Here is a 123549-nt window from a genome sequence, read left to right as displayed (position 1 = left end):
CACACACAGAGAGAGAGCGCCACACACACAGAGAGAGAGCGCCACACACACAGAGAGAGAGCGCCACACACACAGAGAGAGAGAGCGCCACACACACAGAGAGAGAGAGCGCCACACACACAGAGAGAGAGAGCGCCACACACACAGAGAGAGAGAGCGCCACACACACAGAGAGAGAGAGCGCCACACACACAGAGAGAGAGAGCGCCACACACACAGAGAGAGAGAGCGCCACACACACACAGAGAGAGAGCGCCACACACACACAGAGAGAGAGCGCCACACACACAGAGAGAGAGCGCCACACACACAGAGAGAGAGCGCCACACACACAGAGAGAGAGCGCCACACACACAGAGAGAGAGCGCCACACACACACAGAGAGAGAGCGCCACACACACAGAGAGAGAGCGCCACACACACAGAGAGAGAGCGCCACACACACAGAGAGAGAGCGCCACACACACAGAGAGAGAGCGCCACACACACAGAGAGAGAGCGCCACACACACAGAGAGAGAGCGCCACACACACAGAGAGAGAGCGCCACACACACAGAGAGAGAGCGCCACACACAGAGAGAGAGAGCGCCACACACACAGAGAGAGAGCGCCACACACACAGAGAGAGAGCGCCACACACACAGAGAGAGAGCGCCACACACACAGAGAGAGAGCGCCACACACAGAGAGAGAGAGCGCCACACACAGAGAGAGAGAGCGCCACACACACACACACACGCAGAGAGAGCGCCACCCGCGCGCAGCGCGCGACACAGAGAGGGAGGGCGCGACACAGAGAGGGAGGGCGCGACACAGAGAGGGAGGGCGCGACACAGAGAGGGAGGGCGCGACACAGAGAGGGAGGGCGCGACACAGAGAGGGAGGGCGCGACACAGAGAGGGAGGGCGCGACACAGAGAGGGAGAGCGCGACACAGAGAGGGAGAGCGCGACACAGAGAGGGAGAGCGCGACACAGAGAGGGAGAGCGCGACACAGAGAGGGAGAGCGCGACACAGAGAGGGAGAGCGCGACACAGAGAGGGAGAGCGCGACACAGAGAGGGAGAGCGCGACACAGAGAGGGAGAGCGCGACACAGAGAGGGAGAGCGCGACACAGAGAGGGAGAGCGCGACACAGAGAGGGAGAGCGCGACACAGAGAGGGAGAGCGCGACACAGAGAGGGAGAGCGCGACACAGAGAGGGAGAGCGCGACACAGAGAGGGAGAGCGCGACACAGAGAGGGAGAGCGCGACACAGAGAGGGAGAGCGCGACACAGAGAGGGAGAGCGCGACACAGAGAGGGAGAGCGCGACACAGAGAGGGAGAGCGCGACACAGAGAGGGAGAGCGCGACACAGAGAGGGAGAGCGCGACACAGAGAGGGAGAGCGCGACACAGAGAGGGAGAGCGCGACACACAGAGAGAGAGAGACAGAGACAGAGAGAGAGACAGAAAGAGACAGAGACACAGAGAGAGGGAGGGGCTTCCTTGTTTCAGCCTCAGTTGCACACAGCCTTCTGGATTCAAACTGTTTTGTGGCTAGTTCAAAAAACCTGGACCAGCCAGTTAGTCATGAGACCAGCTGGTCTGCCCAGTCCTGGCTTTGTGGATTGTACCATCTTAGCAGGCCCTGGAAATGTTTTCTTACCGATTCAATGTCTGGTGATCAAAATCCATTTGGGTTAATTGGAGCAGGGAATAGTCCTGTATCTCCACAAGTAGCATCTCTTAGTATCAAATGTCCTTCCAAACCAATGTCTGGTGATCTTCAAACAAGTCATTTCTTCACTCCAGCAACAGTTTAAAATCAATGTTCATATGACAAAATTATTATGCCTCATCCTTGGCAGATGGGGGTCTGCATAACACTATCAAAAAAGACTAAACATTTGAAGCTACAATAACTTAAAAAGTGCACAAGGAACTTAAAGAATAATCTGCAAAACTGCAGTTAATAGCGCTTAAAACACTGGCATGCTGAATCTATCACCTCTGGCCTCGGGAGCCAAAGTTAACCACGGCAAGAGCGAGGCCATGTTTTTCGGGAACTGGGCTGACCGGTCCTTTGTCCCTTTCACCGTCAGGTCAGATTACCTGAAGGTGTTGGGGATATGGTTCGGAGGGTCTGGGGCGTGCACTAAAACATGAAAGGAGCGAGTAGCCAGGATACACCATAAGCTGAGCATGTGGGAGCAGCGATCTCTTTCCATTGTGGTTAAGAACCTCATCATCAGGTGCGAGGCGCTCATGTTGTTGCTGTACATGGCGCAGGTCTGGCCCATACCCCACTCCTGCGCCGTTGCGGTCACCCGAGCCATTTTCCGCTTCATATAGGGATCCAAAATGGACAGGGTCCAGAGGGACACTTTGTTCAAACCCCTTGATAAGGGAGGGAAAAATGTACCCAACGCGCCCTCATCCTGATGACCACCTTCGTGTGCGGCTGCATCAAGCTGTGTGTAGACCTCCAGTACGCAAACTCCAAGTGTCACTACATGCTGAGGTTCTATCTGTCCCCAGTGTTGCGAAGGATGGGTCTGGTCACATTGCCACGGAACGTTCCATCCAGTTGGTCCGTGCCATACCACCTATCCTTCGTGGAAAAGTTTCTGCAGAAAAACACCTTTGACCACCAATCCATCAGGCAGTGGTCTACACGGAATATCCTCAAGGCCCTACGGGAAAAGGAGATGGTGGATCCGGTCAGATGGTTCCCTGAGCAGACTGCCAAAGTCATTTGGCGGAATGCCTCATCACCAGAACTTTCAAACAAGCACCAAGATCTAGCTTGGCTGGTGGTGAGAACAGTCCTCCCCGTCAGATCCTTCCTGCACGCCCGGAGTCTCACACCCTCTGCACAATGCCCTCGAGGTGGCTGTGGTGGGGAAGAGACTGTTGCCCACCTCCTTCTGGAATGTGTCTTTGCAAAGCAAGTGTGGAAAGAGATGCAGTGGTTTTGGTCAAGGTTCATCCCAAGCAGCTCTGTAACACAGGAGTCTGTGCTCTACGGGCTGTTCCCAGGGACGCACACCGAGACAAACATCAATTGCTGCTGCAGGACTATCAACTCGGTGAAAGACGCCCTTTGGTCTGCCTGAAACTTGCTGGTCTTCCAGCGCAAAGAGTTGTCCACGACCGAAGGTTGCGGACTGGCACATTCCAAGGTCCAGGACTACGTGCTGAGGGACGCACTAAAGCTTGGGGCAGCCGCAGCAAAGGCTCAATGGGGAAAGACCACTGTGTAAGGTACCCCCACCAAGGTGAACTGAGGGGCTGGATCCATGGGAAACCCCTCAACTGTATCCAGAAAATATTTGTTTTGCTGTAAAATGTACATAGCGTGTAAAATGAAATGGAAGGGTTGTGAGGCAACTCACTCCTGTATTGAAGGAAACTGATCTCTTTTGCACTCTTGGTATTATTTGACTGTGCTTTTTGGAACGGTTTTGTAATGTATTTTTTTTTTTACAGTTTTTTTATTAATAAAGTATATTTTGGCAATAAAAAAAATGTGCAGTATTTTGCTTCTGTATAAGATATTTCTGTGAATGCTTGCTAATTTAGAAGCAATCAACTGACGACTCAGTGACAACTTTGTATTGTACTCCTGCCAGATTTTCACCGGCCCTTCCACATTTACACTTTCTGACCCCAAATAACGTGTCCTCAAAAAATCATTACCTTAACCTTTCTCTTCCTTCACCCTCATTTCAATGAATTTAAAGTTCAACACGTTATTGAATACATTTCCTGCTGCCTTCATCTTTACGCTTTCTCCTTTGCCAGAGGCATTCATGACTCCAACCATTTTTCCTAGCTCCAACCTTCTAGCTCCTCTTGGACCCTCCCTCTGAACTCTTGGCAACTTTTCCTCTTAAAGCAGTTCTGATGAAGGGTCAGCCCAAATTGCTAATTATTTTTCACAAGATGGCCAATACATGTGTATTGTAGTTTTCCAGCATGAGAGTTTACTTTTTATTAACTGAACAACTGTTGTATGGCCTTTTAGGTTTTACTGTCCACTATTACACCAACTATAATTATTTATGTGCAAAACCATGATCCAAGCCTGAAATATCCTCTGACTTGGTATTTAATTTAGTAATTTCAAAAAAAATTATAGTTAATCATGAAACAACAGAAAATCTTAACAAGAACAGTTCTCTATTGTTTAAATTGGATGGAGATTAACTGGGTGCTTATTCATAATTTGATAGTCACAGAAATCCTAATCCATGAATAATATTTCTTAGCTAATTAGTTCTTTGGATTCATCCATTTACCTGCTGTTGTCCAGTATCCAAGCCCAATGCTTTTACAAAACCAGAAGGATCAATATATCGTCTATTGCTACTTTGCAGCAAAGCAAACAAGTACTGAAGGTGCTCACAGATGGACTGCGGTTCAAACTCTGAGGAAGAAAACATAATATTAGTAACCGATTATTTGAAGTAAATCTTGTTTTGCTCTAGAATGCCTTATCTTCATGTTATATACCCTATAGGAAGTACATAAAACACAATCCACTTTGTGATTTTTTTTATTATAACGTGGATGTAAGTAATTAAACCTTGCTTGTTAAAATATATTTGTATTGAATTGGATCCTTTTCCAATGATTGTACTGCCTCTACATTCCACATGTACTGAACAACCAATAAAGAACACTTTACTCTTGTCTCAATTCTATAATATACAGCAGGTATACTGAAATACTGAAAGCTAAGCAATGCACGGTGCCTTTATAGTTTATCAATCAGCTGTGTAAACTGCTACTCAGCCTTTTAGCAAAGCTGCCTACTGCCCACTTTAAAGCTCTCAGTCTTACTGGTTTTGCAATCACCATTGTCTGATTTCATGATTTTTCAGGCTCCTTTCCAAATCTGTCACTATAACTGAATTGCGCTGTATTTAAGTTTACTTCTTCTACAAAGCAAAAGTCCACACTGAAGAGAGGCATCACCTCCACACACAAAACTACCTTCATCTTTTAAATTTGATGAATAAATGACACTAGTTTTTATTTAATAAAGAGAAACTCTCTGCTATTGAGGACATCACACGAACAGCAAAATTGCTGCTTCACCCACTGTGCAAGCCAAAAATGTTGCCATGCATCAGTGCAGTTTTGATCTCTATAGCATGATGACCATTGGGGTGGTGGATGTTCAGGGCATATTTTCATTTTTTAAATGTGCATTTATTTGTATTTACCAGGATGTCAAGCATTAGGTGTTCAGGATGTACAATATTATCCTCAAGCAAACAGGCAAGGTGAACTAACATTCATTTTAAACAGTAGTCCTCAAAAGATTTTTTTTTAAATAAAAGGAACGACAAACAATCTACTAATTTGTTATCCATTGAAGAGTGACCCACTTTAGGATGACTGCAACCAGAAGGTTGTCATACTGTGATGTGACAGGTATCTCTTGTACTATTAAATTTACTAAATGCTTCAAAGCTATGTCTCCACTAGATAATTATGAGTAAATTCAAAAGGAATTTGGACCAACCAACTGGACGGGTCTTAATGTCAATTGGTGGAGATGATGTCTTTATGGGGAAGCTAGCTAAGTACATGAAGAAGAAAGGAATGGAATGATTTGCAGATAGGGTGAGATAAAGTAGGGCGTGAGGAGGTTCTTGTGGAGCATAAACACCGGAATAGGCAAATTTGGGTGAATGGCCCATTTCTATGCTGCAAATTCTAACTATAAATAAAAGACTGGAAATGAAAAAATCCTCATTTGCAAAGGTAGAAAACAAACAAGTTTGAAGATCATTACTGAGCATTCAATGAAAGCATCCGGTCAATGAGAATTTATTAACAAAGAGTATTCACTTACACAGGTTTATCTAAAGGGATCTGACTAAAAAGCTATCCCAATTTAGTAAAGATCATAAGTTTGGTCACATCTGAAATAACTCATGCATTCTTGGGAAGCCTACTTTCTAAAAGAGAACTCCCATTTGAAAAGAATTCAAAGAAGTGTGAGAGTCCTGTCTTTTTGTATACTGCCCCTTCCTTGCACCTTACGTCTAATTTTTACAGAAGTTAAACCATGGCTTTTGAAGTTAACAGGTATTGAGCTTTTGCACTGAATGTCTGATGCAATGACCGAAAGGAAACTAGGGAAGAAAATTAGAGATTTATGTCCTGACCTCAAAATACATTCTCAAAACTGACCCTCACTGTGACAGTTTCCACCTTCATAATGCAGAGAGGGAATGCACCATTCCCTAACCAAGAGAGTGAAAAAGGAACTTCAAACAAGGACTGCCAATCCTGCTCTTGCAATTGCTATAATTCAATAAAGGCTTTCTCACTCACTTTCACTCATTCCCTTTCCACACAACTTGGGCTGAGATCAAGAACTCAATATACAGAATCCATGTTCCTTGACAAAGCACATTAGCACATCTATGTGCAGCAACATTTTCCACGCCAGCTTATTTTTACACCATCTAATGTGAACTGCCAAAGTGGATCCATTCATATGAAATTCCGGGCACGTTTGTGTTGAGCTGAATTAACAATTATGCTTGTGGTCATCTGGGCCATGCTCACACATCTAATAATAAAAAGGAAATATCAAACTACTACACAATAGTTTGGTTGAAGCATGATCTGGTTTTCTCAATTTCCTCAAACCTATCCCACTGCCAATACGCACCTGCATCTTCCTCAATCCCTTCTCCAGTCCCTGTATCCTTTCGAGGACCATGGCAGAGATACAGTGCTTGTCGCAACTCAAGGTTATGGAACCAAACCTGAAGCAAGGTGTTTACGTAACAAGTAGCGCCAAGATTAGTCAGTCCTACAAAGGTATTCTTAGGAAAAAGAAAAAATAGTTTGAATTATGAGAAAGAATTCTTTCATAAGCAAGGCGAGGATTCAGGGTTTCTAAAATTGCTAAACTTTAGAGCTGATAGAAGATAAAGGTAATTTTCTATAGATAATAGCCTAACTGACCCAGACAGGGTAGAAGAAAATTAAGGACCCAGCTCACAGGATGCACCTTATATACAGGGAGTTGGAATGTCGTACTGAAAAACACATTTAACACTTAATTCACAAAGTTATTCACAACATATATGGGTAACTGCATTTGATTAATAAATAAAAATGACCGTAGTTGGGCACATGATTTCAAAACACATCTTCTCACAGCATCTACATTTGTACTTTAATCTTTTTGTGTATTTGTTTGCAGTGTTTGCAAGTGTTTGTTATCATGGTGTGCTTAACTTCCTTGATTAGTGAATGGTGATAAGTGTTTGAAATAAAATATACACATGAAATATACACATGAAATATATTTATCTGTATTGTGTATGTAACGTTTTTCTTAAACTAAAATAAGTGCATGTAGCTAAAATGTCACCGTAGCCATGAGTAGCTAGTCAGCAATTTCTACTGAACATTGCTTTATTGATAAAGCACTCCCTGTACAGCAGAAAAGGCTAAACATTATCTAGCAACATTTTACTCTTGTATTATGCAACACAAAATTGCAAAACTAAAAAAGCAGCATCTCCTGGACAGTCTATAATCTCTTGCATGTGTTCCATTAAACATCTGCGTCTCCAAAAGCTTTTGGATTTTTCACCGATTAAACCCCTATTGCTTATCTATGTAGCATTATCACAGATGATCAAAAATATTCACATCTTCAGGCATAGTTTTTGCTATGTTGCGCGGTGCAATTTGCCCAAAATCGGCCAAACCAGCAGCAATGACAAAGGAATTTCAAGTGCAAGCTACATCCACCAGAAAACAGAGTTTCGATTCACTAGAAGCTGGCCTCACGCAGAAAACGGGCCATGCCCCCAGATCGAATTAAAATCACCATGGCGAGTTTCTTCTAACTGTGCCATCGTGCCTGCTGACAGTCCTTTGAGGAGGCTTTTAAAATTAAGCTTTTAATGGTGCAAGGACAATAGACATCTTTAAGAAATTTTAAAATATTTAATATATTAAGGAACTGACGACTGTACATCAATGGGACTAGTAAATGGTTCAATGTAGGTCTTTTTTCAGTGATTTTCTTAGCTAAAATTGGGTTACTCACAGGTACTGGACTAGACACTCAGATTAAAAATGTTGATTTTTTTTTGTGATAAAACCATTTGCAGCTGTATTAATAAAACTGCACTAGGTTACCACTCAAATATATCAAGGAGTTTTTTTAAATGCCAGAGAAATAATTACATTATAAAATGCTGCCCGGTTGCACTGGTTCATGGAAGATTCTACGTCTGTAATTATGCAAATGAGTTTGGGCAGAAGCTTGAACCAATTGGTATTAATTCAGAAAACCAGCACAATTCATGCCCAGATTGCACATTGCAACCAAAGCGGAAACACTGCCCCTTTACATTTTGTACTACACCATCTCAAAACGCACTGCATTCACTCACCTTGCATCTCCTTTCAGAGTTTGGATCATCAATGTTGTGGAAGCTATTTTCATCAATTTCACCCAGCCACACGTGTTCACCAAGACCCACTAAGCAGTTTGGGTTTCCTCTGCAGTTGCGTCTACATTGGAGGGGAAAGCAAAACTTAATAATGACACCTCGAGTGAATCTTGCCAACAATTACTATAACACTGTTGCTAACAAGAAACTGTTGTAATATATGGTGACCCAATTACCTAATCTTACCATTTTAGCTTATGATTTTTGTTAGTACTAACTCGCTAAAAGCCTTCAATCATGCACACTATTGGCTCAAAACAGTATTGAGCAAAAGAGACCAGGATGGTCTTTATTTGATTGCAATCTCTACTGGGATAACAAATGCTGCTAAAGCGGTAGTGAAGCACCATTGGCCATGCATATCAGAGCCAGGTTGCAAGCAGGGAAGGAAGGAAAGAGGATGGAGAAGCAGCCAGAGTTTCCACTCCTGATCTCTATCCAGTGACTCATGCTGCAAAATGTACATTTGAAAATACAAGACAAGGACAGGATCAGGCTCCCATCACGCTGTGTTGTGAGCCTACTGGTTCTCACTAATGACGCTCACACAAAGAATGGCTGTTGGGTAGAGTAGCAGAGAGCTCCTGATGTTTGCAGAACCAAAGGCAGACATAAGTTACTGCTTTCCACAAAAGAGGAAATCCAATTCTTATAGGCTAACTTAATGACCAGCAAATTAAATCACTTATTCTATAACTTTCAAGTATTATTTACATCGAATTTTACAGCACAGAATTAGACCACGGTTCAAAAGGTTAACACGCTGGCATTCCTGCTTCACGTGAGCCTCCTGCCACCTTACTTGGCTTCATCCCATCAAAATAGCCTTCTATTCCTTTTTCCTTCACATACTTATCTGGCTCCCATTGAATAAATTTATGCTATTCAACTTAACCACACCACGAGGCAGCAAGTTCCATTCTCACTACTCCATTCTGTGTGAAGAAATTTCTCCTAAATCCCTTAATGTATTTCTTCATGACTATCTTATATCTACTGACCCTTAGTTTTTAGACTCCCCCACAATGGAAACATTTCTATGTCCACCCTATCGAGCACTATCATAATTTTAAAGAGCTCTCCTCAGGCTTGTTTCTTTGTTTAGAAAAAGAGAAAAAAGCTCTAGCCTGTTCAGTTTTTCCTGCTGTTTGTATCCTCTCAGTTCTGGTATCATCTTTGTAAATCTGTTTTGCATTTTCTTCAGTGCTTCTATAACCCTTATATAAACAAGAGTGCACAGTACTCCAAGTGTGGTCTAACCAAGGTTCTATACAAGCTGAACATAACTTCTCTGCTTTTGAATTCTACTCCACTAGAAATGAACCCGGTGCTGTTTGCATTATCACTGTTTCATTAACCTGCGTTGCTATTTATAATGATTTGTGATGCTGGTTCTGCAAGTTTGTTACTGTTTTTGTGTATCTGGCATGGTGAAACCAGTCTCAATCATTGTGTTAATTTACATGAAAGTTAAACCTGTGTTAGACCACAAATCCAGTTTTAAAAGATCACAATTACACACAGATCTCAGTCGATAAGAACTGCTTTTGAAAACCTTGATAAAAATGCAGTTATATTCTTAACTCAAAATTCCATGACATGCTATGAATTTTTAAATTGAAAATTTAAAGTGAATTAAAAAAGGAGAAAATGAAGTAAATCACTAAATAATGCCAACTCTAAATTGCTGAGCATCTATACAGCATAACGTTAATGGTGCCCATCATTAAGTATGATCGCATGGCATCCAGAGAAGGACAGAGGTCCAGAAAGGAACACAGGAGACAGTGGAAGGACAAACCTGACTTCGAGTCTACAAAGTGGCTTTGGTGCTTTGCTGGGCATGCAGGAGGAAGAAGAGAACAGGAGTAAATCAGGAGCTGCAAGATCAGGCACATGTCTACTTTGGCTGCAGTCACGCAACATACCTGCAGTAAATAAGGATATACCATCACAATGCAAACTTGGTTCCAATTGGATGGGCCAAGATTAAAAACTATTCTTCTATGGGGCCTTACTTTTAAAAATAAGCATATGGTGAAGAAACATCAGCAGCAGTTCCCTTTCCTGATCCAACAAGGTCTACAGCAACATGCAAAAGCAAAATACTACGGGTGCTGGAAATCTGAAATAAAAACAGATAATGCCGGAAATACTCAGCAAGCCAAGCAACATCCGCAGAGAGAGAAACAGTTAACATTTCAGGTCTGTGACCTTTCATCAGAACTATTCTGTTTTTATTACTGCAGTGACATGTATCTGCATTAGACATTGACCCAACCCATCTCTGGCAAGGCTGATAATCAGTTTGTCAGTGGATTCGAATGTTGTCCATTAGTACAGAACGATTTCAAACAGGGTCAGATTACCAGTTAAAATATATTACAAAAGTGTTTTCTTACTGATTGAGACACCAAACTAACTCACTAGACATGGGACAATGGAGATTTCCTATTTTTTTTTTATTCGTTCATAGGATGTGGTTAGGCCAGCATTTATTGCCCAGCCCTAAGTGCCCTTGAGAAGGTGGTGGTGAGCTGCCTACTTGAGCTGCTCCAGTTCTTGGGTATAGGTACAAAAACAGTGCTGTTAGAAAGGGAGTTCCAGGACTTTGACCCAGCGACAGCGAAGGAACGATGATATAGTTCCAAGTCAGGATGGCGTGCGGCTTGGAGGAGAACTTGCAGGTGGTGGTGTTCCCGTGTATCTGCTGCCCTTGTCCTTCTAGGTGGTAGAAGTCGCAGGTTTGGAAGGTGCTGTCGAAGGAGCCTTGGTGAATTGCTGCAGTGTATCTTGAAGATGGTACACACTGCTGTCACTGCGCATTGGTGGTTTAGGAACTGAATGTTGAAGGTGGTAGGTGGTGTGCCAATCAAGTAGGCTGCTTTATCCTGGATGGTGTCGAGCTTCTTGAGTGTTGTTGAAGCTGCACCCACACAGGCAAGTGGAGACTATTCCATCATACTCGCCACAGAATTCCCAGTCTCTCACCTGCTCTTGTAGCCACGGTATTTATGTGGCTGGTACAGTTCAGTTTCTGATCAATGGTAACTCCCAGGATTTTGATAGTGGGAGATTCAGCAATAGTAATGCCACTGAATGGCAAGGGGAGATGGTCACATTCTCTCTTGTTTGATGGCCATTGCCTGGCACTTAAATGGCAAGTAACATTTGCCGTACACATCAGCACAAGAGTGATCTTGCTGCATCTGGACGCGGGCTGCTTCTGTACCTGAGGAGTTGCGAATGATGAACATTGTGCAATCAGCAGCTCACATCCCCACTTCTGACCTTATAATTGAAGGAAGGTCATTGATGAAGCAGCTGAAGATGGTTGGGCCTAGGACACTACCCTGAGGAATTCCTGCAGTGATGTCCTGGAGCTGAGACCTCCAACAACCACTACCTTTGTGCTAGGTATGACTTCCCCCAACCAGCAGAGAGTTTTCCCCGAAATCCCATTGACCCCTGTTTTGCTAGGGCTTCTTGATGCCATACTCTGTCAAATGATGTCTTGATGTCAAGGGCAGTCACTCTCACCTCACCTCTAGAGTTCAGCTCTTTTGTCCATGTTTGGACCAAGGCTATAATGAGGTCAGGAGTGGCCCTGGCAGAACCCTCAGTGAGCAGGTTATTGCTGAGCAAGTGTCGCTTGATAGCACTTTCGACAACCCCTCCATCACTTTGCTGATTATCGAGAGTAGACTGCAAGCGCAATAATTGGCCGGGTTGGATTTGTCCTGCTTTTTGTGGATAGGACAATTTTCCACATTGCTGGGTAGATGCCAGTGTTGTAGCTGTACTGGAAGAGCTTGGCTAGGGGCACAGCTAGTTCTGGAGCACAAGTCTGAAGTATTATTGCCAGAATGTTGTCAGGGCCCATAGCCTTTGCAGTGTGCAGTGCCTTTAGCCATTTCTTGAAATCACATGAAGTGATTGGCTGCAGACTGACACCTTTGATATTGGGGACCTCAGGAGGAGGCCGAGATGGATCATCCACTCAGCACTTCTGGCTGAAGATGGATGCAAATGGTTCAGCCTTGTCTTTTGCACTGATGTGCTGGGCTCCCCCATCGTTGAAGATGGGGATCTTTGTGGAGCCACCTCCTCCAGTTAAATGTTTAATTGTCCACCACCATTCATGACTGGATGTGGCAGGACTGCAGAGCTTAGATCTGATCTGTTGGTTGTGGGATCGCTTAGCTCTGTCTATCGCATGCTGCTTCTGCTGTTGGCATGCAAGTAGTCCTGTGTTGTAGCTTCACCAGGCTGACAACTCATTTTTAGGTATGCCTGGTGCTGCTCCTGGCATAGCCTCCTGCACTCTTCATTGAACCAGGGTTGGTCCCCCGGCTTGATGGTAATGGTAGAGTGGGGGATATGCTGGGCCATGAGCTTACAGATTGTGGTTGAATACAATTCTGCTGCTGATGATCCACAGCGCTTCATGGATGCCCAGTTTTGAGTTGCTAAATCTGTTCAAAAGCCATCCCATTTAGCATGGTGATAGTGCCTCACAACACGATGGAGGGTATCCTCAATGTGAAAATGGGTCTCCACAAGCTGGTCACTCCTACCAATACTGTCATGGACAGATGCATCTGCGACAGGCGGACTAGTGAGAACGAGGCCAAGTAGGTTTCTCCCTCTGTTGGTTCCCTCACCACCTGCCGCAGACCCAGTCAAGCAGCTATGCCCTTTAAGACTCGATCAGTTCAGTCAGTAGAGGTTCTACCGAGCCTCTCTTGGTGATGCACACTGAAGTCCCCCACCCAGAGAACATTCTGTGCTACCCTCAGTGCTTCTTCCAAGTGGTGCTCAACATGGAGAAGCACTGATGCATCAGCGAGGAGCAGCAGTAGGTGGTAATGAGCAGGAAGCTTCCTTGCTCATGTTTGACCTGATGCCATGAAAATTCATGGGGTCCAGAGTCAATGTTAAAGGACTCCCAGAGCAACTCCCTCCTGACTGTATACACTGTGCTGCCACCTCTGGTGGGTCTGTCCTGCTGGTGGGAGTAGACTTACCCAGGGACGGTGATGGTGGTGTCTGGGACATAGTCAAACTCACAGAATCATACCTGACAGACAATGTCAGGCTGTTGCTTGACTAGCCTGTAGGACAGCTCTCCCACCATGTTAGTAAGGAGAACTTTGCAGGGCCGACAGGGCTGGATTTGCCATTGTCGTTTCCAGTTGATGCCGGATAGTCCATCCAGTTTCATTCCTTTTCTTAGACTTCGTAGCGGTATGATACGACTAAGTGGCTTGCTAAGCCATTTCAGACAGCATTTAAGAGTCAACCACATTGCTGTGAGTCTGGAGTCACATAGGCCAGGTAAGGATGGTAGATTTCCTTCCCTAAAGGACATTAGTGAACCAGATGGGTTTTTTTACAATAATTTCATGGTCACCGTTAGACTAGCTTTTAGTTCCAGATTTTATTAATTGAATTCAAAGTTCACCATCTGCCATGGTGGGATTCGAACCCATGTCCCCAATGCATTAGCCTAGGCCTCTAATGGCTAGTGACACTACCACTACGCCATTGCCTCCCCCGATGTATAAAGTTTGATATTGCAAAAAGTACTATGGTACTAGGGTTTGCAATCCACATGACTCTTGCAATCCCAGGATTTTGCATACCCGTGGGGTCAGGATCAGTATTTTCTTTCACCCGACAAGGAACTCTGCCTGGAACCAACTAAAATTAGGGGTGTTAGGGGTGGGCGATAAATACGTTTTTAAGAGCCATCAAAATGTGGTTAACATTCTCAGTTTTTAAAAAAAATCTGAACATACCTATTTATTAAAATTAGCAAACCTCCCATGATACCAGTCACAGTATGTTACAGGATACACCATTTAACATATCATGTAAAGTAGAATGTAGTTGTGACCTCCAGAACGCAGATGTGGGCTCCCTGAAAGCTAGATGGTGTAATTGCTCTGAATGAATGGTGTGTTCCTTTGCAGGTTAAGTTAAACAAGGACCCTCGGTTTCTTTGACAGGTCAGTTAACAAGCTGATGCACTGTCGGACTGGTACATTCTCAGAGGGAGCTGAAACGAAGCATTTTAAGATTATTTTGCATCTGGTACGACAGAGAGCTGAGTGCAGGAAATGAAAAGTGTACATTATCTAAACTTTGAAAACATTTAAAAAGTTTAAACACTCTTATTTTTACATCTAGTTTGGGTTGAATTGTTTCGTTCATTTTAGTTTTAGTGGTCTCCTGAAAAATTAGAAGTTGGAGATGGGAGCAATGTTTCCTCTAAGCTGCACAGCAACTCCAAAGTCCCAGCGTGGGCTGCGCCTCTTTTAATTATCACGCACGTGTGGCCGTGCAAAAAATTTAAAGGAGCCGTGTACTTAAACAAATCACCCATGCACTCCAAAAAATAAAAGGTACTTATTTTTTCACTGAGATTGAGACCATCTGATCAGCTGCCTCTGTTGTGTCCCTCCCTTCCACTAGCCCACCTGGTCAAACTTCCTAAACGCCCTAAACTTGCATCTTTTTCTAATTTCTCTAACTCCCCTCATGCCCTCTCTGAGATCTTCCTATCCATGAGTCCCACCTGATGTCCATGAGTCCCACCTCCTGTTCCCTCGATCCTATTCCCACTAAACTGATCACCCAACTTACTCTCCTGGTCTCCATGGTAGCCAACATTGTAAACAGTTCTCTATCTTCAAGTCTTGTCCCCCTCTCCTTTAAATCTGCTATTATCCCTCTCTTCAAAAGAAACTACTGACCCCACTGCCCTTGCAAACTACCGACCCATCTCCAAGCTCCCTTTCCTCTCAAGTCCTTGAACCTGTTGTCGCCTTTCAAATCCATTCCTATCTTTCCTGGAACTCCATGTGTGAATTCCTCCAATCAGATTTCCGCCCCTGCCACTGTACCGCAACAGCTCTTATCAAAGTCGCAAATCTCATCCGAGAGAACTGTGACAGAGGTAAAGTTTTCCTCCTCGTCCTTCTAGACCTGCCTGCAGCCTTTGACACTGTTGGGCACACCATCCTCCTGAACACCTCTCCACTGTCATCCAACTGGTTAGGATTGCTCTCACCTGGTTCCATTCTTACCTTTCAAATCGTGGCCAGAGAAACACTTGCAATGGCTTCTCTTCCTGCTCCCGCAGCATTACCTCCAGTGCCCCAAAGGATCTATCCTTGGCCCCCTCCTGTTTCTCATCTATATACTGTCCCTTGGCAATATCATGGGAAAGCACAGCGTTAGTTTTCACATGCATGCTGATGGCACTAAGCTCCACATGATCATCACTTCTCTCAATTCTTCCACTGTTGCTAAATTATCTGACTGCTTATCGAACATCCAGTACTGGCTGAGCAGAAATTTCCTCCAATTAAATATTATTTTTGGTTCCCACTCCAAACTCCGTTCCCCAGCTACTGACTCTACCCTCTCCCTGACAACAGGGTGTCATATTTGACCCAGAGATGAGCTTCCAACCTCACATGCGTGCCATAATTAACACTCCCCATTTCCACCTCCGTAACATCTCCTGACTTCACCCGTCTCAGCTCATCTGCTGCTGAAACCCTCATTCATACCTTTGTTACTTCTAGAGTTGACTGTTCCAATGCAGCAGAGCTGCAGGGATACTGGGAGTGGGACTGACTGCATGGACTTGATGGGCCAAATGGCCTCCTTCTGTGCCATAAATGACTGACTCCTGGCTGGTCTCCCACATTCTACTCTCCGTAAACTTGCCATCCAAAACTCTGGTGCCCGTTTCTTAACTCGCACTAAGTCTCGTTCACCTATCACCCCTGTGCTCGCTGACTTACATTGGCTCCCAATCAAGTAACATCTTGACTTTAAAATTTTCTTTGTTGAAATCTCTTTATGGTCTCATCCCTCCCCATCTTTAAGCTGCATACACTGCGACACATCAGGGAGGGGGAAAGTTATCTGAACATTTTGTACCAGGAGGTGGCCACACCCCTTAGGATAGGGTCTTCTGATCTGCTCAGTGGTCAGGGACAGGAGAGTGTGGCCCAGAGGGCAGGAGTGCAGGAGCCTCAGCCTTTGCAATTGTCCAACAGGTTTGAGATTCTTTCAGCTTGTTTGGATGAGAGTGGAGGGTGCAGGGATGGATGAGCAACCGCACCATGGTACAGGAAGCCATTCAAGTGGAGGGAGAAAAAAGTAATGTAGTGGTAGTTAAGAACGTATAGTTAGAGGAATTGACACTGTTCTCTGCAGGAAAGAGCGAGAACCCAGATGGCTGTGTTGCCTGCCCGGTGCCAGGGTTCAGGACATTTGCTCAGGGCCAGGGAGGAACTTGAAAGGGGAGGATCCTGTTGTCGTGGCCCATGTAGGTACTAACGACATAGGCAGGACAAGGAAAGAGGTTCTGCATAGTCAGTATGAGGAACTACCTCAAAGGTAATAATATCTGGATTATTACCTGAGCCACGTGTAAATTAGCACAGGGCAAATAAGATTTGAGAAATTAATACGTGGCTCAAAGACTGGTGTGGTAAAAGTGGGTTCCGGTTCATGGGGCACTGGCACCAGTACTGGGGAAAGTGGTGGCCCTTGGGACGGTCTATACCTGAACCGTGCTGGGGCTGGTGTTCCAGTGAGCCGCATAAACTAGAGAAGTAGAGAGGGTTTTAAACTGAATACTGGGGGCAAGGGATCAAATTTGGGAAGATATGATAAATCAAGGAGTAGAGACAATGCAAGAGAGAAAGGTATTAATATGGGAAATGATAAACAGACTGTGACAGGAAGGGACAGAGCGTACAAATTTAAGAATAAATCAACAGATAAGGCTAGAGGTTACAAAAATAATAAAAGGACAAAACTAAACGCTCTGTATCTGAATACACGTAGTATTCGAAACAAACAGATGAACTGAGAGCGCAAATAGAAATAAATATGATCTGAAAGCCATTACAGAGAAATGACTGAAGGACAACATAGATTGGAACCTGAATATTGAAGGGTACATGGCATTTAGGAAGGACAGGAAGCTAGAAAAAGGTGGAGGGGTAGCTCTGTTAATTAATGATGGTATTAGTGCAATAGAGAGGGATGACCTAAGTTCAGGAGACCAGGATGTAGAAGCAGTTTGTGTAGAGATGAGAAATCATAAAGGCAAGACGTCACTTGTGGGAGTGGCATACAGGCCATCTAACATTAACCACACTGTAGGACGGGGTATGAAGCAAGAAATAATGGCAGCTTATCAGAAAGGTACAGCGATAATTATGGGGGATTTTAACCTACATATAGACTGGAAAAACCAGATGGGCAGAGGTAGCCTAGATGAGGAGTACATAGAATGTTTTCGGAATAATTTCTTGGAACAGTACATTCAGGAGCAAACCAGAGAGCAGGCTATACTCGACCTGGTATTGTGCAACGAGATAGGATTAATTAATGACCTTGTAGTTAAAGTGCCCCTAGGTAGCAGCGATCATAATTTGATTGAATTTTACATTCAGTTTGAGGGAGAGAAGAGTGAGTCCAAGACTAGTATTTTAAACTTAAGTAAGTGCAATTATGAGGACATGAATACAGAGCTAGCTAAAGTAAACTGGCAAATCAGGTTAAGGGATAGGTTAATAGAGATGCAGTGGAACACTTAAGGGGGTATTTCAGAATACACAGAATAGATACATTTCAACGAGAAAGAAAAATTCCAAGGGTGGGACCCGCTATCCGTGGTTAACAAACAGTTAAAGATAGTATAAAATTTAAAGAAAAAGTCTATAATTGCGTAAAGATGGGAAATTGGTCAGAAAATCAGGCAGAATATAAAAAACAGCAAAGAACAGCTAAAAGTTTGATAAGGAAGGTAAAATTAGAGTACGAGAGAAAGCTAGCTAGAAATATAAAGACAGATAGTAAGAGTTTCTATAGATATTTAAAAAAGAAAAGAGTTCACAAAGTGAGCATTGGTCCTATAGAAAGTGAGTCTGGGGAATTAATAATGGATAATAAGGAGATGGTAGATGAACTGAACAGATATTTTGCATCGGTCTTCTATTGAGGATACAAGTATCAGCTTTAGCTCAGTTGGAAGCACTATCGTCTCTGAATCATGAGATTGTGGGTTCAAGCCCCACTCAAGACTAGAGCACAAAAATCTAGGCTGACACTTCCAGTGTAGCACTTCCTCAGTGCTGCACTGCAGGACATATCTTGTGGGCGGCACAGTGGCTAGCACCGCAGCCTCACAGCTCCAGGGACCTGGGTTCAATTCTGGGTACTGCCTGTGCGGAGTTTGCAAGTTCTCCCTGTGATCGCGTGGGTTTTTGCCGGGTGCTCTGGTTTCCTCCCACCGCCAAAGACTTACAGGTGGTAGGTAAATTGGCCATTGTAAATTGCCCCTAGTGTAGGTAGGTGGTAGGGAATATGGGATTACTGTAGGGTTAGTATAAATGGGTGGTTCTTGGTCGGCACAGACTTGGTGGGCCGAACGGCCTGTTTCAGTGCTGTATCTCTAAATAAATAAAACATCCCAGTATTAGCTGTAAGTCAGGAAATGGAAGGGAGGGAGGAACTCAAGAAAGTTACAATCACCAGGGATTGGTACTGAACAAATTGTTGGAGCTGCAGGCTAACAAGTCCCCGGGTCCTGATGGACATCATCCTATTGTGTTAAAAGAAGTGGCTAGTGAGATAGTCGATGCGTTAGTTTTAATTTTCCAAAATTCCCTAGATTCTGGAAAGGTCCCATCAGATTGGAAAATAGCGAATGTAACTCCTTTATTCAAAAAGGGAAGGAGAGAGAAAGCAGGAAACTACAAGCCAGTTAGCTTAACATCTGTCTTAGGGAAAATGTTGGAAGCTATTATTAAAGACATTATAGCAGAGCATTTAGAAAAATTCAAGCTAATCAGGCAGAGTTAACATGGTTTTGTGAAAGGGAAATCATGTTTAACCAATTTATTGGAGTTCTTTCATGGAGTTACATGTGCTGTGGATAAAGGGGAACTGGCGGATGTATTGTACTTAGATTTCCAGAAGGCATTTGATACGGTGCTATATCAAAGGTTATTGTGGAAAATAAAAGCTCATGGTGTAGGGGGTAACATATTGGTATGGATAGAAGATTAGCTAGCTAACAGGAGACAGTAAGCATAAATGGGTCATTTGCTGGTTGGCAAGATGTAACGAGTGGTGTGCCACAGGGATCTGTGCTGGGGCCTCAACTTTTTACAATTTATATAAATGACTTGGATGAAGGGAACGAAGGTATGTTTGCTAAATTTGCTGATGACACAAAGATAGGCAGGAAAGTAACTTGTGAAGAGGACATAAGGGGGCTACAAAGGGATATAGATAGGTTAAGTGAGTGGGCAAAGACCTGGCAAATGGAGCATAACGTGGGAAAGTGGGAAATTGTCCACTTTGGCAGAAAGAATAAAAAAGTATATTATCTCAGTGGTGAGAGATTGCAGAGCTCTGAGATGCAGAGGGATTCTGGGTGTCCTACTGCATGAATCACAAAAAGTTAGTATGCAGGTACAGCACTTAATTAGGAAAGCTAATAGAATGTTATCGTTTATCATGAGGGGAATTGAATACAAAAGTAGGGAGATTATGTTTCAGCTATACAGGGCATTGGTGAGACCACATCTGGGGTACTGTGTACAGTACTGGTCTCCTTATTTCAGGAAGGATGTAAATGCGTTGGAGGCAGTACAGAGAAGGTTTACTAGACTAATACCTGGAATGGGCGGGCTGTCTTACAAGGAAAGATTGGATAGGCGAGGCTTGTATCCGCCGGAATTTAGAAGAGTAAGAGGTGACTTGATTGAAACATATAAGATCCTGAGGGGTCTTGAAAGGGTGGATGTGGAAAGGATGTTTCCCCTTGTGGGAGAATCTGGAACTCAGGGTCACTGTTTAAAAATAAGGGGTCGCCCATTTAAGACAGAGATGAGGAGAAATTTTTTCTTTCAGAGGGTCGTGAGTCTTTGGAATTCTCTTCCTCAAAAGGCTGTGGAAGCAGAGTCTTGGAATATTTTTAAGGCAGAGGTGGATAGATTCTTGATAAGCAAGCAGGTGGAAGGTTATTCGGGTAGGTGGAAAGGTGGAGTAATCAGTTCAGTCATGAACTTATTGAATGGCGGAGCAGGCTCGAAGGGGCGAGTGGCCAACACCTGCTCCTAATTCGTATGTTCGTATCTCCTCCAGCCCCACAACCCTCCAAGATATCTGCACTCCTCTAATTCTGGCCTCTTGTGCATCCTTGATTTTAATCGCTGCACCACTGGTGGCCGTGCCTTCAATTCCCTAGGTCCCCAGCTTTGAAATATCCTCCCTATACCTCTGTGCTTCTCCACCTTGCTTTCCTCCTTTAAGACACCCCTTAAAACCTACCTCTTTGACCAAGCTTTTGGTCACTTGACCGAGTATCTCCTTTTGCAGCTCAGTGTCATACTTAGCTTTATAATGCTCTGTGAAGCATCTTGGGATGTATTAAGTTAAAGATTTTTTTAAAAGGCCATATTCTCTGTCCTGTTTTGTATTCTTTAAATGAAGCATAGGAATACATAGAATATACAGCACAGAAACAGGACATACAGCCTAACCAGTTCATGCCAACATTTTTGCTTCAATCGAGCCTCCTCCCATCCTTCTTCATCTAACTCCATCAGCAGAACCCTCTATTCCCTTCTCCCTCATATGCTTATCTAGCTTCCCCTTAAATACATCTATACAATGTACTTCAACTACTCCCTGTGGTAGCAAGTTCCACATGACCACCACTTCCCGGGTAAAGAGGTTTCTTCTGAATTCCCTATTTGATTTCTTGGTGACTATGTCAGATTGGTGTTCTGATCTATTGATGTATTGGTTAGTTCTGCTGTTCCCCACAAGTGGAACCACACTGTCCACTCTATCAAAGTCTTTCATAATTTTAAAGACCTCTATTAGGTCATCCCTCAGCCATCTCTGAGATCCATCCTGTTCAGATTTATAATTTTTATTTATTTTACTTAGAGATACAGCACTGAAACAGGCCCTTCGGCCCACCGAGTCTGTGCTGACCAAGAACCACCCATTTATACTAACCCTACAGTAATCCCATATTCCCTACCACCTACCTACACTAGGGGCAATTTACAATGGCCAATTTACCTATCACCTGCAAGTCTTTGGTGGTGGGAGGAAACCGGAGCACCCGGAGGAAACCCACACAGACACAGGGAGAACTTGCAAACTCCACACAGGCAGTACCCAGAATTGAACCCGGGTCGCTGGAGCTGTGAGGCTGCGGTGCTAACCACTGCGCCACCCCTGATGGGTACAACTTCACAGTTCTGGTGTCACCCTTGTAAATCGTTAGATTTTTATTTTCTAAATCTAGCTTCTTTTTTTCTTAACGCCTCACAGTTATCAATGTTGAAATTCATTTGCAAATATGTCTATTCTGCAAGTTTAATATCTTCTTGTAATCTGTTCCAGGTCTCCTCAGTGTCAACTATCCCTCCCAGTTTGGTGTCGTCCACAAATTTAAGAACTGTGTTTTTGATTCCAAAGTCTAAACCATTCATATAAATATAATTCTCAACAAGTGGTGCCAGCACTGATCCATGTGGGATGTCACTTCATATACTGCCACTCCGAATAGACCTTTACCCCTACTGTTTTTTCAGCCCATTGTCCCACGACTCCACATAGTCTGACTTATTATATGGTACCTTATCAAAGGCCTTTTGAAAATCTAGATATTATATCTACTGCACTACCCTAGTCTATATGCTGTAACCCTTCAAAGAACTCAATGAGGTTAGTCAAGCAAGACTTTCCTTTTTGAAATCCATGTTGACTGTTCATTATTCTATTTTTAGCTTTTAGAAACAGATGCAGCCAATAATCCAAACTATCAGTAACTTACTTCCTCTAGTTCTATCATTGCCATGGCACACTCAGCTGCCTCAAATGTGGACTTGTTTTCTCAGCCATCAATGATCTTGTCTGCACTTTACCTGCTTTCCCACTTTTCCACATGAAGTCGACACAAGTCATGATCAATAAGAAAAATACTTGTAGACGAATTTCTACAATGAACCAAATGTTATTCTTATTGGTTTGACGACTTTCATTTGCATCATGTCCACAATTCCAAAATACTGCCATATCTAGAGTGTGAATCCCTGTATTATGGGACTGTTGAATTTGTCAGTATGCATGAACTCAGATATTTCAAACCCCATTGGACACCAGCAGCAGGAATATTTTTACTTAAGGTTAACCTAACACATTTGACTGAACAGCAAACATTTGTCTTGAGAAATATAAGTTGCAATAAGTAGAGAATGCTGATTTAAAACCATCTACCTTGGCAGTAAATGGACCACAATCTTCTCTGAACCCATCTGAAGATCATTCCCAAGATAGATGCCAGCTATACTCAACAGCTTCAATTTACCATCACCCGTGTTTGTGCTCACAGATCTACATCTGTGTAGACCCATCCAGCAACACCTCAATTTTAAAGCTCTCTTTGCTTTTAAATCCCTTCATGGCCTCGTCCCTTCCTACCTCTAATCTCCTCCAGCCATATAACCCTCCGAGATCTCTGCAATTTTCTCTAATTCTGGTCTCTTGCAGATTCCCAATTTTTTTTTTTTGCCCCATCATTGTTAGATGTGCCTTCAGCTGCCTAGGCCATAAGCTCTTGAATTGCCTCTTTCAATCACTGCCTCTCCTCCCTTAAGCTACCTCTTTAGCCAAGATATCTCCTCATGCGGTTCAGAGTCAGATTTTGTTTGATCACTTATGTGGGCCTTGAAATGCTTTACTACTTTAAAGGTGCAACTGAAATGCAAGCTGTTATAATACAATTTCTCTCCAAAATTACAGCTCTCAACATGAAAGTTTATTATTCTCTATTTTAATATTTCATCAAAATCTTGCTTTGAATGTATTAGTGAAGCTAGAGCACATATCTGAATGATTTATTTGGTTGGAAAATAATCAATATACACTGGACTGCACCACTGGGCTTATAAATATATCTTTCTTTTTCTTTTGGGCCTCCTTATCTCGAGAGACAATGGATACGCGCCTGGAGGTGGTCAGTGGTTTGTGAAGCAGCGCCTGGAGTGGCTATAAAGGCCAATTCTGGAGTGACAGGCTCTTCCACAGGTGCTGCAGAGAAATTTGTTTGTTGGGGCTGTTGCACAGTTGGCTCTCCCCTTGCGCCTCTGTCTTTTTTCCTGCCAACTACTAAGTCTCTTCGACTCGCCGCAATTTAGCCCTGTCTTTATGGCTGCCCGCCAGCTCTGGCGAATGCTGGCAACTGACTCCCACGACTTGTGATCAATGTCACACGATTTCATGTCGCGTTTGCAGACGTCTTTATAACGGAGACATGGACGGCCGGTGGGTCTGATACCAGTGGCGAGCTCGCTGTACAATGTGTCTTTGGGGATCCTGCCATCTTCCATGCGGCTCACATGGCCAAGCCATCTCAAGCGCCGCTGACTCAGTAGTGTGTATAAGCTGGGGATGTTGCCCGCTTCAAGGACTTCTGTGTTGGAGATATAGTCCTGCCACCTGATGCCAAGTATTCTCCGAAGGCAGCGAAGATGGAATGAATTGAGACGTCGCTCTTGGCTGGCATACGTTGTCCAGGCCTCGCTGCCGTAGAGCAAGGTACTGAGGACACAGGCCTGATACACTCGGACTTTTGTGTTCCGTGTCAGTGCGCCATTTTCCCACACTCTCTTGGCCAGTCTGAACATAGCAGTGGAAGCCTTACCCATGCGCTTGTTGATTTCTGCATCTAGAGACAGGTTACTGGTGATAGTTGAGCCTAGGTAGGTGAACTCTTGAACCACTTCCAGAGCGTGGTCGCCAATATTGATGGATGGAGCATTTCTGACATCCTGCCCCATGATGTTCGTTTTCTTGAGGCTGATGGTTAGGCCAAATTCATTGCAGGCAGACGCAAACCTGTCGATGAGACTCTGCAGGCATTCTTCAGTGTGAGATGTTAAAGCAGCATCGTCAGCAAAGAGGAGTTCTCTGATGAGGACTTTCCGTACTTTGGACTTCGCTCTTAGACGGGCAAGGTTGAACAACCTGCCCCCTGATCTTGTGTGGAGAAAAATTCCTTCTTCAGAGGATTTGAACGCATGTGAAAGCAGCAGGGAGAAGAAAATCCCAAAAAGTGTGGGTGCGAGAACACAGCCCTGTTTCACACCACTCAGGATAGGAAAGGGCTCTGATGAGGAGCCACCATGTTGAATTGTGCCTTTCATATCGTCATGGAATGAGGTGATGATACTTAGTAGCTTTGGTGGACATCCGATCTTTTCTAGTAGTCTGAAGAGACCACGTCTGCTGACGAGGTCAAAGGCTTTGGTGAGATCAATGAAAGCAATGTAGAGGGGCATCTGTTGTTCACGGCATTTCTCCTGTATCTGACGAAGGGAGAACAGCATGTCAATAGTCGATCTCTCTGCACGAAAGCCACACTGTGCCTCAGGGTAGACGCGCTCGGCCAGCTTCTGGAGCCTGTTCAGAGCGACTCGAGCAAAGACTTTCCCCACTATGCTGAGCAGGGAGATTCCACGGTAGTTGTTGCAGTCACCGCGGTCACCTTTGTTTTTATAGAGGGTGATGATGTTGGCATCGCGCATGTCCTGGGGTACTGCTCCCTCGTCCCAGCACAGGCATAGCAGTTCATGTAGTGCTGAGAGTATAGCAGGCTTGGCACTCTTGATTATTTCAGGGGTAATGCTGTCCTTTCCAGGGGCTTTTCCGCTGGCTAGGGAATCAATGGCATCACTGAGTTCCGATTTGGTTGGCTGTATGTCCAGCTCATCCATGACTGGTAGAGGCTGGGCTGCATTGAGGGCAGTCTCAGTGACAGCATTCTCCCTGGAGTACAGTTCTAGGTAGTGCTCAACCCAGCGGTCCATCTGTTTGCGTTGGTCAGTGATTATGTCCCCCGATTTAGATTTGAGGGGGGTGATCTTCTTGATGGTTGGCCCAAGAGCTCTCTTCATGCCATCATACATTCCTCTGATGTTTCCGGTGTCTGAGGCCAGCTGAATATGACTGCATAGGTGTTGCCAGTAGTCGTTTGCGCAACGCCTAGCTGTTCTTTGTGCAGTACTTCTGGCTGCTTTAAGTGCTGCGGATGTTAAATCGCTGGGGGCTTTCTTGTAGTTCAAAAGTGCAATGCGCTTAGCGGCTATGACAGGTTCCAGCTCTTCATTATGAGATTGAAACCAGTCTGCATTTCTCTTCGCACTTTTGCCGTAGGTGGTCAAAGCTGACTCATAGATGGCGTCTCTGATGTGGGCCCACTTGGTCTCAGCATCCCCTGTGGGAGTGTTTTGAAGGGCTGTTACAAGTGAATTTAGAAATTTTTGTAACAGCTGTGGGTGAGAAATTCTGCTCGTGTTGATGCGCGGGTGGCCCTTCTGCTTGGAATGATGCAACTTCTTTGGTCTGAGTCTAACCTTGCTGCACACCAGGGAGTGGTCGGTGTCGCAGTCCGCACTGTGGAAGCTGCGTGTGATTTGAACACTGTTTAAGGCGGCTCGCCTTGTGACAATGAGGTCTAGCTGGTGCCAACGACGTGATCTTGGGTGCCTCCATGAAACCTGGTGACAGGGTTTAGTGTGAAAGAACGAGTTGGTGATGCAGAGGTTATGATAGGTACACAACTCAAGCAGTCTCTGCCCGTTCTCATTCATCCTTCCAACGCCATAGCGCCCAAGGCAGGAGGCCCATGAGTCATGGTCGGCCCCAACCCTGGCATTAAAGTCCCCCAGCAGGAATAGGTGTTCGGTGTTGGGGATGCTGCTAATGATGTTATGGAGTTGTTCATAGAACTGGTCTTTAGCTTCAGGTGCGGAACAGAGTGTTGGAGCATAGATGCTGAGTAGGTGTACTGGACCAGAGGTGGTGAGCAGTCGGATGGACAGTATGCGTTCCGAGCCATTTGAGGGAGGCTCTATCATGCTGAGCAAGGAGTTTCTGATGGCGAAGCCCACTCCATGCTGTCTTGGTTCTTCAGGATCCCTGCCCTGCCAGAAGAAGGTGTAGTCTTGCTCTGCTAGAGAGCCACTCGCGGGGAGGCGAGTCTCCTGAAGTGCTGCAATGTCCACATTGAGTCTACTGAGCTCGTTGTTAATGATGGCGGTCTTCCGAGAATCGTTGATTTGTGTAAGGTCTTCCGACAGACTTATAAATATATATTCATCTATTAAGATACAAGGAGCAAAGACCCAAGATCAAGTAGAAGTGTACAAGCTCGGAACTGAGGGTAGGGTCAGGGATGGAGTGTGGGGTTATGAAATATAGGGCTTTGAAGTCTGTACCAGGTGCCAAAGGTAAAGTCAGAGACCGGTTTATAGGATGTTCTTTTAGCCATTTGGTCTCAACATATTCTTTGTGTAGGGTCTGAGCAAGTGAAGCTTCAGCTGGCCTATGCATGAGCAGATCTACTGGTAAGGTACCTGTGGTCAGGTGTTGACAAGGCCCAGTATGGTACATCAGGCTGTGCATGAAAGACATGATAAGCTTAGCGATTCTTTTTTCTCATGAATTGTTTATAAATTTCATTTTTAGGAATATATTTTAGGACATGACCATTTTAAAAAAGGTATTTTTCAGGCATTTGACTGTGGTGACTAGAGATTGTTTATTGATTGCTTTATAACTTAGTTTTACATGGAGCTTTTGATTGGCTCATACCTGACAGATATAGTATTGCACCAAAACTTAGAGACAATGCACAAAATCTACTTTATGACAAATTATTTTAAACTGAATTTAAGTTTACTTTATTTATTCTATCACAACTTAATGAACCATCTCATCCAGAAAGATAGAACTGTGCACAATATGAAATCTACCTGAAATAAAAGGGAATAAAAAGACTACTAATGCAATTATACTACAGCAATAACTCAGAAGTTCAAGCCCAATCGTGGCAAGTTGTGAAATTAAACTCAATAAGGAAAAATAACAACCATGAAAGATACAAGATCCGCATAAAAACCCAACTGGTTCAGTCGTTCAGGCAACAGAATTTGTACTACCTTGTTGGCCTACCCATGGCTCCAGTGCCACATTACATGGTTTATTCTCAATGCACTCAAGGTAACTAGAGATGTGCAATAACTGCCCTAATAACTCCCCCACACTAACACAAAAAGACACAGCTAATGAAAAGTTAATATCACAAGCATTGTAAACTGTAAGAAACTATATTTTTACAACAAAGACCAACAGCTTGAGTTGTTCACTCATAGGTGCCCTGCCCATGGCATCCAAGGCACAGAATAAAATTAACAGAAAGATCGCTCAAGCTACTTTGCAGCATGACCTATTCGCAAGATGATTACAGACAAGGAAGACCATTAATCTCATCTAAGGCGATTCATCCAGAAATACACTCATGTCCTCCCACTGCAGCATCTTTTCAACTCTACTGCTTTATCTGCAAGTCTATTCCATGTGTTGATCACAATGTGAAGATTTGTCCAATATTGTCTTTAATTTGCCGTCTACTAATTGGAACCCCCATCCTGCCGTATTCACAGTTTTTAAAGTAATTTTCTGCACTTTCTTTTCCAGACTATTGAGTGTCATGTACTTTAAAAGATCACCTCTTCAATACCTCCTTTCAGGACTGAAGAATCCTATTTTATTCCATTTTTCTTACAATTCAGACCATATGGGATCAGTTTTATGGCTCTTTGCAACACTGCCTCCAATGCTTGAAGGTCTCCCTCATCTTTTGGTGACGAGAGCTAGTCTTGAACTGTGGCCTGACCAGAGAAATATGCAGTTTGATTGCAAATTCCTCACTTGAACTCTTCTGTACTCATGTAAGTTCAATATTCCAAGGGCTTTGTTCATTGCTGCACTGCACTGGTTGAGTTTTGAGCTTGCTAAGGCTAAGTGTCCTTAATTTCCATTCTTAGGTATTTTAACAGCATTCATGGAAGCATATGCCTCTCAACTTTCCTTCCTATGTGCAGTACTTGCCTGCATTACATTTCAGTTGCCATTTTTCTGCCAACTCATTTTGTAATATTTTTGCTAGTGCCTTCAAATCCATTGCCCTGCTTAGCATCACCTGCAAATTTGATAAACATGCATTGATTTTCTGACTCTAGATCAAGGACACATATTGGAAACAATAACGGCCGTATCAGTGAATGCGGGGCTAAAGTGCCTAACAATTTTCCCCACCCTGGCATAACTGATCAAAAGGCTATTTACAGAAAATGCTTAAATTTTGCGAGAGTATATTTAGTCAATAAACAGCAATGTGGAAATGACTGACAACTCTGACAGAGGGCTTGAGACCAGATAGCTACTAAAGAATTCTCCTACTGTTTTTATGGCAGAAAACCTATACTCTGAAGGAACCAAGACTTGCACTGCCTACAGGCACACTGGAAATTGCAAATTGCTGAATTGTGTACCAAATCATAAAACTAATTCTTCCAACATTATCATTTAACAAATTAAGAATTCCATTCTAAAAAGGTTATTAGAATGATTTCAAATTTTGTTTTAAAGCACTGTCTGATAGCTTGCATATATTGCTTTGTTTGTGTATTAATTAATTTATAAATAAATCTCATCAAGCAGTTTTAGCATATTAGTCTGGCAAAATCACATATTACAACCTTCAAGACAGACAAGAAAACATAATGGACACCGCCAATTGACTGTCAGTGAATTAAATGAATTGGGGGCAACACATGGCACATAAAAGGGTGCAGAGTTTTAGATCACAGGAGTCTTGTTCTGCTTATAGAAGCTACTTATTGCTGTCAAGACAAGAATGTTGGGGGGAAAAGCTAAAATGTCACCGTTCAGACTAAACAAGCTGTTCCAAGTATTAATTTAAGCAAATGACCAAAACGGCAGGGGAGGTCATTTGGCCCATCGTGCTTGTGCCAGCTCTTGGAAAGAGCTTTGCAATAGTTCCATGCCCTTGCACTTTCCCATGCCCGTGCAGACTCCAGCTCGACTACTGTTGTGACAGAGTAGGTAACTCAGGAAATTCAGTGGTGAGGGAGGAGGTACTGTTTTGTTCTTTTACCTCTTTAAAGCCCATTTACGCATCAACTACACTGCCTTCACCAACTCACTTCTTTATTTCAAAGAAGTGAATCAAATTAATCAAATACTTTCACAAATCCATGCTGGCTTTCATTTATTAACCAATTCTTTTCCACGTGTTGCTTAATTTTATCCCAGATTTTTGTCTCAAAGATTCCCCAACATTAGGCTGTTATTGTCCCGTTCCTCTCTCTTCCCTTTCTCGAACATTTGCAATTTCCAGTCCTCAGGCATTGCTCCCATATCTAATGAGGACTTAAATATTGCGGATTTTATATTCAAAAAAGGGAACAAGTCAAAACCATGAAATTCTAGGCCAATTAGCTTGACAATTATTGGAACGGTACTGGGAACAATCATGAGGGATATCCTGTATACAGTGCTGTGGGATTGGAAGACAAATCCTGAACTTTTTGGTAGACAGAGGGTTGTCATTAATAGTGGTTCTACATGGTTATTAATACTAGTAGAGCCCTGCAGGTTCTGTTTTAGCACCGTTAAACAATTTTTTTTTAAAATGAAGTAACTGATGTGGCAATGCCAGCATTTATTGGCTATCCCTAACTGCCCTCGAAGGTGGTGGTGAGCTGCCTTCTGTGCCCATAGTGCTGTTATAGGAAGGGTGTTCCAGGATTTTGACCCAGTGTCTATGCCCATTCCTAGATCAATACTGGTGATCTATCTGGTTTTATTAGACTTTCTCGTAGCAGTTTGATAGGTCATTTCAGAGGGCAGTTAAGAATCAACCTCACAGCTGTGGCTCAAGTCACATATATAGGCCAGACCAGGTAAGGATAGCAGATTTTCTTTCCTAAAGGACATGAGTGAACCTGGTAATTTCATGGTCAGCATTACTGATAGCAGCTTTTTTTTTCAGATTTTTTAATTTAAAGACTTAATTTGAATTCTACAGCTGCTGTGGTAGGATTTGAACTTGCGTCCGGATCATTAGTCCAGATCCCTGAATTACTAGTGCAGTAAAATTACCACTATGCTACGGCACCTTATCTACATCTTAATGAAGGCATTGGGTCATGTCTGTAAGATCGCAAATGTCATGAGGATTTGTGCCAGCAGCAGTACCCTGCGTGAGGAAAAAAGGTTACAAATCTGATCTATATGCAATGAAGGAATGATGCCAAGTCTTACAGGGGACATTTAGAACATAGAGCATAGAACACAGAATTTAATACAGATAAATGTACTGATATGTGAAAATGGCTAATGCAAATGTGTGAATTGAAGTATGCAAAATGGAAAAGACACCTAGGTATTAAGGTGCATAAGTCTCAGCTAAAAAGAACGAAGGGGCATGTGCTGAAGTACGGAACTAGGTTAGAGGTCAGGAGACTCTTTTTGCAGAGTCGCAGATCTTTGGAATAAATTCTCGGCTTATGCTATGACAGCAGACTCGCAGCAAACGTTCAAAAGGGAGCTGGACACATTCCTGGAGGCGGCTGATAACACCAAATACAAAAGATGGGATGTACCTCATGGTGACTTCCTTCCTGGAACTCATCTTTGATCGTTTTCAGGGGGGCCAATGAAAATGAATTTCCCATGGCTGTTTTGACCGAGCATTTTTTTTTTATAACTCTCCTCCTTTGCCTCTGCCAGGTCACGCAGCTGCTGGTAGGTGCAGAGTATTGAGGGTCGTGATTAGTTGTAACTCTACAGTAGATGGATGGGCCAATTGGTAATTTCCTGTCCATCTGTGTCATACACTCAAAAACACTTTGCACATTGTCCCCTGAAAATGCCAGCAACAAAACCTACAAATTGGAATGATGCAGCTCAGAAAGACCATACCCAAAGAGTATCCTCTATGCGCTCAGACTTAAGAATGAAGGTCAAAATCTAAGCCAGAATCAGAGTTGAGGATTGTAACTGCATTATCTTTAAAGCTGGCAGTTTGCCATCAGTAACTGAAGTACATCAAAAGCAATTGGAACTGTTATTTTTGTCAGAATGATCCTTACATCTGATTAAATATATGTAAGTGCATTCTCAACAATTGCAGCAAACTTCACATTCCAAAGAAGGAATCCTTGTAAGATGAAACTTGAGTATGACTGAATTATAATACAAAATCATACCAATTATGACCAAATATTGTTCTCCATCTTTTTATCATTCCATAAGCACAGAATTCCAGCAGCATGGCACCGACATATGGCATTATTAGCCTACCTAAGCCAAGCAATGACCCACATTAAGCAGAGCTACCGACCAACCTCTCTGCTGAGTATTTGCCACAAGATGGACAGGTAACTGATTCTCCAGTATACATCACCAGTTATCGAAGCAGACCTGAGCCCAGACTGAGCTTTTTGGACCATGGCCACAATACCAAGTAGTCACCCTAACCATCTGAATTGAAACTGGCTTTCAGAAAAACACTGACTGGTGTTATCTTCCACTCCAACAGCAGCCTACAGCAAGGTATAGCATACTGGGTTTCTGGAAAAAAAACGTCAAGCGCCCCACCATATTGAGCTACCCTGCTTGGCTTGAAATACTGTTAGGAGGTTGAGATTGCTGCATCAACATCCTGGGGTCACCAGTGACCAGAAACTTAACTGAACCAGCCATATGAATACTGTGGCAGGTCAGAGGCTGGGGATTCTGCAGCAAATAACTCCTGACTCCCAAAGGCTGTCCACCGTCTACAAGGTACAAGTCAGGAATGTGATGGAATACTAAAAAAGCAAAATACTGCGGATGCTGGAAATCTGAAATAAAAACAAGAAATGCTGGAAATACTCAGCAGGTCTGGCAGCATCTGTGGGGAGAGAAGCAGAGTTAACGTTTCAGATCAGTGACCCTTAACTTCCGAAAGTTTCCGAAGAAGGGTCACTGACCTGAAACGTTAACTCTGCTTCTCTCTCCACAGATGCTGCCAGACCTGCTGAGTATTTCCAGCATTTCTTGTTTTTATATGTGATGGAATACTCTCCACTTGCCAACACTCAAGAAGCTCAACAAGCAGTACAAAGGAGCCCACTTGATCAGCACCCCAACCACCTCCTTAAACATTCACCCCTCCACCAGCATGTACCATCGACAAGATGCATTGCTGAAACTCACTACGCCTCTTTGACAGCACTTTATAAACCCGCAACCTCTACTACCTAGGTAAAGGGCAGTGGAGACATAGCGCAGGGGATGAGGACGCACGGGGCAGGGGAGGAGGATCGGGAAGCAGTGAGAGACAGAGAACAGAGAGGGAGGACAGAGAGGCATGCCAGGGAAGGGGGTGGAGAGGGGAGGGGTCAGTGTCGAGAAGGGGTCAGGGGCGAGGGGACAGAGTGGCGAAGGGACGGGAAGGTGGTGGGCAGGATAGGGTGGAGGGCGAAGGGATGGGATGAGGGGGCGGCGGGAGGGGACGGGACGGGGGGGGGGGAGGGAGGGGAGGGAGGGGACGGGACAGGACGGGACAGGACAGGACGGGACGGGCGAGGGCGGGAGGGAGGGGAACGGACGGGCGAGGGCGGGAGGGAGGGAGGGGAACGGACGGGCGGGAGGGAACGGGATGGTCGAGGGCGGGAGGGAGGGGACGGGGGAGGACTGGAGGGGACGCGACGGGAGGGGCCGGGGTGGGGGCGGGGCGGGGGCGCGAGGGGACGGTGGGCGGGGTGGGGGCGGGCGCGAGGGGACGGGGGCGGGCGCGAGGGGACGGGGGCGGGCGCGAGGGGACGGGGGCGGGCGCGAGGGGACGGGGCGGGCGCGTGGGGACGGGGCGGGCGCGTGGGGACGGGGCGGGCGCGTGGGGACGGGGCGGGCGCGTGGGGGGCGCGAGGGGACGGGGCGGGGGCGCGTGGGGACGGGGCGGGGGCGGGGGCGCGAGGGGACGGGGCGGGGGCGGGGGCGCGAGGGGACGGGGGCGGGGGCGGGGGCGCGAGGGGACGGGGGCGGGGTGGGGGCGCGAGGGGACGGGGCGGGCGCGAGGGGACGGGGGCGGGCGCGAGGGGACGGGGGCGGGCGCGAGGGGACGGGGGCGGGCGCGAGGGGACGGGGGCGGGCGCGAGGGGACGGGGGCGGGCGCGAGGGGACGGGGCGGGCGCGTGGAGGGCGCGAGGGGACGGGGCGGGGGCGCGAGGGTCGGGGGCGGGGTGGGGCCGCGAGGGGACGGGGGCGGGGTGGGGGCGCGAGGGGACGGGGGCGGGGTGGGGGCGCGAGGGGACGGGGGCGGGCGCGAGGGGACGGGGGCACGAGGGGACGGGGCGGGGTGGGGGCGCGAGGGGACGGGGCGGGGTGGGGGCGCGAGGGGACGGGGCGGGGTGTGGGCGCGAGGAGACGGGGCGGGGTGTGGGCGCGAGGGGACGGGGGCGAGGGGACGGGGCGGGGTGGGGGCGCGAGGGGACGGGGCGGGGTGTGGGCGCGAGGAGACGGGGCAGGGTGTGGGCGCGAGGGGACGGGGGCGAGGGGTGGGCGCGAGGGGACGGGGCGAGGGGTGGGCGCGAGGGGACGGGGGCGAGGGGTGGGCGCGAGGGGACGGGGCGAGGGGTGGGCGCGAGGGGACGGGGCGAGGGGTGGGCGCGAGGGGACGGGGCGAGGGGTGGGCGCGAGGGGACGGGGCGAGGGGTGGGCGCGAGGGGACGGGGCGAGGGGTGGGCGCGAGGGGACGGGGCGAGGGGTGGGCGCGAGGGGACGGGGCGAGGGGTGGGCGCGAGGGGACGGGGCGAGGGGTGGGCGCGAGGGGACGGGGCGAGGGGTGGGCGCGAGGGGACGGGGCGAGGGGTGGGCGCGAGGGGACGGGGCGAGGGGTGGGCGCGAGGGGACGGGGCGCGAGGGGTGGGCGCGAGGGGACGGGGCGCGAGGGGTGGGCGCGAGGGGACGGGGCGCGAGGGGTGGGCGCGAGGGGACGGGGCGCGAGGGGACGGGGCGAGGGGTGGGCGCGAGGGGTGGGCGCGAGGGGTGGGCGCGAGGGGTGGGCGCGAGGGGTGGGCGCGAGGGGTGGGCGCGAGGGGTGGGCGCGAGGGGTGGGCGCGAGGGGTGGGCGCGAGGGGTGGGCGCGAGGGGTGGGCGCGAGGGGTGGGCGCGAGGGGTGGGCGCGAGGGGTGGGCGCGAGGGGTGGGCGCGAGGGGTGGGCGCGAGGGGTGGGCGCGAGGGGTGGGCGCGAGGGGTGGGCGCGAGGGGTGGGCGCGAGGGGTGGGCGCGAGGGGTGGGCGCGAGGGGTGGGCGCGAGGGGTGGGCGCGAGGGGTGGGCGCGAGGGGTGGGCGCGAGGGGTGGGCGCGAGGGGTGGGCGCGAGGGGTGGGCGCGAGGGGTGGGCGCGAGGGGTGGGCGCGAGGGGTGGGCGCGAGGGGTGGGCGCGAGGGGTGGGCGCGAGGGGTGGGCGCGAGGGGTGGGCGCGAGGGGTGGGCGCGAGGGGTGGGCGCGAGGGGTGGGCGCGAGGGGTGGGCGCGAGGGGTGGGCGCGAGGGGTGGGCGCGAGGGGTGGGCGCGAGGGGTGGGCGCGAGGGGTGGGCGCGAGGGGTGGGCGCGAGGGGTGGGCGCGAGGGGTGGGCGCGAGGGGTGGGCGCGAGGGGTGGGCGCGAGGGGTGGGCGCGAGGGGTGGGCGCGAGGGGTGGGCGCGAGGGGACGGGGCGAGGGGACGGGGCGAGGGGACGTGGCGAGGGGACGGGGCGAGGGGTGGGCGCGAGGGGACGGGGCGAGGGGTGGGCACGAGGGGACGGGGCGAGGGGTGGGCGCGAGGGGACGGGGCGAGGGGTGGGCGCGAGGGGACGGGGCGAGGGGTGGGCGCGAGGGGACGGGATGGGGCCGGGGTGGGGTCGATGGGTGGGCAAGGGGACTGGATAGGGGGGAGGGGTCGGGGCCATGGGAAGTGCCAGAGCGAGGTGGGGGAGGATTGGGCCACAAGGGGCTTTGGGGGGAGTGGGGTGTGGAGGCAGATGATGGAGGAGAGTGTGGTGTTGGTGGGGGGGGGGGGGGGGAAGGTGGAGGAGGTGGAGTGGAGGAGAGTGGGATGAATGGTGGAAGTGTGTAAGGGGGCGGGGTTGGATGGAGTGGGGGGCGAGGTGGGGACAGATGCACAAGGGGGTGTGGGACGGATGGAGGAAGGGTGTGGAGGGAAGGTGGTGGTTTGATGGAGGTGAGGGCGGATGAAGGAGGGACTGTAGAAGGGGGGAGGCAGGAAGGGCCGCTCTGGTGAGGTAGGGGTGGGATCTGATGTCTCTCCTTCCTCCGCAATTTGGGGCGAGTCCCAAAACCAGGCGTCACCGCGGTGATTCCCGCCCCTCCGGGTGTGAATGTAAAACCCGCCGCTTGTAATTCAGTCACGGGCCGCGGCCCCGCCACATCTCCCCCTGGCCTCGCCGTTACCTGCGGGCGTCCCTGCGGCAGGAGCCCAGGCGGATGCGGTACGCCAGCTCGATGTGCTCTTGCTTCACCTCCTCGGGCCTGACACTCTCAGTCCACTGCCAAGCCGCCTTCTCCAGCTGTTGTTTCGGGGCCATATGGGCGCTATGCTTGCCTGGGCGGCGAGATGAGAGCGTGGGGGTACCAGGCCGGGGACCAGCCACTATCCGCGGCCTTCACTCCAAAACCGGGGCCTGCTCCGCGCCGCCAAGCAACCGGGAACCTGACGTGGGGCACAGGGGAACGCAAGACTTGGTGACGTCATGGCCGCAGTAACCTATGACGTAGTACACAGGCGGGGAGTGAGCTTCTAAGTTTTGCCTTCATTGTGGAAATGGATTTTCATTATTCCAATGGAAGTATAATAGAAATTTATCCAGGCAAAAAGTTCCCTTTTTATAGTGCTCTTCATAGAATGAGCTACTTCTCATTTTGGGCACAGAAAGCAGATTTTCTCCTTCCCATTAGAGCTGAAGGACAGGTTAGGATGTGTTCCCAAAGAAGTGTTCTTTATACAAACGCAGGGAGTATAAGGAACAAACTGAATGAACTACAGGCGCAAATTCAACTTGGAGGATGTGACATGCTCACCATTACTGAGACCTGGCTGCAAGATGGTCAGCACTGGGAACTAAATACACCAGATTATAAGGTCCAAAGGAAAGGTAGGGCGAATGGTAGAGGGGGAGGAATAGCTTTAATGATTAAGGATGAAACTGCTTCGATGATAGCAGGGGCTGTAACGGGAGGTAAGTAGGCAGTGGAGACTGAGTGCAATTAAGAAATAGAAAAGGATTTAAGATGTAGTGGGAGTTGTGTATAGGCCCCCTGGTAATAATTGTGAGGTGGTACATTGCATAAATGCAGAGATTAGAGGTGTTCAAAAAGAATTTAATGTGATACAGAATCAGTTTATGCCCCAAAGGCGGAAGAGCTCTACTTGCCAAAAAGATAACCATGGGCAACTAAACCAACCAGAGATGGCAGCACAGTGGTATACATTTGGGAGGGAGTGGGCCCCGTGAAGTTTCATGACAACAGGTGAAACCTAGGCAGGAAGCCTGCCACTGATTAACACCTACCTCAACTGATGAATCAGTGCTCCTCCATGTTGAACACTGCTTGGAAGAGGCACTGAGGGTAGCAAGGGTACAGAATGTACTCTGGGTGGGGGAACTTCAATGTTCATCACCGAGAGTGGCTCAGTAGCACCACAACTGACCGGGATGCCTTCGTCCAGAAGGAGATATCTGCCAGATAGGACCTGTGGCAGATGATAGGAGCAGGAGTAGGCCATTCAACCCATCGAGCCTGCACTGCCATTCACTTAGATCTTGGCTGATCATCTACCTCAATGCCACTTTACCCGCGCGATCCCGTACACCTTGATGTCATTAATATCCAGATATCTATTGATTTCTGTCCTGAACATGTTCAATCATTGAGCTTCCACAGCCCTCTGGGGTAGGGAACTCCAAAGATTCACCACCCTCTGAGTAAAGAAATTCCTCCTCATCTCAGGCTTAAATGGCCTTCCCCTTATTCTGAGACTGTGTCCCCTGGTTCGAGACAAGGGTTGTCCAATATACAGCCCGTGGGCGAAGATCCGGCCCACGAAGGATTTCCATCTGGCCCGCGGATGTATTTCAGAGATGAAAAATTTTCCATCATCTTCTTTCAGACTGGATTTTGAAAAAAAATCGCAAGTCAGTTTCACAACTGGCAGCTGCTCAGAGTGGGAACAGCGTCTTCTGAACTTCGGACAGATTCGGGGTTTTCAGCCGGATTCTGACTTTTTTTAAAAGCCTGCCTGAAAGCCCTGAATCTGTCCGAAGTTCAGAAGCCGCTGTTCCTGATGTCAGCACCTGTCAGCTGTGAAACTGACTTGCGATTTTTTTCGAAAGAATTGACCAACCTCAAACCCAGATGGTGTTTCCAGTTGTACTGTTAAGCTGCTGTGCTGAAAGAGAGGGGGAGTGGAGAGAAAGAGGGTGGACACAGAGAGCGAGGACAACATGGTGGGGGGGAAACAACACAGAGAGGGGGGACACAGGGAGACAGACAGAGAGAGAGAGTGATCAAGCTCCCTGCTGACAGATGGACTTCTATCCGGAATACTCAGCATCACTACAAGTATGTGGGCAAACATTGACTACTTGTGCAAGCAAAATAAAAATGCCAAGTATCTTACTAAATCAGTGTCCAACATAGTGACAAGAAAGTAAGTCAATAAATTAATCTTCTCATTTAAAGCTTCTTCACAAAAATGCAAATTTGTTGTTGTTTTGATTAATAGTAAGGTAAAGTTTTAATGCCTCTATCTTTCTGAAATTGTGTCACCGGCCCCATATGTAAGACAAAAATTGTAATGTGGCCCACCCCCCACACGAAAAGGTTGGATAACACTATTCTAGACTCACCAGCTAGGGCAAACATCCTATCTTTTTATTCGCTCGTGGGGCCAGCATTTATTGCCCATCCCTAATTGCTCTTGAGAAGATGGTGGTGAGCTGCCTTCTTGAACCGCTGCAGTCCTTGGGGTGTAGGTTTACCAACAATGCTGTTCAGAAGGGAGTTCCAGGATTTTGACCCAGCGATAGTGAAGGAATGGCGATATAGTTCCAAGTCATGCCCTGTAAGAATTTTGTAAGTTTCATTCTTTGAAACTCTAGAGAATGCAAGCCCAGTTTCCTCAATCTCTCTTCATACAATTGCAGCAAGACTTCTTTACTCCTGTACTCAAAACTCCTTGCGATGATGGCCAACATACCATTTGCCTTCCTAATTGCTTGCTGCACCTGTATGTTAGCTTTTAATCACTCATGAACGAGGACACCCAGGTCCCTTTGAACATCAACACTTCCCAACCTCTCACTATTTAAGAAATACTCTGTCTTTCTCTGTTTTCTACCAAAGTAGTTCACTTCACACTTGCTCACATTATATTCCACCTGCCATGTTCTTGCCCATTCACTTAGCTTGTCCAAATCTCCTCGAAGCCTCCTTGTATCCTCCTCATGACTTACATTCCCACCTACTTTTGTGTCATCAGCAAATTTGGAAATATTACATTTGGTCCCCACATCAAATCATTTGTACAGATTGTGAATAATAGCTGGGACTACTCCTTACGGTACCCCACTAGTAACAGCCTGCAATTCTGAGAATGACTCATTTATTCTTACTCTCTGTTTTCTGAATGTTAACCAATTCTCAATCCATACCAGTATATTACCCTCAATCCCTTGTGCTCTAAATCTGTTTACTAATCTATATGGGACCTTATCACAAGCCTTCTGAAAATCCAAATACACCACATCCACTGGTTCTCCTTTATCTATGCTACAAGTAACATCCTCAAAAAACTCCAACAGGTTTGTCAAACATGATATCCCTTTCATAAATCCACGTTGACTCAGCCCAATCATATCATTATTTTCTAAGTGTCTAGTTATCGTATCCTTTATAATAGATTCTAACATTTTCCCGACTACTGACGTCAAACTAACAGGTCTGTAGTTCCCCGTTTTCTCTCTCCTCCTTTCTTAATTAGTGGGGTTATATTTGATAAGAGAACCAACATGAGGGAAAAACTTGCTTGACCTCGCCCTCACTAATCTACCTGTCACAGATGCTTAACAGTATTGGTAGGAGTGACCACTTGTGGAGACAAAGCCCCATCTTCACACTGAGGCCACCTCCATTCTGTTGTATAGCAACACCACCCTGCTAAATGGGATAGATTCAGATCAGATTTAGCAACTGAAAACTGTGCATCCACAATGCACTGTGGGCCATCAGCAGCAGCAGCAAAATTGGACTCCATCACAATCAGTAACTTCATGGCCTGACATAACCCTCATTCTACCATTACCATCAAGCCAAGATACCAACACTGGTTCAATGAGGTGTGCAGGAGGGCATGCCAGGAGCAGCACCAGGCATACCTCAAAAGGAGGTACCACCCCTGGTGAAGCTTCAACATAGGACAACAAATATGCTTACCAACAGAAGCACATTCTATAGACAGAGCTAAGCAATCCCACAACCAACAGATCAGACCAGAGTTCTGCAGTCCTGCCACATCCAGTCGTGCATGGTGGTGGACAATTAAACAACTAACAGGAGGAGGAAGAGGCCCCACAAATATCCCCGTCCTTAATGATGGGGGAGTCAGGCACGTCAGTGCAAAAGACAAAGCTGAAACATTTGCAGTCACCTTCAGCCAGAAGTGCCGAGTTGATGATCCATCTTGGCTTCTTCCTGAGGTCCCAACATAACAGATGCCGGTCTTCAGCCAATTCGATTCAATCCACTCATTTATCAAGAAAAGGCTGTGTGCACTGGATTCGGCAAAGGCCATGGGCCCTGACAACATCCCGGCTGCAGTAGCGAACACTGGCGCTCCAGAACTACCCATGCCTCTAGTCAAACTGTTCCAGTACAGCTACAACACTGGCATCTACCTGACAATGTGGAAAATTGCCCAGGTATGTCAGCCCACAAATAGCAGGACAAATCCAATCCAGCCAATTACCATCCCATCAGTCTACTCTCAATCATCAGCAAGGTGATAGAAGGTATCATCGACAGTGGTATCAGTCACAGGGCCAGCAGCTCTGAAGCATCAACAACCCCTCTGGGAGAGGTGGGCACTCCAAATAGCCCGCAGGGGCTGCCTTTCTTCTCCACCGACAAGCCCACCATCAGGGGGCCAGTAAAATACGTCCCCTTGTTTGAGCTATACAAAGCCCTTGTTAGATCACAAAGAACAGTACAGCACAGGAACAGGCCATTCGGCCCTCCAAGCCTGCGCCGATCTTGATGCCTGCCGAAACTAACACCTTCTGCACTTTCGGGGCCCATATCCCTCTATTCCCTTCCTATTCATATATTTGTCAAGATGTCTCTTAAACGTCGCTATCGTACCTGGAGTACTGTGAGAAGTTCCGGGCTCCACGCTTTCGGAAGGATATATTGGCCTCGGAAGGAGTGCAGCGTAGATTTACTAGAATGATACTGAACTCCAAGAGTTAAATTACATGGACTAGGGTTGTATTCCCTGGAATTTAGAAGGTTAAGGGATAGTTTAATCAAAGCTTTCAAGATATTAAGGGGAATGGATAGATTGGATAGAGAGAAATTATTCCCGCTGACTGAGGAGTCTAAGACCACGTTACATGGTTAAAAATTAGAGCCCAACCTTTCAGGAGTGAAATTAGGAAACACTTCGACACACAAAGAATGGTGGAAGTTTGGAACTCTCTTCCACAAACAGCAATTGCTGCTCGATCAATTGTTCAATTTAAATCTGAGATTGCTAGATTTTTGTTAAGCAAAGGTATGAAGGGATATGGGGTAAAGGCGGCTATATAGAATCATAGAATGGTTACAGCACAGAAAGAGGTCATTCAGCCCATCTTATCTGTGCCAGCTCTCTGAAAGAGCAACTAGCCTCACTCCCCACCTTTTCCCTGTAGACCTGATTTTTTTATTCTCTTCAGGTAATTATCCAATTCTCTTCTGAAGGCTTCAATTGAATCTGCCTGCACCACACTCTCAGGCGGTGCATTCTAGATCCTAACCACTCACTGCGTGAAAATGTTTTTCCTCATGTCATCTTGCTTTTGTCGATCGCGATAAATCGGTGTCCTCTAGTTCTTGACTTTTCTGCCAACGGGAACAGTTTCTCTCTCTCTGCCCAAACGCCCCATGATTTTGAACACCTATGTCAAATCTCCTCTTAATTTTCTCTTCTCCAAGGAGAACAGCCCCAGCTTCTCCAATCTATCCATGTAATTTGAAGTTCCTCATCCCTAGAACCATTCTCGTGAATCTCTACTGCACCCTCTCCACTGCCTTCACATCCTTCCTAAAGTGTGGTGCCCAGAATTAGACACAATACTCCAGTTGAGGCTAAACCAGTGTTTTCAGCTTCATCATAACTTCCTTGGTTTTGTATTCTATGCCCCTATTTATAAAGCCCAGGATCCTGTATGCTTCATTAGCTGCATTCTTAACCTGCCCTGCCACTTTCAATGATTTGTGCAAATATACCACCTTTGCTCCTGCACCCCCTTTAGAATTGTACCCTTTATATTGCCTCACTTCATTCTTCCTTCCAAAATGATTCACTTCACACTTCTCTGCATTAAATTTCATCTACCACTTGGTCCACACATTCAACCAGCCTGTCTATGTCCTCAGAGTTCACAATACTTCCAAGTTTATGGAGTCTGCCACGATCTAACTGAATGGCGGAACAGGCTCGAGGTGCTAAATGGCTTACGCCGGTTGCTATGTTTCTATGCCTCCCAAATCTCCTTGTTCGCACTTTATCAGATTAAGGCCCAGAAATTAAACAAGCTCCTAAACCTACAATAAAAGCAAAATACTGCGGATGCTGGAAATCTGAAATAAAAACAAGAAATGCTGGAACCACTCAGCAGGTCTGGCAGCATCTGTGGAAAAAGAAGCAGAGTTAACGTTTCGGGTCAGTGACCCTTCTTCGGAACTTGTTCTCACATTGAACAACTTCTCCTTCAACTCCGCTCACTTCCTTCAAGTAAAAGGTGTTGCTATGGGTACCCGCATGGGTCCTAGTTATGCCTGTCTTTTTGTGGGATATGTCGAGCATTCTTTGTTCCAGTCCTACTCAGGCCCCCTCCCCCAACTCTTTTTCTGGTATATTGATGACTGTATCGGTGCCGTTTCCTGCTCCCGCCCTGAACTGGAAAACTTTATCAACTTTGCTTCCAATTTCCACCCATCTCTCACCTTTACATGGTCCATCTCTGACACTTCCCTCCCCTTCCTTGACTTCTCTGTCTCCATCTCTGGGGATAGGTTGTCTACTAATATCCATTATAAGCCCACCGACTCCCACAGCTACACTTCTTCACACCCTACCTCCTGTAAGGACTCCATTCCATTCTCCCAGTTTCTCCGTCTCCGACGCATCTGCTCTGATGATGCTACCTTCCATGACGGTGCTTCTGATATGACCTCCTTTTTCCTCAACCGAGGACTCCCCCCCCCCCACCGCACTGTTGTTGACAAGGCCCTCAACCATGTCCGGCCCATTTCCCGCACCTCTACCCTCACCCCTTCCCCTCCCTCCCAGAACCGTGAGAGGGTTCCCCTTGTCCTCACTTTCCACCCCATCAGCCTCCATATCCAAAGGATCATCCTCCACCATTTCCACCACCTCCAGCGTGATGCCACTACCAAACGCATCTTCCCCTCCCTTCCCCTGTCAGCATTCTGAAGGAATCGTTCCCTCCGCGACACCCTGGTCCACTCCTCCATTACCCCCACCACCTCGTCCCTGTCCCATGGCACCTTCCTCTGCAATCGCAGGAGGTGTAATACCTGCCCATTTACCTCCTCTCTCCTCACTATCCCAGGCCCCAAACACTCCTTTCAGGTGAAGCAGCGATTTACTTGTACTTCTTTCAATGTAGTATACTGTATTCGCTGCTCACAATGTGGTCTCCTCTACATTGGGGAGACCAAACGCAGACTGGGTGACCGCTTTGCGGAACACCTCCGCTCAGTCCGCAAGCAGGACCCTGAGCTTCCGGTTGCTTGCAATTTCAACACTCCCCCCTGCTCTCATGCTCACATCTCTATCCTGGGCTTGCTGCAGTGTTCCACTGAACATCAACGCAAGCTCGAGGAACAGCATCTCATTTTCCGATTAGGCACACTACAGCCTGCCGGACTGAACATTGAGTTCAATAATTTCAGAGCATGACGGGCCCCCCTTTTTACTTTTATTTTTAGTTACTTTTTCTTTTTTACATTTTAAACAATTTTTTTTTCTTTTGTTTATTTCATTTCATTGTAGTTTGTTCAGTTTGCTTACCCACTGTTTATTTTCATGTTTGTACTTGCTGCTGTTCAATCTTCAGTTCGTTAACACCCTATCTGCACTAATGCTTTGTCTTTCAACACACCATTAACATATTGTTTGCCTTTGCTCCATGACCTCTTGGTCAGCTATGTGGCCTTATCCAATCTACACCTTCTCCTTTGTTATCTCTTGCCCCACCCCCGGCTCACTTGCTGATAACCTTTGACATTTCTAGTATTTGCTAGTCCTAAACCTACAATATTGCAGGCACAAAGTGTCTGCTGATTATGAGCCAAAAATGTACTGCCCACTATATTGGTCTTGATCAAAAATTTCTGTGTGCCGTTCTCATGGCTGAAACAGGAGTTAGGCCCTTTGCATATATAAATATGGGGCCAAACGCCTGTTTGAGGCCCCCAATGCACTCCAAAAAAAAACTGTCGGCTGCACTCAAGAATACTCTGCCTGCATGTTTCCTAACAGGCCTGAGAGCCGCTGTTGGTGTCATAGTGGTCCAATCTTCAATGGCGCTTTCACTGGATGGGCTGCCTCTTACTGCAAATCACACACTTCATGGAAATGAGGCCCAATATCACGGCCAGCTCAAGTCTTATCATTCAGGTGAAGGGATTGTACCCTGCGTGTCCGACACACCGAAAACTGGACAAACCCAAACTTCTAGCCCTACAACTCTGCTGCTTGCGCAAGAGACATGGTATGTCGGGGGATAGGTGAGTTTAATCTCTGAAAAATGGATGAACCTGTTGGGCCTTTTTCTGTTCCTAAGAATTCTTAGTATTTATTAAATAGGTGAAATAAAAGTGGAATTTAATGTAGATAAATGTAAGATAATTCAAATTGGAATGTGAAACATATGTTCATAAATATACACATTTATTAGCAGAGTTAGGAAATGAAAAGGGTTTGGATCTGATTGATTATGACCTGAAAGTATTCAGTCAAAGTGAAGATGTTGTCAGCAAGTTTGGTCAGCATTGAAGAGTATCTCACAGGCATTTAATTATAGGGCAAAATAAGTTTTTAAACATTATAAACCTCTTTAAGACGGGCCACAGTTGGAAGTTGGAATATTGTGAACTTGTTTTGATAGAATATTAATACATTGAAAAGAATGAATGAGCCTTTACATAGAGATTTCACAACCTCAGGACATCCCAAAGCAAATTACAACCAATGAGGTACTTTTGAAATGTAGTCACTGTTGTAATGTCAGAAATGCAGCAGACAATGTACAGACAGCAAAGTCTCACAGACATCAATGAGATAAATGACCAGATTATCTGTTTTAGTGATGTCGGTTGAGGGATAAATGCAGGCCAGGATATCGTGCCTCGGTTTAACATCTCCCCGAAAGATGGCACCTCCAACAGTGAAGTACTCCTTCAGTACTGCACAGGAGTGCTGATTTAGGTTTTGTGTTCAAGTCTCTGGGATAGGACTTAACCCACAACCTTCTGGCTCAGTGCTACCATTTGAGCCAAGGCGAATGTTTGGAGAGAATTTGAAGAAGAGTGACTAATAATACCCTAAGTTATGAAGAAAGACTCATAAAATTGAACCTTATTATTGGCAAAAAGAAAATTTTATGCAGGTATGATCCAAATTTTTCAAATGTTGAGAAGTATGCATTAGTGTCAGTAATGGCTCAAAGGCTGTACTTTGTGCAGAGTCGTCGAAATACAGCAGGAAACTACCAAGAGAACCTCCTGAGCACTAAATAGTGAAAATCATTGTGCAGAGTAGCACCAACCTTCAGCTCCAGCAAACAAAATGTACTTCATCTCTGGGATACTGCTGTGCTCCTCATTCCACCACTTTTATAGTAATGGTTTTAATTAAGCTGGAGGATATGGAGCAGGAGCATTGAATAGGCCCACCTACAACTCATTTAAATTGGGTAGGTTCAGCTCGTGATAAGCATTAAATGTGATGGCATTTTTAAGGATTGTTCCAGTGCAAATTTCTGGGGACAGTTTTGAGAGGTAAGGCCTTGCTGACCCATTTTACTCTTCCCAGCTCACCAAAACTGCTCAATAATGGGAAAATCCAGTCCGCTGTTTTTAGAAGATAGAAAAGAAACAAGAGCAGGAGTAGGCCATTCAACAATTCGAACCTGCTCTGCCATTCAATAAGATCATGGCTGATCTTCTACTTGAACGTCACCTTCCCACATTATCCCCAAATCCCTTAATTCCCTTAGAATCTAAAACTCTATCAATCTTTGTCTTGAATATACTCAATGACTGAGCATCCAGTTAAATCAAGTTGTCTGCCTGTTCAAGTCAGTGTTAAACAGCCACTGTCATTAATTGGAGAAGAGCATGGAGTCAGCCCAATGTTCTGGCCAACTCTCTCAAGCAACCCCACCAAAAGTACCCTGTACAAATGTGGAATCTTTCTATGCACACAGTGGCTTTGGGTTTGGCAGCACAATAGTGGCTACATTTCAAAAGTACTTCATTGGCTGTGAAGTACTTTGGAAAACCCTGAGGTTGTAATGAGATGCTGCATAAATCCCAGTTTTTTCTTCACAGTTTGAACGGTATTTTTGGCCCATATTACTTTATATAGAAAGCATAGAGGAGATGTTTAAAAAATAGGAATAAGAGGGGCAAAGGAGGAGTATGAGAATACATTAGTAGCTAATATAAAAGGGAACCCATAAGTCTTTATAAACATATAAATTGTAAAAAGGTAGTTAAAAGGAAGGGTGGGACAGATTAGAGACCAAAAGGTGATGGAGGCAGAGGGCATGCCTGAGGTATTAAATGAGTACATGGCATCAGTCTTCACAAGCTAAGAGGATGCTGCTAATGTAGCGATATTGGGTAGGATAAAAGTAGGAAAAGAAAAGGTACTTAAAAGTTAGCAGTTCTCAAAGTAGAAAAGTCACCCAGTCCAGATGGAATGCATTTTTGGTTACTGTGGGAAATAAGGGTTGAAATTGCTAAGACCCTGGCCAGAATCTTCCAATCCTCTTTAGAATGGGAACAGTGCCAAAGGATTGGAGAATTGGAAATGTTATTATACTGTTTAAAAAGAAGAGAGGAATAAACCCATCAACTACAGTCGAGTTAGCTTAACATCAGCAGTGGGGAACTTGAAGAGACAATAGTCTGGGACAAAATTAATTGGCGTTTGGAAAAGAATGGGCTAATAAATGAGAGTTAACATGGATTTGTTAAAGGCAAATCGTGTTTGACTAACGTGATTGAGTTTTTTGATGAAGTAACGGAAAGAGTTGCTGAGGATAACGCAGTTGATGTTGGGTATGTGGACTTTCAAAAGGCATTTGCCAAAGTACCACATAATAGACTTGTTAGCAAAATTGGAACCCATGGGATTAAAGGGACAGTGGCAGTGTGGATACAAAATTGGCTAGGGAACAGAAAGCATAATGAAGTGATGAATGGTTATTGTAGTGTTTTGAAATTGCATTATGTACTCTAGAGGCTGCCGTACAGCACGCATGCCAGCAAAGAGAACGTGAAACTAAGACAGAATAAAAGCAGAAGCCAGCTTCTGCAGTTTTTGTCTCTCTGTCTTTGCCTCATACCTTATACTAAACACAAGTCCCAAGGACGTCACAACAGTGACGCAGTAAACAGAAAAACGATGAAAAAAAACAGGAACATTCCTTTCAGATATGAACACTTTGGAAGGTTTTTGTCTACTTCCACAGACATCATTTTAACTTGGAGACTGTGTTAGACACACACAGGAAGCTAGTACAGTGTATACTCACACACTGATCTCTCCAAAATAACAATCCAATCAAAAAAATTATCTGTAATCTCGGATCACTGCAGGGAAGTTTCCTCTGAAAGGAATGCAATCCCGGATCCCTTATCACTGCATTGCTGCTCAGTATGACGTTGTCTGTGCCCAATCTACCACCTTTTAATGTGTATTCAGAGCCATCATCCGTACCCCCACGTTGGCAAAAGTGGCTGGGATATTTTGAAGGCATGATGGCAGGTTTCCCAATGACAGATGACACAAGGAAAAAGGCTTTACTTCTACACCTTGGAGATGAAGAATTAGAAGATATCTTCGAGACACTCCTGAGCAAAATGAATATGACTTAGTAAAAATTGCATTGACGGCCTACTTCACACCCAAGAAAACAACCATATATGAAACCATTGTCTTGCAACATACTAAGCAAGAATAAAACGAGACAATTGACCAATATTGCACGCGATTGAGACAACTAGCAACCAAATGTGGCTTTGGTGATGCTGAACATGTCGAACAGAAAAGCAAAACAAAAATAGTCGAAGGCTGTCTTTCCAGTCAACCACGTCGAAAAGCACTCAAGAAAGACAGAAAGCCGTCAGAGCTGTTGGATCACTATCGCTATCAGAGTCCAGAGCTACTGACATTGAGGCTAACAATAACTGCCACACTCCAAGGTCAACTCCTATGAACACTATTCATTGCTCAAATGTCAGGAAACCACCTGCAAAGCAACAACAGCCGTCTCACAAACAGAGCTGCGACTTATCCAAAGAATGTTTCCACTGTGGCAGTGTTTACCCACACCAGACAGAGGGTCCTGCTGCTGGTAAACTGTGTAAAGTCTGTGGAAAACTCAACCACTTTGCTCATGTTTGTCACTCATCAGCAAAATCAACTATTAAGACTAAAGCCAACAGAAGGGTGACATACATATCACAGCAAAAAGGCGAGAGAATGTAGCTAACGTAGATGCAGATGACCCTGGATATACTTTTGTACTCTTTCTCAGACACAGCAAACAACTACATGTGACAGTGGTTGCTCAGATTAGATGCTTTCATAGACACAGGAGCGTCTGTCAACGTCATGGGAGACAAAACATTCAACCAACTTCAGGATTACCCCATTCTCTGCAAACCAGAGAATATGAAAATTTTCCCTTACAACAGTGACAAACTACTGAAAATCCTACAGACTTTTGAAACGCCAGTCTCATTCAAAGCCACTGAAATGAATGCTGTCTTCTGTGTCATATCTGGAGAATATGACACGCTTATTGGTTTTCACACAGCATCAGATCTGCACGTGATTGCAGTCACATGCGCGATTCCTACTGTCATGCTGACAAGAAGTGCGATGATGAAAAAATACAGACTAAAACTGAAGAGTTATAAAAATTGACTTTGCCTTTTTTTTTTAAATGGACAATGCTGCAAAAGATGGCCACATGTGTATTCAAGCATAGGCGCACTGTCTGTTTAGAACAAAGGATGTCTAACTAGGTCGAGAGGTGTCAATTACACTCATCCTGAAACATTCCTGAATTGATTGGGTTCTACTGAAACAAAGAAGGTATGAAGTGGAAACATCATAATTGGATTTTTCTCATCCTGGGCCAATGTGTGATCACCATGGAAGAGAGACCAAAGCGTTTCCTACCAGAATATGATGTAGCAAACTCTTACCTTAAAAAGGCAGCCTGAGAGAGATCACTAACGCCTGTAGAGCAGCATTATTTGCAAACAGAGAGAGAATCACTCTCAAACACAAGCGGTATCCTACACTTTCATCTCTATATGGAAGTGAATTTAAAGTAATCGATCATAGACCACGAGTGAATTTGTTCAATAATCCACATAGCAAACCACCCACTCGAATAGAACGTTGGATACTCAAGCTCCAAGGGTATGAGTTCCAAGTTGAGTATCAGCCAGGCAAGCTCAACCCAGCAGAATATCTTTCACGACATCCACTACCCACAGTCAGTCCTACTAGTCGTGAGGAAAAGGTTGCCAAACAACATCTTAACTACATAAGCATAAATGCAGCGTCAAAGTTGCTAAAACTAGCTGACATCAGAGGAGCAACATAACAAGATGAAGCTTTACAATTATGTATAGAGGCTATGGAATCACGAAATGGAAAGACGTTGTTAGAGAAATTTCCAAGCCTGTTTGTGAAGAAGATACTGAGTCTAGGATGCTTTGGTGGAGACTGTTTATTGCTTGCCACAGAGCTTATTTCTCCACTCCTAACAACACCCAGCCAGTGCTGGCAAGCTCTTTATATATACATCTGAATACAATTAACTAATCAACATCCAACACCTGTTCACCCTATTACCTTCAACTACTAGGTATTTAACATCCATTAACAGAACTTATTAGACACTAACGGACGTGATTGCGAAAGCATCTACAAACTAAATAAGCTAACCATTACAACCACATCTGATCTTGTATTATGCAACAACTGTATTGCCATTCCACACTCATTGAGGGAATGTGTTGTCAATATAGCACATGAAGGACACCAAGGAATTGTCAAAACCAAACAACTTCTTAGGGAAAAGGTATGGTTCCCAGGAATTGACTATATGGTAGAGCACAAAATCAGTCAGTGTTTGCCATGTCAAGCAACCACTATATCAAATCTCCATGATCCTCTCAAGATGTCTGAACTACCTCCAGGACCATGGATTAAAGTCAAAATTAATTTTGCAGATTTGCCCACAGGTGAACACCTAAACACCTACTTGTTGTCACTGATGACTACAGCAGATTCCCAATTGTGGAATTACTTATGTCAACTTCAACGAAAGCAGTCATCCCAAAGCTTGACCAGATCTTCGCTTTGTTTGGAATCCTTCTAACGGTAAGAAGTGACAATGTACTCCCATTCAACAGTGATGAGTTCAGCAAATTGCAAATTACTTAGGGTTCATTCATAGCAAAATCACACCCCGTTGGCCAAGAGCTAATGGTGAAGTCAAGAGATTTATGTGAACTTTAAAAAAAGTGATACGTTCAGCTACAGCTGAGAGCTAGTCATGGAAGCAAGAGCTAAATCACTTTCTTCGTAATTACAGAGAGACAGCTCACTCGACTACTGGAAAACCTCCAGCTACACTCATCTTTTCACATTCTATGCGTACGTCTCAACCTGAGCTACCATGTTGAGTTAATGATCGATGTGCAGGCGAATGTGATTGAGAACAAAAAGATCGAATGAAAGTGCATGCAGAGTGAAACATGAAACTTGGAGGCACACCACTTAATCCAGCAGATAAAGTCCTTGTGAAACGTGATGGTCATATTGGAAAGCAAACAACACCTTACGACATTCAACCATTTGTTGTGACCAACACAAAGGATCAATGATCACTGCTAAGCACGGTTCACAAATCATCACAAGAAACACATCATTCTTCAAAGCTCTGAAAACACCACTCGCAAGTATTGAATCCGATTCGGACATCGCCACTTCAGATGAAGAACGTGAGACAAATGAGACTACGTCTAAAATAAAAGCAAAATACTCCAGATGCTGGAGATCTGAAATAAAAACAGAAAGTGCTGGAAATACTCAGCAGGTCAGGCAGCATCTGTGGAGAGAGAAGCAGAGTTAATGTTTCAGGTCAGTGACCCTTCATCAAAATTGACAAAAGTTAGAAATGTAATAGGCTTTGAGCAGGTGAAAGGGGAGGAGGGGGGGTGGGGGGGAAGAAGAACAAAAGGAAAGGTGTGTGATAGGACAGAAGGCAGGAAAGATTAATGACAGATATGTCACAGATCAAAAGGCAAAGGGAGTGCTAATAGTCATATTAAAAGACAAAGCATGTGTCCAGAGAGATTGTTAATGACAGAATAATGAACAGCTTTGTCCAAAAGCAAAAACATGAAAAACAGGTTAAAGACAGGCACATGGTTAAAAAATAAAATTAATTAATTAAAAAAATTAAAATGGCAGTCATGCTCTGAAATTGTTGAACTCAATATTGAGTCCAGAAGGCTGTAGAGTGCCTAATTGGAAGATGAGGTGCTGTTCCTCAAGCTTACGTTGAGCTTCATTGGATCACTGTAGCAGGCCAAGGAAGGAAATGTGGGCATGAGAGCAGGGTGGTGAATTAAACTGGCAGGCAACCGGAACTCGGGGTCATGCTTGCAGACTGAGTGGAGGTGTTCTGCAAAGTAGTCACCCAATCTGCGTTTGGTCTCCCCAGTGTCGAGGAGAACGCATTGTGAGCAGTGAATACAGTATACTAAATTGAAAGAAGTACAAGTAAATTGCTGCTTCACCTGGAAGGAGTGTTTGGGGCCTTGAATGGTGAAGAGAAGGAGGTAAAAGGGGTGGTGTTACAACTCCTGCAATTGCATGGGAAGGTGCTGTGGGAAGGGAATGAGGTGTCGGAGGTTATAGAGGAGTGGATCATGGTGTTGCAGAGGGAGCAGTCCCTTTGGGATGCTGACAGGGGAGGGGAGCGGAAGATATGTTTGGTGGTGGCATCATGCTGGAGGTGGTGGAAATGGCGGAGGATGATCTTTTGGATGTGTAGGCTGGTGGGGTGGAAAGTGAGGACAAGGGGGTCCCTGTTGTGGCTCTGGAAGGGAAGGGAAGGGTGAGGAAAGAAGTGTGGGAAGTGGGTCAGACATGGTTGAGGGCCCTGTCAACCACAGCGGAGGGGAATCTTCAGAAAAAAGGAAGACATATCAGAAGTATTATTGTGGAAGGTTGCATCATCAGAACAGATGTGTCGGAGACAGAGAAACTGGGAGAATAGAATGGGGTCCTTACAGGAGGCAGGGTGCAAGGAAGAGTAATCGAGGTAGCTGTGGCAGTGTGCATTGTGTAATCTAGAACAGAGAGACCAGCCACAGATGCTGCCAGACCTGCTGATTATTTCCAGCACTTTCTGTTTTTACACAGGGAGTTGTGATTTGGAATGCACTGCCTGAAGGGGTGGTGGAAGCAGATTCAGTAGTAACTTTCAAAAGGCAATTGGACAAGTACTTGAAGGGAAACATTTTGCCAGGCTATAGGGAAAGAGCAGGGGAGTGGACTAATTGGATAGGTCTACCATAGGCACGATAGCCTGAATGGCCTCCTTCTGTGCTGTATCAGTCTATGAATTTCTGATTTGCATTCTCACTGACTTATTGCTTTTTGTTGTTATTTTATCCCTTTACCTGCAAGAGTCTTGCTCCAACTCCTTGCGAAAAAGATCATAAAGTGATTATAAAACAAGACATCCAGAAGGCTGGATACTTGTATTACTTCTATTCAGGCTAAACAAAAATGTAAATGTTTCACTCTTCTGGATTTGGGGTGAGTCTTTAGCATGGCAGGAAGCAGGCATAACTTATGCAGAAAAAACTGCAGAGTTCAAAGGCGCAGTGGCACTTGTCACACATAACATCATGACTATTCTTTCTCTATACTGCAGGTAATGTGCTGTTTATCTTATTCTGCCTATATCTACCAGCCATGATGAGGGTTCCACTTATCTATCAGACAGTGAGTTAATCACTGCATAGATATAAATACTGACAATGCACCACCAGGGGAAGTGAGGCCAAAATCATAACCATGGTCTCCGAGTAATTCCTTTCACTGGGGCTCTGAAGACCTTGAGCACCAATCTACAATCCTCTGTCCTCTCTGCATTCATCACGTTGTGGAGCAAGATATGGCAGGGCTTCAGCAGCTATATAACTGTCCAGTGGCCTGCTCCCACTCAGATCCCTGGGCTTTTTGTGGGAGGGCCCAACAGAAGGGGAATGACAAGCTGGCCTGGGTAATGCTGTTGGGAAGCCATACCCGTAAAATCTAGCTACCATGCTCAACTGATTGCAGCTTTGTCATACAGCATGCAGGTGTAATGAACAACCATATTAATACCCATGATATCTGGAGCACGAGGAGGTTCAAGACGCACACATCAGCAACTTTCCAACTTAGTTCCTCACTTGTAGACTGTATACTTTTGCTAAGGGGAAGCACAGAGGAAAACCCCTTGGATGCACTGCATATCTTTTAAAGGATAATTGGATAAATATTTGCAGAAGAAAAATGTACAAGGCTGTTGGGAGAGAGCAAAACAGTGGGATTCATATTGGATTGATACAGGGTTGTGGGAGAGATGGGACAGTTGGATTAGTTCTAGATTGCTTTAACAAAGATTCGGCACAGGCACAATAGTCCAATTGGCCTCCTTCTGTATTGTACCATTTTATAATTCTAACCATAGAAGTTTGCAGCACAGAAGGAATATGGCCCATCATGATTGTGCTGGCTCTTTGAAAGTTTAGAGATACAGCACTGAAACAGGCCCTTCGGCCCACCGAGTCTGTGCCGACCATCAACCAACCATTTATACTAATCCTACACTAATCCCATATTCCTACCACATCCCCACCTGTCCCTATATTTCCCTACCACCTACCTATACTAGGGGCAATTTTTATAATGGCCAATTTACCTATCAACCTGCAAGTCTTTTGGCTTATGGGAGGAAACCGGAGCACCCGGAGAAAACCCACGCAGACACAGGGAGAACTTGCAAACTCAACACAGGCAGGACCCAGAATTGAACCCGGGTCGCTGGAGCTGTGAGGCTGCAGTGCTAACCACTGCACCACTTGAGCAGCATTCAATGGATATCACCAAAGAACTATCCAATTAGTCCCATTCCCTGGTATTTCTCCATAGTCCTGCAAATTTATCGCCTTCACATATTTATCCAATTCCATTTTTCAAGTTATTATTGAATCTGCTTCCACCACTCTTTCAGGCAGTGCATACCAGATCATAACAACTCATTGCACAGAGAAACTCTCCTCATCTTGCCTGTTTCTTTAGCAAATTACTTAAAATTAGTGATCTCTGATTACTGCCCCTTCTGCTACTGGAAACCCTACATGATTTTGAACACCTCTATTATCTCTCCAGTCTCTGCATGTAACTGAAGTCCTATATTCATTCTAGTAAATGCACCCTCTATAAGGCCTTGACATCCTTCCTGAAATGTGGTGCTCAGAATTAGACACAAAGCTCCAGCTGGGGCCTAACCAGTGATTTATAGTATATAAACTATCTGCAATCTTTGGACCACCCTTCACAATCTTTGGAATTGGCCCACATCAGAGATATCTATCCCTTCGGCCTCACTGGCACTTGAGCCTTAAATAACAACAACAACTTGTATCTATATAGCACCTTTAACGTAGTAAAACATCCCAAGGCACTTCACAGGAGTGTTAGCAAACAAATTTGACACCAAGCTGCATAAGGAGATATTTGGGTAGATGGCCAAAAGCTCAGTTGATGAGGTAGGTTTTAAGGAAGAAAGCAAGGTAGAGAGACAGAGAGGTTTGGCATGAATTTCAGAGCTTAAGGCCTGAGGAGCTAAAGATATGGCATCAATGCTGATGTGATTAAAATCGTGAATGCTCAAGAGGCCAGAATTGGAGCAGCGCAGATAATTGTAAAGTTACAGAGCTAGGACGGGGCAAGGCCATGGAGGAGTTTGAAAACATGGATAAGAATTTTAATATCGAGGCATTGCTTAACTGGGAGTCAGTGTGGGTCAGTGAGCATAGGGATGATGAGCGAACAGCACTTTATGCAAGTAAGGACTTGAGCAGCATTCAATGGATATCACCAATATATAGAATTGGTGTGACTCATTTCAGAGTGGCATATGAAAGTGGCAACTGCTGAGCATTAATGAGATCTATATTAAAAGGGCCAAGGTTTGATTATGCAAGACAAACACCCCCGTAACCATTGTGCGGCTTTCGTACTGCTGCAATGGCACTCTCCCGTTCTTGGGTGTTAGCCTCTGAGTTAGAAGGTTGTGAGTTCAAGTGCCACTCCAGAGACTTGAGCATAATATTTAGACTAACATTTCACTGGAGTACTGAGGAAGTGCTGCGATGTTGGAGGTGAGGTCTTTCAGATGAAACATTAAACCCATGGCCCTTTCTGTCCTCTTAGATGAACGCAAAAGATCCCATGACACAGGAGTGTCGCAGCTTCCTTCCAGCAGCAGTAAGCCAATGAGGTGTTGCTATTCCCATTCATAATCTGCCCTGCATATGTAATTAAGACCCTTTGAGGAAAGGTTGGTGAGATAGTGGTGGAGTCACATGGGTGGCCGGAGATTGCACCCCACACTAACCTGCCAACTGAAGGAAGGAGTAATTGAATAAAACTCACCAATGAGAGATCCCATTGAAGGACTGCTATCTTACTTGCTTGGAGAGGAGGAAGAGCTGTGCATCCTTTGTGTCAGTGTCAGCCATGACTCAATCTGCAGCACTCGTGCCTCTGAATCAGAAGGTTGTGGAATTCAAGTTCCACTCCAGAGATTTAAGCATAAAAATCTGGGTTGGTATTCCAGTGCGGTACTGAGCAAGTGCTGCATTTCAGGTGAGACATTAAACGGAGGTTCCGTCTTCTCTCTCGGGTGAACATAAAAGATCCCATGGCACTGTTTTGAAGAAGAGCAGGGGAGTTATCCTTAATATCCTGATCAATATTTATCCCTCAATCAACATCACTAAAAACAGATTATCTGCTCATTATCACATCTCAGTTTATGGGGGCTTGCTGTATGCAAATTGACTTGCATTTCCAACATTACCACAGTGACTGCACTTCAAAAGTACATCATTGGCTGTAAAGCGCTTTGGGATGTCCTGTGGTCATGAAAGATGCTATAAAAATGCAAGTCTTTCTTTCGCCATGAAGACATGATGCCATTGCTCAGGTGGTATATTGGTAAATGCACAACAAATAGATACATTGGCAGAGAATTCTTTTCAAGTTTGAAGCTCTGCTCACAGCACATCCACAGAAAAGCAATTAATAAAACTTAGATCTTAATGATTTCATTGATGGTGATCTAGACGTCATAATAACCCTTTTACTAAGTCTTTTAGTCAGCCTCCATGTAGCTTGGTTGATAATTGGAACCTGGTTTAACTCCTGGTCTGTTGTCGAGTTAGCCAATCTGGGGTGTACGCATTGGCTTTCAGCATTCCCTGAGCTTGGGAGGAAAAATCAGGCAGGGTTTGCACCCATTCATTTTCTAGTGGTTCCCGAACTAGTAAGAACAGGGTTAGGCTGAATTCACCCCCTTCCCCCCTCCACCCCCCTTCACTTGCTCAAAACCTATCACATTTCTTACTTTTGCCAGTTCTGATGAAAGATCACAAACCTGAAATGTTAACTCTGTTTCTCTCTCCACAGATGCTGTCAGTCCTGCTGAGTATTTCCAGCATTTTCTATTTTTTGTTTTAGGCTGGATTGTGATGGCCCCATGGTGAAAGAGTCTATCAACAAATGCAAAGAAAGCAGTCACAACTGCAAATGGGAGAAATTTGGAATGGGGACGATTAATTATAGCCTTGTGGCTGGAATGGTCATCGATATAAACCATTGTCTTGTGTCGCACTTACTCTGTGTAACGTCCAATATAACGGTTAACTAACCGTGGGTCAGGTTACTTTCCCGGAAAATATAATTGGAGTTTAATTGGCATTTAGAATAATAAGTATCCATCTCATTAAGTAGAAAAAAATTATATTGGAGCTTTCAACACATTTACAACAACAGCAACGTCCCAGAAAGCGTTAGCTTTTCGTCATTTACAAGTCAAAGCCTGTAACAACTGAGAACGTTTAAACTCAGGTTCAGGTTAAATTTAGGATTTGTTGCGAAAGCTGCTGTGCTCGCTTTAAGATCAGAAGGTTTAGTACAGATCTGCTGTGGATCGATCGATTCCCACAAGCTGCAAAAGGGTCATCTTCTAACTTCAGTTAAAATAGTATAGAACAATAATGTTCGTCATAAACCCCGGATAAGAATTATTTGTACAACATTTCTGAATGTCAGCTGCCAATATAGTTTATATCATTAGTAAAGCTGAATATTGTCAGTTCGTGTTTCTGGTATTTGGATGTTGGATTTCACTAAGTTTTATGGTTATAGAACAAATAGTTTGAAATGTGCAGGTTAATGATCTCGAGCTTCTTTCTGTCGGTGAAGGCGTCAGATTGTGTTTTAGTGAGTTGGACCTGAAAGCCAACATTATTATTTATCTCAGCCCAACAAAGTCAACAGACGCGGTTAGCACCAGCTTCGAAATGCCCCATGTAGTGAACACTCGAAGAGTAGAACTGTTAGTTCTGCAATTTATAAAACACTGCATTGTCAAGCAGCTAACATTGGGAGAAAGATGTGTCATTGTCTCGGCTGCACTGTGGTGGCTCCTGGCTCTATTAAACTCGCATTGTTTCCATGGTTTCCCCCAAAACACACATTGGGGAATAAAATGGACAAAGACCGACTGTCGATCTTTGTGCATCAAACATCCTTGTCCTTTGGGATCTCCAACCACCACTTCCCTCCAAAAACAATCTAGACCTGCATGGAGTAATTGCAGCACCTGCTTTCTCTGAATGTTTGGCCAAGAAATGGTGAGTTTGTTGGTTGAACGGGGTGGTTGTGTAATCGCAAAGAGGGACAGGCGCTGGAATACCCAGTAAAACATTCCCTCGGCCAGTCGGAGTTCAGGAAAATTGAGAATCGTTCAAGGAGCGAGAAGATGGAGAGTAACCTAAGAAGATTTTTGCAGTTCCTTCTGCTGAACATGTTGCGTGTGGATTCTATGCAAACAGGTAAGTCCCTCCCTGTCCTCCTGAGTTAGTTTGAGTTTTGCAGTTATTTCAAATCTCAATCGTTAACGCATTTTCTGTTCCCGTGTTAGTTTCCTGTTTTCTTCACTTTTACTGTTCGTTTTTAGCCGATCCGTTTGTGTTAATTTTGTTGGATTTCCCCTGAATATCGTATTCTAGTCTCGTTTCCACCATTTACTTCACGTCCAGCTTTGCCCCACGTTTTTTCTAGATTTGCTTTTCCTCCTGCTCGCATTCTTTTTGCTTCGCTCCTGATCCCTTTATTTAGCTGAAAACAATTATCTTTATAAAGGTCTGTTGTTTAGTTGAAATAAATATTTGCTGTTCATCCAATGGGCAGCTATTTTGTATAATATACTTTGTTCTGGTGTATTAAAGAAACGAGGTAGATTGCTGAGCTGGAAAGTATATAAACTTCTGCATGGGTTGGACCCAACCAGAATGAAAATTTCCACATTTTTCTTTGCCTTGTCCTTTTCTCCCCTCTTTGAAGTGCGGATGTATAACTTTCCAATTCACTTTTTTTTTATTTTTGTGGAACATAAGTTTTTCAGGCTCCGATATGCCTCTGGAGAAAGGGTCTATGTCCATGACACACAGCTCCCACTCCCACCATCCTACTCCCACTAAGCTGCTGACCACCCAACTTTTCTTCCTGGTCCACATGTTAAATGATACTGTCAATGGTTCTCTCTCTCCTCAGGTACTGCCCCCCAATCCTGCGCATCTGCCATCATTATTCCTCTCCTCAAAAAAAATACCTTTGACCCCTTTGTCCTTGCAAACTGCCGCCCCATCTCGAATGTCCCTTTCCCTCCAAAGTCCTGGAATGTGCTGTCCATCTTTCCATGCCCATCTTTTCCAGAACTCCATGTTTTAATCTCACCAATCAGGTTTCTGCACCTGCTGCAATACTGAAACAGCCCTTATCAAAGACACAAATGACATCCTATGTGACTGTGACCAAGGTAAACTATCCCTCCTCATCCTCCTTGACCTATTTGCAGCTTTTGACATGACCTCACCATCCTCCTCCAACACCTCTCTTTCACTGTCCAGCTGGGTGCGACTGCACATGCCTGGTTCCATTCTTATCTATCCAGTTGTAACCAAAGAATGGCTTCTCCACCCACCCCCCCCCCCCCCGCACCATTAACTCTGGTGTCTCCCAAGCATCTATTCTTGGCACCCTCCAATTTCTCGTTCATCTGCTGCCCCTCGGTGGCATCATCCAAAAACACGTCAGGTTCCACATATGCACTGATGACACCCCACTCTACTACACTACTGCCTCTCTCTCGACTGCTCCACTGTCTTAAAATTGTCAGAATGCTTGTCCAACATCCAGTACTGAATGAACAGAAATTTCCTCCAACTAAATATTGGGAAGATCAAAGCCATTGTATTCAATTTTCCAGGCCCTGTGGAGATGAGGTTGGAGGTGGGGAGGAATGGTGGAAAATAGTGGGGAGCCACATTGGGACGGTGTCCTGACACATTCCCACCTTTGGGGGACTTTCCCAGGGGCGGACTGGGGACTGAGTCGCCTGCCTGCTCCACGGAGGCGGGCAGCCAATTGGGGAAATTAAGGCCACATTTAGAGGCTATTTTGCGACAGCACCAGTATTTTCCTGTTGTTGTAGTGACCCCCTGCCAAGTGCGGAGGCCGGCAACTGAATCGAGGTGTGCTACTGGTGGCTCCATGCCCCAATGACAGGGCTGCAGGGATGAAAGGCCGCAACTGCATCCATCACCACACCTACGGAGGGGTTTCCCGCCACCCCAATTGCACTACCGGCTTCGGGCCTCTTTATTTGATTATTTTTCTGCAGGCAACCTAGGGTGCTTCCTGGTAGCCAGCTTGACATTGCTGCAGGCCCTCTGATTGGGCTTCCAGCTTTGAGAACCTGTGACGGCAAGCATGGAGTGGTCAATTAGGAAGCCACCTCACGGAAGGTTGCGCTGGTGGGTGCACTGACGACATGGGCGGGCTCAGGACTCCCATATGGTCCCAATGGCAGGGTCCCAACGGCCTCCAGGAAATTCAGCCCAGTGTCCCTGGTCCCTGCCACAAATTCCATTCTCTAGTCATCAACTCCATCCCTGGCAACTGTCTGAGGCTGAATCAAACTGTTGGTAGCCTTATATCATATTTTATCCCAAGATGAGCTTCCAGCCACAAATCTGCACTATTAAGATGGCCTATTTCCTCTTCGTATCATCATATGACACTGCCTCAGCTAACCTGCTGCTGAAACCCTCATCCATGCCTTTGCTCCCACCTGAGGTGACTATTTCAACACACTCATCGCCAGCCTCCAATCTTCCACCTCCATAAACTTAATTTCTTCGAAAACTCTACTGCCCATATCCTAACCAAGTTCCGTTCACCTATCACCCCTTTGTTGTTTGCTGCACTACATTGGCTTCTGGTTAAGCAATGCCTCAATTTTAAAGTTCTCATCCTTGTTTTCAAATCCCTCCATGGCCTCACCCCTCCCTATCTCTGTAATCTCCTCCAGCCCTACAACTTTTCAAAATTTCTGTAGTCCTCCAAATCTGGCCTCTTGCGCATCACCGATTTTAATCTCTCCAGCATTTGTGGCTAAGCCTTCAGCTGCCAAGGACCTAACCTCTGGAATTCCCTCCCTAAGCATTTCCACCTTGCTGCCTCTCTTTCCTCCTTTAAGATGCTCCTTAAAACCCACCTTCTGTGAACAAGCTTTTGATTATCTACCCTGACATCCCCTTTCTGTGGCTCGGTGCCAAATCCTGTTTGATAATGCGCCTGTGAATCGCTTTAGGATGTTTTACTACTTTAAAGGCGCTTTATAAATGCAAGTTGTTGTTATTGTAGCGGTTGTTGGAAAGCAGCAGCATGCTGGCCTGGATATTGCTCAAATATATAAGCACAGAAGGAGGCTATTCAACCCATCATGCCTGCACTGGCTCTTTGAAAGAGCTCAACAATTGTCCCAATTTCCTACTTTTCATTCCCATAGTTCTGTAAATTTTTCCCTTCAAGTATTTATCCAATTCCCTTTCAGAAGTTACTATTGAATCTGCTTCCACGATCCTTTCAGGCAGTGCACTCCAGATCATAACATCAAACTGTATGAAAAAATGTTTCCTCATGCCACTTGTTTTTTTTTGCCAATCACATTAAATCTGTGTCCTCTGGTTACTAATCCTTCTGCCACTGGAAACAGTTCTTCTTAATTACTGTATCAAAACCCTTCATGATTTTGACCACCTCCATCAAATCTCATGTTAACCTATTTTGCTCTAAGGAGAACAACAACAACTTACAAGTAAAAAAGCAGTAAAACATTCCAAGGCACTTCACAGGCACATTATCAAACAAAGTTTAACACCAAGCTACATAAAAGGATATTCACGTAGATGAACAGAAGCTTGATGAAAGAGCTATGGTTTTAAGGAGCATCTTAAAGGAGGAAAGAGGGGTAGTGAGGCAGAGAGGTTTAGGGAGGGAATTCCAGAGCTTGGGGCCTTAGCAGCTGGAGGCATGATCGTCAATGGTAGAGCGATTAAAATTGGGGATACTTAAGAGACTAGCATCGGAGGAGTGCAGATATCTTGGAGGGTTTTAAGGCGGGAGTAGATTACAGAGATAGGGAGGGATGAGGCCATGGAGGAATTTGAAAACAAGGATGAGAATAGTCGCTTGGCAGTACAGAACCTGAGTATTGCTGAACAAACAGACATGCTGTAAAAGCTTTTTGTCTTGCACTCATCAAGCCAGACGCAAGAATGCCAAATTTCAAAGGGAGCAACAACTTATACTGCATAAGAAAAGGAGTGCTGATTGGTTGGCAAGTTGAGTCTAGTCAAGGCGATGCCATGGAGAATGCACCAGGGAACTATTGCTCCCCACACTTTGTTTAATTCAAAAAAGACGCAATGCCTGGACATGTTCCTTTTGCCTCCAGAGAACAGGTCCCTGCATATGAATATATCCAGCCTCTAGCAAGCGTAAGTGAGCCACATTGCGAGCCCAACTGATAAACTCAAATTGATTGTTAGTGTAATTCTGTTCGTGTAAGTACTGTCCAATCCAACCTAATGTTAGACATTGTGTTCTGAGTTGTGCAAGTACAGGCTGGTTGAGTATGATCAGTACTCTGCATATTGCAAACAGCCGAAGTGATGTGCTGTCTGATACGATCTGCCACTTATTGGGACGTACAGCCTATATACCTGGCATCACACCAGCACTGGATTTCATATACCACATTTCTCATTTGTATGGTAGGCAGAGCTTTATCTTGGCTTGACGGCAGCATCCTGTTAGTGTAAAATACCACTTGTGTTGCTACTTCGTAATAGCAGTGTGAATGAGCCTAAGGCTGCTACTTTTGGACCTGAAAAGTGTCCAGTCTACCTCAAGTTACCCTGGAAGGGACAGGGGCCTGTCCTCTGCAGGCAAAAGAAACATGTTCGGATGTTGCGCCTTTTTGAATTAAACAAAGCATGGGGGACCATTGTTCCCTGTTGCATTCTCCATGACAACGCCTTGACCAATCAGCACCCCTTTTCTCATGCAGTATAAATTGTTGTTCCCTTTGAAATTTGGCATTCTTGTGTCTATCCTGATGAGGGCAAGACGAAAAGCTTTGACAACATGTCTCTATCTTCAGCAATACTCAAGGATGAGAATTTTAAAATTGAGACGTTGCTTAACCGGGAGGCAGTATAGGTTAGTGAGTACAATGGTGAAGGCAGCAGAATTGTGGCTGACCTTAAGCTTATGGAGAGTGGAAGATAGGAGGCTGGCCAGGAGTGCATTGGAACAGTCAAGTCTAGAGGTAACAAAGGCAAGGACTAAAGTTCCAGCAGCAGGTGAACTGGGCTAGGAGCAGAGTTGGGCAATGTTACCTAGGTAGAAATAGGTACTCTTAATGAAGATTTGGATATGTGTTCAGAAGCTCATCTCGGGGTGAAATGTGGCACCAAGGTTACAAACAGTCTGGTTCAACCTCAGACACTTGCCAGGGAGAGGGATGGAATCGGTCGCTAGGGAATGGAGTTTCCGGCAGGGATGGAACAACCCCAGCTTCTCCAATCTCTCCACATAACAGAAGTCCCTTGTCCCTGGTACCATTCAAGGAAATCTCTTCTGCACCTTCTCCAAGATCTTGACATTCCTTCTAAAGTATGGTGCACACAACTGAGCACCGTACTCCAGCAGAGACCTAACCAGTGTTTTATATAGGGCTAGAATAAGTTCCTTGCTTTAGTGCTCTTTGTGTATATTAAAAGGAAAGGATCCCATATAGCTTTTTGACAGTTTCCTCAACTTGTCCTGCCACCTTCAAAGATTTGTGTACATACACCCCCAGATCTGCAGACCTTGAAATTATGCCCTGTATACTCAGGCCCAGGTCATTACTACATATTAAAAAGAGCAGTGTTTCTAACACTGGGTTACGTTGGGTCAAAATCCTGCAACTCTCTCCCTAACAGCACTTTGGGTTTTCCTACACTATAAGGACTGCAGTGGTTCAAGAAGGCAGCTCACCACCACCTTCTCGAGATCAATTAGGGATAGGAAATAATTGCTGGCCTTGCCAGCAATGCCCACATTCCATGATTGTATATTTTAAAAAATGGTGGGGGGTGGGGGGGCATCACTGTCAACTTCCCTACAACCTAAAAAATAACCATTCATCACTACTCTCTGCTTTCTGTCCCTTCGCCAATTTTGTATCCATGCTGCCACTGTCCCTTTAATCCCATGAGCTTTCATTTTACTTACAAGTCTATTATGTGGTATTTTGTTTTGAAAGTCCATATAGACAACATTAACCACACTTCATCAAAGAACTCAATCAAGTTAGTCAAACACAATTTTTCCTTCAACAAATCCATGCTGACTTTTATTTCGTGGCATATGCTTTTCCAAGTGCCAATTAATTTTGTCCCAGATTATTGTGTCTCAAAGTTTTCCCACCTCTGACGTTAAGCTGATTGGTTTATCCCTGTCCCCTTTTTTAACAGAGGGGGAACATTTGCAATCCTCCAATCCTCTGGCACTGCATCTGGACCTAAGGAGGATTGGAAGATTGTGGCCAGAGCCTCCACCACTTCCGCCCTTACTACCCTTGGCAACCTCGGACATATCCCATCTGGACTGGGTGACTTTTCTACTTTGAATACTGCCAATCTTTTTAGTACCTCTTCTTTATCTATTCTTATTTTATACAATATCACCGATATCTCCTTTACTGCTACATTGGCAGCATCCTCTTATCCTGTGAAGACTGATGCCAAGTATTCATTTAATACTTCAGCTTCTACAATAAGATCTCCATTTTTGACCCTAATTAGCCCCACCCTTCCTTTGACTAACCTTTTAGTACAGTATCAAACTGGGTTCCAGGAATGCTGTGGGTATTTTATAAACTGAAACCACATTATTCCCAGTGTAGTGAGAGTATAAGGGCTCAAAGCCCCCAAAGCCCCATCTCGAACCATTTAAACATTTTGTGGGGAAGGGTGGAGCTCTATCAATACATGGCTACACAAGTGCATAGAGTTCTCTCAATGCACTGCAAATATAGATAGGGAGGCTGCAATATGACTCCCCTGCTGCAAGTAGAAAGCACCAGCTGCAGCTACTGGTTTCAGACAAGTCGTGCAGTATAACGACTGCCTTCCGATGTCTGTAGGATAGGTATTGGAGCTGAGGTGTTGGAACAAAATTTTTCACATTACTGTTTGCTACTATTTCTACTACGGTACCACGTTATTTGGAGCATAATTAGTGCAGCAAACAATTACATCCAGCATCAAAGGCATTTTTTGAATAACTATTTCAAGATAATGCTTTCAAATGCAGTTGTCAAAGTGCCATGCAAACAGGCTCAGAGAAAAGAGTTGAGGGATGAACAAAGCAAATCAGCTTTAAACATTCTTCTGAATGTCCTAACCAGACTTCCCTCAGCCCCTGGAAACCTCACCAATAAATGCTGAGAAGCACAATAAATCTCTGTGTTCTCCATGTCATCCTTGGGTTGTGTGGTGTGAGGGAGAGGACAATGATCGATCTAGGCTCTGGCAGCTCTTTCATTAGGATCCCCATAGAACCCTAATAAAGGTCCCACTTTATTACTTTACTGCTGGATGCCCCATAGAATACAAGATAGAGCAGATTGCATTCATTGTTAAAGAAAGTAACTTCAATTTATAGCAATTTCAATAAAAGTTATTCTTTATAAATTGAGGTAATTTATGAGAATTCCAAGGAGTATTTTCAGACGTCCATTTCCTTACAATCAGGATACTCTATTTCCATTTTTCTGTCTTTTTTATGCTTTTGCATTTTGTTAATGTTGAACTATTATGTCTAAAGGCAGAATGCATAGTGGTCAATAATGTAAAATATTCACCATCGTTAAATATCAAGCTTAAGAGATCACAGTGCTGGGATATAAAATATTTCCCCACTTTTCTGCCTCACAATAGACAGTATGTCAGTTCCAGAACAGTTATTACATGGGTCAGATCAGAGCAGAGTAATGACTGTACCTAAGCTATAATGTCATACAAGCATTCTTAAGTGAAACTTTATAATTCAGTCCAAAAACCACCCTTTCTTTTCTTTTATTCTATTCGTTCATGAATATGATATACCATAAACTCTTAGATCAGCTACATTTCTTGTGACTTGCTCAGTAAAAGACAAACCATATAAAATATCCTTGTCTTGCATTACATTCACTTTATACTGCGAATCATAGATGGACAGAGAGGGTCAAGTGTACCTGGATAAAATGTTTTCAAACAGAATTTTGTCTGATTAGATTTGCTCAGATATTGAGTAGCCAGTACATACAATAAATAATGCAACGGTATTTTCTATTGCTCCAAGTCAGTCTGGTGGATTTCTGTGGACAGACCATGAGGGCTGATGGAATTATTATCAACTCCCACCAAGAATCTCAGAAGAACTATTTTGTCACAGTCGGGATTGACTGTGGGTTTACAATGCAGGCAGCTTCCCCTAAGGACAAAGTTCAGTTCCAGTTTAGATTCTTCTTGGTGTACAGTCTGCTGCGAGAGTCTTCTTTCCTTCAGCCCACCACTGCATCTCAACTACTGCAGCGCAATGCGACAGGACCTCTGTCCCTACAGAATAACACCAGGCCTGGGCAAAGAGCAGGTGTGCTACCACTAGGAGAGGAGATTACTGACACGTGCAATGCTGGATCGTACGTACAATTTTATGACGGGAAGGATAGAAATTCACCACCTATTGGTTCCCTTTTATGTGGGAAGAGCATCCCGAAGCCAATTTCATCAACTGGGAACTACCTTTCTCTGAGACTGGTCACCAGAGGTCAACAACCCAGAGTGGACTTTGTTGGAGATTTCACTTCACTTAGACCAGGTAAAAGATACTTTTTGTCAATTGGAAAAAAAAATACAGTTATATTTCAAATTCTGATAGAGTTGTGGTAGCAACTAAAAAGAGGGCATACCATTACCAGAACCACCTTTAAAAATCAGAGTTAATATTAACATCTTTTGTGTGTTTGTATTGCCCATTTCTATTAATTTCAAATAAGTACTGATGTCATCTTATAGAATAGAATCAAACAGTGGTTACAGCATAGAAGGAGGTCATTTGGTCTGTCACGTCCATGCTGACTCTCTGCAAGAACACTCAGCTAGTCCCACTCCCCTGCTCTTTCCCCTTAGCCCTGCAATTTTTTTCTTTTCAGATAATTATCCAATTCCCTTTTGAAAGTCTGAAAGGAATTACTGAGACCAATATGACTGCCCTGATTGAACATTATTAGAAGTGCATTCATAAGGCTAGGGATGGGTTGTGATCATCTGTGCTTGTTAACTCAATTGCCTTACATTGTTAGTTGGACTCAATGTGGATCATTTTGATTTTGGACGATAGTGTACAATGGGCACTATTGGATTTGCTGTTCGCCCATGGAAATGAAATGGGGATAGTCATATAATGGGAGGCTGACCCGATATTACCCATTTTACATTCTCGCCCAAAGTCAAAATAACTTCCTCCAGCAGCTATGGTGGAGGGATGAAACTAATGTGGCAGGGGAAGTGTTGAAATTTAATGGGCATACGCTGCATACCTGCGTTTACCAACCTTTGGTTATAGAGTTCATTGTAGCCTGGGTGCACAGGGCTCAGCAGAGATCAACATATTTTCTAGTCTGAATTGGAAGACATCTTACAGTCATTTTTACAAATTATCACCTCTCAATACCTCTCTAAGAAAATCTAATTCTAGCTGTGCACATGGAAAGCATCTGACCTTTTGCTGCAGCCTGGGGCTGAAATCTCTTTTATGGTTAGATTCCCAGGCAAGAAAAAGACCCAAATTGCATTTAATCTCCTTTTAAATGCCTTAACATGCGGCTGTATTGTTTGAAGGAGGTGTCTGATGCCACGGTGTAATTTCAAGACTATTGCATGGTGCGTGTCTCTGTGTCCCCAGTTCTAATGTTTGCAGTCGATTCACTACCACCCATTTTTCACCCCCATCAAAGATGAACTTTGCATCCATAGTCTCATTAACTGAAAGAATGTGGAAACTGTTCAGACATTGGAAGTGGGGACTCAGGAAATGTGGCAAAACCACAAAATATGATCAATAATAATTCTAAGATCATACAGCACTGAAGGGCCATTTGCAGCTTGGTAAATGAGCTGGCTCTTTGAAAGAGTTATCTAATTAGTTCCACTCCCTTGCTCTTTCCCATCGAGCCCTGCAGTTTTTCCTTGTTGAATGTAATAGTGTAGCCTTACTGATAAAAATACCTCCTAAAAGAGAGAAGATTCTGCACTGTAGAATGAAACCAGCAGAATTGAACTTATACAGGTAAATTCACCAATGCTGCACTCCCAGCTAACTCAAAGAGAGCACAGGTCGGAGATAAAGTTAACAACACTAGAATACTGATTCTATTCAACATGGCTCACTGCTGGAGTGCAGGATTGGTGGATTTACTCTTTAGTCTCAGAAGAGAGGTATTGTGGTTAGCTGCGCGGTGGCCAGGGAATGACCCAGAAAGATATGGGCTGTAAACTGTTACCAAGATCATGGCAGTTGTCCAACATATGGGAACTTACAAAACAGCATAAGTAGTTGAGAAGTAAATAAAGTAATATTGGTCTCAAATCTTCAGTTCTTCCTGAACTTTGCAATATATCCTTCTTGTAAAGAATACAGAACCTTACAATTCAGGAGTACTTTGGAGCTACTACAACAAATTTCACTTTTGTTTTACTTTCAGTTTTAAGATGATTGATCCATAAATTAGGCAATCATGTCTGTCTTGTCCAAATTAGGGACAGTTTAACTTTACACCCGTGATTCACAGATGCACAACTGATTTATGGAACCCAGTCTTTTCAGTGTTGATACATTTACAGCTCAATTACTGACAAGCAGAAAATTGCACTTTATGTGCCGACAGCAGTTTCAGAGACTTTCTAGCCACCCTTGTTTTCTGGTACAGGTTTAACATGCCAACAGATAGACCTGCTAAGAGCAAAACAAGCCAATTTACACAATCTCTGAGGAGGGCAGGAAATTTCCACTAGCTTAAAGAATACTGGAGGGAGATTTGTGTGGCATTGGGTCAGACATTGATCTTTTGGGGGTCTTTTTAACCTAACCCACTGGTCGGGAACTGTCCGCCAGTTTTAGTCCCTGCCTGATTTTACTCTCCATTGCACTCAAAGGAGAGTAAGATGGGGCGGATTTTAAATGGAGCATGCCACAAGGTTTAGGTTAAATTAACCCCCTTCACTACTGGGGTCTGGGTACACTACTGAAGCCCAGGGTGATGGGGTGGAATCTCCTCACTTTGCTAGCTCTCAAGGTCCAATGTGAAATGAGTTGGGCAGCCTCAGTCCAGTTTTTGTGGGCATGTGCCTCTAGTTCAGCATTAATTGGTAATGTCTCCCTTCCGCACCTGGTTGTAACAAGGGTCAATGACCTCCTTCACTCTGCCAAGGTGAGTCCTCCATACCTCTCTCCTCTCTGGGACTTGCATGTGGCAAATGCAAGATGGAGTGCCACATGGGTATAGATTGACCAGAAAGGCAGTGGCAAGGGATTTAGGCATCACCATGTCCTGTCATATGCATGGCTGCTTCTCAGCGACAGGCTGCCTTCTTTCACAGCTCTGTCCAACAAGGGCATTCATTAAATAAATACAAAAAATAAATCATAATTAATTTACTACACAAAATTAAATCTATAATAATTAAATGTTAAAAATTTGAACAAATAATTAATTAATTAACTATAAAATATTTACAGTATCTAAAGAGACAACGTGTTGGATTCATTCCACAGAATGTTACAATGGTATTTGAATATGTAGGGGAAGTGTTTATTTTTTGCTATTTGGATGGCTGTATTTAAATTGTTTCTACGAATATTTCTTGGGTGGAAGTGCGTGGGATGGGTCTATATTGGGTAATTCCGACAGACAGCAGCAGGTCAAATATTGGATGGCCGTGGTCCAGCATTAACAGAGTATAGTTGATGTGGAGTTACAACACAAAACCCCTGCACCTATAAGTCCAAATGCAAACATGTTGAACAAAGGACTCACCCTTCTATTTGTGCTCCTGGATCAGTTTTATAATCTCGTACATTGTAGCCTGTATAAAGGTTTGTGTGTTATTATACTGTCTGCATGTAAAACCATTTCTCTATCCAGTATCCTCAAAGACTCCCCTCATCATGACTTATCCAAGCAAACATGCTCCAACAGCTAGTTTACAAGCTTTTGTGAATGTCTGATTAAATAGTTCCCTTGATTGTGATTTTTAAGATTGAGTCTGGAAGGTCCGATGACCTCACATCCACTCTGCTAAAGAACAAGACAGATATCTTGGTTACTAGGACAGCAGAGAACACCGATCAAATACTTTTATTGGAAAAAACAGAGACTGCAGGGCTAACACCTGAAGAACAATGGATTTCACCCTCCCAGACTTTCAAGTTGTAAATAAGGAGTCAGTGATGCTGAAGATGCCAATGTACCAAGCAACTGTTAACACCTGGGAACAATTGAAGGCCCAGGTGGCTCTGTGAAACCAGACTTCTGGATTTTGCATATTGGAACAGGAGAATAAGCTATTGACTTTTGAGTCCAAATAAATTTGACCAGTTTTCTGAAGGCAGACAGGCTGTAAGAAGGGAACCCAATGGTTGTAGTCTCAGAGCAGGCTGTAAGGAAGACAACCAGTGGTGGCATCCTCGAGAGGGAGAGAAGGAACACCTGTTCTTGGCAGCCTAAGACAGCGAAAGCCTGCGAAGACTGGAACCTGTTTTGAAAGTCGAAGTTCACGGAGAAGTAAAAGCCCATCAGGATCACCAGGAATTGCCTTATTCGCGGACGACCAGGTTGAAAGTGCTCAGAGAAGTGAGCGAAGAGGACATTGATTTTTGAAAAGATCTGGACACCAACCCATTGCAACTTTGAGGAGTTGGGACTTTTAACCACAAAGATTTTGCCAAAGAGGACTGTGTAATGTATAAGTGTGGTGTGAGGTTTTCAAGTATTTTAATAAGTAAACAGCTTTTTTGTAATTTTGGGTGTCAGCTACTTACCAAGTATGATTTATTTAGTTAATGGGGATTTCTTTTAGTTTAATTGTTATAATAAAAGTCTTAAAACATGAAATCTTATCATATAATTCTTTAAATTGATCTGGGGTTTCATATCTTGTATTTTAACATTAACAGTCTCACTAAGGTCATAACAAGTTGGGGGCTCATCCAGGATACGAATTCAAAGGCTGTAAAATGGGTACATTGGAATTTGAGCAAGTGGGGGTTAGTTTAAAATCAAACATAAAAAGGCAGAAATTTTTGAAGTGTTGGCTCGGCATTTCAATCTTGAGGAAGAAAACGGTGGTTCTGGCAGCTCTCTGAGTTAGCTAGAATTCAGTTACAAATGAGGCAAGCGGAACTTGAAAAAGAAGAAAGGGAAAAGGAAAGAGAAAGATAATCACAACTTGAAATGAGAAAGCTTGAATTCAAGGAGAAAGTAGAAGAAAGAGAGTTACAAAAAGAAAGAGAAGCCAGGAAATTTGCACTGGACAGAGAAAAACATAGATGGAAACAGGGAGTGACAGGAAGGTTTGAGGATGAATCCGATTTTACTCTTGGTTTTGATTTAGCAAGGAATATTTGCTTAGTGCCTAAATTCAGTGAGGAAGGAATTGAAATGTGCTTTGAAAAAATTGCTACGAAGTTGCAATGGCTGACAGAAAGTTGGACAATTTTTTTGCAGTGTGTTAGTGGGAAAAGTGTTAGAGGAATAGTCAAGTGATTATGCAGTGGTTAAAACTGCAGTTCTCAATGCTTATGAGCTGGTACCAGAGGCTTACAGGCAAAAATTCAGAAATTTAAAAAAGAAACGGGTCAGACATTTATGGAATTTGTTAGAGAGAAGGAAATGATAGTTGATAGTTGGTATTGGTCCATGAAGATGGAACAAGACTTGAAAACCTGAGGGAAGTAATCCTAATGGAGGAATTTAAAAATAGTATCCCTTCAGGAATAAGGTCCCACCTGGAAGAACATAAAATTGGTAAAATAAGGAATGCTGCAGAAATGGCAGATGATTACAAATTGACCCACAAAAGCAGTATTTACAGGCCCCAGTTTGGAAACTTTCAGAGAAGTTGGAAAGATAGAGGGTGGAGAATGAAAAGAGATTCAGTTTTAGTGAGAGGATACAGGCAACCCTCATAGTGTAAAAAAGGTCAGGAGACTAGGGTTGAGTCAAATGGGTCAATGTGTTATTTTTGTAATAAAAGAGGATATACAAAATCAGAATGCTAGAAGTTAAAGGGGAAATCAGTACCCCTAGTAGGTTTATCAAAAGGATGCCCCAATAGGTGGCGCTGGTGACAAGACAGTGGTGCAGTTGGACAGTGAACAGAAATGTGCTCCCCTGTGTGATAATGAATTAAGTCACGTCCCTGAAGGGTGTAGAAGTTTTGTGCTCAGGGGTACGGTGTTCCCATATTTGTCAGATGAAGCAGGCAAGCAATTGCGTTGTTTAGAGTTACAGGGGTGGCTCAGTCATTAATGGTAGCAAAGGATGTATATTTTTCCCCAAATAGTGCTACGATGTGAAAGTCGTGGTGTGGGGCATTGAGGGGGGCTATTTATCCGTTCCATTGCATAAGGTTAATTTGCAATGTGAGTTAGTCAACATCGGGTAACAGTGGGAATCGTCCCAGATGTGCATATTTAAGGGGTCGATTTGTTGCTAGGGAATGACTTAGCTGGGGATAAGTTTTTGGCGTCTCCAGTAGTTTCAGAAAAGACAGTGGAGGTTGCTGAAACTGAAGTTTTGCAGAAAGAATTTCCTGGAATATTCCCGGATTGTGTAGTGACAAGATCCCAGGTTTATAAGATTAAACAAGATGAGAAGGATTCAGTTGTTGTGAAGGAAAATTTGGGTGTTTCGTTGACTGAAACTTTTCTCAAGGATTTGCATGCAGATGTTGGTGGAAAAGGCTTCAAGGCTAGCAATGGTGAATTGTTTAGCAGATTGTCTTTGATTGAGGCACAACAGACAGACCTGACTCAAGAAGTTTGTCTCAGATGGCGTGTTCTGAGGCAGAAGCTGAAAAGGTCCCTGAATGCTATTTTATTAAGAATGATATTCCAATGAGAAAGTTTAGACCTCCCCAGAGCCCTGCTGATGAGGACTGGGCTACAGTTCATCAGATTGTTCTTTTCCCTGTGTATCATCGTGAAACTTTGAGAATTGCCCATGAGATCCCAGTGGCAGGTCATGTGAGTATTCGAAAGACTCAGGCCAGAATAAAACAGCATTTTTTATTGGCCAGGCTTGCATAAGGATGTGGTTGAATTTTGCAGAACTTACCATACACGTCAGGTATTTTGGAAGCCACAGCCTTCGATTAAGCCAGCCCCGTTGATCCCGATACCTGCTTTTGACAAACCGTTTGGTAGGATTCTTGTGGATTGTGTCGGACCCTTACCCACAACTAAAGTCAGGTCACAAGTTTCTCCCAACGATCATGGATTTATTTACTGGGTTTCTAGAGGCAATACCTTTGAAAAAGATTGTAGAAAAAGTCGTGATTGAGGGATTAATTCAGTTTTTCGCTAGATATGGATTGCCAAAAGAAATTCAGTCAGACCAGGGGTCAAATTTCATGTCAGGGGTATTTCAAGAGGTCATGAGTAATTTCAGAGTGAGACAGCTCAAATCATCCGCTTATCACCCGCAGTCACAAGGTGCTTTGGAAAGGTATTACCAAACCCTAAAAGCATGATAAAGGCTTCTTGTTTTGAGCATCCTTATGATTGGGATAAGGGGATATTATTTTTATTATTTGCCACCAGGGACACACCAAATGAGTCCACTAAGTTCAGGCCATTTGAATTGGTCTATGGTCATGGTTTAGGGGTCCCCTTAAATAATTAAGGAGAGATTTTTAGCGCAAGAGGAAACTGCCTTCTTAGATTATGTGTTGGAATTTCGAGAGAGACTTGTGAGATTGCCAGAGAACATCTCAAGATTTCTTAGCAAGTGATGCTAAGGCATGCAGTTTTCAACCTGGAGACAAGTGTTAGTTTTGTTGCCTTTGCCTGGGGAACCATTGACTGCTGGATTCAGTGGACCTTACTTCATTAAGAGGAAACTTAATTAGGTGAATTATTTGGTTAGCATCCCAGATGGAAAGTCAAAGGTGTGTCATGTGAATATGTTGAAAAGGTACCATGACCATGAAATTTGTCAGCCAGTAAATGTATCTCAAATGAGGGAAGAGGAGGTTAAGGATAATGTTACTTTTGATGAATTGGAGGAATGGGCAGAGACCGAGAACTCACAGATTGAATCCCCTGCGGTGAAACTGACAGAAGTGTTAGAAAATTTAGATACAGTTCTACACTATCTTTCTGAACTGCATAAAAGAGACATGGCTGAACTGTTAAAAGAATTTAAAGCAGTATGTGCAGATACGCCAGGTTGAACTCCTCTGGCTATTTATAGAGTCATTTACGGCACAGAAGGAGGCCATTCAGCCCATCAAGTCCATACCAGCTCTCCATGGAGCTATCCATTCAGTCCTTCGCCTCTGCTCGATCCCCGTAGCCCTTCATGTCGTTAATGTGGGAACAGCTACACCCATTAAACAAAACCCTTATCGACTCAATCCTGATAAATTAGCTCAGGTCAGAGAGGAGGTTCAATACATGTTAAAGAATTATATAATTGAACCTAGTCAAAGTAGCTAGTGGCTCTAGTACTAATACCGGATAGTTCCAAAAGATTTTGTATCGATTATTGGAAAGTCAATGCAGTAACTAAAACAGACTCTTATCCAATCCCACGACTTGAAGATTGTATTGACAGAGTGGGAAATTCAGTCTTTATTAGCAAAATTGACTTGCTAAAAGATTATTGGCAAGTCCCCTTGACCAATCAAGCTAAAGAAATGTCTGCCTTTGTGACCCTGATGGCCTATTTCAGTGTAAGGTCATGCTATTTAGTCACATTCCAAAGGATGACTTAGCAGGTGATTGCTGGATTAAGCAATTGTGTTGTGTACCTTGATGATCTGTTGGTATACACTGACACCAGGGAAGACCATGTTAAACATGTAAGGGTTCTGTTTGACAGGTTAGCGAGCCAATTTGGTAGTAAACTTAGCAAAGAGTGAATTTGCTGAGACTAAGATCACCTATGTATGTAGTGGGTCAAGGCCAGTTGTTGCCTGGAGAAGCTAAGGTTCAGGTGATAATAGACTTTTCAGTCCCCATGACAAAAAGGGAGATATTACCATTCTCAGGGTTGTGGGTTCTACCAGAAGTTTGTTCCTAACTTCAGTGCAGTCATAACTCCACTGACAAATTTATGAAAAATAGACGTGAAGATCCAGTGAACAGAACCCTGTCAAAGGGCGTTTGAAAAGTTAAAGGCCATTTTAATAAGGGAATCCATTCCAGCAGCACCAAATTTTGGCAAGCCCTTTATGGTAGTTATTGATGCCAGCGATGTCGGAGTAGGAGCTGTATTACTCCAGGATGATGATACGGGAATCGAACGATTCAGTTATTTTTCTAGAAAACTCAATAAGTAACAGAAGAAGTACTTCAGCTGCTTCATCAATGATCTTCCCTCCAACATACGATCAAAAGTGGGGATGTTCGCTGATGATTGCACAATGTACCATTCGCAACTCCTCAGATGCTGAAGCAGTCGTGTCCATATGCAATGAGACCTGGACAACATTCAGGCTTGAGCTGATAAGCGGCAAGTAACATTTGCACCACACAAGTGCCAGGTAATAACCATCTCCAACAAGAATCTAACCACCTCTCTTTGATATTAAATGGCATTGCCATCACTGCATACCCCACCAGCAACATCCTGGGGGTTGTCATTGGCCAAAACTTGAACTGGTCCAGCCATATAAATACTGTGGTTACAAGAGCAGTCCAGAGGCTAGGAATTTTGAGGTGAGTAACTCACCTCCTGACTCCCCAAAGCCTGTCCACCATCTACAAGGCACAAGTCAGGAATGTGATGGAATACTCTCCACTTGCCTGGATGAGCGTGGCTCCAACAACACTCAAGAAGCTCGACACCATCCAGGACAAAGTAGCCGCTTGATTGGCACCCGATCTACCAACTTAAACAGTCACTCCCTCCACCACCGACACAGAGTGGCAGCAATGTGTACCATATACAAGATGAACTGCGGCAACCCACCATGGCTCCTCCGACAGAACCTTCAAAATCCGCGATTTCTACCACCTAGAAAGACGAGGGCAGCAGATACATGAGAACATCACTACTTGCAAGTTCCCCTCAAAGCCACACACCATCCTAACTTGGAAGTATATCGCCGTTCCTTCACTGCTGCTGAATCAAAATCCTGGAACTCCCTTTCTAACAGCACTGTGGGAGTACCCGCACCAGATGGACTGCAGCAGTTCAAGAAGGCAGTTCACCACAACCTTCTCGAGGGCATTTAGGGATGGGCAACAAATGCTGGCCTTGCCAGCGATGTCACATCCCATGAAAGAATAAAAAAAGTACTCCACTATTGAACAGGATACTTTAGGTCTTTAACATTTGAAAAATACGTCAATAATGGCTAAGGGGAAATAACCGTTTACACCGATTATAATCCATGAAGGTTTTAGAAAAGTTCAAAACCAAGGACGCCGGATTATTTCAATGGATTTTAATGTTACAGCCATTTACCCTAAAGATTGTATATGTTATAGGAAAGAGCAATGTAATTGCCAATGCTCTATCCAGAATTTAAAGAAAGGGTATAATAGAGGAGAGCAACTCAGAAATATAAAATATTGTTGTTACCTGTGTAAAGTGTAAAATGTTAATAATAAAAATATTTGCAACGTTATATGTGATTATGTAGCAAGAAAAATCATTACCAAGGTAATGAATTTTCTATTTTTGGAGGGGAAGGTGGAATGAATGCTGGACTTTGTAACATGATTATGTTTTAAAAATTGTCATTTTTAAAAGTTTTAAGATGGAGTCGGGAAGGTCGGGTGACCTCACGTCCACTCTGTTAAAGGACAAGGTGGAAAACAGGACAACAGAGAACTCGGATCAAAGGCTTACTTTGGAAAGAAACAGAGACTACAGGGGTAATGCAGGGGAGATGGTGGAGTAGTGTTAATGCCACTGAACTAGGAATCCAGAGGCCCTGGCTCATGCTCTGGGGACATGGGTTTGAATCCCACCATGGCAGATGGTGAAATTTGAATTCAATTAATAAATCTGGAATTAAAAGCTAGTCTAATGGTGACCATGAAACCACTGTCAATGGTTGTAAAAAAACATCTGGTTCACTAATGTCCTTTAGGGAAGGAAATCTGCCATCCTTACCTGGTCTGGTCTACATGTGACTCCAGACCCACAGCAATGTGGTTGACTCTTAAATGCCTTCTGAAATGGCCTATTAAGCCACTCAGTCCAAGGGCAATTCGGGATGGGCAATAAATGCTGGTCTAGTCAGCGACGCCCATATCCCACAAACGAATAAAAAAAACACCCGAAGAACAATGGGTTTCACCCTTCCAAACTTTGGGTCGTAAACAAGGAGTCAAAGATGATGAAGATGTTACTGTGCCAAGCAGCTGTTAACATCTGGGAACAATGGAACAGGGATAGGCACTGACCCTGTTGCACCACGGACATTTGACAAAATTATTGACTCAGCCATGTTAGAGAAATCTCCAAGCCTGTTTGTGAAGAAGACACTGAGACTAGGATGCTTTGGTGGAGATTGTTTATTGCTTGTCACAGAGCTTACTTCTGCTCTCCAAATACCACCACCCAGTGCTGGCTGGTTCTTTATATATACGCACTTGAATACAATTCACTAATTAATGCCCTACACCTGTTCACCCCATTATCTTGAACTACCAGGTATTTATCATCCATTAATAGAACTTCAGACCCTAACAGATTCCACCTTTTTTCTTTAAATTAAATACATATTGTCATGTTAGACCCCCACCTACCAAGAATGAGGCATATTAATTTCACCATGTGGACATTAAATTTCAAACTGTTGCCGGGAAGAAGTGAAAGCCTGTTACCAAGGGCTGCCAGACACTTGGCTGCAAGACATTTACATACCAATAGGGACAAGAGAGGTTACTTTCCTTATCCATTTAACCCACAATGGACCTTGAGCACCAGACATTAAAGGCAGGGAAGTACATTCCAGGCCCTGCTAAGATGATACAATCCACAGAGCCAAGACGCGGTCAGACCAGTTAGTCACATGACTAACCTGCTTGGCAACCTGGGTTTTTCTGAATTGTACAAACAGTTTGAACTCAGAGAAAGTCTGTTTGCTCCTGAACTGAGAAGATCTCTACTGTCTGCTCCCATCTCTTTCTCACAAGCCTCTGAATCCACTGAAGACACATGAACCCCAAGAGAGAAAAGTCTCCTACGGTGAACAAGGTTTAAGAAGAATAATGGGCCCCAACGAAAAGCAAGATTTACCTACAATCAAGGACTTCACAGTGAGCTCGCAGAACTGTAACAACAACTCTTCAGATATTGCCTCAAGCCTTTCCACTTTATTTTTCTTCTGCTCTTTCCTCTCTATTTGCATGTGTGTATTGCATATGCATGCTAGCATGGGATGCGTCGTGTATCCTTAGGCGGTGACTGAATTAGAGTTTAAATTTATTAAGTTTAATAAATTTCAAGTTTTCTTCTTTAAACCTAAGAAAGCCTGTTTGTGCTGGTTTCTTTGCCATATAATTAGAAAGCGGTGAACACGGATTTACCAAGGGGGCGCTAAAAAGTATGTTAAACCCTGTTACAGTAAGACCAGCTGAAGGCTGAAAGGGAACCCTAGACCTCTTTCTCACCTGGTCATAACAATATATATAAAAAAGAAATAGAAAACAAAATAATGACACATTTTTCTGTACATTATTCGTCGTTAACTTTCAACAGCACCAGCCATTAACATGTTGTAAATTCCCCCCTTTAAATAATAATTTTAAAGAAAAAAAAATCTTATTGTAAAAAAAAAATTCCATGTTTTCCTAACTTATCATAACACAAGACGGCCTCTTCGAGGACATCCAACAATTGTTTTGAACAAGGACCTCTCTTAGTAAAACAATCCGACAACTGATGACTTGCATCAACCCACTTTATTTTGGAAATTTCTTTTCTTTCCAACATTTTTATACCACAAGATCAATCCTCAATCTCTTTTCTGCAACACTTCTTGTCGAATAGACATTGTCCCAGAGAGAATGGTTATCTATGTAGCATTCTATAGGAAAACCTTTCTCCGATGCCCCTTTATATCAGAGTTCCTTTAAAATACTCGATAAATACCTCCCCATATCTATCACCTCTATCAGTGCAAGTGTCTCAGCAGCTAAGGTGCTTTTATCTATCCTCTTACTTTCTTCAATTCCCAGGCTAATGGACAACATTTATCATTTCTTCCCTCCGAAAATATAATGAACCCTGCTGTGCTCGAATAACCATCGGGAAGATTCGCGTGTGAGGCGTCACTAAAAATGACCAATTTCATTTCTTCTGGGTCACCCAAGGCTGGAAACTTGAGTGTACATTGATCAAAATTCGATCTCTTCAATGTCTTATTTGCTTTCAGCACTTCCCCAACAGTAGCATGTTTCAGTATGGTGCTCAATTCTAATACATTATAGCAAGCTTCCGGCCTTGTTTGTGTGCACAACCAGTTCAACTGCCCGATTAAGCTCCTTAACTGGTCTACTTCTTCCTTAGTTGCAGAATCTTCTGTTAGTGAGGATCTGGCCTGATTTATTGGGATCCTATTGACCTTCTCTAGGTAAGACTGTTGATTTAGGGTTACCCCCAACTCAGTCTGCCTAATATTCAACCCTATATATTGAAAAGCTCCGAAAGCCTGATTTCCAATTTTAAATTCCTGCAGAACTTTATCTACCACAAATTTCTCAAATCCTCCCCATAGAAAATTGTCCACGTGCATCAAGAAAACGCCTGCTAGTCTTTCTTCATAGTACCAATAAAACATTGCCGGATCCACCTTTAGTTGAATACAACCAGCTTTTAGTAGGACGGATCTAACTGAAAAAAAACACACACCCTGGATGCATCATTTAGCCCATTAACACACTTGTTTAGCTTCCATAATTTCCCTTCTATATCTCCAGCTTCTTTTAGTGGCTTTAAAAAGACATCCCTTTGAAATTTCTCCCCTTGCTAAAATGCTACTTTGATGTCAATGGACTTGCATTCCCATGAGTGCGTCGCTAAAAGGATTAGGAAAATCCTCAGACTTGCTTTTCCTGCTGTTGGGAATCCACTCTAACTTCCTGGTCGCCTAGTCGTTCCTCAAATCCCGAGCTACAAGTCTGGCCTTTGCTTTATATGTACCATCAGGAAGTACTTGCTCTGTACAGATCCATCTATGGGATAATGCTGGTTGTCTTCTATCTGGTACCTCCGTGTATATACCAAACTCTCTCCAACTGTCAAGCTCTTTTTGCTTGGTATCCTTTATCAATTTACCATCTAACTTGTTCGTAGCCACTAGAACTTCTCTATCGTACGGGCTCCTAATTCTTGCGGCGCCCCTCACCTGCTGTCTGATCCTTGCTCGAGTGAAAGCACGTCCCCTATTTGAGTTTCTATCCCTTTCTGGACTGCTACTATTTGACCTGTCCCGCCTACAACCAGACTTCCTTTCACAAGTTCATGACCTTTTCCTTGGACAATGATCATCTTCATGCTCACTGTCTGAACTTATACTATATTTTCTGGCCTTCCACATTTTCACTTCCTTCTGCCAATCTATAGGTCTGATATCCTGTCCCTTGTCTTGCACATTCAGCCAATGTTTGTATTTCCCTGTGGCCTTTCCTGCCCTTCCTATAATGGTGGTTTCCCTCCATTCACTAGTCCCTTCTGGCACATGTCACTCTAGTTCCAACTTTGATAGTTGCCCTTTGTGATAAATGGCCTTATCTGGATCTTCACTATCACTTGGTCCACTCTCAGTCAGCCCATTATCTGCCACAATCTGTTGCTCGTAAAGGTCTAACATATTTGCATGTGAAGTACATGGTGCGTCATCAGTGTCCATCATTTGTTCAGATTCTGTCAATTTATAATCACTGCCAATCAGCCACGAGGAATGTATTCTTAACGGTTTGGTTGCCATGTTGCAAAATCACCGTTTTGCCATCAGTGCCTATAACATTTCCTGGGCCTTTCCATTCTTTCTGCCCTTCTCTTTTGTAATACACCATATCCCCGGTATCAATTCTTTTCTGATGGCCTGATCCGATTCCTCAAAGCTCTCCTGATTTGTTTCTGAAACCTCCTCCTTAATAAAAGCTCTTCTCCCTGCATGCATGGCATTCAAATATTCCACAAAAATTGAACTAATTGTTGTCCCCTGTAAAGCCAGGGGAATATCCCACATTACCAAAGTTATTTTCGGATTCCTGCCATAAATGAATTGATGTGGGCTGTAGCCCCCCAACCATTTGAAGCGTGTTTTTCGCATGTACTGCCCACGCTAGAGCAGTAGTCAGTTTACAGTTTGGCTGGTCTGCTAAAATTTTTTGGAGCGTTTTGTCAATCATGGCATGATTTCTCTCACAAATCCCATTACTAAAAGGACTTTCTGCTGCCATGTGCATTGCTACAATATTCATATTTTCACACATACTCCTGAACTCATCATTGGCAAATTCTCCTCCACTATCAGTTAGAAACCTAGCCGGTGCTCCCAGTTCTGTTCCTATCCACCTTTCCATTATTTTGTCCACTATTACTTTTTTGTCTTTACTTTAAATTACCATCGACAGATGGAATCTAGTTGCCACGTCTATAAAGTGCAGAATAAAAATGTTTTTTTCTTTATCCCATACCTTCAAGTCCATTGCGACAGTTTAATTAAAGTCCCTTGCTAATGGGAGACTCAGTGTGGGTCATGATGGAGTCCTCCTGTATCTTTTACAGATATCACATTTTCCACTGATATCTTCGATAAGTTTAGTGTCATCATCATCTATTACCCCTGCATCTTTTAACAGAATCTTCAACCTATGACAAGATGGATGTGCAAACTGTCGATGTAGTTTTGAAATAATTTGCCTTTTCTCCTTTAAATCCCAACCCCCGGATGCCATTACTACTTCTTTAACATCCTGCTCAGAGATGTTAGATCTCGTTAAAGGAGTACAATAATTTCCCAACTGTGTAAACCGCAAAGCTACAGATTTCCCAAAGACAATCCCCTTATGTTCCATATCCAATTTCATCCGAGCCTTTTTCATAGACGGTTTACTTAACAGCAAAGGTACAACACTGGATACTACATCCTTACTAATAAAATGGTTTACCCCTGCTATTTTACACAGAATTACCACTCTTTTTAGTAATTTCAACGTGTTGTCATTTCCAAACCTGAAACAGGTAGAACTGTCGTATTCTTTGACCTTATTTCAGTCTTCCTTACTTAAAGAATCCATGTAACACCATAACCAGTCCACGTCACATACTGTGGATGTACACGAACTGTCTAGTACTGTGCAATTGAACAAATTACTAGACTGAAGCTTCTAATGACCAGTGCAATTCCTTCTGATTGATCAGTAGCATCATCCTTGCCTTCCGAACCTTCCACGTCATCTCAAAAACCCTGTTATTCCTTTTTGGACAATGCAACGCATAGTGTTACTTTGAGTTACATTGGAAACACCTGTTGACCACCCCTTGGTTATTCCTAGGGTTCATCCTTCTGCCATAATTGCCCAATTCCTGCTGTTTGTTATAGCTACCAAAAGGGTCTCTATCCTCATTCGTTTTGTGTGTGTTTCTCCTTTCGTACTGATGTCTGGGCCCCATGCTTGAATGGCCTCTAAATGCTGCCAGCAGTGTATCCTCCACCTTCGGTGTCACCGCTAAAGAGCCCATCTGTGCCATGAAAGTGGTCAGAAAGGAATGTTTTCCCCAAAGTTTTTTTAGGGCGTCAGACATCTGATCAAACAGCATATCTTTTTCATTGAATCTAACTCCAGTTAATACCAAGAGCCTATCCATGTTCAATATCCTAGCACAATCCAACAATTTGAAGGCAAGTACTGATAGGAATTTCCAAGCAGAATTGCTGCAACCTTGCACATAGTCAGTTAAACTCCATATTATATTCTTCTACAGAAGAACCATCCATTTTTCTAAATTTATCAAAGTCTGACAATGCCTCCTAGGCACTCAATAAGTCATCTTTCATATAAATTTTATCCATAAATTTCAAGAGTTTTTCCAAACCTTCCTCATCATCCAAATGATGAGCCTCTAGCTCCGAGAACCCTTTGCCCCTGATTATGCTTATGGTGGGAAGTGAAAGTGCAAGGGCTATTTCTTGCTTCCTTTTAGGTAAAAGCATAACCCGTTTCCATATATCAACTTCATTCTTCCATTGCTCGTAAGGTTCAGCTTCACAAAACAGGGGTGGAAAATCATATCCCAATACCTTACACTTAGTTTCAGTAATCTCCTCAGTTATTCTAAAAAAAAAACTCCAATTCTAATCTCCTGTCTGAAAACAAATCTTAGTCTCCAATCTTCACTTTCAGGCAACCATCCTGTACTACCAATGTTAGAGAAATCTCCATGCCTGTTTGTGAAGAAGACACTGAGACTAGGATGCTTTGGTGGAGTTTGTTTATTGCTCACCACATAGCTTACTTCTACTCTCCAAACAACAACACCACCACCCAATGCTGGCTGGCTCTTTATATATACACACATAAATACAATTAACTAATTTAACACCCAACGCCTGTTCACCCTATTATCTTGAACTACCAGGTATTTATCATCCATTAACAGAACCTCAGACCCTAACAAGCCATGGACATGGGGGCAATTAAGCTGTCCATAAAGTGTATAGCCAATCTAATGCTATCAAAACACAGTCTGATTTAAAACAAATTTCTCCCTGTAAATAAAATAGCTAAGCATACATACATTTAATGGAGAGCAGCACAACTGTATTAGCGAGCTAGCAAGCAAAATTGTATGCAATGCCGATATGAGGTACTTTTGTTGACAGAATAGAGCCAGCTACATATTATGGGGTGGGATATGGATCTTATCAGATGATATCTGTGGATGTGCAAATTCATCCAATAAACCATGAAACTCAAGGAGAGGATTGTTATTGTGGTTATTGAGGTGAGACAGTAGAAAAATCAGCAATAGGAAGATGGACCATTTCTCACACTGCTATTGTCACAAGACCAATTTAACCTGTGATGGTCAATGTTTGTGCAACTTCTCTACCTGCTTGTAATATGTGTCTGAAGACAGAGCAGCCAGCAAAAGAGCAGTGATCTCCAAATCAGAAGAATTTTACAGGGTGAAGCAAATAGTACTTCAGAAGAGTCATGTAAAACAGAAAAACAGGAAGGGACAGAGAGATTAACGGTAGGTAGCCAAGACTAGTTTATTTATCTTGATAGACTGTTAATCCAGGTCCTGTATTCTAAAATACAGAAAGAACAGAATCTCTCATGGACGAAATGTAATTTGCTCACCAAAGTTAGTGACAAAATTAGATAAACACAATTACAAATAAAGAGCCCCCTTCAGTTCTTCCAATAAAGCGATTCACTTAAATTCACCTATGTTTATATCTCCGTCTATCTCTTGATTCTGATTCAGCTCTGACAAGATAATTATGAGCAAAAAGCTTTTCTGCAAAAAGTTGGACGGTTGTTACTGCATGTATGATTCAGTTACAAAATGTTTAGACACCATCTGTAAGATTGTACTCCAGATTAACCAATTTATGTCCAAATATATTACCTGTTAGCAAAGGTACACTTTATAGTATATAGACAACTTTCAAATGACATTAGCCACTCAGCTTATCTTCTGTCAAACTGGATAGTAAATGATGCACATTACAGTTACTGATCTTTGACATACTTGTGAAACTTGTCCTTTAATCCAATTCGCAGCAAAAAAAAAAACAGTTAATGAGTGTTTCTAACACGGTCGTTGAAACATAATAAATGTTAACTATGTCTTCCCTGACAGTTTTTAAAACTGCAAGTGCAGCATATTTTTGTTAAGGAATTGTAGGCAGTTCATCATAGACTAAGGCTTATTAAAGCTATCCATTACATTGTATTTAGTAACTATTGTATATGGGTCAGCAGCATCATGTTTTTGCCAATGCCACTCAGCCCCATTACACCATACTGTTGTATTCATGAGGAACATGCAGTGATGACTTCTGGAGATTCCTTGGATTTTCTTGCTCATTTTCCCCTCAATACGGGTTATGGAACAATGCAATTCCAAATGGATAGCAGTGGAATTGCGACATTTATATAGAAGTAAAAGTTCAGCAACTTTCAACATGTCACTGAGCTTGTGTCCCAGGTGAAAGTAATGTGTGCCAGAGCACAGAAATCGAGGCATTTCCTAAGTGACTTTTGCCATTTTAAAATGAGTTTACATAACACAAGCCATAAATGTTGTGTTTTAAAATAACCTAGCGAGTTCGAGGCGAGAGCAGGAAATGGCACTGATACAGTCATCAATGTACCGGAGAAAGAGTTGGGGGAGGGGGCCTGAGTAGGACTGGAACAAGGAATGTTCGACATTCCCCACAAAAAGACATGATTAACTCAGACCCATGTGGGTACCTAGAACACCACCTTTTATTTGTAGGAAATGAGTGGAGTTGAAGGAGAAGTTGTTCAATGTGAGAACAAGTTCAGCCAGGCGGAGGAGGGTGGTGGTGGATGGGGACTGGTTGGGCCACTGTTCAAGGAAGAAGCGGAGAGTCCTCAGACCGTCCTGGTGGGGGATAGAGGTGTAGAGAGATTGGACGTCCATAATGAAGAGGAGGCGGTTAGGATCAGGGAACTGGAAATTGTCTAAATGACATAGGGTCTGAGAAGTGTCAAGGATGTAGGTGGGAAGAGACTGGACCAGGGGAGAAAAGATACAGTCACGATAGAAAGAAATAAGTTCAATGGGGCAGAAACAGACTGAAATGGTGGGTCTACCAGAACAGTCCTGTTTGTGGATTTTGGGAAGGAGGTAGAAGCGGGCTGTCCGGGTTTGTGGGATTATGAGATTGGATGCTGTAGAGGGAAGATCTCCGGCGGAGATGAGGTCAGTGACAGTTCTGGAGACAGTGGCTTGATGTTCAGTGGTGGGGTCATGGCCCAGGAAGAGGTGGGAAAAAGTGTCTAAGAGTTGGCGCACAGCCTCTGCAAGGTAGAGGTCGGTATGCCAGATAACAACAGCACCACCCTTGTCCACCACCCTTGTCAGCAGGTTTGATCACAATGTCAGGGTTAGACGTGGGAGAACGGAGTCGCAGCAAATTCAGAGGGAGACAGATTAGAGTGAGTGAGGAGCTAACCATGTGCCTGCCTTAAACTTGGTTTTTCATGTTTGTGCTTTTGGACAGAGGTGTTCATTATTTCTGTCATTAACACTCTCTCTGGACTAATGCTTTGTCTTTCACAACACCATTAGCACTCCCTTTGCCTTTGTCCCATGACATCTTTGTCATTTAATGTCTCCTGCCCTCTGCCCTATCACACACCTTCCCTGTTGTTCTCTCCCCATCCCGCTTCACTTGCTTAAAACCTATTGCATTTCTAACCTTTGCCAGTTCTGATAAAAGATCACAGACCTGAAACATGAACTCTGCTTCTCTCTCCACAGATGCTGCCAGACCTGCTGAGTATTTCCAGCACTTTCTGTTTTTGTTTCAGATTTCCAGCATCTGCAGTATTTTGCTTTTATTTTAGTTGTTAAATACCTGTATGTTAGTTAATGTTTTTGTGTTGTGTGCACTTCCTGCCCAGCTTCTTCTTGTCATGAATTTTGATCACACTTTATATAAACACCTAACATTGAAACTGCCCATGTAAATGTTAGAATGAAAATCCTGTGTGCAAACAGTTGCCTATAATACTGTGGCTGTGTGGTCTGGCCAGTAGATGTTGCCATGGAATGAGTTTTGCAGTCTATCTCCTAACTGCAGTCATACCTTGTTTCTAAAAAAAAAAATCATCAATTGATCTTGGGCAATGTCAGGGGCAATTAATACCTTTCAATTGGAAGTAAAGAATCTGAAGCTTTCAATACTTAATCACAGGTTTCAAATCTTCAGGGTGCGGTGAAGAGCCATACTTTCAATGTCAAAATGGAAAATGCATTCCCAAGAGTCTGGTCTGTGATTCAGAAAGTATTGATAACTGTGGAGATGGCAGTGATGAGTCTGGACTTCTTCCAGTAAAATGCAAAGGTAAAACCAGCACATTTGCCTTGAACAGAACTCACACAGCAGCATACATTGGAATTAGAATCATTTAGTGCAGAAGGAGGCCATTTGGCCCATCATGCCTATAATATTTCAAGAATATTTCAGTAATCAGAAACATTTCCAATTTAACTCCATACAATCTACTCTTGCTACCTTTTTGAAAATAGCTGTGGTACCAAATGATACACTGGGTTGACACTGGCCTCGATTGATGGGATAAAGGTGTCCTCTTGGCTATACTAGTCAAAAATTAAATTAGTTTGTGGCATCTTAACCCAGTTCCTAATTAGATTGGGCCTGCAGCACAAACCTGCTCCTTTAGCACTAATTCTCACACTCAAGAGGTGCTAGATAAATGCAGATTGTTGTACTAAGTGTTAAACTTGTTAATTTGTTGCTCTGTGGGCTGGACATTAAACTGGGGATGTTTTTGGCCATTTTCTGATTGACAGTCCAACTGTTGCAGGAAAAAACTACCATGCAACTTAAGAAGGCATAAATTTGAGTTTCCTAATCTAATGGGGAAATGTTAGGATTTCTGTGGGTGAATTGAGATAGACTGGATGGCCTTCCTCATCTGTTATTATCTTGTGAAAGATGTGGCATTCTGCAACAGAACTTTTTTTAAACACTGAGTTTTATGCATTGACGTAGTAGAAATGTTTGAGGTCAAATCAACAATTTCTTGCACAATTTGATTGGTCAGTTTTATGGTACTTACTGGTTCATGACTGGTAGCTTTGAAAAAAATCAGGAGGTTTGATTGTACAATTATCTGCTGGTTACTTATTCCTCAGTGGCATTTATTAATTACTTTACAATAAGTCAATAAGATATTTGATTCAATTAAGCACTTATTTAAGTTATCACAATATTTTGCACAGTGGATATGTGACGTTGTGGAGGTATGGCACCACTGTGACTATAATTCTAGGTGTTATACCTATGCAAGACTCTTACATAAATGCTCATTTTATACAGCTTGTTGTTATCACCCACTGTAATCTTCTTTTGTAGATAATTTCTCCAACTCAGCAACTATCGATGAAGCCAGTCCAAGCACCATGGAACCTAACAATTCACTGTCGCCTTCTGTCAACCTTACTACTCTTTGTCACACACCAAATAGGCATCATTACCTTCTACCAAACAGCGTTCCTTATCCAGACTCTGTCACAGGTGCTTTGTTTAAACTATAACTTAATAATTTTCCCTTTACTTTTAGTGCAAGTTGAAAGAGCTTATTAGAGTTCGTTGCTTCAGAATGAAAGCATGGGCTCCAATCGTGTCAAATACACTGACGTCATGCTGGATGGTATCCACTGACACTGACCCCTGCCTGGAGTTTGTTGGATCAGTGGGATGGCGCCTCATTTGTACCCACCTACCTCATGTGCCGGGAAACGTCGCCATCTGCCCAAGCCCCACCCCCAATCCGAATGCTGCTCCAATTGCCCCGAGAATTGGGGCCCATCCATTAAACTTAAAATAAAACCCCAGCAGGTCAGGCAGCATCTATGGAGAGAGAAGCAGAGTTATTGTTTCAGGTTGATGGCCTTTGGTCAGAACTGGAAAATATTAGAGATGTAACAGGTTTTAAGTAAGTACAGAGGCAGGAAAGGCAAGTTGGGATGAACAAATGTTGAGGCCAAAAGGTTGTAAAGTGCCTAATTAAAAGATAAGATGCTGTTCCTTGAGCTTATGTTGAACTTCATTGGAACAATTCAGGAGGCCAAGGACAGAGAGATCAGAGTGAGAGCGGGACAGTGAATTAAAATGACAGCCGACCAGGAGCTCAGGGTCATGCTTGCAGACTGAGTGGAGGTTTTCTGCAAAGCGGTCGCCGAATCTGCTTTTGGTCTCCCAAATGTCGAAGAAACCGCATTGTGAGCTGTGAATACAGTATACTAAGTTGAAATAAGTACAAGTGCGTATACTGTCACTTTTCGTGAATATTCTGTGGTTAGAAAATTACCACATATTTAGGAGTAAGTCCATTTTACAGCCATTTTAATCTTAGTTAAGTGTCAGGGATAGCCAGGTGTATTTTAGTTGCTTCATTTCAAACTTTCATAATTTATATGTTCAAACTGTTACATGGTAATCTTTCCAAGATACTTCATAAATCTTTTATGCCTTATAACTGATGTACTACCTCATTGATACTTCAGTGCTCCCTCTCCCATCAATGTACTCCTTTATTCCTTCATGTACACCTTCATTCCTTCATGTTGTCCCTCTCCCCTCGATGTACACCACCTCCCTTCCATGTTCTCCATCTCGCTTCCATGTACACCCTCTCCCCTCCATGTACTCCTTCACTCCTCCATGTACTCCTTCACTCCTCCCTCTCCCCTCCATGTACACCCTCTCCCCTCCATGTACTCCTTCACTGCTCCATGTGCACCCTCTCCCCTCCATGTACTCCTTCACTCCTCCATGTTCGCCCTCTCCCCTCCATGTACTCCTTCACTCCTCCATGTTCGCCCTCTCCCCTCCATGTACACCTTCACTTCTTCATGTACACCCTTTCCCCCGCACCTCCCCCCCACCCCCGCCACCATGTACTACTGCCATCCTACAGTGGAGTTGATGTAGTGTATATGGAATTTCAAAAGATGTTTGATAAAGTACCACATGTTAGGCCTGTTGGCAAAATTATAGCTCATGAGATAAAAGGGCAGTAGCAGCATGAATATAAAATTAGCTAAAGGTAAGAGACAGAATTGTGGTGAATAGTTGTTTTTCAGATTGGAGAGAGGTATACACTGGAGTTCCCCACAGTTCGGTAGCAGGATCACTGCTGTTTTTGATATACATTAATGACTTGAACAGGGCACAACTTGGAAACTTACAGATGACAAGAAACTTGGAAGTGTTGTAAACAGTGAAGAAGGTAATAGATTTCAAGAGGACATAGACAAGCTGGTGGAGTGGTTGGACACATGGCAGATGAAATCCAACACAGAAAAGTATAAGGTGAAACGTTTTGGTAGGATGAATGAGGAGAGACAGTACATGATAAATGGTGCAATTTTAAAGGGGGTACAAGAAGAGGGAGACCTGTGTGTGCACAAATCTTTGTAGATGACAGGACAGGTTAACAAAGTAGTGAATAAAGCCTGTGGGATCCTGTGCTTTATAAATAGAGGCATAGAATACAAAGGCAGGAAGTTATGCTAAACCTATATAAAACACCAGGTTGGCCCCAGCTGGAGTACTGTATCCAATTTTGGGCACCACTACTTTAGGATGGACATGAAGCCTTTCGATAGGGTCAAGAAGATATTTGTTAGCATGGTTCCAGGGTTGAGAGACTACAATTATATGGTGAGATTGGAGAAGCTGGGGCTGTTCTCCTTAGAGCAAAAAAGGCTAAGAGGAGGTTTGATAGTGGTGTTTAAAATCAAGGGTTTAGAAAGAGTAAATAGAAACTGCTTCCAATGGGGGAAGTGTTGATAACCAAAGGGCACAGATTCAAGATGACAGGCAAAAGAACTAGAGGCAACATGAGGAATTTTTTTTTAAGCAACCAGCGGTTCGGATTTTGAATGCACTGCCTGATAGCGTGGTGGATACAGATTTAATAGTAGCCTTCAAAAGAGAATTAGATAAATATTTGAAGGAGGAAAATTGCAGGGACTTAGGAAAAGAGCAGGAGACTGGGGCTAACTGGATTCCTCTTCGAAAGAGCTGACGCAGATTTGATGGGCCCGTTGGCCTTCTTCTGTGTTGTACTATTTAAGATTCTATGTACTCCTTTCCTCCTTGTACACCCTCACCCCTCCATATATTCCATCTATCCTCCATGTATTCCTGCCCTCACCCTTCCATACCCTCAAATGACAAGTCGGGGTCGGGACGTGTAGCAGGGATTCCCTAAGCTGGGAGCTCCCACTCCTGAGCCTGGTCTGCAACCCAGAATTGCAGTTGCTACCACTGAGGAGAGGCATTCCAGGCTCCAGAAGACTAGACATGGGTCCCACCAGTCGGGGACCAGGCTTGGTAAGTGGCTCAACCCCCACCCCCTACCTTAAGAATGACACGTTTTTATCTGATTGCCCCCTGCCCTCACCCCCTGGGAAGGAGTGGACTGGGCTGCACTCTCCAGAGGAGAATAAGGCCAGAATTTCCAGCATCATGGATCAGGCTCCTGTAGGTACATAACATGCTTGTGACCCAACCTCCACAGCCCCATGCTTCCCTGTTATCCCTGCAAACTCCAGCAGTGTCATTGCTGGAGATCAACTCCAGGAACAGATTATTGTAGCATTTGAGTCAATCGAACGAAAGACAAATGTGTTTCTTAGTTGATTAAGAAATAAATTGATCCTAAATCTGATGGATCTTTGATGCGATTTGTACTTTTCTCTCTTCCTTGCAGATGACAATTCATACGTTTCACTGCTTGCACTCTACATCATCCTAGGAGTCGTTGCTGGGGTGGTCCTGCTGTTCTGGTGTTGCTGGTCACCGGGCTGGTTGGTTTGGAGGCTCAGTGTCTGCAGGTTTCTCCCATGCTGTAACTCCTTCTGTGCAGCCTGTCAGTTCTGCACCCACAGCTGCTGTCGAACGGACAACAGTCGACTGGGCAAGGTCACACCGCAAAGCACAGTCCCTGTAGCTGTGTAATAACCATTTCCTAGGCTACTCCCCAATCCCTCCGAGAGCATATTATTAATGGCCTGACCAGCATTATGTAATACTCCAGCCTGCCATTGCTACATTCCTACAACCAGATTGAGTTGCAACTGCCTTTGGACTAATTTAACACTTACAATATGACCAACTATATTTGTTTGGCTAATTCATGGATTCCCTGTTCTTCGGGAAAGAAAGAGTGTAGGTATTTTGTCTACTTTCATGTGGCCTAAGCAGTATGAGATTGTATTAACTTGCCTTAGTGTTTCCAGACTTGTCTGTTGCATTTGGAAATGTGCAGAAACAGATTTACTTTGTTGCTGTGAGACGTAGGTAGCTGTTTGTAAGTGAGTTAATTTCAACCCAGTTCTGAATTGTAACCTCATCCTTCACGCAGTGGGAACACAGCTCACGTTTATTGGTGCCAACAAGCATAGCAGCGAGTGGCCTAATCTGCTGTCTCTGCAGCTGAGAAACCTGCCTGTATTTTTGTGACATGTGTCTTCACTACAAGACAGGGAAGTACATTAGAGAAAAATAACTGCCTCAGGGCTTTCCTTTTACATTGGGATTTAACTTGCTCAGTGTTGGAGATAGCACCCCCTAGGGGCAATCATCTGCAAGTAAATGAGGTTACCCTGATGCGGTGACATTGCATGCCTTATTTTCTATCAATGGTGTTGACTAATAGCCTAGGGTTGCTAGGCACTATGGGGAAGGCAGGGGAGAAGTTAAGCAGCAATTTTAGAGGCTGCAGCTAAAGCTTATTTCTATCCTTATCTCTGTAATCTCCTGCAGCCCTCCAACCCTCCACAATATCGGCGCTCAATTACTTTTGGCCTCTTGAGCATCCTTGATTTTAATTGTTCCATCATTGGTGGCTGTTCCTTCAGTTGCCTAGGCTCTAAGCTCTGGAATTCCCTACCTGACTCTCTCCGCCTCTCTACCTCTCTTTCCTCCTTTAAGAAGCTCATTAAAACCTAACTCTTTGACCAAGCTATTGGCCTTTAGCCCTAATATTACCTTATGTGGATCGGTGTCAAATTTTGCTTTATAATAATCCTGTGAAGCGTATTGGGAACTTTTATTACATTAAAAGCATTATATAAATATTAGGTGTTGCCATTTTACAGCCAATTTCTTTTTTGTTGTTGTTTTGAACTGACTATTTTCTTATCTCCCTGATGAACTGCTATTTCCATTCCCTCAGATGGGACTCAATGCATTTCCCATCGGGAATTTCTTTATATCTTTGTTTCTTGGAAGAAGGGCAATGGCGGGATGCCAGGCTGGTGAGGCTGTACATGGCACCCACCCATGGATACCCCCTATCAGGCAGGGATGGATCTACCTGCATTTAACCACTGCCTGTGGAGGCTTCACTTTCCAAAGGACACCATCATTGAATGATGCCACACGCTGCAAGGGGACCAGCCGTCCATCTCCAACTCAGTCGCTGCCTGCCCCCACATGGCCATACACACTCCCTTACTCAGAACCAATGTAAACAGGAAAGGATTCCACTAAGTGTGCAGCTCTTGGGCGTTGCTATGATGCCTTTGTGTGAGGGCAGTTTGTCGTGCCACCATCTTCTGATCCTGAAAAGGAAGCTTCTGGCAAATCAAAGCCATGGCCGATGACAATCTGAGTCATCGCCCAGGAGACCGGTTAATCACTGCCAACACGGTCCGGTCATTTTTTAAGCTAAATTTTTCAAATAATTTTCTAAAAAAAAAGGTTTTTTTAGCTTTTATCTTCACCCCATGTGTATTTATCAATATTGAATTTGCTCTATGCAAAAATGTTTTTCAGTGATTCTATTTTACTGTTTTTTTTCCTGATTGTGTGAAAAATCCTTTAATGCTGCTTAGACATCACTCCAACGTCCCGGTGGGAATCCCCAGTGAAGAATGCTGCAATTGGTTGCAGTACCACTGCACGGCAATAGAGGTGGAATACTCGCCTGAGGGATCGCTAGATGTCTTAGTGAGACTTACTTCAAGGTTAGTGGCGAGTGCCCTTGCTTCACTGCTGACCACAAACTCCAGGCCAATGTCTCATCTGAAAGATAGATCGAGTGGGATGAATGGGAGCTGATACACATAGAAAGGGCTGTAAATGATGGCATTTAACAGGAGGAAGGGGTGCAGGTGTACTTCAGTGATCTCGATCAACTTGGAGCATGTTGCAATACAGTACACCTAGTGCTTCAATGATCATGGTCTTGTACAAGAGATCTCCTCAAGAACATCCCCAAGGACAAAGACCCCATGGGCAACAAGAGGATCAGGAAGAGAAGCAGCAGAATATGGAGGAAAACCTGTTGTTGGCTGAGAGATTCATTCATATCACACTGGTATAGCAGTCCTTCCCTTGAGCATCACAATGGGTTCAATATTAACATCCCTGGGAGCAGGTGGCCATAACAGTCAATGCCAACAGTCTGGCCCCAATAACCAGGCTGCAGTGCTGCAAGAAGTTTATGATCTCATACGAGTGGTCAAGTTCAGTGGATGATTAACTTACTTACCAACTCCTATTGCACCACTAGCCTCACATACTGCTCCATTCACCACCCCACTTCACACATCTACCAACAATCTCTACAAACCATGATTCAACCTCACATTCTTATGCTTCACCTAAGCCTCACACACTTAGAACTGCTGGAAGCTGCATACTCACATCTCACAACTTGCACATACTGGCAACTAATCAACTGTGGCAGGCATATCACCAAAACACATTGCAACATTCACTGACACTCTCCCTCTTTTTTGCAGGACAAAGGGACTTAGAATAGATGGCAGCACCAGCAAAGGGGTGGGGGAGGGTGTGGGGTGCAGGGATAGCTGCATGAGCTCACCACCATGGAGGAGATGATACTAGGGATAATTGGAGCAGCTGTGACTGAGGTCATGGCCAGCAGCATCGCTGAAGCCATTGTGGATGATCGTATGTTCCTGCCTTATGCACCTTCTGAAATCCCACTTCACCCTCATCCTGCAATCTCTTATGATGTACAAAAGGCATATGGTGTACCTGTGCACCTCTTGCTTTCCACACACCTCTCTTCCCTCACCCTAAACCTCTCCTGTCCAGTTACGTTTTCAGATACCCAAGAACTGCTGCCTGGCCACCACTGGTGCCTTAGGCTGAAGGCCTATACAGAGAACAGACTGAGGAGGAAGACACACAGTCACATGATCTGACACTTGCAGCACCAGTTCAGGTACTGATGATGTGCATACTTTAGAGCGTGGTGCAGAGGTGGGATCTACACTTGGTGAGTCACCGGGATGAGTGTGCTGCACTCAGGCCAGGGGGAAAGGACAGCAAGGGTGCCAGCAACCTGGAAGGCGAGGTATCACATGAGTTCTGCTGGAGGTCTCAGATGAGGACTTCAATGGGGTGGCGTACAAGAAAGGGTTGATGGGCACATACACAGAAATTCTTGGTCCATTTGTAGGCCTGCCTGCAGGAAGCCCATTGTCATGGTTAAGGAGCATGGAGGAAACCTGCTCCAACTTGGCACAGGGCTTTGTGCAGAGCTTGGAAATGATCCTTTCCAGCATGGAATGGTGACCAACTCCAGGAGAACACTTGCACAACTGACCGTGATACAGCATTTAATGGCTGATGTCTGAGCTTCCATTGCAGCACATGCAGAAGCCACCCAAAGTCTGAGTGCTGCAGTGGACATCCAGACTGAGGTCAAGAGATCCATGCTTGCTGCCATGTAGGCTCAGTGTGTTGCCATCATGGCTGCAGACAGGAGTGCTTAAAGGGGCTTGGAGAATCTCTCAGCAATCCAGAAATCTGTCCTCCAGCAGATTACTAAGATTGGTGAGGCACTGCCTCAGGGTAGTGGCACTGGCTGCATGGTGCACGAACCTGCTGTCATCTCTCAGGATGACAGAATTCGTGCTTCCACCACTAACACTCCAGCTAGCCAGCAGCTGCCCATGCTGCAGTGATGCAGTCCGAAGCTGAGCCTTCCAGGTCCAGAGCTGTATGAGGTCATCCTACAAAGCCACCTGCAGTCTCCCCCAGTGAAAGTCAGCTGCCAGTCATGCTGCATACAATGGGGTAGCACTGCGTAGGAGCACTAAGACAGGCCAAGGCACCAGTAAAGCAGGCACTAAGAGAATGCACAAGTTGATTATTGTATGGAGTATTGGATGTGTTGTTGGATAAAGTTGGTAAGGAATGGTTATTTTTGTGGTTTTTATTTCAGAATTGTGGCCAAGAGGATACTTTGATGGTTTGTCACAGATGGATGGTAAGATGGGGAAGTGTTGAACAACAGGGACCTGGGGTGTCATTCAGGGAAACTAGAGTCTCATGATGCATTCACAGACAACCCATCTGGAATGTAGATGCGCCAGCTACTTCCTTCCTTCCTCCTCCTTCTCTTGCTCCTCCTCCTCTTCCCGAGATGGTTGCTGAAGCCATAGTGGCAAACGCTGTGCCTTCATAATGGCCAGGTTGTGGATGATGCAACAGAGCACTCCGAATTGGGACACCGACTCTGGCAAGTATTGGAGAGATCCTCCCGAGCAGTCCAGGCAGCAGAACTGTTGTTTCAGGATTCTGATGGTCTGCTCAACAATGTTCCTTTTGCAGCATTGGCTCTCATTGTAGGAGCTCTGGCCATGTGTGGTGGGATTGCGGAGGGGAATCATCAGCCATGTGTACAGTGAATGACCCTGGTCACCAAGTGACCATCCTCTGGGCTGACATGGTCGCTGAAAGATTGTTGGAACTGTGGACTGGCACAGGATGAAAGTATCATGACTGCTGCACAGATTGTGCATGATATTCTAGACATGACCACACACCAACTACATTTCAGTGAGTGGTACGCCTTGTGGTTTTGGTACATCTCCCCATTGAGATATGGCATGCACTAGGTTATTTGTGGGCAGTTGATGGCTCCCCGCTTCATGGGGAAGCCTCCATGCCTTGCAAAGCCACGTGTCCGCTCCTTATGTTTGTTTCTGTTTAGAGGGAAGGCAATAAAGTCCTCTGTCATAGTGTACAGGGCCTCTATAACTTCCTGGATGCAGTGATGCATGGTCAGCTTGATGCCCACTGGCAGCGCTGTCCTCACCCTGCTCTGAGATTGCACAGTTTAGTGACCACTTCCTTGGTGAAGGACAGCCACTGAACACCGTGCGCCTAGCTTAGGTGGAGGTGGAAGAATTGCGGCCTGAAGACCCTAGGTGGGTCAGGCCTCCTGTGGAGAGCCTTTCTCCACCTCCCTCTGTGAGCAGCTTGTTATCTCTGCTGCCTCTGCTCCATCTCCCTCCGACGCTGCAGCCCAAGGGGAACTGCACCGACAGCCCCCAATACAGGCAGCAAATGGTGTGCTCAGAGGTCTTACATAAGCACACAGCTCCTTTCAAATGTCCAGCACCACCCCCTGCTGACTTAAACAGCTAATCACAATTCCTCCAACAACACAGTACTTCCACTAACTGCAACAGCAGGTAGACAGTTAGAAGAACCTCACCTGCATGTTGGATGGTGATGCCTTTAAATAGCGTTAGTGGGGTGTGCTTTGTGCTGCTGAATGAATGTTCAGCTGTGCATGTTTAACAGAGGGCTTTAACTGGAGCAGGGAGATCCAAAATGGATGGTCAGGCATCAAATCAGCGTTAGATGCTGACTGACATCATGATTTGCCCACTCTGCATACTGCTGATGCAAGCATATAATGCACGCATTAACAAAACTACCAAGCACTGTGTAGCCAATTTTTGCTGCCATCGAGCCAGCTTTTGCTGTCAAAATAATGTTGAGGTTAATGGCACATTACATATGGACAAATGGTACAGCATCAGGCAAGGAGCAGTTGTTTGGTTAAATGCCAATATCTAGTAGTTGCTGGCTATGTCGCACTGTTGCACTGTTAGTTTCATAAAGAATGGCATCTCGCTGTTTGGCTCACCATTGAAGTGCATTGAATGGTGTGACGTTGTATTTGCGTGGTAGATACAAACTAAACACCACACAAAGTTATGGCTTGTCATAACTTGGCCTCCCCCTGACGCCCCCAGCATCATGGATGCCAGTCTTCAGTCAATTTGATTCACTCCACATGATATCAAGAAACAGCTGAAGGCACTGGATACTGCAAAGGCTATGGGTTCTGACAGCCTCCCGGCTGTAGTACTGAAGACTTGTGCTCCAGAACTAGCCGTGCTCCTAGCCAAGCTGTTCCAGTACAGCTACAACACTGGCATCTCCATGACAATGTCGAAAATTGCCGATGCATGTCCTGTGCACAAAAAGCAGGACATCAGTCTACTCTCAATCACCAGCACAGTGATGGAAGGTGTCGTTGACCTTTCCAGCAAGTGTGCTTACACAGCAACAACCTGCTCACTGATGCTCAATTTGGGTTCCGCGAGGGCCACTCAGCTCCGAACCTTATTACAGCCTTGGTACAAACACGGGCAAAAGAGATGAGGTGAGAGTGATTTCCCTTGATATCAAGGTAGCATTTGACCGCGTGTAGTATCAAGGAGCCCTAGCCAAATTGAAGTTAATGGGAGTCAGGGGAAAACTCTCTACTGGTTGGAGTCATACCCAGCACACAGGAAAATGGTTGTGGTTGTTGGAGGCCAATCATCTCAGCCCCAGGACATCGCTGCAGGAGTTCCTTAGGGTAGCGTCCTAAGCCCAACCATCTTCAATGACCTTCCCTTCATCATAATGTCAGAAGTGAGCATGTTCGCTGATGATTGTATGATGTTCAGCACCATTCCCAACTCCTCACATACTGAAGCAGTCTGTGTCCATATGCAACAAGACCTGGACAACGTTCAGACTTGGGCTGATAAGTGGTGAGTAACATTTGCGTCACACAAGTGTCGAGCAATGATGATCTCCAACAAGAGGGAATCTAACCATTTCCCCTTGACATTCAATAGCATTACCACCGCTGAATCCCCCACTATCAACATCCTGGTTGTTACCACTGACCAGAAACTGAACTGAAGCAGCCAAATAAATACTGTGGCTACAAGTGCAGGGGGTCAGAGGCTGGGAATTCTATGGCAAGTAACCCACCTCCTGACTCCCCAAAGCCTGCCCAACATCTACAAGGCACAAGTCAGGAGTGGGATGGAATGCTGTCCACTTGCCTGGATGAGTGTGGCTCCAGCAATACTCAGGAAGCTCCACACCATCCAGGACAAAGCAGCCCACTTGATCAGCACTCCATCCATCACCTTAAACAGTCACTCCCTCCACCACCAGTGCAGTGGCAGCAGTGTGCACCACCTACAAGATGCACTGCAGCAACTCACCAAGGCTCCTTCGACAGCACCTTCCAAACCCGTGGCCTCTATCATCTAGAAGGACAAGGGTAGCAGATGCATGGGAACACCACATGCAAGTTCCCCTTCAAGCCACACACCATCCTGACTTGGAACTATATCGCCGTTCCTTCACTGTCGCTGGGTCAAAATCCTGGAACTCCCTCCTAACAGCATTGTGGGTGTACCTACACCAGATGGACTGCAGCGGTTCAAGAAGGCAGCTCACCAACACCTTCTCATGGGAAATTAGGAACGGGTAACAAATACTGGCCTTGGCAGTGATGCCCACATCCCATGAAATGAATAAAAAAAAATTCAAGCATAAGTATTCTTTTAACAGCATGGTAATTGTTAATTATTGCCAATCAACCTCTTTGGCTGTGAAAATTAACAAGTTTGGCATCTCATTCTTTTGGGTATTGTTGGCAATTTAAAAAAAATGTAAATTTACATTTTATGTTACTTTTCCTTTTTATCTATGTTCTTTCTTTCTCTCTGAATACAATCTTTCCCTTTATTTTCCTTTCTGTGCCTGATTTGACTTTGACTTCACCCACTCTAATTCACCCTCCTTTTAAGCCTTTGTGCTGTTTATTTTCCAATTGTTAAATTGGGTTGGTTAAGGAGATGTCCTGTTGATTGGGGTCCCAGATGCCCTGCTTTCCTCGTTCTGTTATCGCCTTGAACTTTCAGCATATTATTGGGCAAAAATGTTTGAGCTAAAGGGAGCAGGGGCAAGTCTCACATAAGAACATTAGAAATAGGAGCTGGAATAGGCCATACTGTCCCTCAGGCCTGCTCCACCATTCAAGATGATCATGGCTGATCTGATCTTGGCCTCAACTCCACTTTCCTGCCTGTTCCCCATAACTCTAGACTCCCTTTAGTTCAAAAATCGGCCTATCTCAGCCTTGAATAATTCAATGAATCAACCTCCGCAGCTCTCTGGGAAACAGAATTCCAAAGATTCACAATCCTCTGAAGAAGAAATTCCTCCTCATCACTATCTGAAGTGGGAGATTCCTTATTCTGAAACTACGCCTCCTTGTTCTAGATTCCCCCATGAGGGGAAACATCCTCTCAGCATCTACCCTGTCAAGCCCCAGCAAAATCTTATATGTTTCAATATGATCACTTCTCATTCGACTGAAAGCCAATGAGTATAGGCCCAACCTGCTGAATATTTCCTCATAAGAGAAACCCTTCATCCCAGGAATCAACCTAGTGAACCTTTTCTGAACAGCCACCAATGCAAGTATATCCCTCCTTAAATAAGGAGACCAAAACTGTGCACAGTACTCTAGGTGTGGTTTCACCAATGCCCTGTACTGTTGCAGCAAGACTTCCCTACTTTTATACTCGATCTCCCTTGCAATAAAGGCCAATATTCCATTTGCTTCCTAATTACTTGCTTGTATCTGCATGCTAACTTCTTGTGTTTCATGTGTGAGGACACCCAGATCCATCTGTATCACAACATTCAGTAGTCTCTTTCAATTTAAATAATAGTTTGCTTTTCTATTCTTCCTACCAAAGTAGATAACCCCACATATTCCCACATTATACCACATGTCAAATTTTTGCCCACTGATTTAACCTATCCATATCCCTTTGCGGACTCCTTGGGGTGGATTTTGTAGAAGAGGTAGGGCTCCCGGCGCGGGCTGAAAAGATGGGGGGTGGGATACCCCACCTCAGCCTTTTCATGACCCCCCCACAGAGTGATCCTCCATTATTTTGCTGCTCAAATGCCCTTCGCTGGGATCTCCGTCCCTTTAAAGATGGGGATCCTGCCTCCAAGAGCTGCCAGCCAATCACAGAGCGGGCAGCTCAGCAGTATCGGCAGCATCACCGCTAGCAGTGGCCACAGCTGGTACTGCAGAGGCCTTGGACACAGGCCAAGCACTGGAACCCTGGACCTCAAGTAAGTGAGGCGGGGTCACCGGGGACAGTCTGGAAGGCCCCAGCGAGAGGGTTGGGAAGGTGGGCGTGGCCAGGTGGTTGTAGGTTTTGCTGGCGGGGGTCCTCCGTGGGCCTCAGATTGTTCACAAAGGATGGACCCTAACCCCAAGCCCGCAGGGAGGGTGCCTAATTTTACAAGACGTCCTCCCCACGTGGCCAAGGCACCCACCCCGCCGCTGGTTAGATCCATTTAGTGGCCGTTAATAGGCCACTAAAGGGTGTCAATTGGCCTCTGGGTGAGAAGGCCATCGTCGGCCTATCCCGCCCCCGACAAAATTGCTTGGCAACAGGGCAACAACGGACCCTCCGCCCCTTGCCTCCCACACAATTCTATGGGACCCCCAAAAACCAGCCCTTTGTGTCCTCTTCATAACTTGTTTCCCACCGATCTTTGTATCGTCAGCAAATTTAGCTACAATACACTTGGTTCCTTCAGCCAGGTTGTTAATACAGTTTGTAAATAGTTGAAACTGCAGCACTGATCCCTGTGGCACCCCACTGGTTACAGTTTGCCAAGCTAGAAATGACTCATTTATCGCTACTTTCTGTTTTCTCTTAGTTAGCTCGTCCTTTATCTATATTACACCCAACACCGTGTGTTCTTATCTTGTGCAATAACCTTTTATGTGGCACTGCATCAAATGCCTTTTGGAAATCCAAATACACTACATCTACTGGTTCCTTTGCTTGTTACATCCTGAAAGAACTCTAATAAATTTGACAAACCATATTGAATCTGCTTGCTTGTATTATGATTTTCTAAATGTCCTGCTACTACTTCCTTAATAATGGATTCCAGCATTTTCCCTGTGACGGACGTTAAGCTAACTGGCCTATAACCTGCTTTCTGTCTCCCTTCCTTTCTTGAATAGAAGTGTTACATTACAGTTTTCCAATCCGTTGGGACCTTTCCAGACTCTAGGGAATTTTGGAAGATTATAACCAATGCATCCACTATCTCAGCAGTCACTTCTTTTAAGACTTTAGGATGCAGGCTGTCAGATCCAGGGGACTTGTCAGCCTTTAATTAGCCACGGATGGTTCATCCTTCTTGTAGAGTCTTTCTCAATGTAATATATCTTTGTTGAGAATTATGAGATATCTCCTTAAATGTCTGCCACTGCTTGTCTACCATCTTACCTTTTAATCTATTTTCCCAGTCCACTTTAGCCAACTCTGTCTTCATATCTTAGTAATTTATTTTATTTAAGTTTAAGACACTAGTTTCAGACCCAGATTTCTCACCCTCAAACTGAATGTGAAATTCTATCATGTTATGATCACTCTTCCTCAGAGGATTCTTTACTATGAGATTAATTAATCCTGTCTCATTGCCCATTACCAGATCTAAAATAAGCCTGTTCCCTGGTTGGTTTCACAACATATTGCTCCAAGAAACTGTCCCAAATACATTCTATAAACTCGTCCTCAAGGCTACCGATGCCAATTTGATTTGTCCAATCTAACTAATGGCTGATGCTGTTCGATGCCCTTACAGCAAAATCTGGCCCAACGTAATTGTTTTCTCATCGGGAAATACTCTGTTGCATTTAAAGTGCATAAGAAATTGTGCAACAGGCATTTACTAATTTTGTTTTAATAAGTAAATGCAATGAGTTGACAAATTGGTTCAGAAATGTATTATTTCAGGGTAGATTAAAACAGGCGGTTTCCAGCAGTTTGAGGGGTTAAGAGTGAGGGCCAGAGATACAAAGATTGAATGGAAGAGAGTTAGAACAGAGGCAGGAGAAATTTCTTCACAGGGAGTTGTGAGGCTGTGGAATTCACTTCCAAGGTTAGTTATTGAGGCGGAAACTATGTCAACATCGAAGTATAGATTGAATAGGTGGATGAAGGAGAAGGGGTTGAAATGATATTGGAACAGGGAGGTTTAAATGTGAGTAGAACTATTTGCTGATGTGGATAGTAAACATTGACATGGTCTGGTTGGGCTGAATGCCTTGTTTTCTTTTAATAACTTCTATGTATTTCTGTGTAGATCAGTAAATAGATCACTTGTATGCATTAGAAACATGTCTGTGATAATATAATACTATCAACCTATATTCAAAACATTTCCTGAAAAATGAGTTATTATATAAACTATATAATTTAGGATTCTACTTTCAACAGTACATTTCACATCAAGGCCGTCTGATTTGTGTTTTTTTTCTAAAATTACTGAAGAATATATAGAACGAAAGGAACTGAGTGTGTAAAAAAAATCTGGATTAAAATTAGAAAAGCTAAAATCAAGCTACTCGTTAGGGAATTAAAACATTTGTGTGTGCTTTAATGTTCATTATTGTAGTGACTGTAACAAAATGTCTGCAGTTGTAATATCAGATGTGCAATGTGTGAACTATTAAAAAACGTAAAACCAACAGTGGTGCCAGAAGGTGCATTGGTCTTTGATCCATGAGAGAGACTACCTGCAATGCCCTCAGCTATGTTAAGGGCGAGTCCCTAATTTGTCAAACACAATCTTTTCTACTTTCTATGTAGATGACCGATACATACCCTTCACAGTCTTCTGGGGTTCTGCTAACGTTAGATGTTCTATTATCTCTCTTTGCCAGAACACAACAAACACTTTAACAAGTTTCAGCTTTTGTTGTTTGGATTTTGAAGTGAACAAACTAGTTGATGAGTCAAATGTAAAGTACTGGAAATCTCAGAACAGCAACAGAAAGGTTCCAGGGACATCCAGACCAGTCAGCATCGGTGGAGAGAATATTTAGTGAGTATTTTCAACAAGACATTGGGAAATCTTCGTTTCCACTGTGCCTTGATGTCTGCAGTTTCCTATCTGTATAAGTCAATACTTTTAGTCAGTGGAACCCTTTCCCCATTTTAATTTGAATGGCCCGTGATAGGTATGCTGAACTTTGAGACACTAGTTTCAGACACAAGTTTCTCACCCTAAAAACTGAATATGAAATTCTATCATGTTATGATCACTATTTCTTCGAGTCTTAGATAACATAAAATTGGAAGTATTGTGAGAAGGATAGTGACAGACTGTAAGAGGACATAGACAGGCTGATGATTTGGGTGGACACGTGGCTGATGAAATATCATGCAGAGAAGTATGAAGTGATACATTTTGATAGGAAGAATGAGGAGAATCAATATAAAATACAATTCTAAAGGGGAGCAGGAGCAGAAGGAGCTGAGGGTGGATATGCACAAATTGAAGTTGGCAGGGGAGGTTAAGGAAGTAAGGTATACAGGATCCTGGGCTTTATAAATTGAGGCTTAGGGCACAAAAGCAAGGAAATTATGATGAATCTTTATAAAACACTGGTTTGACCTCATCTGGAGTATTATGTCCAATTCTGGGAACCACACTTGAGGAAGGATGCGAAGGCATTCGAGAGGGTGCAAAAAAGATTTACGAGAATGGTTGCAGGGATGAGGGACTTCAGTTACTTGAATAGATTGGAGAAGCTGGGGTTGTTCTCCTTAGAGAAGGATGAAAGGAGATTTGATAGAGGTGCTCAAAATCAGGAGGGGTCTGGACAGAGTGGATAGGGAGATCCAGTTCCTGTTTCCGGAAGGATCAAGAACCAGAGGACACTGATTGTAGTGAATGGCAAAAGAAGCAATGGCAACATGAGGAAATGTTCTTTTTAATGCAGTGAGTTGTTAGGATCTGGAATGCATTGCCTGAGAGTGTGGTGCAGGCAGATTCAACTGTGGCTTTCAAAAGGGAATTGGATAATTATTTGAAGAGAAAATATTTGCAGTGCTACAGGGAAAGGGCGGGGGAGTGGGACTAGCTGTGTTGCTCTCTTGCGGAGAGCCGGTATGGACAAGAAGGGCTGATTGGACTTCTTCTGTGCTGTAACCATTCTATGATTCATTGTAATTCAGAGCTGGTGCCTATTAGTTACAGCCCGAGAGCCATATTGAGTTCATGGATCCTCGGTAACTGATGCCTTATCTTCCATCTGCACAATTAAACTGCATTCTTGAGTTTGACTTTTTGGACGTTGTGTGTGAAATGGTGGAAAATGCCTGCACCCTGATTGGTGCATTTAGGAACTAGCATACATAGGAATGTAGGAATTGCTTGTCAAAAAAAGACCAGGGTCCATCTAGTTTACCTTCTATTGTCCTGGTAGTCGCATGATAGAATGATAATGAAGTTGTTGACTAATCACAGAATCAATCTCCAGAGCAGACCGAAACATGAGACGAGGTAAACCCTAGGAGTGGAGAGCTTTGGAAACCATAGCTCCATAGTTAACTTTTTCCTTGTAAGCATGTTGCACTTACCATAGATCATGTTAAATTACTCACATATAGGCCACAATATCCCATCTACATTGTTAAAACTGCCTTCAAAAAGCTGTGTCTTCTTTCATATCACAGGAACTTGTGAGCTCAACAATTCAATTCTCTATAAAGCCCAAGTCCTTCTGAGGCTTGAATACCTTCTCTATACCTGAGCTGGTTCTTCGAGCACATCTCTAGCACTCAGTCCGATGATAAAGGAAGAGACTGTCCATCAGAATGCCAATCTCTATCTTACATTTAGACTCTAACCCCTCAATTGCAATCTTTCTTGTCTTTATTTTGCTGATAGGACTATAATATTTGCTTCTTTGAACTTTTTCCTACACATCTTCCATCGCCACTGTATTTTTCTCATGATGCAAAATAGGATAATGAATAAACATGGGCTAGTGACTATAGAAATAAGAGGATAGAGTAGATAAATGTGTAGCTGGAGAGATGATGAAGGAGACAGGGCTTTAGATTTTCTTTAGATTTCTGGGCATTGGGACCATTTTTGGGAGAGGTGGGACTTGTACAGGTTGCACTTCAACAGAGCTGGGACCAATGTCTCCACGGGATGGTTTGCTAGCGCTGCTGGAGTGAGTTTAACCTAATGCTGCCAGGGGGGACGGTAGGTGAGGGGGGGGGGGGGGGTGGGTGGCGTGGTGGGGTAGGATAGGGCACCAGAATGTAGCATTAGAAAGGAGAAACAAGGTGCACAAAGAATTGGGAGAGACAGCACAAGAGTAAGCAATAGTAAGTTTTAAGGAATGTTCTCTAAGAGAGAATACAAGAAGATCTAAGTTAGGTTCACAGTGCATATATGTAAACACCCAAAATGTGGAAAATAAGATCGGTGAGCTGCAGTTGCAAATATAGCAACATGGGAATATGATGTCATGGTGATAATGGAGACCAGGCTCAGAAAAAGACCCGAAACGTTAACTCTGCTTCTCTTTCCACAGATGCTGCCAGACCTGCTGAGTGATTCCAGCATTTCTTGTTTTTGTTTCAGATTTCCAGCATCCGCAGTATTTTGCTTTTATTAGAAAAAGGACAGGCTGGGTACTAAATATTCCTAGATAGGGAAGGAAAGAAAGGAATAGCAGTATTGATTATGGTGAATATTACAGTGCTGGAGAGAGAGAATGTCCTGGAGGGGATCAAGGACAGAATCTATTTAGTTAGAATTAAGAAACAATAGAGGTACCTTTACACTACTGCACACTACTGGGTGTATTCTATAGGCCGCCATCTAAAAGATAGATATATTATGAAAACAGAAGAGAGCTAGAAGAGTTTCTGAAGTGTGTTCAGGAGATTTTTCTTGACCCAACAAGGTTATAACAGATCACATGGTACTGTTTTGAAGAAGAGTAAGGGAGTTCTCCTGGTGTCTTGGCTGACATCTATTCCTCAACCAACACCAGATGATCTGGTCATTATCTCATTGCCATTTGTTGGAGCTTGCTGCGCACAAATTAACTGCTGCATTTCCCACATTACAGCAGTGACTACACTTCAAAAATACATCATTGGCTGCAAAACACTTCGGGACATCCTGAGCTTGTGAAAGGGGCTATAGAAATGTCTTTCTTTTCTGTAATGCTGAAAAATGTCTGATTGGCATAGCAGGAATGTTCTTCTTTATTTGGGGCTGAGGGAAGTTGTTAAGGCAGAGAAGTGGAAGTTTTACTTTATGTCACATGATGATATACCTGATCTGAGAGTGCTTGATGCTCGGAATCCAACATGGAAAACATCCCATTTCTCAATAATAACATTTCTGATCTTGGTAAGCACATAATCCAAAATGTTAAAATAGTTACAAAAAACAAACTTCTCTCTAGGGACTGAACATTCAGACTTTTCAAGGTTTCCTTTTCAAAGCCCTTATAAATTCTTGAAACCTGAGGCCTGATCCTCGTGACCATAATCTGGTTATGCAGACCTCCCACAGAACATGGACACATTGCTCCTCCACTACGTTATCAAGGAACATGGATAGATATTGACTACAGAAATAGCAGAGAGAATCGCCTCTCCGCCTCCCCAAACTATCTAGAGTAACAGAAGCATCAACAACATTGATATACACATGAGCAGACTCGAACAGGATCAGGGCGGCACAGTGGCGCAGTGGTTAGCACCGCAGTCTCACAGCTCCAGCGACCCGGGTTCAATTCTGGGTACTGCCTGTGTGGAGTTTGCAAGTTCTCCCTGTGTCTGCGTGGGTTTCCTCCGGGTGCTCCGGTTTCCTCCCACATGCCAAAGACTTGTAGGTTGATAGATAAATTGGCCATTAGCAATTGCCCCTGGTATAGGTAGGTGGTAGGGAAAATATAGGGACAGGTGGGGATGTGGTAGGAATATGGAATTAGTGTAGGATTAATATAAATGGGTGGTTGATGGTCGGCACAGACTCGGTGGGCCGAAGGGCCTGTTTCAGTGCTGTATCATTAAACTAAGTCCTGAACACCAAGGTCTGATCTCCATTATCTTGTCCAAGGCCATCAAATATAAAATTACATTGCTATTGTGATAGCTTTGACTGACTGCCCCTCACCAACCACGTGACAATAGGCACCTACTGGCAGAATTCTCAAAATGGCACACCCTATGCATGGTACAGCTCTGGTACTGATGCACCAATGGAACAGTCAACTGGAGACAAATCTAGTCATTCATTGAATTTACCAATTCAGGTCTTCATGTGCTCAATTCACTTCAGTGCTCAACCTTACTTATTTCATTTCTAATTTTCATTATTCAGTTACAGGCCACATTAGGGGTAACTTTTGCACAGCAGGGTCTCATAAACAGCAATGAGAGGAATAGCCATTTGATTTGTTTTTAGTGAGGGATAACTGTTGGCCAGAATACTGGGAGAACTTCCCTACTGCTCCTCAAATAGTGCCGTGGAATCTTTTATGTCCACTTGAACAGGCAGAAGGGTTCCATGTAATGTCTCATCCGATGGAAAGCATCTCCAACACTGTAGCACCCTCTCAACACTATATCACTGAGAAGTAGCAACGTAGATTGTCTGCTCATGTCCTGGCATGGGACTGTGAACCCTTGACCTTTTGACTTTTAACGACTCAATCAACACTAATAATACTGTTGATATACTCTGGGCAATGGTGTATTGCTGGATTCATGGTTAATGGCTCTGTGCTCTAAGAATGGGCTATTGGGGCAGCAGATTCTCAACAATTGATTCCAGGTAAACAAGAGATTGTTGAAAATACATTTGGCCATTTCAGGAGAGACTGGAAGCAAAATGACTCTGGCATTGAGTCACTACAGATATTAGTCATGGGTGAATTCTGCACAACATGAGAGATGGCTCAAGGTCGCATGTGAACAGAGATGTAACCACTCATCATGCCTATCAAGACAATACATAAACTGATAATGGAAGTTAGATTTGTGGCAGTGACAGGTGAGAGCATGATTTCTGTACTATTACGGTCTTGTGAATACTATGTGCAGTGATATTGGAAATGTTTCTATTGACAGGGATGGGTTGTGTAGGCAGGGGGTGTCTTTTTATTCAACAGATATCCCACCCGGAAGTCAGGCTGGTTAACAGGCTTGGCTCTCTGTCAGGCAGGAACACTCTGAAGGAGATCACAGCAGCAGAAAGGGAGCCTGCTGCCGCATTACTGGGAGCACAGGAGGGGGTGTAACCACATCATGGGCAGTTAGATCCCCGGCGCCAGGGTGTGGAGTCTGGATGGGGTGGGGGGGGGGGGCATCCAATGGTGGCAGGGTGGGGTTCTGATGGCAGGAAAGGAGGTAACTTGGTGTGCTGGTAGGAAGCATTCCTGCTCCTCCTCGCCCACAAGCAGTGCTGTCCTCACCTCCCTTGAGCTGTCAGGTTTCATGAGGCCTGGGAAACCCAAAAGGCTAGAGTTAAACCTGTAGGATGGGTTAACTGTGAGGATCCCAGCTTCATTATAATATTTAAATTGCCAACCCGCCTCCTCGGAGTGGGTTTACTGCCCAACCCCTGTCCCACCAATGAAAACAGATCTGAAAACCAATTGAAATCCCTAGAATGGGTGAGGGGGTATTGGGGGTGTGGGAGTGATGTATGCTTAGAGGCGCAGCACAAGGCTGGTGTAATTAATGAGTACTTTGTATCAATGTTTACTAAGGAAGAGGATGGTGACAAAATATCAGTAGAAGTGGAGATGGTAGAGGAAATGGAGTGAAAATTGATATACAGGCTGTACTGGAAAGGCTGGCTATGCTGAGAGTGGATAAGTTGCCTGGTCTGGATGGCTTGCATCCCTGGTTGCTAAAGGCAGTGAGCGTAGAGATAGTGGAAGCGCTTGCCATAATCTTCCAATCTTCCCTAGAAATAGGCAGAGGTGTCAGAAGATTGGAGAGTGGTAAATGTGACACCCTTATACAAGAAAGGATGTAACGGCATTCCAAGCAACTACAGGCTGGTCAGTTTAATAACAGTGGTGGGTAAGGTTTTAGAAACAATAATCAGGGAAAAAAATCTCCAGGCACTTGCAGAGGTTTGAATGAATTAATTAGAGCTAGCACAGATTTGTAAAAAGCAGATCGTTCTTGACTAATCTAATTGATTTTTCTGATGAAGTAACAGAGAAGGTTGATGAAGGGAAAGCCATGAATGTTGTCTATATGGATTTTAAGACAGCCTTTGACAAAGTGCCACAGAATCACAGAATTGTTACAGCGCAGAAGGAGGCCATTCGGCCTATCATGTCCACACTGGCTCTCTGAATGAGCAATTCCCTCAGTTCCATTCCCCTGCCTTCTCCCCATAACCCTGCACATTCTTCCTTTTCATATAACTGTCTAATTCCCTTTCGAATGCTTCAATTGAACCTGCCTCCACCACGTTCTCAGGCAGCGCATTCCAAAACTTAACCACTAACTGTGTGAAAAAGTTTCTCCTCATGTCACTTTCACTTCTCTTCCCGAATACTTTAAATCTGTGCCCTCTCGTTCTTGATCCTTTCACGAGTGGGAACAGTTTCTCTCTATCTACTCTGTCCCGACCTCTCATGATTTTGAATACCTCTATCAAATCCCCTCTCAGCCTTCTCCTCTCCAAGGAAAACAGTCCTAACTTCTCCAATCTATCTTCATAACTGAAATTCCTCATCCCTGGAACCATTCTCGTGAATCTTTTCTTTACTCTCTCCAATGCCCTCACGTCTTTCCTAAAGTGCGGTGTCCAGAATTGGACACAATACTCCAGCTGAGGCCGAACTAGCGTCTTATACAAGTTCAACATAACTTTCTTGCTCTTGTACTTTATGCCCCTAGTAATAAAGCCCAGGATACTGTATGCTTTATTGACTGCTCTCTCAACCTGTCCTGCCACCTTCAATAACTTATGCACATATACACCTGCGTCCCTCTGCTCCTGCACCCCCTTTAGAATTGTACCCTTTATTCTGTTTTGTCTCCATGTTCTTCCTACCAAAATGAATCACTTCATATTTCTCTACATTGAACTTCATCTGCCACCTGTCTGCCCATTCCACCAACTTGTCTATGTCCTTTTGAAGTTCTACCCTTTCCTCCTCACAATTCACAATGCTTCCAAGTTTCGTATCATCTGCAAACTTTGAAATTGTGCCCTGTACACCAAGGTCTAGGTCATTATTATATATGAGGAAACGAAAGGATCCCAACACTGATCCCTGGGGAACTCCACTACAAAACTTCCTCCAGCCCAAAAAACATTCATTAACCACTACTCTGTTTCCTGTCACTCAGCTAATTTCGTATCCATGTTGCTACTGTCCCTTTTATTCTATGAGCTACATATTTGCTCACAAGTCTGTTGTGTGGCACTGTATCAAATACCTTTTGAAAGTCCATGTACACCACATCAACAGCATTGCCCTCATCAACCCTCCCTGTTACCTCCTCAAAAAACTCCAGCAAGTTAGCTAAACATGATTTTCCCTTAAGAAATCCATGCTGGCTTTCCCTTAATTAACTCACATTTGTCCATGTGACTATTGATTTTGTCCTGAATTATTTTTTCTGGAAGTTTTCCCATCACCGAAGTTAAACTGACTGGCCTGTAATTGCTGAGCTTATCTTGACACCCTTTTTTGAACAAGTGTGTAACGTTTGCAATTCCCCAGTCCTCTGGCACCACCCCCGAGTCTAAGGATGACTGAAAAATTATGGCCAGAGCCTCTGCAATTTCCACCCTCACTTCACTCAGTATCCTTGGATGCATCTTATCCGGTCCTGATTCTTAATCCACTAAGTACAGACAGCCTATCTAATACTTCCTCTTTAACAATTTTAAACCCCTCTAGTGTCTGACTTACCTTCTCTTTCAACATTACCAAAGAAGAAGATGCAACCCAGGCAAAGACAGATGCAAAGTATTCATTTAATACCTCAGCTATGCCCTCTGCCTCCATGTGTAAATCCCCTTTCTGGTCCATAATCGGCCCCACTCCTCCTTTTACCACCCCCCATAGAAAACTTTGGGATTTCCTTTAATGCTAGCTGCCAGTCTCTTTTCATGCTTTTGCTTTGTTCCTCTTACTTGCTTTTTCACTTCCCCTCTGAACCTTCTATATTCAGTCTGGTTCTCAATAGTATTTTCTACCTGGCATCTGTCATCAGCACACTTTTTCTTCTTTATCTTAATCTCTACCTCTGTCATCCAGGGAGCTCTGGATTTGTTTGCCCTACTTTTCCCTTCGAGGGAACATATCTCGACTGTGCCCGAGCTATCTCTTCTTTGAAGGTATCCCATTGTTCATCTACTGGGTTTCCTGCCAGCTTTTGACTCCAATTTATTCGCTCCAGCTCCATTCTTACCCCATTGAAGTTGCCCTTCCTCCAGTTAATGATTCTTACCCTGGATTGCTCTATGTCCTTTTCAATATTCAGCCTAAACCTCATGATGCAACTCTTCCCTAAATGCTCTCCTCCTACTGATACTTGATCCACTTGGCCCACCTCATTCCCAAGAACCAGGTCTAGCAGTGCCTCCTTTCTTGTTGGACTAGCAACATACTGTTTTTTTTTATAGATACAGCACTGAAACAGGCCCTTCGGCCCACCGAGTCTGTGCCGACCAACAACCACCCATTTATACTAACCCTACAGTAATCCCATATTCCCTACCACCTACCTACACTAGGGGCCATTTACAATGGCCAATTTACCTATCAACCTGCAAGTCTTTGGCTGTGGGAGGAAACCGGAGCACACGGCAAAAACCCACGCGGTCACAGGGAGAACTTGCAAACTCCGCACAGGCAGTACCCGGAATCGAACCCGGGCCCCTGGAGCTGCGAGGCTGCGGTGCTAACCACTGCACCACTGTGCCGCCCACAAGATATGTCCTGCAGTGCAGTACTGAGTAAGTGCTACACTGGAAGTGTCAGCCTGTCAAAAACTTTCCTTAACACACTCTAGAAACTCTTGCCCCTCACTGCCCTTTACACTACTGTTAATCCCAGTCTATGTTTGGGTAATTAAAGCCCCCCATTATAATTACCCTATAATTTTTGCACCTCTCTGTAATTTCCTTGCAAATTTGTTCCTCCATGTCCTTCCCACTAGCTGGTGGCCTATAGACAACACCGAGCAATGTAACTGCACCTTTTTTGTTCCTTAGCTCTGGCCAAATTGATTCTGTCCTCTACCCCTCTGGGACATCCTTTTTCTCCAGCACTGCAATGCTCTCCTTAATCAATACTGCCACCCCTCCCCCTTTTTTCCCTTTTCTATCTTCCCTGAACACCTTGTATCCAGGAATATTTAACACCCAGTCCTGCTATTCTTTGAGCCAGGTCTCTGTAATAGCCTAAACATCATATTTCCACAGGGCAATCTGCACCTGTACCTCACCAGTCTTATTAACTACACTTCATGCCTTCACATTAACCCTGATTCAGACTTGATTACTTTCTCCTTTACTCTGACCCCACCTACTATTCCTTACTCTCGTGCTACCTATCTCCCTCAGTATTCTGTGCTCCTTGGTATTCCTCTCTGATACTTGCTCCTGGTTCCCACACCCCTGACACGTTACCAGTTTTGCTTCCCTCCAATCTGAGCTCCCTCTCTGGTTCCCATCCCCCTGACAATTTAGTTTAAACCCTCCTGAACAGCACTAGCAAATCTTCCTGTGAGGATATTCACCCCAGTTCTGCTAAGATGCAACCCATCCATCTTGTACAGGTCCCACCTGCCCTAAACCAGTCCCAATGTCTCAGAAATCTGATGCCCTCCCTCCTACACCAGTTCTCCAGCCACGTGTTCAATTGCTCAATTCTTCCATTCCTTAGCTCACTTGCACATGGGACTGGAATTAATCCTGAGATTACTGCTTTTGAGGTCCTGCTTTTTAATCTCCTTCCTAGCTTCCTAAAATCTGCTTTCAGGACCTCCTCCCCCTTCTTACCTATGTCATTGGTACCAATGTGGACCACGACCTCTGACTGTTCCACCTCCCCCAGAAGGATGTCCTGCAGCTGCTCTGTGATATCCTTGACCCTGGCACCAGGGAGGCAACACATCATCCTGGAGTCACATTTGCTGCTGCAGAAATGCCTGTCTGTTCCCCTAACTAACGAATCCCATATCACTACTGCTCTTCCACCCTTCTTCCTCCCCTCCTGTGCAGCTGAGCCAACTGTGGTGCCACAAACCTGACTCTGACTGCACTCCTCTGAGGAACCATCAACCTCACCAGTATCCAAAATGGAAAACCGATTAGCAAGTAAGATCATATCAGGGGACTCCAGCACTGGCTGCCTGGTTCTCTTAGACTACCTGGCGGTTACCCATTCCCTATCTGCCTGCATGCTCCTAACCTGCGGTGTGACCACCTCCCTAAACGTGCTATTCGCGTAGTCCTCTGCCTCGCGGATGCACAACAGTGACTCCAATCACCGCATGAGTTCCGAAACCCGGAACTCAAGCTTCTGCAGCCGGTGACACTTCCTGCAGATGTGTTTGTCAAGGACACACGGTGCATCCATGTCTTCCCACATGCTACAGGCTGTACATTCCACTTGGCAGAGCTGCCCTGCCATACCTTAACTTTACAGACTATTTATTATAAATAGAATAGCTTACCAGGTACTCACCAAACAGCTCTTTCCACCGCACAGAAGGAAGAACCAAATACTGGAAGGTTAAAAAAGTAGAAAGAAAAGTAGAAAATGGAGCACCTCTGCCCCCTTCACCGAATTCGCCACTCATCAAACTCGAATCTCCACATTCAGCTTGCAGGTTGCACCCAGACCTCTGTATTTATACCTTTTGAAACTGAAACTGCAGCAACCAGATTAGACTGGTCAGCTACTTAACTAATCAGCTACTCTGCAGTAGAGCCTGTTAATCCCTGCCTAAGAATGTAAAAAACTTACTTTACTTTCTTAACCCTACTTTAAACTAGAGGGTAAATCCCAGTTAAATGCTAACTGCAGACCAGACTTTTATAAAGATAACACTTAAAATCCCCACTCACCAAACTTAAATCTCCACACTCAGCTTGCAATCTGCACTCCACCTCATAAAAGGCTGGTGAACAAAACTGAGGCTCATGCAATAGGAGGGTCATTGTCAGCTAGGATAAAAACCTAAGCTTAAGGACAGAAAACAGCGAGTCGTGGTAAATGTTTTTTTTAAGATTGGAGGATAGTAGACAGTGGTGTTCCTCAAGGGTCAATGCCAGTACAAATGACTTGTACAAATGAGTATAAATGACTTGGATATTGGAATACAGAGTAAAGTTTCAAAATTTGCCGATGATACCAAACTTAGAGGTGTGGCAGACGGTGAGGATGATACCAATCAACTGCAGCAGCTAGCAGAATGGGCAGATAAATGGCAGATGGAATTTAATACGGAGAAATGTGAGGTGATGCATTTTGACAAAAGGCATAGGGAAAGGCAATATAGACTCAATGGTACAGTTCTAAAGAGTGTACAGGGACAGAGGGACCTGTGGGTTTCATGTGTATAGATCTTTGAAGGTGGCAGGACATATTGAGAAAGTGGTTAGCAAAGCATATGGGATATTGGATATCTTAAATAGAGGCTTTGAGTACAAAAGCAGCAAAGTTATGCTGAACCTTTAGCAAACTCTCGTGAGGCCACAGCTAGAGTATTGTGTTGAGCTCTGGTCACCACACTTTTGGGAGGATGTGAGGGTCTTTGAAAGGGCGCAGAGGAGATTTACCAGAATGGTCCCAGGGATGAGGAATTTTAGCTACAAGGTTAGGTTGGAGGAGTTGGGGCTGTTCTCCTTGGAGCAAAGGAGATTGAGGGGAGATTTGATAGAAGTGTACAAGATTCTGACAGATTTGGATAGGGTAAGCAAAGAAAAGCTGTTCCCATTAGCTGATGGTACAAGAACTAGGGGACACAGATTTAAGGTTTTCTGCAAGAGATGCAGGGGGGACGTGAGGAAGAATTTTTTTATGCAGCAAGTAGTAATGACCTGGAACTTGCTGCTGATGAGGGTGGTGGAAGCGGAGATGATGAATGATTTCAAAAGGAAATTGGATGGGCACTTGAAGGAAATAAACTTACAAGACTACGGCGATAGAGCCAGGGAATGGGATTGAATGGATTGCTCTACAGAGAAATGGCATGGACTCAATGGGCCAAATGGCCTCCTTCAATGCCATTATGACTCTATGACTTGGGGAGGGGGACGAGGAAAGGGGAGGGGCCAGATCTACCAGGATTCTGCTCCTTTCTGATTCCAAGGGAAATCTTGTTCTTTTGGGGTTGGTCTCATTATTTTCCCCACATGTTATAAACACAATATAAATGAGGGAAGTAAATCATAATCTGCTTCTCAATCAGAGTTGTCTCTATTTCTCATTGCTTTTATGGAAAATTTGCTATTCACGGTATCTGCATAAGTGTACTTCATAAAATCGGAATATGGAACTCAATCATATATTGTTGCAAGACTCAGGTCAATTATATTCTCTGGGTTATCCTCATCAACCAATTTGACTCCTAACTTGGAATTCCAATAGATCTTTGGGATATGGCTCTGAGCATTTCTCTTACTAATAGCCCTGCACTACAGTATGTTCCATTTAGTGTATAGTGCTGGAACAGATAGGTTCGAGTTCTGATCTAAAAATAGGGATTGACACATCCATTATCCAGTGCCTTGGGATGGCCTGAGGTTGTCAAAGGCACAATATACATGCAAGTTCTTTCTGTTTACAATGGGATGTTGGTTATCATACAGTATTTGTATTTGTTCATTCCACATGTAGTCATTTAAATATCATGCTTGCTGCCACCCAAATCACTGTGAGCATTTGTTCAGTGGTAGCACTCTAGTCTCTGAGTCAGAACGTTATGGGTTCACATCCCACTCCAGAGACATGAGCACATAATCTAGGCTGACTCTCCCTACTGAAGAAGTGCTGCATCGTCATATGTGCCTTTTTTTTTAGGTGATATGTTAAACCAAGGCCCTCCCAGGTGAATACAAAAGATCCCATGGCACTCAAAGAAGAGCAGGGGAGTTCTCCTAGTATGCCGGCCAACATTTATTCATCAGCCAGCATCACTAAAACATATTATCTGGGAGCTTGCTGTGTGCAAATTGGCCGCTGCATTTGCCTATATTCCAACAGTAACTACAATTCAATGAAGTATTTTATTAGGTGTGAAGCACCTGGGGCATTCTGGGATTGTGAAAGGCAGTATATGAAAATATTCAACCTCAGTGTGCCCCAACATTGCCTCATATAACAGACACATTGCTCATTTTTACTATTTGCCCTTCCTTACTGGGTGACATGGACTCGTACCAGGGTATAATAGCAGTGCCACTTGTCCCTAACGCAAGTAACTAATTTTCCATGTATGAATGACTGTGTGAATATTTAACAGACTAATCCACGGTTTGGGCTGGGGAGGGGACAAGCTATAGCAGTCAGATATAGGCTTATGTCTGCCATTTCCCATGGAGCAAAACCTCAATCTCAGAAGAGGTGTGAATGAGTGGCGGGTCCTGAAGCGGTTGTAATTGGCCATAGGAAGAGGAAGAAAAGGGAGGAAGAACCAACCACTTTAATATCTGGTTGAGGTCTGGGGCAGGTTTCACACAATATGCCTGGAAAAGGTGAATGATGTGTATGATTCCAAAGGAATCAAGTAAAGAAAGGATTTTTTGGGGGGGAAAAGAACACAAAGACGTGTAATTAAGCACTGGATAGAGTCACAGAGAGATGCAGCACTGAAACAGGCCCTTTGGCCCACCGAGTCTGTGCCGACTGTCAACCACCCATTTTATACTAATCCTACATTAATCCCCTGTCTCCTACCACATCCCCACCTTCCCTCAATTCTCCTACCTACACTAGGGACAATTTACAATGGCCAATTTACCTATCAACCTGCAAGTCTTTGGCAATGGGAGGAAACTGGAGCACCCGGAGAAAACCCATGCGGTCACAGGGAGAACTTGCAAACTCCGCACAGGCAGTACCAAGAACCGAACCCGGGTCATTGGAGCTGTGAGGCTGCGGTGCTAACCACTGTGCCGCCCTATATGATAATACTGTTTTACTTTGAAGTTCTGCATTCTTTCTTACTCTTGAGAATAAAACTTTTAGTTAATGTGTTATCTCCAATCAAAGTTCAATCCACTTTCAGAGACTTTCAAAGGGCTGAGGCAAGAGAAAGTGGTCTTTTACTATTTTGTAACTCGATCAAACAGAGCATTTCTCAACAAATGTGTCCATTTGCCCTGCCTTGGCTGATTAAGCAGGAGGTTCTTGTAGTTGGGACAACAAATTACATGACTTAGTGCTTTGAAAGTCAGTCAGCATTCAAATGTATATCTGCACCATTGACGACTGGGCACTCCCTGACAATCAGGTAGTGAAGAAGAAGAATGCGGACATGCACCCATCTAACAAAGCCCCACGGATAAAGACATCGATCGTGAAATTGAGATCCTAGAGCTGACTTCAATAGATGTAGTGAGCATTTACATTCCACTCACCCCAAAGACAAAATACTTTTAATCCTTTTGAGAATGTTTTGTCGCTCTGTGAAGGCAGTACCTTTTTAAAATCCTTGAGTGTGGTGTGACAGGGCAGATTATTCACGGGACTAATAACCCGGAGAATGTGTGACAACCCCCCACCCCCCTCCCCTGGCAGTTTGAGAATTTGAACTGAATTTTAAAAATCTAGAACTAAAATGCTGATGTCAGTAAAAGTGACCGTGAAGCTGTTGGATTGTTCTAAAACCCAAACTGGTTCACTAACACTCTTTGGGGAAGGAAACCTGCTGTCCTTACCCAGTCTGGCCTTTGTGCGACTGCAGACCTACAGCAATGCAGGTGACCCTTAACTGCCCTTTGAAGCGGCCCAGCAAGCTACATAGTTGTATCAAACCACTACCAGTGGCTCATGAAGAAGTCTCACCACCACCTTCTCAGAGCAACGAGGGATGGGCAATAAATGCTGGCTCTGGCAGCGATGCCGACATCACAAGTTAATAAAGGAAAAAATATATCTCCACACATTATCTTATCTTATAGATACAGCACTGAAACAGGCCCTTCGGCCCACCGAGTCTGTGCCGACCATCAACCACCCATTTTATACTAATCCTATATTAATCCCATTTTCCTACAACATCCTCACCTTCTCTCAATTCCCCTACCACCTACCTATACTAGGGGCAATTTACAACAGCCAATTTACCTAACAACCTGCAAGTCTTTGGCTGTGGGAAGAAACTGGAGCACCCGGCGAAAATCCACGCGGCCACAGGGAGAACTTGCAAACTCCGCACAGGTAGTACCCAGAACTGAACCCGGGTCGCTGGAGCTTTGAGGCTGCAGTGCTAACCACTGTGCCGCCTATTATTTTCGATTAAGATTTTAAAAGTAATTTTGTTCCTCTCATTTTGGTCTCTTGAAGCCAAACTGGATTCCCCAGGCACCAGGGAGAACTATTCTGTGAACTTTGTAAATGTTGCTTTGTAACTGGCTACTGGGGATTGTATTAAAATAACTTGAGATGAGTCAACCACTAAGACAGACTTGGGTAACTTGGAAAAACCAGATTTGTAAATTGCAAGGAACGTCCAAAAGCTTAACAGAGTTCATGCATTGAAAAAGGAAAACAGACTAGTTTTAACATCTCATCTAAAAGACATAATGGGGAGAGTTTTAACTCGCAAAAATGGGTGGGTTTAGGTCTGGTAAGAAATAAAGAGGTAAAAAATTTCAAACCTGAACCCACCCACTTCTGTTTTTAAACAGAGGTGGGACAAGGGGGCAAGGGATCAACCCACTCTCAGGACGTAGGTCCCTCACTTAAATATTTTAATGAGGCTGCATGCTTCAGATTTTTTCTCTGCTCCAGCTTTAATGTTGGTCGGACAGGTTTCCCAAGCGTCAGCTAAAAGGCCAGGATTGCTGCAGGAAAGAGTGGTGTGGGCCAAGAGAAGCAGGAACACTTTCCCCAGGGCCCCGCAAAGCAAACCTGCTAACCACCCCAGTGATCAGAGCCCTCTCCCTCCCAATACCCGTGATCTTCTCCCCGCCTTCCCAATCTTTCTGGCACTCTGCAATCTTCCCTCTCTTCCCCCTATCTCTCCAGGTCCCAGCATTGATGTCACCCCTCCCTCCCCCCCACAACCCTCCTCTATGCTCCCCTGGTTTTGCAGGGCTATCTGCCTGACAGTCAGCCAGTCTCTCAATTTGGCTGTCTGCAACTGGGAAACCGAGTCCAAAAATGGTAATCAGGTCCCGCTGTTTAATTCGACAAGGCCTGAGGGACACCTGTTCGTCCAGGTTTCCCCATCACCAAACTGCACACCACCACCCCCCAACATCCCCCACACCACTAACTCCCCACCCCCCCCCCCCCAACATCACTGAATTTGGTACCTAGGAAATGGGAATGAACCAACCTGTCTACCTGGTGCAAGGAAGCTATCTTCCAGAATGCACCGGCCCTTCCAATGGGTTTTCCGCTGTTTTGAAAAATCCGATGGTACGACCAGAAAAAGCAACTGAATCCGAAAGTGGAACAGACTTCCTGACAAAAATCAGATCGGACTGAATTAATTAATTGTTTTGAAAGAAGCTGGGGCCAATGGAAAAAGAACATCTTTGCACATTTCCGATTGGTTGGGAATAGAGTGGATGCTTACACGGATGGGTAGGGACTGAGATAACCACATTTTCAATGGGGCACAATGTTCCCTGAGATGTTGGGAGGGAAGGGAATATTATCTGGAGCAAATCAGGCTACGATTAAATAATGGAGGATGGGTGAATATTCTGGAGATTTACTTCATTATAGAAAGTACAGAAGAGAACTAAAAGGGGAATAAGAGGTGCAAAGAGAGAATGTGAAAATAGATTAGCACCTAACATAAATGGGAATCCAAAAATCTTTTATTAATACATAACTAGTAAAAGGATGGTCAAAAGGAAGGATTGGGCCAAGTAGGGGTTAAAAAGGAGATATTTCTGTCAAAGCAGAGGGTATACCTGAGGTACTAAAGAAGTTCTTTGCATCCGTCTTCACTAAATAAATGCTGTCAATGGAGCAGTATAGGAGGAGGTAGTAATGACATTGGGTAGGATAAAAACAAAGAGGAGGTATTTAAAATGTTGGTAATGATCAAAGTAGGAAAGTGCCCCAAGCCGGATAGGATGCATCCTTGGTTACTGACAGAAGTGAGGGCTGAAATTACGGAGTCTCTAACCATAATCTTCCAATTCTCCTTGAATATGGGGGATGTGCCAGAAGACTGGAGGATAGCAAATGCTGCACCCTGGATTAACAAAGGGGAGATGGATAAACAGGCAAGTCAGCCTAATGTTGGTGGTGGGGAATCTTATAGAGACAAAAATTAATTGACATTTGGAAAGGTATGGGCTAGTAAATGAAAGTCAACACAAATTTGTTAAATGCAAATCATGTTTGACTAACTTGATAGAGAATATAGACAAACTGGTGAATAGAGCATACATGGCAGATGAAATTTAACAGAGTGATACAGTTTGGTAGGAAGGAGGTGGGCCAATATGAACAAAATGTACAATTTTAGAGGTGGTGCAGGAACAGAAAGACCTGGGGGTATATGTAAACAAATCTTTGAAGATGGTAGGACAAGTTGAGAAAGCTTTTATTAATAGAAAAATAGAATACAAAAGCAAGGAAGGCATGCTAAACTTTTATAACTTGTTCGGCCTCTGTTGGAGCATTGTGTCCAATTCTCGACACATAACTTTAGGAAGGATGTCAAAACCTTGGAGAAGGTGCAAAGAGATTTCTTAGAATGGTGCCAGGCATTAGGGATTTCAGTTATGTGGAGAGACTGTTACACGGCAAGTTATGATCCGGTATGCTTGAAGCGAAAAACATTAAAGGGCAATGGAGCATGAGCAGGACCCTGGCAGTAATTGGAAAGCTCTACCACAGAACCGCAGAGGCACGATGGGCCAAATGTCCTCCTTCTGTGCTGTATCTTCTATGATTCTATGATTGTCTTTGGGGATTGGAGAGTTTTTATGGGGAACATTTCCTCAGGAGACTAAATCCTTAGGAGTTCCTGATTGGGTACATGTACAGGTCTGTGAAAGGTGTGGACTAGATAATTCTTAGTGTCAAAGGCAAAGTCCTGCAGAGATTGGAAATTTGAAATAAAAACAGAAAATGCAGGAAACACTCAACAGGTCTGGCAGCATCTTTGGAGAGGGAAAAAGAGTTAACGGGCAGGATTATACCACTTACCTGGATGTCCTGCCACTAGGGCCGAAAGTGGCGATTGGGGGGTGGTGGGGGACATTGGGGGGGGGGGGGGGGGTGGAAAGGGGTGGAATTGTAACTCAGCGCAGTATATTGCCAATTAAGAAGCTGAAGCCAGGACCACCATTCAATTAAGGACAGCAGCCCATCCCACAGAGCTGCTGGCCCAATCAAAGGGCCGGTAGCCTGGCAGCCTCAACAGTGCCACCACTAGCATTGTCCAGTACCGAGACTGCAGCTCCAGGGAGAGGGCACCTCAATGGCCCTGGCAACTGCGGGGAGGGGAGCAGTCGTGGTGCACTGGTGGCACCGTTACCATGAGGGCAGCCATTGCCACCCAGTGGGGGGGGGGGGGGGGGGGCCCGTCCATGGGCCATGAAGTGCCCATCAAGGAGGGGTTCTGCTGCTGGAACCAAAATGCCCGCGGAGGCAGGAAGTGGCCCTTAATTAGCAACCCGGAGGGTGGCCGAGCCACTACGTTTCCTGCAGCTGGCAACATGGCATGGCGGTGGGACAACGTTGTGCTGCCCGCCCAACACCTCCACCCACCATTTTGCCAGCCCTCCCGTCACCCAGTCTGTCACCAATAGGCCTGGAAAATTCAGCCCAACATTCCAGGTCTATGAACTTTCATCAGAACTGGAATAAATTCGAGATGTGGCAGGATTTAATTAAGTACAGAGGCAGGGGAAGATGGAAGGGGAGGAAAGAACCAAAGGGAAAGTCTGTGATAGGGTGGAGGGCAGGAGAGACTAAATATCAAAAGGAATAATGGTGCAAGGCAAAGAGATGGTAATGGGACAAGTAAAGAAAGAAAAGATGGGCCCAGAGGAGATGTAAACAGCAACTGCAGAGTCATTACCAGCACGATGTCCATGAAAATGGGAGCAGTTGTTATTATCTGAAACTGTTGAACTCAATATTGAATTTGTAAAGTGCCTAATCAAAAGAGCAGCAACTGCCTCTGTCCTCCTTCTTTGGCCTCCTGGTCTCGTGGAGACAATGTGTAAACGCCTGGAGGTGGTCAGTGGTTTGTGAAGCAGCACCTGGAGTGGCTATAAAGGCCAATTCTAGAGTGACAGACTCTGCAGATAAAATTGGTTGTCGGGGCTGTTACACAGTTGGCTCTCTCCTTGTGCTTCTGTCTTTATTCTTGCCAACAGCTAAGTCTCTTCGACTCGCCACTCTTTAGCCCCGCCTTTATGGCTGTCCGCCGGCTCTGACGATCACTGGCAACTGACTCCCACGACTTGTGGTCAATATCACAGGACTTCATGTCGCATTTGCAGATGTCATTAAAGCAGAGAAATGGACAGTCGGTGGGTCTGATACCAGTGACGAGCTTGCTGCACAATGCATCTTTGGGGATCC

General features: G+C 44.3%; 2 protein-coding genes across 3 annotated transcripts; one reads left to right on the top strand and one right to left on the bottom strand.

Annotated features, from left to right (window-relative positions):
* Positions 1-2462: 2462 nt before the first annotated feature.
* LOC137352270 (ubiquitin carboxyl-terminal hydrolase 48-like) lies at positions 2463-36196 on the bottom strand. 2 transcript variants are annotated; one of them, XM_068017561.1, is made up of 6 exons: positions 35907-36196; positions 10284-10319; positions 8423-8543; positions 6676-6832; positions 4283-4410; positions 2463-2674 (listed from the first exon to the last, which is right to left on the bottom strand). In XM_068017561.1, the coding sequence occupies exons 1-6, from the start codon at positions 36038-36040 to the stop codon at positions 2588-2590; spliced, it is 663 nt and encodes a 220-aa protein (XP_067873662.1). In that variant the 5' UTR covers positions 36041-36196; the 3' UTR covers positions 2463-2587. The 2 variants fall into 2 exon arrangements, with proteins under 2 accessions (XP_067873662.1, XP_067873663.1); XM_068017562.1 differs by lacking the exon at positions 10284-10319 and having other exon boundaries at positions 2467-2674; positions 35907-36194.
* On the top strand, positions 35754-91799 carry ldlrad2 (low density lipoprotein receptor class A domain containing 2). Its single transcript, XM_068017004.1, has 6 exons — positions 35754-36607; positions 66151-66367; positions 66470-66669; positions 87015-87149; positions 88185-88346; positions 91552-91799. The coding sequence occupies exons 1-6, from the start codon at positions 36277-36279 to the stop codon at positions 91797-91799; spliced, it is 1293 nt and encodes a 430-aa protein (XP_067873105.1). The 5' UTR covers positions 35754-36276.
* The last annotated feature ends 31750 nt before the right edge of the window (positions 91800-123549 follow it).

The sequence above is a fragment of the Heterodontus francisci genome, chromosome 37 (assembly GCF_036365525.1).
Source record: "Heterodontus francisci isolate sHetFra1 chromosome 37, sHetFra1.hap1, whole genome shotgun sequence".
NCBI lineage: Eukaryota > Metazoa > Chordata > Chondrichthyes > Heterodontiformes > Heterodontidae > Heterodontus > Heterodontus francisci.
The sequence above is the reverse complement of the archived record's forward strand: the minus strand, read 5'-3'. Positions and strand labels throughout refer to the sequence as shown.

Bases quoted from the DNA above. Each gene is read 5' to 3' on its own strand.
- LOC137352270 (XM_068017561.1), bottom strand. From the start codon at position 36,040: ATGGCCCCGAAACAACAGCTGGAGAAGGCGGCTTGGCAGTGGACTGAG. The intron at 6,833-8,422 runs GTGAGTGAATGC...CTTTTTCCTAAG, and splicing joins ACTCTGAAAGGAGATGCAAG to AATACCTTTGTAGGACTGAC. The intron at 4,411-6,675 runs GTGCGTATTGGC...TTTCTTCCTCAG, and splicing joins AGGGATTGAGGAAGATGCAG to AGTTTGAACCGCAGTCCATC.
- ldlrad2 (XM_068017004.1), top strand. From the start codon at position 36,277: ATGGATTTTCATTATTCCAATGGAAGTATAATAGAAATTTATCCAGGC. The intron at 66,368-66,469 runs ATCTCAACTACT...AGAGGAGATTAC, and splicing joins TTCCTTCAGCCCACCACTGC to TGACACGTGCAATGCTGGAT. The intron at 88,347-91,551 runs GTGCTTTGTTTA...TCTTCCTTGCAG, and splicing joins TTATCCAGACTCTGTCACAG to ATGACAATTCATACGTTTCA.